This window comes from Lepidochelys kempii, chromosome 1 (genome assembly GCF_965140285.1).
Source record: "Lepidochelys kempii isolate rLepKem1 chromosome 1, rLepKem1.hap1, whole genome shotgun sequence".
NCBI lineage: Eukaryota > Metazoa > Chordata > Testudines > Cheloniidae > Lepidochelys > Lepidochelys kempii.
The window spans coordinates 137,216,757-137,360,935 of record NC_136380.1 but is presented as its reverse complement, the minus strand read 5'-3'; the positions used below and the strand labels follow the sequence as shown (position 1 = coordinate 137,360,935).

At 41.3% G+C, this 144,179-nt stretch overlaps 2 protein-coding genes across 10 annotated transcripts; one reads left to right on the top strand and one right to left on the bottom strand.

Moving 5' to 3' along the window:
* Positions 1-52,816: 52,816 nt before the first annotated feature.
* Positions 52,817-115,236, bottom strand: MOSPD2 (motile sperm domain containing 2). Of its 4 annotated transcripts, none has more exons than XM_073355640.2 (15): positions 115,134-115,236; positions 114,766-114,829; positions 98,036-98,191; positions 96,850-96,936; positions 94,687-94,841; positions 89,255-89,315; positions 86,709-86,747; positions 84,412-84,536; positions 81,160-81,330; positions 68,576-68,688; positions 66,964-67,060; positions 65,715-65,811; positions 58,826-58,955; positions 55,797-55,899; positions 52,817-55,194 (listed from the first exon to the last, which is right to left on the bottom strand). In XM_073355640.2, exons 1-15 carry the CDS (start codon positions 115,140-115,142, stop codon positions 55,048-55,050), a joined length of 1,554 nt encoding a protein of 517 aa, XP_073211741.1. In that variant the 5' UTR covers positions 115,143-115,236; the 3' UTR covers positions 52,817-55,047. The 4 variants fall into 4 exon arrangements, with proteins under 4 accessions (XP_073211741.1, XP_073211750.1, XP_073211752.1 ...); XM_073355649.2 differs by having other exon boundaries at positions 114,766-114,826; positions 115,134-115,220; XM_073355651.2 differs by lacking the exon at positions 115,134-115,236 and adding an exon at positions 114,547-114,572 and having other exon boundaries at positions 114,766-114,814.
* Positions 115,237-115,455: 219 nt separating this feature from the next.
* On the top strand, positions 115,456-143,909 carry FANCB (FA complementation group B). Of its 6 annotated transcripts, none has more exons than XM_073355578.2 (9): positions 115,456-115,483; positions 123,081-124,111; positions 125,307-125,459; positions 126,003-126,095; positions 132,686-132,814; positions 133,474-133,640; positions 136,538-136,989; positions 139,444-139,681; positions 143,344-143,909. In XM_073355578.2, exons 2-9 carry the CDS (start codon positions 123,188-123,190, stop codon positions 143,756-143,758), a joined length of 2,571 nt encoding a protein of 856 aa, XP_073211679.1. In that variant the 5' UTR covers positions 115,456-115,483; positions 123,081-123,187; the 3' UTR covers positions 143,759-143,909. The 6 variants fall into 6 exon arrangements, with proteins under 6 accessions (XP_073211679.1, XP_073211728.1, XP_073211718.1 ...); XM_073355627.2 differs by lacking the exon at positions 115,456-115,483 and adding an exon at positions 115,510-115,849; XM_073355617.2 differs by lacking the exon at positions 115,456-115,483 and adding an exon at positions 115,510-115,905.
* The last annotated feature ends 270 nt before the right edge of the window (positions 143,910-144,179 follow it).

Here is a 144,179-nt window from a genome sequence, read left to right as displayed (position 1 = left end):
CCTCATGTGTAAAATTAGTGGATTCATCTTTAATTCTGTCACCCTCAGTTTAGACAGTGCTGATTCACCACATTATTTTAAACCTTTCGATTTGAAACAGATAAGTGAAAAGACTAAGAAACCCCACACAAGGAGTTAGAACAGGCCATGTCTTACATTAGATTCTTTTTTAGCCTGGTGCAATCACCGTGATCAAACATAAATGCAATTCTGGGGCAGACCTCCACTCTACTGTTGAGAAAGAGCATCATTAGGGAAAAATAACTATACCAATCTAAACTAGAGACAGAATGGAGACAAACATACCCTGTCATTGTGAATTAGAGCTGGTCAAATTTCACTATTTTTTAAATCAAAAGTATTATTTGACAACCCCCCCTGAATATTTTTGATGAAAGTGATGGGGATTTTCAGCCAACTCCATTGAGAACAAAGCAATCTGTGTGTGTTAAATCCCAGATCGGAGCAAAACATGGAAGATGTATCATTACAAAATGTATCACAATATCTGGAAGGATGGCAGCTAAATGAACCTATGCATGCCACAGATGCAGAGATCTCAAAAGAACAACAAAGCAAAGATATCCTCAGATTAATACACTAAGAACAAGAGGGCTTGCAGGGCATAATGTCTCACTGTTGTCCAAAAAAGGAATAAACTTGTCACTCATTGGTAAAGCTGACTGGGAATTTTCTAACAATTCTTTTTTTCTCTGGAGTACCAGGAAAAGGGCCAGACTTGCCCATCTGCCAGCACTCCATAGTCACGTGAGTGCAGGCTCAGCTGTCTTAGAGGCATGCCATAACACCACATGTATGCTGTGGAGTCAAGCAGCAGATGCTACAGCGGAGCATGCCGCACCATTTTGGAACAGAGATAAGCAGTGCTCTGGAGCATGTTATCCTCAACCATCTTGCCCTGAACAAGTGGGATGGGCTCTGGGCATTCCACCCAGCTGCCACTGCTTCTCCTTGTCCTCTCAAGCTGAGGGAGAACTATGGCAGGATTTTATCCTGAACGTTTGAAACAGTAGCTAATTATTGAGCAGCACAGTGTCTTTTAACCAGATAAGCTGAGTAACCTGCCGTAAAAGTAGGCAAGTACATTCAGAAAGGCCTGAAAGTGATGTACAAGTTAAAGTTTACCATAGGTGTCCCTGGTTTGGTTGTTACTCAAGAAGAAGATGTCTAGCCATGTGTTCTTTATAAAGCTGTATTCATTGAGGGGTGGTGCTTAAGGCTCACCCTGTTGTTACCAACTGCTGGGGACCCTTTCAGGGTGTTGTTATGGACTTTGTTATTCACAACCTGACCCGTTATCTTTGTCTTTGGCAGCAGGCCCAGAGGGGAAGGCAATTCACAACCTGATCACCCTCCCCAGTAGCTCAGGGCCAACCTGATCATGGAACTGGCCTGGGGTTCTGGTGACTGTCACAAACCTTTTAAACTCCACTCCTGTTTTTATCACCTTTGGCAATAATCACTGAATTCACTCCTAAAACTGTGTTTGGGATTAAGACAAAGTAAAACGATTAATTCTCTCTTTTACTATATAGCAGGCAATTTGCCCGGTGGACTTTGAATCCTGGGAGTATTGGGTTCTGCCTGGCTGTGTTTTCCCCTTTTGAAAAAATTATTGCTCCTCATCAGTTGCTGTCTAGCACTTTCAGAGGGAAAGAACCTACTACAGGAGATGAGTTTATAACTACGTATCCAGCTGCTTTAATGGGTTGAAAAGTGAGATCTTCTCTCTCAGAAAGTGGCTTCATAGTAGCCCTGATGTTTCTGTACCACTCAATGGTAAGAAGTGTCCATGCTCTGTGAATTTGCAGGGAAGGGAATGTTGCAAGGAACATTCTCGAAAACATGTCAATTTCTCATCTGGACATTTTTCCCCCACTTTTGGACTGTCTGTACAATACCTATAAAAAGAAAGCAGCAAAACAAGACAGCATAAGGAAGAGAGAGGGCAGAGTGGCAGTCAGTCTACAAATTGCACATTTTTTTACATGCAATTTCTGCACTATTATTACCTGCAGTACCAAACATAGGAACACTTGTGTTTACATTTTTACTCAGTGCTTAGAGACTTCAATGTCTGGATAAAGCTGCCATGTAACGACAGCCCAGCCAAATGCATTCAGGTAGTATGATGTGCATGATTTCATAAATATTGATGTCAGACTGAAAGAGAAGAGATCACAACCTTTACAACCATGATATTGCCCTCTCAGTGTTTTGATTTATATGTTATTTTAACTACACGTATTAAATTCAGATGAACTTGCATGATATTTCAGTCTGATGAATACCTAAATTATAAATGAGTCTGTGCAGTTGGAGGTAAATCTTTTCATATAAATGTCATCTTCTGTTCCATTTAAATAAGGGAAGCTAGAGCCCATCACAAGTGAGACAAATTACTGAGATAAGGAAGATGTACCAAATAGACCCTGAAATACATATTAATGTGAAAAATGTATTTGTTGCTGTAATAAGGTCCTACCTCAGCTAGTATTTGACCCTGCTGCTTTCCCCTTTTGGGGCTTCCCAATAATTGCAAGCAGGCTCTCATGTGAATTACACCCCTTCTTGGAGTCTGGCTTATTAATATAAAATAATATTTTAACTTTAATAATATTTAATAAAATTTAATAATACTTTAAAAGCTAGAATCTTCTGGCCTTCTTCCCCAGGCTCACCAAGCCATTTTACCCTCATGGACTTCTAACCTTCTCTTAGGGGTTTTGCTCCTGCCCCTTCACTACAAGTATCTCTAGCCAGGTTTTTTCCTTCTGACTGGTGTGGAAAACTTCTTCTCTGGTGCCCTCTGACCCTGAGTGCCATGAAGGTGCTTCTCTGCAGATTTTCTCCTCTTTTACCCTTATATCAGGCTCCAGATCTCTCTCAGCTCACCAGATCTATTTGAGAAGGGAAGCTCTGTGGGTCCACTCCCAATTCTAGTTCACCCCTAGACCTCTCTCTCTGATGAAACAGGCTCCATCTTACAGGAAATGATGCCCGGTAACCTAACCCAACCTCTGGTCCATACCCCAACCCATCACCTGGGAGGTAAATAACTAGACACAGTTGGAAATGAAACCCGTTCCCTTTAAAGGACCAGCCATGTGACAGTGTCTTTCAAGTGTTATATGAAGCTAATCAGTGCACATGCTTAAAGGGGTGTGCACTGGTTATCTTCTTAAAAATATTTCCCTTTTATATCAGTTCCTTTTAAAACGAGGGTAAATATTAGTCTAAAGTCTACAGAAGCTTTATTGAAAATAGCCAATATAGCTGAATCAAGTCCAGTGGAAGGCAAGATCATTTGAACTGATTGGAACTTGTAGAGAAACATGCTTACTCAGTGTTTCCAGAATATCTCAGCCTGCCAAATGAAAATATGTACACTTGGATCTCCCAGATTTCAGTTCAGAGCTATGATGAGATAAATAGCTTGATTCTCCAAAAGATCTTCCAGTTGTGCCTTACCCAAGCCTTCCAGCTTGTCTACCATCATCCGCCAAAAGAGACACAGGGCTAGATTGTTCCCTCAACTTCAATGAAGGATGGGACCTATGCCTCGCACATCTAGACTGGGAAACACATAAGAGGGGGAGGATAATCTCAAAAGATGGATTTCTTGTTTCCATATGCAACAGATTAGACAACAGCACTGTGTTTCTCCCTCATAACCACAGAGCTTTTCTGGCTTTGCCACAGATGGAAAGGCCTCAGAAAATAAATGTATCAAGTTACAACACCAAAGCCCTGAGACTTTTTTTTTATGCCTGTCAGGCTATATTTTTGATAAAGTTGTTTGAAAGTTGATGTACTTTTATTGTGATTTCTGGTATTACAGTATTGTGCGTAGTGAAGCATTGTAATACCTGTCTCGTAGTAATTCTTATAGCAAAAAAGGCTTCCATTCTGCACTTTAAAAAGAAAACCCAACAGTTTTTAAAAGTCTACAGAAGAAATTGCTTCTACTCTAGAAATACACCATCAGTTATTTTACTAATGCTTACATGAATACATTGTCAGTCTTCCAAACTTCAATCAAATATTCCTTAATATTCATACATTCATTCATGTATATTACAGAAAAGTTTTGAGTAATGTAAAAACACAGTGCCCCACCAGTGAATGTACTAATGGTCACATAGAAACACTGGCCTGTTTTCAAAGTCAGCTGTCAAAGCTGCCCTCACTTGAATTGCCCTGGCAGTGGCCTTGTTAACTGACCTAATTTCAGGTTGCTCAAATTCATCAAACAGCCTGTCCACCACACTCACCCACCCTGGCCATAGGGTCTCACTCTTGGTCTCCCAGATCGTACTCAATGCACGGCATGCAGCAGTAACTGTGGGAATATTTTCTTTTCATTGAGATCAAGTCTTGTCATGAGACACCTCCACCTCCCTTCCGTGCCCCACAGGTACACTTCACCTTCATTTGGCCACTCCTCAGGAAACAGTTAACACTTTCCGTGCGTCTGCCCACCTTACCAAGTATATGGCTTTATGTCACCCTGAATCATTAATGGCACAGAAATCCCTGCAATGTCAATTGGAGGGTCCAAAAAAAAGTCCCTATTTTCAGCATTTTCAGAAGTCCAGTGTTTCTAAAAATCCAAGTGTCATGGACTTTGCCTGACCAGCCAATACTTGTCAGTGAATTGTCCACAGTGAACCACCAAGGCCTGCATAACCACTGAGATTACCTCTTTGGGTTTAACTACTCACAGGCTAGGCATGATAGGGCACAGAGTTGGGACATGGTCCCACCTATCCCTCCAGCACAGTTAGGGGAGCTCTGCTGTTTGAATCCATTGTTAGTTCCTGCATGTTGCCTAGCCTGACTGCCCCGCACAGTAGGATGTGCTTTATTGCCTTGCATACCTTAAGGATAAGCACCCACTCCATTGGATTGTAATGCTGTTGCCAGCACCCAGTGTCGAGAGGCTGAACAACAACTTGAGTTGGTTTGTTACCCGGTGTGCTACACCCAATAATCACAACGGGGTGGAGAAGCAGAAAAGTTTATTTGCAGCTGCAAAAAGGTACAGGGAGAATAAAATCTCAAATCCTGCACGCCGAGCAGGAAGTTACACAGGCTTTTATACATCCTTTTTCCCAGCATACTTATCCAATAGCAAGCTGCCCCAAGTATCCATATAGCCAGCCAATCCAGTTCCCAGCTAGTTCCCTGTTTCTCTATATCATTTGTTAAACTATACATAAAGCTGCTTTATTCAGCATTGTTCTTCCATATCTGCCCTGTTTGGCCTTGCTTAGTTTCAGGCAGTCTGACTCCGCAGCATATTGTTGCAGATCCTCAGCATAACTGCTGTGTGTGCCTCCAGGCGGGGGGCCAAGGACACTTGGGCCTAGTACGCAGAGCTGCTGCGAGTGCCTCCAGGCGGGAGGGGGGACAAGGACACCTGGGCCTAGTGCGAGGGGGCTTCATCGACACTCGTGGTCTTCCATCCCCTCGAGTTACCTAGTGGCCATGCCCCAGTGTCCCCAACAATGCCAAACCCATAGCAATCTGGAGTGCGGGTTTCCCTATGGCTATTGCCACTCATTTCTCCACTGGCAAGGCAGCTCTCAACTTGATTTTTCTGTGCTGCAGGGCGGGGGTGAGCTCAGCACAAAATGTAGCCTTCCTCATCCAGAGGTTCTGGAGCCACTTCTGGTTGTCCCTGGTTTGCATCACAAACTGGTCCCACTGCTCAGTGCCAGTTGGATGGGCCCAAAGCCGCTGCCCCACCACCTGCAGTTGTTCTGTGAATAGCTTCAACAGCATAGCCTCTGCATTCCCTGTCTAGTCATGCTTAACTGACTTTGTCTGCATGCTGTGTCTTCCCAAATGCAACACGATCATCTGCCCTCTCGGCCCAGTGGAGAGGAGTGCAGTATTCCTCTGTGCTGTATCCACGTTTGCAGTGGATAGCTCATAAATGGAATGAGAGAGCAGTGTGCAGGTATCCCACAATGCACAGCAGCTGGGCCACAATACCCAGTGACTATTTCCCACAAATAGTGAACCTAAAGGCAGCCTGGAGGACACTGGGATGCCCATCCACGGTGTAACACGCCATTTGCCAATACAACTTGATGCTATGTGGACACAATCCACTGGCACAAGTAGCCAAGTGTGAACACGCTCTGGCCAAACAGTTTTGTTGATGGCACTATGCTGGCAGAACTTTACAGCTTTTGCTACAACTGGTACAACTTCTAGTGTAGACAAGGCCTTACTAGCTGGTTGGTAAATGAAAGTTCAAAGTGAGCACAACACAAGTCTGCATTTGAAAAACAAAGTCTTTAACTCTTTCAGGCTGTTTTTTACCACAGCCACTTGTTAATAGTTTCTGTTCAGGCTTTCAGTTTGCCCTTGGACAAAAACCAGGGTTGGGCATTTATACTCCTAATGAGAATACTTTCAGTTGCACTAGATAGCTTAATTTCCATACGTAAACCGGGGATAAAAACTGTCTTCTTTCCAGGCATAAACCAGCCACTGAAGGTGCTAGGAAACTTCCCCTATGAGTATATTCAGTGGTGCTGGAACACTTTTAATCATGAGGGTGCAGAGCTGTGTTTGGGAACAGGGCCATGGCTCCGGGAGTTGGGGAACCTGGATGGGATAAGGGGGCCAAGGCTGGGGCCAGCTGCTGGGACCCCAGGTGCAGGGCTGGCAGCCGGGACCCTGTGTAAAACCTGGGGATGCTGCAGGACCCTCCGCACTGCTAGTGCCTGCGCCTTTGAGTATGTTAGTCCACAACTGCCTATTGCAGGATTTCTTTTACCCTCTCCTGAAATGCCTAGTATTGGCTATTGTTGGACACAGGCTACCGGACTAGATGGGTCCCTGCTCCGATCCAGTCTGGCAATTCCTATGTTCCTATGCCACGTCACATAACCTTTTTTGCACCTCATTTTTCCCATCTGTAAAATGGAAATAATACCTCCTTACCTGGAATGTGTTGGGAGGATTAATTCATTATCTGTAAAGTGCTTTGGCGCCTTTTGAGGAGGAAGGTATACAAGTAAAGAGTGTACTAGAGAACAAAGTGATTAACTGCACACTTGGAATAAACATCTGAATTTCTTGTTTTGCAGACAATATTGTGAATGTTGAAATTCCAGTGGCATCACTCTCCCACTTTCAAGAGCAACTAATTCTCAAAGGAAAAAAAAACCTTTAAAAAAATTCCCAGAAAAACAAAAAGACAGACATTGCAACTGTCTCAAAGATAGTAGATAATAAGACATGGAGTTTGGGTAAATATATACAGGAAGCTATCAGCAAAGAGATTTCATTTTTACAGATTTACCCTTTTTTCTGGAGGTTTCTGAGATTTCCTGTAGACAGGAGACAACTGGCAGACTTTAGAAATGAGAACACTGGTTACCCCACCAGCTTAGTGAATGCTGAACAAAGTCATCTCAGAGTAATCTCATGGAATGTCTGAGCTCCGGAACAAAACTAAGTAAAGCCGCTAAAATCCCTCGATCTCACCACTTGTAAAAAAGGGTTGGAAAACCTCTAACGGCCTTAGAAGAATCTTTGAATGGGGATTTCTACAAGCAGAATAATTAGCTGTTCTGGCTGAAAAGGGCATTGTTGAGAAGCTTACCAAAGAAAAAGAAAACATCCTCCTGGTCACATTAAGGAACTCCCACAAAAACAGATAAGCCACATACTGAGAATATGAACCAAACAAACAGTGCATCGTACATCTGCAGCTATGTACCACTACAGTTATTTCTTAACATCCCACACATAAAATAATGTCGATAAGAGGAAATGGATCAAATCCTTTTCCTAATGGTTCAGTCTGTCTACGATTTAAAAGAACTACACTGAAGCTAAATCTAGCATTTGTGTTCTCACCTGAAAAGGGAACACAGATGCCGGTGTTAGATAAATCTCCTCTGGGTAAGAGCTTGTGAATGTAAGAAGATTTGGGGTGTTTCCATACTGTATCTAAGGCACATATAGTCAGCTAACTGTTGATTTGACTTCCTCATTAGACTGCCTTTTTGGCAGAATGATTTTAAAACATGGAAGAACTGTAGAGAAATTTCAGGTTTCAGAGTAGCAGCCGTGTTAGTCGCAAAAAGAAAAGGAGGACTTATGGCACCTTAGAGACTAACCAATTTATTTGCATCCGATGAAGTGAGCTGTAGCTCACGAAAGCTTATGCTCAAATAAATTGGTTAGTCTCTAAAGTGCCACAAGTCCTCCTGTTCTTTTTGTAGAGAAATTGAAGAAGTAAGAATTGAGAACTATTTTCTCTCTCTCTCTCTCTCTTCAGTACAGTTTTCCATGGAAGGTGCTGGGATTCTAGAATGTCACTTATTCTCTTTCCACTGGTGAATGTGGAAAGGATGGGTTATAACTGATCATTGAAGAATGGAACAAGGACATGTCAGAGCTATTATCCTCTTTGGGACTACTATTGTGCCTCAGTTTCCCTCTGACTGGCTGGGGAGATTTTGGTCTATTTGGTGCTTTAATCCTCTGGATTAAAGCACTAAAGTCCTTCCCTTTTGGGGAAAAATAGAGGTCCAAATGAAAAACAGAAATCCAAATGAAACAGCTTTTTAGCTACCAATGGCCAATTCACCAGGCTGACAATTCTTTTCTCCTTGGCTCAGGGATTTCCATACTACCTCCATAAATGGCATCATAGGGGAGCCCCAACCCTACAACCCTAAATCGGGGCAGCAGTATGCCCAAAATTGCCATGTTCTTCTGTTTTCCAGGGCCACTTCGCACTTTGGGTATCGCTATGTCAGAATTCTCCTCAGCCACTTCATACATACTTCTTCCAAGCCCTTGCCCTTTTCCCTCTCTGCAGGGGAACCACCTCCAGAATCCTTACATGGTCAGCTGCTGTCCAACCTGAACCACACTACTCCTAGCCTTCTCCAGGATTCTCTAAAGCCCCTCTCCAAACTCCCTTTGGTGTCCTCTTCCCTGAGCCACTATAAAGACAGGTTTCAGAGAAGCAGCCATGTTAGTCTGTATTCGCAAAAAGAAAAGGAGTACTAGTGGCACCTTAGAGACTAACCAATTTATCTGAGCATAAGCTTTCGTGAGCTACAGCTCACTTTATTGGTTGCATTCAGTGGAAAATACAGTGGGGAGATTTATATACACAGAGAACATGAAACAATGGGTGTTACCATACACACTGTAACGAGAGTGATCACTTAATGTGAGCTATTACCAGCAGGAGAGCGGGGGGGGGACCTTTTGGAGTGATAATCAAGGTGGGCCATTTCCAGCAGTTGACAAGAACATCTGAGGAACACTGGGGGTGGGGGGAGGAATAAACATGGGGAAATAGTTTTACTTTGTGTAATGACCCATCCACTCCCAGTCTCTATTCAAGCCTAAGTTAATTGTATCCAGTTTGCAAATTAATTCCAATTCAGCAGTCTCTCATTGGAGTGTGTTTTTGACGTTTTTTTGTTGAAGAATTGCAACTTTTAGGTCTGTAATTGAGTGACCAGAGAGATTGAAGTGTTCTCCAACTGGTTTTTGAATGTTACAATTCTTGACATCTGATTTGTGTCCCTTTATTCTTTTACGAAGAGACTGTCCAGTTTGACCAAAGACAATCTTCAGTCCATTCAACTCCCCCCCGCATTTCTTTCTCTCAGCTGAGTCATAGGACACCTTAAATAATCTTGCTGTCACATGACCTTGTACCTCCTACTCTCCTCATTAGAAGAAAACCCAGGCAAGGGTCATAGATGTTATTTGAACCACTTAGAGGCCTAGTTCTTCCTATGACACTTGCACAGTACATTAGTTCAGCTATTCTCAGGGGACAGTAATTAAACATTCTTCACTGATTTTACAGACAATATTTGCTAGAATCTTTATTAATAATGTCTCATGGGAGCCAAGGACAGACAGGAATTCTTGGGTGGCAAAATTCCTTCAAAACATTCAGGGCCAAATACTCTACCAGTGTAAGAGCATTGATTTAGTGGAGTTACATCAGGAGAGAATTTGCCCCAGTATGTGCATGTGAAATTTCAAGCTGAAGTTGTGGCTCCCTCCTATTGTCTTTGGAAGTCCCATGTTTCCAGTACTTTGGAAGAAAACGCTGCAGAAACATGTCAGCAGCAGAGTTCACAGTTGGGTCAACAACTTTACTATGTCCAGCACACTGAAGGTCAGGGAAACAAAGAGCAAAGACATGGGTGGTAAAAGAAGCAGGCAGAAAAGGTTAGAGTGGTAAAAATAGGTAAAGTGAGTTGGGCATGAACCTTGTTATGCTCCAAGAATGGATAGTTAAAATAAGCCTGCATAGGTGCTGGAAGTAGGGGTGCTGAGGGTACTGCTGCACCCCCTGGCTTGAGGTGGGTTCCATTATATACAGGGTTTACAGTTTGGTTCAATGGCTCTCAGCACCCCCACTATACTATAAATTTGTTTACCACCCCTGAAGCCATGGAGCTGCTCCACTGTAACAGGGAGCAAAACTGCAGAATAGTAGTAAAATTCCACTGGAATCAGAGGTAGAAAAAGTATCCAAGAGGCTGTTTCGAGCATTGAGGTAGTTTGCTAGATTAAGCAAAATATGTAAACAAAAAAAAAGCAGGTTTCTGCACTTCTTGTATTAAGAAACTAAAGTTTTAAGATCACTAGAAAAGAATCGGGAGCGGGAATTTTTGAAAATAGTTCTAATGTCTGTTGCAATTTGCCAAGGTTTATGGAAAGACAATGCTGAGCTATTTTAGCATGCTAAAGTATTACCTGGGGAGGTTTGCTCACAAATGCTGAGACAGTGTAGTCAGAACATTCCAGAAGTTCAAATTTCAACCACAACTGCCATTTAACTGCGTTGCGCATCCTATGGTCAATCTTTTATGGTATGAATTAATAACAAATTGCATAATTCAATACACACATAATATCATTGCTCTTTTTGATCCAAGCTGCTAGTCAAAGTTCAGGGCCCTCAGGAGGTTTCAGCTGGTAGTAGAAATTGATGGAGTCTGGTATTTACTTTGATGCATTTTTGTTTATTTACACGGGATGTAAAAAGTTCTCCTCCAAATGCAGAAGGAGCCAAGAACAAAAGGAGCAGTTTCTTAGCTTAAAGCCCCAAGCCTCTTTAGCCAAGAGACCAAATAGTGCTCTCTCTAGCGTTTTCCAGGGTCACAATATGTTCACAGGCTACTGCTTGTCTTATTTGCTTTTTTCTTCTGCCTCTCTCTGTTCTTGCCTTTTTCAGTCTTTTCTGCCTTCTCACCCACCCACCCACACAGCTATCCAAAACAGTATTCAGCAAAAAGCTCCTAGGTGAGTTCACACACTCCTTTTTGTCTTAGGTGGAGACTTATGTTTACAGTTACGTTAGTTGAACAGTGAGTTCATACTTATCAGTCTCAATGGGGTTTTAACGCAGTCCATAACAAAGTTTCACCTAGCTCTTAACAACATAACACAATAATATAATAATATATACTAATAATAACAGGAACTGAATATATTAGGTATCTGTAACAAGACTTAATTAATGGAATAGAAGAAAAGGAAGACTATTTACCCTGTAATAACTGGAGTTCCATGAGATGTGTGGGCCCTATGGGTACTCACTGTGGCTACACGTGTGCTCCCAACTGAGGCTATAAGGGCTGGTGTGGACCAACCACCTCTCCCATTCCTGGTCTACTGCAAATAGAAGAGGATCTGTGAACCTGGAGAACTTCAGTTAGTATAAGGTAAGTAACCTTCCTTTCTTCTTCAAGTGCTGGTCCCTATGGGAATTCTCTGTGGGTGACTCCCAAGCAGTGTCTATTGAGGGTAAGGGTGCGAGGAAGTTCTTTGCACCATTATTCACAGTATCACTGAACCAAAGGAAGAATCCTGAGCCAAAGTTTGAACCAGGGCATAATGCCCAGTAAACCTATGACCGGAGCGCCAGGTTGCTGCTCTACAGATCTCCAAGAGTGGAATTCCTTGCAGCAAAGCTACCGAAGCAGCTTGTGTTCTGGTTGAATGAGCCCTGACAGAGGAGGATGCAGCCGGAAATCAATCTGGAGAGTCTTTGGGAAGAAATTGCTTCCCCTTTCATCCTCTCAATGGTGGAGACAAATAACCTCAGAGAGATGCCAAAAGAGCTTCGTCCTGTTCAAGTTGAAGCTTAAAGCTCTGCGTATGCTCAGGGAGTGGAGTTTCTTGTCCTCACTAGTGTTGTGAGGTTTTGGGTAGAATACAGGTAGCTGGACCATTTGGTTCAAGTGAATATCAGAAGAAACCATGCGGATAAACTTGGGGTGTAACCTCAGGGAGACTTTGTCTCTGTAAAAGATCATATAAGGTGGGTGCACCATGAGGGCCCTGAGCTCACCCACTCTCCTGGCTGAGGTAATAGCAGTGAGGAAGGCTATGTTCACTGAGAAGGCCATGGGCTCAAAAGGTGGGAGATAAATGATGCTGCTGACATCACAGAGAGAATGTCTTCAATTTGTCTGCATAGCACCTCCTTGTAGAAGGCTTCCTGCTATCGAGAAGAGTGGATTGGACCTCCTCCAACCTGGAATTGGGGTCTGCATTCCTGTGGTAGTTTTTTAGAGAACGCTGACAGCTTGTTGTAATTAAGTAAGTCAGATATTGGCCTGAATGCCTGGTAGTTCGCAATACGGAATCGTAGACTGGCTGATGAAAAATACTTTCTGCAAAAGAAATCAAGTCTCTTGGTGTCCTTGTCTGAGGGAGTGGACCTAGGATGGTGCAGCCTGATTTGCTTTGTGACCACATGGATAACAAGGGATTTCAGGTTAGGGTGGGATGACAAATTTTCTGCCTCTTTGGAGGGCACAAAGTATTTCTCCTTAGCCCGCTTTCAGGACCAGGCACAGATGGTTGTTGTGTGCCAAATAGCTTGGTAGGTTCCAGTATGGCCTCAGGGATAGGGAGTGGCACTTTGGAAGGAGTGTAGAGTGGAGAATGTCCAGCAGTTTATGGGTGGGATCCTGAACCTCTTCCAATTTGTTAACTCCTGCATTGCCAGTGCAGGGTTGATATACCCCATCACAGGGCAGCTGAGATTCCTGTCTTGGAGGTGATCTGAGCTGAAGCAGTGTCCAAGGTCCTTGTAATCAGGGGCTTGAAACTATGGATTCCAAGGGCCCCAGCATGGCCAGAAGTTGGGATCATAAGGGTGAGGAGGCAGGCCCCATGGGGGTACCAGACATCCCTAGCCCAATAGTACAGGTCATGGAGATGCAGAAGCCTCCAGAAGGCTCTGAAAGCCTTGTCTAGGCTGAAGTCTTGTGCCTGGACTATTGGGGGAACCATCAGTACCACCTCTCGTATGTCTGAGAAATAGGAGCTCTCCAATTATATAGGCAGAGCCGACAGTGCAGTCTGTCATAAGGCAACATGGCTGGAGGCATACACTGGCAAAAAGTGCCCCCGTACTGTTGGAACATCCACTGCACAGCTACTACATGGGACCAGTGAATGGCACGTTGATGGAGTAGTGATATCTCTCAATAGAACTGGGTCTGACAGGCTCAGCAACAATCGCAAGGCCCTTGATAAGGGTGTACTGAGGCCCAGCAGGAACAAAGCTTGCAGAAGTCTCATGTATTGGCTGGGCCGCCAGTGTGAGCTCGGGCACAGCAGTCTTGGTGCCGTGCAATACTGTGCAGAAGGTGAATGCTCCTTCTTATCCTTGCACAGTGCAAGAGTTGGTCCATCCTGCCTCCTTCATAGATGGTTTAAGAGCACTGAAAACTTCCGTGCTGTTGGTGCCAGCCCATGAGCCCTGGACAGAAACAATTGCTCTCATGTGGGCATGGAGTCTCACCAATGGGAGAAGCGAGGCAATCCCCTTTTTAGCAGGCTTATTTGGTGATTTTTGTCTCTCTCTTTTTATGAGGGTGTTTCTCCTTACCTTCCTCATGTCTCCATTTAGAGGAGTCCTTGGGTTTTCTGGAGGATTCCAAGCTGGAAAGCGGCAGCACTGGTGAGATACTACCCAAAGTTTCAGATCAACAAGATAGAGGGGTTGGGTCCTGGGTCAGACAGAGGTCTCATAAAGAGCTCTAGGAGATGCTTACTGAGTCTGAAGTCCCAAGACTGCGTAGTGGAGGGCAGGGGAGAAAAGAGTGGCAGATGTCACACTTTGAGGGAATGTGTAATTCCTCAAGGCAATACAGGCAACTCTCATGTGGGTCACTCACTGGGAAGATTCAAGGGCAGGCCAGCCAGGACTTGAAGCTTGGAATCCTGGGCATACTAAATGCTCTGAAGATGAGGGAGCAAAAGAAATTGTGGGGGAAGCCCCTGATCTCCAAGCCATCTAATACTTAACTAAGCAAACTATCTAATATAAAACAGTGTAAAATTTTTGACAGAGCTGATGCTGGAAAGGAACACTAGAAGGCTATGAATACAGAAGGGTTCCATCCCAGACTGTGAACAGTAGAAAGGAACTGGAGAAGTGGTCATTTCTTGCCACCCCTTATACCTTCAGTTTGGATCATGAGACAACAGCAAGCATACAAGAAACAATTTTTTTATTTGCTTATACATGGCATGAATAAATACAGATTTACAGATCCTCGCGTGCAAATTTATTGTCTTATATGATGGGGATAAATTATGCATGTAAATTGTGCATCCAAGTCATGAAATGGGCTACAAATGCAATCAAAAATAAGGTATTCAAAAGTTTAACAAATGGAGTTGGGCCCCAAAGACACTTCTCGCCTGGGTGCCATTTGGTCTAGGGCCAGCCCTGCCTAACCAGAGTTGCGTTCAGAGGAAAAGGAGTAGCTCTCAGTCCCCGGAACACTTCACTGCAGCTGCTCCTTCTTTGACTGTAGTCCTGATACAAAGACGTTACAGTAAGAAAACTGCAGGGAGCTGGTGATTTGCTTTCTCCCCTTCTCACCATACTTCCGTGCAGGCTTGATGCTCTTACGAGATTCTTTGAAAAGACTGAAGACATAAAGGACCTGATCTTAAGCCCTCTTAAGTCAATGAAAAGACTGCCATTGGCTTCAGTGGGTTTAGGAACCGGCCCATAATGTTCAGGGAGTGGGGTGGAGTGAAGCTTCTTCATGTTTGAAAGAAAAAAGGAGGCAGTTAGCTGTAAAAGATTACATTTTCATTTCATTGGCACTTCACATTGCACAGCACCTCTCAGAGAGAGAGAGAGAGAAAGAGAGAGAGAGCGAGCCAACCATGAGCCTGAATTCTCAGTGACAGAGGGATTATAGAACAGCACTGTTTAATAAGCAGGCAAAGCCTCTTTAATTCCTTCTGTAAAGGGACTTTTAATACCTTTCTCATGGTACATCTTGATAACAAGAATACATGAGGGCTTCAGTAGAGACAGAATGTACAGAGCATCTTCTGTTTTCCAAAGTTGCTGCTGAAAGATTGCATCAGAAATCATTAAAGCTCAGGCTCCTGAGTTTGATGAAGTAGGGTAGCATCCTGAGAAATAATTTACTTGCGTAAACTTTTGTTATCAGGAACATGGAGAAGTTCAAAGACTGCATAGACTTTGTTCAAAATGTTACCAGTGTTCAGTTACTCTAAATCAGAATGCCCAGATTGCTTGGGAATTAGGTGCTTACATTCCATGGACAATATTTGCAAAACTGGCTCCGGGGTTTGGGTGCCCAATTTGAGACATCTTAGCCCTGATTTTCAGAAGTGCTGAGCACCTTTTGCTATAATAGAAAGGAAGGCTGGTTCAATGGTTAAGGCTCTGGCCTGAGATCAGGGTTCAAATCTGTTCTACCAGCCTTCCTGTGTGACCTGGGACAAGTCAATTAGTCTCTGTGTGCTTCCTCTTGTAAAAGAGATAATAGCACTTCCCTAGCTCACAGGACAGTTGTGAGGATAAACACATCAGAAACCATGAGGTGCTCAGTTATGATGGGAAAAGGTTCCATACAGACCGTCTTAGACAGATAAAATCAAAGTCAATGGACACTGCAGGTTCTCAGCCCCTCTGAAAATCACAGCCAAAGTATCTAAAGGCTGGCACTAAAAAACAAAACAAAAACAAAACAAAACCACACAAACCCCCCCCAACCAAACAAACATACAAATAACAATCACTAAGATCAGTGGGCCCTTTTTCAAGCTAGGGTGTCAACAGCTTAAAACTGTTACACCCAGGGCTTGTCAACATTAAAAATACTTGCACCAGTGTAAACTTGCACTACTGTTGATTCAGGGTATGTCTGCACTGCAATCGGAGGTGTGACTGCAACTCTTGTAGGCATCCCATACAGCTAGCACAGCTAAAGATAGCAGTGAAGGCACGGTGCAGGTTTCAGCACAGACTGCCCAAGCCCCCCATGACCCCTAAGTATGTACTTACATTACTAGTCTAAACCATGGTCCATGCTGCTGCATCTTCACTGATATTTTTAGCTAGCTAGCTTAAAGTTTGGGCAGGTATGCCCACCGAAGCTGCAATCACACCTCTGACTGCAGGGTTGACATACCCTTCGTTATGTTGGTTCAAGCAGCTCATGTAGACAGGCTACATTGGACACTGGGACAAATTTTGTTTTTGTAGACAAAGGCCCATTCAGTCACTCTGCTAAAAGAGAAAGCACCTGAGATGGCATCTGGTGCCTTAGGAAGGACCAGACTGGACTTACGAGATGTTAAAGTAACTGTGCACTATATACTTCTGGGGAAAAGAAACACTGTTGAAGCTTTTATGGAGAAGCAGAGTCCTGTTTTGAGTGAATGAAGCACTCCACAATGAATTTCCACTACATGCATCTGAAGAAGGGGGTATTCACCCACGAAAGCGTATGCTCCAATACGTGTGTTAGTCTATAAGGTGCCACAGGACTCTTTGCCACTTTCACAGTGAATTGGAAATTGGTGTTCAGTTTTAATTTTGAATTCTGATAAAATTCTGAATGAGTCCACCCAATGTTTCAGTTCAAAACTAGGAATTGCCATTGTGTATACACTTTACCCAGCACTTGGATTTCTTAATAGGATGTATCATACTTTGGGAGCTTTGGGGGGCATGCTTTTTGCCAGACAGGGAAATAAAATTTGCATTGAAAAATGATATCCTGGAAAAAAAGCTAAAAAGCACAACGTTATAAATGTTACTGAAATCCAAACAAACTTTTGCTTTATTCAGATTTCCCATGTCACTGGTCACTAATTAGATACTGTGGCTAAGTAATGTAGGGTAAAAAAGTCCTAAGTAACACAGGCCCCAAAGTCACACCCTACTTTGAATGGATCTAAAGGGCTTGCTTTTTTACTCTAATTACTTAGCCAGTTTTGAACGTTTTACTCTTCCCATCACACACTGCACAGTCCCACGCTGGCAAGGATTAGAGAATCTCTTAATTTCACTAAGAATGCCTTAACCACAATGAAGAAGTTTTAAAACACAGACCAGTCATTGAAATATCTGGGAAACCAAAAGAATGACTGGAAATTAAAAATAATTAATATATACATTTGGAAGATAATGAGAATGGTTCTGATCTGTATTGCTTTAAGAGTGTGGTGTTATACTTGGATCTGGTCTCACAGTATCCATAAATCACAGTATTGGGCAAATTCTGGTGTGAAGGGGGCAACTGGAATTTGTGTGCCAGTTCTATTGCTTGTGAACATATTCAGTCTGCAGAACCAGTCAGTAACGCCAAGTGAAAAGATGACAATCTGTAGATTACTCACAATGCATCCATTGTTAAATCCGATTTGAATTTAGAAAGTGGTAATATGGGTCACCTGGGTATTTTCTGGTGCCAGATTCTTGGGCAGGGACCATGCCTCTACAGTAGCTAGCACAAATGAGCTTTGATCCTGACTGGGGCCCCTAGGTGCTACCAGAATACTAATTAAAAATAATAACAGCAGCAACACAGCTTGCTAAGTGACTCACTGACTTCTCACCTAAATACTCAACTCTGAGCCTGTTATTCAGCATAGGGAAGTAGCTCAGGCCACAGCACTAATGGGTTGAATAAGCATATGCCGTACGATTTCACATAAATGTATTCAGTTACATCATCAGACCACGAGCCAAAGCTTCTTGAATGCAGTGAAATCAAATAAAATGTTATGTAAAATGCACAGTTTCCCCCATTTTATGGTCACATCTCCATACAGTACACCGTGAATCATCTCAACCAATGTGACAATATGGAGATGCCCTAGTGTTTCTGATGTATAATTGTGCAGGTTTTCCAAACAATGCAATTCCCTGCACTCTCACTGGATGGACTGTAATTTGTTTTTAGACTCAGAGACTCCCTTCCAATTCAGATGTTTGACATGAGGTAAAACTAAAATATAGTGCAGTTATTTTGGGGAGAAAAGCTGACCTAAAGGTAAAACAGTGGGAAGGAATGGGAGGAAGTGGACTTGCCATTGATGGGACAAGCAAAATAGTCTATCTTTAAAAAAAGGTTCTCTTCCAGTAGTTTGGAGCCCATTCAGGTTGCTGGATTTTTGTTTGTTTTGTTTCATCGTAGTTGTTTCATTTTTGATTTTTAGGGGTTTCCCTCATTTACAAGTTGAATACATAATTAAAGCCACTTTCCGTGCAATAACAACCTGAGGGTGCTTCTTGCTAACTCAGTAAAAATCATCTGCACTGCTGTTAAAAACTTGGATCTCAGAGTTTATTCATTAGCAGACAGTGCGCTCAGGTTATCACAGCGATACATGTTTACATGGTACCCTTCATACAGAGTAGAACCTCAGGTCCAATCATAGAATCTCAGGGTTGGAAGGGACCTCAGGAGGTCATCTAGTCCAACCCCCTGCTCAAAGAAGGGCCAATCCCCAATCCCCAACTAATCCTGCTGCAGTTCTGACTGAGACCAAATTCAATGGGAGTTTTGCCTGGGTGAGGGCTACAGCACCAGACTCAAAGTGATTTGTACTTAATCACTTTGAAAACTATAGCAAACAGGAAGGATTTAAGGCAGAAAGTCCCTGGGGATAGATTTATATCAACCTTTCACTCAGAAGTCTGCAAGCACCCAGCAACACACCAGAAATGGATAGGGCTGGTGGGGGAGGGGTGTTCATCGACCATCCAAAGGGCTGATTCAGTACATACCTAGTGTTACCTCCCTGGAGAGGCTTTTTGGGGGCTGCCCAAAAAAGTTTTAAGCAAAACTTAAAACTGCCACTCCTCAGAAGCAAGCTCCCCATAAGGGTTGCTGTTAATAATGCAAGGAGGTGCAAACTGCATTTGCAGACACCAGTAAGAGAGAGTCTTGTCTATGGAAAAAAACTACCAGATATATATGTACATACCGGATATTAATATCATTGCCTCTTTGTCAAGCAGTAACAGATGTTCGGGGCCTCGCACATCAGCTTCCCATAGTAGGAAAAATCTGTGTCATGGAGTCTGGGTATGTTTTTAGTATAACTTTGTTTATTTACACATATACACGAGTCCTGGAACAGAGGTGGACAAACAGCATATAGGCAATAGCCTCTGCTGGAAATTGTTTTTTGCTTTAATCTCTCTAGCTAGAGGGAGTTTCTGAGTCAGAAATGCTTACTGGGAATCCAGTATTAGTATTTTGGCAGCAATCTCCCTTGGTACTTGCCACAGCTCCACAGTAGATACTGCATGTCAAAACTAACAATGCAAGCATGTCTTAAAGACTGAACAGGGCTCAGACTAACAAAAAGAACTTGTTTGGCAATTTATAACAGCGTCACCTGTTGACTCCTGCCATAACAGTATTAACTATACAAGAAAACGTGTGTGTGTGTGTGTGTGTATTAATCCATGTATTTGTGGAGGATAACATTAACAGGGAAAGACAAAGAGGGCTGAGACTGAAAATCAGGATAATCAAGAGCAGGGACAGGAGGTGCAGTCTTAAAGTGACATGAACTTGGAGAGTCCAGAAAAATGGACGGATAAAATAAAAAGCTCTTTAATGAAATTCAGCTCACAGCTTGCCTGTGTTCTTCAGTCTTTTGAAATGAGACCAACGAACAATAGAGGCTTTTGTATCCTGCCAAGTGGAACAACAGTTAAGGGGCAAATGGAGAGATGCTGCAGATGTGCCATCAATGGCCAAGTGGTACAGACACTGGTACTAAGCATAGTGCTTACTATAAGGAGCAGTCCTATTGAAATAATTGTTTACAGGACTGGGTCTAGCATGTCTACAAACATCCACCCACACTCCTCAATTGAGGGTTTTTCTGCTATGTGGCAATCACTTCTTGCTCGCCTCAGAACAATGAATTGTTTCAGTGAGGATTTGTCAGCAGTTCACATACAATGCCAGTGTTAAATAATCGTGTTCTTAATAGATCAGAAATTAATTTAGGATATGTACACATAAAAAAGCATAGCATTGCCTTTGGTAAAAGTCCACCACCCAACGAAGGAGAATTTTTACAGTACTTTGATATCAATCCCCATCAACTACAGCAAGTTATTTTACTAAAAATTCAGATAACTTTATTAATTCTCCACATTTTTATTTACGCTGGATAAATAAATTTCTGCTGTACTGGAGTTCAAGTTCATATCATTCCATACTTTATAATACTGTGCAAAGATACAGTGGCATGACCAACAGCAGTACAATTGAAGCGGATGATTTGTTTTCATTCAATTGAAAGGTGTATATGTGGTGGGTCGGGGAAGGTTTCTGAAGCAAAGTATCTTGCCTAGTCTGTATTTTCTTAAACTGTTCCTCTTAGGTGTTTTAAATTTCTGTGCCTTCTACCATCTTCTAAAATAAGATTCTAGTCTCATACATTTCTCTTACAAAGACAAATTTCCCCTTTTTCTAAATATATTCCAAGGCCACCAGGTGCGTTGCCTGCACAGTGCTGGTCTTCATGGATGTTTAAGATCCAGTACCTGGACCTATACTTGTGTGTGTTTGTCTTGTGGGGGAAGAGGGTGACAGTAACACTTGGGCACTTATTTCAAGAAGGGCTGAAAACATCTCTCAGGAAAGAAGAATTGTCTTATAGTTGAGGGTAAGTTTTGGTTTGAAAACCAACTATGGATAAATAGCACCTTCTTACCCAAAGGATCCACTCCTTGGAGCAGATTCTGTGCTGTGCTTCTTGAAAGGGGCAGCATGGAGGGTCCAGGCCAGGAGAATAGAGGTGGGGGGCTCTTTGTCATGTCTGCATCTCATAGACTCCGTGCTGCTATCTGTGTAAGGTATTTGTAGGGCCCCTCTGCTGTAGAATCGGAGCAGCTCTCTCTCTTTAATGTACCTCACCGCTGCGAGGTAGCAGTGCTATCATCCCCATTTTACAGATGGGGAACTCAGGCTCAGGAAGGTGCCTGTGTCTCACAATCATCCAATCTCTTGTGGATTTAAATACCTTGGTCTAATTTTGGTTGTTGGGTTTAGTGTGCAGGTTCTAGGTGGTGTTGGCAGCCTGTGATATACAGGAGTCAGACTAGCCTTAAACTCTATGACTCCATGGCTTGCCCAAGCTCACACAGGACATCTGTGGTGGAACAATGACATATCCACAGGTCTCCCAAGTCTTAGGCTAGTGGCCTAACCATGGGACCACCTTCTCTCCCTCCTGCAGGGCCAAGTTCCTGAACCCGGTACAGCTCCCAGCATTAGTAAGAGTAGTCCTGGGGCAAACCCACTGCAGACCACAGTATCTGTAAGATTATCCGAAGTAAAGCACTGTACAAGAGCAGAGCATTATTGTGTTAACTATAAAAAACCACAGCCTAAATCCTTTCTCTGTGGAAAATTGCCTTTACACCAGATTTACCATTTTCTTGAAATCAAGAATATTTTGGCTTGATCGTCTATTACCACAGCAGAACTTTTCCAACACAATTTGCTCTATCAGTTTTTCATACAGTAGCTTCCAAAGCTTGCTACATGGTTTAAGAGAAATTTGAAATGGAAGCCCCTATCATAGATGATGGCCTAGTTCATCACCAGACCAGAGTAGGTGTATTTTACTCTGTGGAAATCACTGGATATTTCGTGCCGTGACTGGAATGCCTTTTGAAACAATAAATTATGGGACAAATTCCATGATAGAGGAATATTAGAACCACAAGCTCAAACCAGATAGTTAATATGTTACTAAATGAAAATTACTATGCCTCTGTCTTGAAAGCGAAACGACATATTTCAGAATGTATGACTATTAGCAACTAAAATGGCTTCACATGTAGCGGAAGATAATTCTTATCAACAGCCTGCTCTCATTCACCATAATGTCTCATCAAATGAAAAAGGTGCTTTTTATTTATGAGATCATGTTGCATTTCACATGACATCACTGCTTCTTTAAGGGAAAATAAAAAGTTCACATAGTGGGTTGGGGGACAGGCCAGGGACCTTCCCCTGTGGTGGGACCCACAGTCCAAGTCAACTCCTCCTGTATCCAATAAAGAGTTGGGGGGGAAGGGAGGAACCCGGGCCCCCCCTCTACTCCGGGTTCCAGCCCAGGGCCCTGTGGATCACAGCTGTCTATAGTGTTTTGTGTAACACCTGTGTGACAGCTACAACTCCCTAGGCTACTTCTCCATGGCCCCTTCCCAACACCTTCTGTATCCTCACCACAGGACCTTCCTCCTGATGCCAGATAGCATTTGTACTCCTCAGTCCTCCAGCAGCACACCCTCTCACTCTCAGCTACTTGCACGCACCTCACTAACTGGAGTGAGAGCCTTTTTAAAACCAGGTGTCCTAATTAGCCTTAATTAATTCTAGCAGCTTCCCAATTGGCTCCAGGTATCCTAATTAGCCTGCCTGCCTTAATTAGTTCTAGAAAGTTCCTGAGTGTTCTGAAATAGTCCCTGTTATTTTACCCAGGGAAGAGGGACCTGCTTAACCTGGAACTAATGTATCTACCTTCGATCACTCTTTTGTAGCCATCTGGCCCGACCCTGTCACATACCACATTATTATGGAGCAGCAGCATCCGCTTCATTGTTAGGGTTGACATTAGCTTACCATTGTAAGCCTGATTTTAATCCTGTCTTATTTTCCCCGAAAAAAGATTGATCCCCCTGGAATTTTGTATGTCACATATCATCCATGCCTTGAGATTTGGTGAAGGCCAGAAAAAGATACGGTGCCTTGAAGCACCTTTTGAGTATGTGGTGGTGTTAATTAATATATGAGGGGTCCTTTTTAAAGATATACAGAACATCATTTAAAATATAAATAACATATCTTTACAGGTATAGCTGATGTGCTGTTGAATCTAGGCTTTGCTACAATATCTTCTGGCCTGCTGCAGAGGTGGGGAGAAGGGAATGGACAGAGGGGTAGAATACTGGAATAAAGTGCACAGGGGCAGGCGTCTAAGTAGGAGCAAGGAGACAGGGAAATAGGAGGGCCTGGAGAAGGGGAAAGAAAAGGACTAGTACTTACTGCTATGAGTAGCTCCACTGAACTTATAGTAATAGTTCCTACCTGACTGAGTAAGCACTAGACCCATTCATAAGTGTGTGCAGAGCCAGGGCCTATGTTTGTAAAGCATCAAGTAAATATACAGTGATATAGAAATGATTTTTAAATCCTGATTAATACACTGTGGGAGGAGGGAAGGGAGCACGCGAGTGGATGTGCCACACCCACATGTCGAGTTGGAAAAACGAAAAACTATTGTTAAAATAAAAGGTTGGGAGAATCACTCTTCCCCTGCCCCTCCCATCCAGTTCAAACACAGCTGTGTTCACCACCCTCCCACTTATTAAAGTGTTTTGTCATATCAGTCCCCTGCTCCCAACTTATAAGGAAAAGTTACAGTGGCCCAGGGAGTGCAAGAGGTAAAGGGCCCTGCTCTTCTGTAATATCAGCCATTAGATTACAACATTGCCTCCTGCCACAGTGTCATGATAGCTCTGAGATGTTGCATCGTAGCACTGGTCTACTAGCATGTTACTGGGTGATGAAGCAATGTGAGCATGTGATGATAATGCTGTGACAGTGCACCCCATATTCTTCACTGCGATAGTATGAGGTTATGATTATGACATAGTTATGATGCATTTTATGTAAGATAAGTCTTGTGAGGGGTCATTGGAAAAGTTATGATATGCTGAATATTATTATCCTATTTGTATGCATGTATCATTTTTTTATCTGAAGTTATAAATACTGACTATGTATCTGTATTTCAAATGTAGTTACACCTGGGTAACGCCCACTAGACAAGATGCTTTCTGTCTAGATAGCTGGGTGGGGAAGAGCCTATTCAAGGCAATGAACCATTAGAAAAAAAACAATAGGCCTTAGGAGAAGCTTATCTCCCACCTGGCGAGCCTTCCTGAGAATGCTACAGCCGGCCTCCGAGTAATGGCTGCTCTGACTCTACAAAGACATGTGATTTGACCGCATGTCTCTGGACTCCATCTTGGGATGTCAGTGATTTTCCACAGACCATCTGGGAACCAAGCTTTGAAACAAAGAGTTTCAAAGCTTGGTTCCCATATGCAAAAGCTATATAAGCTGTGGAGTGACATAATCTTGGGTTCTTCACTCCCCACACTACTCCTGGAAACACCTGAAAACAAATACCGAACTGGGGGAAGTGCTGGACCCAGACTAAAGGGATTTTTAGCCTGTGAATGAAACACCTGGGGATTCCAAGCTGTAAAGCAAGTGCAGTTTGCCCCTTAAGAATCTTCAGCTTGCTTGTATTATCTCTTAGGGCAGTGGTGGGCAACCTGCTGCCCATCAGGGTAATCCACTGGTGGGCCGCAAAACAGTTTGTTTACACTGACCTTTTACAATGACTGTTCGCAGGCACGGCCACCCGCAACTCCCAGTCACAAATGCAATGTGTCACAATGACGGAATGTTATCCTATCCTGAGGCAATCTAGCTGCAGTCTAGAGCACAGTAAACCGATGTGAATTCTCTCTTCCTTTTCCCTGTCTGAGACCCTGTCAACTTTTCCCTAAGCTTCTGGCTTATAGCTACTTTATATTGAATCTCTGCTTGTCTACATTATACCCTCTTGTAATATTCTCACCTTATGAAACTGCTTCCATTTATTGCTCAAAATGTATAGGGTAAAGTGTATTTTCTATGGCAAACCAAAGTTGGTAAAATATATTATCAAGGATACTGTTCAAACTGCTACTTCAGCTGATTCCTTAAAGCTTTCTCAAAATCACAAGGCCTCTAATTAAATGGTTTTATTCACCCCTTGTGGAGTATATGTAATTTCCATTAGCCTTAATTGGAATCATGCTTGTGCTTCAAAGGGCAAATAACCCATAGTTCACAAGGTGAGCACTTTCTTTGCAAGGTTAGCGCATAATTGTGTCTTCTAAAATCTTCCTGAAAACTGAATAGTTTTCCCCTGAGTTCCTGGAAACTGTATAGCAACCATGTATCCAGAGTGAGCTGGTGCTGCAAAGTACCTGAATATTGCAAAATAACTCATGTAGAAAGTTCTGTAAAAGTCTTTGGTGAGTAAAATATGTCATATAACATTAAAGGGTTTGTTTAATTGTGTATAATTACTTTCAGATTATCTCCAGTAGGCATTATATTGGGCAAATGTCTTTCTCCACAGGCTCTGGGAAGAGTGATATTTGAAAGTCTTTCCATCCGTTTGCATCCAAAAATGAGCTCATTTCAAGCTCTCAGTTATCATGTGAGACCTGAGCCCTGTCATGCTACATTTCAGAATTTTTTCAGCACCACAGCAGTGATTCATTTGACTAGAGGCAAATGATAAAAAGTTACTATATTATATGCATTCCATCAAGCTGGCCCATGTGCTATTTTGTTTCCTTTTGACTCATTTAAATATGGGGTCTGAGGAGGGGACATGCTTCTGAAAATTACTGCTGCCATCTGTCACTTCCTCATGAACAAGAACAAAGTGTATGGCTAAACCACACAGCTGTCCAACCTTCTCCCAGCTTCATTCTGAACCCTAAGTTTATTATTTTGTTTTCATGTACAAGTAAATCTGCCTGGCCCAGATGATTAATAGACTGAGAGCTGTTTGGCACACCATGAGCTTGCATACAAAATTCTCTTCACTTGTTTCTTTTAAAGAAAAATGCAGCAGTTTTAAATCCAGTGGTTAGGGGGCTAGCCTTTGACTCAGGAAACCCAAGTTCAATTCCTGTTCTGCCACAGACTTGTGTGACCTTGCACAAGTCACTTAGGGTTTGTCTAGACAGCAAAGCAATGTGCACTATGGGAATGTGATTTCTAAAGCACACCAGTGTCTTGCCCACTAACTGGCCCGTGTAGACCCAGCTGTCACACCCTAAACGTTCCCTGGAGTGCTTTAATATAGGACAGTTTGCAGTACTACATTAATGTGCCCTAGGGAACTGCTAGTGTGCGCTAGCAGGGTCTACACGGGCCACTTAGTCCGCAAATATTGGTGCACCATAGAAATCACACACCCATAGTGCGTCTTGCCATGCCGTTTAGACAGCCCTCTGTCTCTCTGGCACAGACCCTCCAAAATATGCAGGCTCCTAACTTCCACTGATTGATTTCAACGAAAGTTAGGACCTAAATACCTTTGAGGATCTGTACCTCAGCTCCCCCTCATACTTCCCTACCTCACTGAGTGTTGTGATGGTTAATAGATCAAAAGATTGTGAGGCACTCAGATTCTGTGGTGATAGCGACCATATAAGTACCACAGATAGAGAGAGGAGTTTAGATAGAGCTGTGTGGGGATTCTGGCTGCCACCCCAGACTAAACAACTGGGACATCTGAGGTGATCCTGAGCCCATAAAATTGGCTGGCTGTCAGTGTGTACTGAACACCCTTATAGATTTCCCAGGACAGCTACCTCAAAAAAGGGAGGATCCTGGGAAAACCTGGACAGGAGACAACCTTAGATTGGAAACCTGCATGAATGTCTGCCAGTCCCACATTGGCTCTGGCTAGTACTGTCATTTTCATGTACAGTAAAGATAATTCTTAAAGACACTTGTATACTGGCTCCTTGTTAAAATAAAGCTGATGCAAGTGCATTATTTAGATTTGATTTAGTGCTTCACATTCAGAAGAGACTGCACAAACATGAACAAGTCCCATAACATCTATATATCTCTTGCATCCTCACATTGACTCTTCAAAATGAAACTGAGTTTATTCACTAATTTTCAGTCCCTCGGCTTCTCTTCCACCAGAAGTCCTCCCTTCGTGAACAAAATGAGATGTGCCCCCATTCACAAGCCTTTCTATTCCTTCCCCAAATCCCTTCAGAGAATGGCAGATGCACCCCTCCAAAATGGAGTTTCATGTTCTGGACTCACCTCACAGGACCACCAGCACTGCTTCCAATATGCAGACCCACTTTCTGCTCTGTGCTGGTTCTTTCAAGTTAATAGCTGTGGCTGTGCACCACCTCCCCATTACTGGTTCCTATCTCGAGATGTCAGGAACCTGTGGCAGGCGGAAGTAGGTCATGTAAGGAACATAAGGTAAGAGGAGCAGGGGGAGACACAGCCAGATAAGAGTCACTCAGACCATGAATCCACACCCAGTTCTACCTTTGAATGGTCATGACCTCCCATTCTGGAGCAATCACCTGGGGAATAAGCTAGTTTCTTAAGTGTTACTTTGTGTTGTCTTGGTTTTAGATTGAAAAGTTGCAGTCTGCCGTAAGTACACATGTCTTTGATTTCCCTTGAAGCAACTTATTCAGCCTCCAGTCTCTTTTTCTTTTCCTTCCAAAGTCTCCTCTCAGTAAGCCTCTCAGCAAATAATTCATGTGCCTTTTTGATTACAAGAAGAAAAGGAGTACTTGTGGCACCTTAGAGACTAACCAATTTATTTGAGCATAAGCTTTCGTGAGCTACAGCTCACTTCATCGGATGCATACCGTGGAAACTGCAGCAGACTTTATATATACATAGAGAATATGAAACAATACCTCCTCCCACCCCACTGTCCTGCTGGTAATAGCTTATCTAAAGTGATCATCAGGTGGGCCATTTCCAGCACAAATCCAGGTTTTCTCACCCTCCACCCCCCCACACAAATTCACTCTCCTGCTGGTGATAGCCCATCCAAAGTGACAACTCTTTACACAATGTGCATGACAATCAATGTGCACAGACACACCCCTGGAACCCCGACCTGGGATATTCTATCTACTACCCAAGATCCATAAACCTGGAAATCCTGGGCGCCCCATCATCTCAGGCATTGGCACCCTGACAGCAGGATTGTCTGGCTATGTAGACTCCCTCCTCAGGCCCTACGCTACCAGCACTCCCAGCTACCTTCGAGACACCACTGACTTCCTGAGGAAACTTCAATCCATTGGTGATCTTCCTGATAACACCATCCTGGCCACTATGGATGTAGAAGCCCTCTACACCAACATTCCACACAAAGATGGACTACAAGCCGTCAAGAACACTATCCCCGATAATGTCACGGCTAACCTGGTGGCTGAACTTTGTGACTTTGTCCTTACCCATAACTATTTCACATTTGGGGACAATGTATACCTTCAGATCAGCGGCACTGCTATGGGTACCCGCATGGCCCCACAGTATGCCAACATTTTTATGGCTGATTTAGAACAACGCTTCCTCAGCTCTCGTCCCCTAAAGCCCCTACTCTACTTGCGCTATATTGATGACATCTTCATCATCTGGACCCATGGAAAAGAAGCCGTTGAGGAATTCCACCATGATTTCAACAATTTCCATCCCACCACCAACCTCAGCCTGGTCCAGTCCACACAAGAGATCCACTTCCTGGACACTACAGTGCTAATAAACAATGGTCACATAAACACCACCCTATACCGGAAACCTACTGACCGCTATTCCTACCTGCATGCCTCCAGCTTTCACCCTGACCACACCACACGATCCATCATCTACAGCCAAGCTCTGCGATACAACCGCATTTGCTCCAAACCCTCAGACAGAGACAAACACCTACAAGATCTCTGTCAAGCTTTCTTACAACTACAATACCCACCTGCAGAAGCAAAGAAACAGATTGATAGAGCCAGAAGAGTTCCCAGAAGTTACCTACTACAGGACAGGCCTAACAAAGAAAATAACAGAACGCCACTAGCCGTCACCTTCAGCCCCCAACTAAAACCTCTCCAACGCATTATTAAGGATCTACAACCTATCCTAAAGGATGACCCAGCACTCTCACAAATCTTGGGAGACAGGCCAGTCCTTGCCTACAGACAGCCCCGCAACCTGAAGCAAATACTCACCAACAACCACATACCACACAACAGAACCACTAACCCAGGAACTTATCCTTGCAACAAAGCCCGTTGCCAACTGTGCCCACATATCTATTCAGGGGACACCATCACAGGGCCTAATAACATCAGCCACACTATCAGAGGCTCGTTCACCTGCACATCCACCAATGCGATATATGCCATCATGTGCCAGCAATGCCCCTCTGCCATGTACATTGGTCAAACTGGACAGTCTCTACGTAAAAGAATAAATGGACACAAATCAGATGTCAAGAATTATAACATTCATAAACCAGTCGGAGAACACTTCAATCTCTCTGGTCACGCAATCACAGACATGAAGGTCGCTATCTTAAAACAAAAAAACTTCAAATCCAGACTCCAGCGAGAAACTGCTGAATTGGAATTCATTTGCAAATTGGATACTATTAATTTAGGCTTAAATAGGGACTGGGAGTGGCTAAGTCATTATGCAAGGTAGCCTGTGTCCTCTTGTTTTTTCCTACCCCCCGCCAGATGTTCTGGTTTAACTTGGATTTAAACTTGGAGAGTGGTCAGTTTGGATGAGCTATTACCAGCAGGAGAGTAAATTTGTGTGTGTATGGGGGTGGGGGGGATGTGAGAAAACCTGGATTTGTGCAGGAAATAGCCCAACTTGATTGTCATGCACATTGTGTAAAGAGTTGTCACTTTGGATGGGCTATCACCAGCAGGAGAGTGAATTTGTGTGGGGGGTGGAGGGTGAGAAAACCTGGATTTGTGCTGGAAATGGCCCACCTGATGATCACTTTAGATAAGCTATTACCAGCAGGACAGTGGGGTGGGAGGAGGTATTGTTTCATATTCTCTATGTATATATAAAGTCTGCTGCAGTTTCCACGGTATGCATCCGATGAAGTGAGCTGTAGCTCACGAAAGCTTATGCTCAAATAAATTGGTTAGTCTCTAAGGTGCCACAAGTACTCCTTTTCTTTTTGCGAATACAGACTAACACGGCTGTTACTCTGAAACCTTTGATTGCAAGGTAATAATATACACACACGGCCTCTCTTTATAGAGTGCTTTGTGTCTTCTACCCCTTGCACAATGTGTGTAAGCCTCCATACCAATTTGCATTCAAATCGCTCTTATTTAACACATTATTAGTTGCCTTGTCCAACTCCACTGGTTCTTGGACCTCGATTCCTGCAGTCTCAGCATTTCTCAAGCTAAAAGTCACTCTCTTTAGGCCTTTGACCTCCTTTTCTCTCCACTGGAATTTTTAGTTTTCTCTCTGTCCTGGCCACACCACATGTTTCTAGGCTGGCTTCTAAGGCCTGAAAATCTTGGAAATGATAGCTTTATACATCACTATGGATAGTGGAGAGTGGTGCTCAGAATAGTGTGTCGCCCATCCCAATTTACTCAGTCTGGCTCTAGCAAAATGTACACTGTGCCCCCTACAGAACTGAGTTAACATCCTCGGAAGACCAGAAAAGGAAACATCCAACTCTCAGGCTGGATACCAGAGGACTCTAGATTTGTATTTAATGGAAATCCACAACACAGAGGTGCAATTTATAGCTTGCTCTAAAGGTATCCAGGCTTAGCCCCAGCTTTATGCTGAGTAGGAACAAATACCAAAGATGAAGGACCTGACATTGAGGCCATTCTTCTCCCAGTTCCTGTGAGCCTCACACCTTCAGGCAGACAGCTAATGTGTTCCTGGCCAACACAAAGTAGCAGGGTATGGAGGAGAGGTTGTTTTTAGATAACCAGGACTTACACCCTTCAGGCCTTCACCTTCATAGATAGTAACCAACATCTTGAACTGACAGCCCTAAGCAGAATGTAGCACATGAGAGCAATATGCTTTCCCTGAGCAGTTCTACTCAGAGAATGAGCATCTGCAGTCTGCACTTTAAGTTTCCCAAGAGCTACTGAAGGTTAGTCCCAAGTAGAGCATGCTACTGAGTTTAATTCAGTTAAGAAAGTATGATACTCTTTGACCCCCTTTCATGTGTACACTAAGGTATCACAATCTCTCTCCTCTTTAGTAAACTTCAGGAAACACTTCTATGTTCAGAACCTATGAATTGCATTTGGAAAGGCTTTATGGGTGTATAGAGTTCAGAAAACAAGGATTTCAACCCAAATGATAAAAGCCAGTTGTGTTTCATGACTAAATCACAAACAGGAGCTAATGCTATTGAGTACAGATGCCTGGAAAATCAAATATTGAACAATGAATCCTGTGAGAAAGAGAGAAAACAGGATGATTTCACATAACTGCAAAAAAAAAATGTGGAAGTCCCCTTACATGTCACAATATGCTGTCTCACACCCTGCAGTCCATCCTTTTCTCATTCCCTCCTTCCAGCCTTCTTGTTCCATTCAGCACTGTACCCTTAGAACAGACTCTCAATCAGTGCAGAGACATTTTTGACCACCTTAGGGCTGGCTGAAAAATGAAAATGTGTGTGTGAATATTTGACAAAGAAATGCCCCAAATCATCAGATAAATTATTCAAAATGAACAATTTAACCAGTCACTTGGGTGTGTTGGGGGGTGGTGGTGGGGGAATAAAAAAGGCCATTTTCTAACGTATCTCCATTTTGCATGAAGACTTTTACTTCTGAGGATCTGAAACTGTGTTACATCCTTTACATTGTTTGGGCTTGGGGTAAAATTTTCAGAAGCCACCCAAGTGACTTAAATCCCTTTTTCAAAAATGACTTAGACACTTAGAAGCCTAAGTTTCACTGAAAGCCAATGGGACTTAGGCTTCTAAGTGTCTAAGTCATTTTTGAAAATGGGACTTTGAATGGGGGGGGGGCAAGACATCAGTCATTCCCCATCCACCTGAACCTAAGTCATTTGGGTGCTTTTGAAAACGTTACCCATGGACTACACACATTCACAAGGAAGTAAGAGGGAATAAGACACTACACCCTTGCATGCCTGTGCAATCTACCCCAACCTTGTGTCTAAGCATGCAGGAGTAAATGGGCGTTATGTGTCTTTTTTCTCCTGGAGCAGGTGGGTAGGAATACCTGGTGTCTTGGTTTCATCCACCCAATACACTAGCTGAACTGCCATGGGAGCGTTGTAATTTGCTGCTGGTATAGGCTAGAAGTACTCGAAGTGGGTCAGCACTCTGATCACTGTAACCTCAATTAGTTCCCCCAGTGGTGGCTGATGGCACAATTAGCTAATCAAAAGGAGAGGTTGGGGGATCATAGAATCATAGAATATCAGGGTTGGAAGGGACCCCAGAAGGTCATCTAGTCCAACCCCCTGCTCAAAGCAGGACCAATTCCCAGTTAAATCATCCCAGCCAGGGCTTTGTCAAGCCTGACCTTAAAAACCTCTAAGGAAGGAGATTCTACCACCTCCCTAGGTAACGCATTCCAGTGTTTCACCACCCTCTTAGTGAAAAAGTTTTTCCTAATATCCAATCTAAACCTCCCCCACTGCAACTTGAGACCATTACTCCTCGTTCTGTCATCTGCTACCATTGAGAACAGTCTAGAGCCATCCTCTTTGGAACCCCCTTTCAGGTAGTTGAAAGCAGCTATCAAATCCCCCCTCATTCTTCTCTTCTGCAGGCTAAACAATCCCAGCTCCCTCAGCCTCTCCTCATAACTCATGTGTTCCAGTCCCCTAATCATTTTTGTTGCCCTTCGCTGGACTCTCTCCAATTTATCCACATCCTTCTTGAAGTGTGGGGCCCAAAACTGGACACAGTACTCCAGATGAGGCCTCACCAATGTCGAATAGAGGGGAACGATCACGTCCCTCGATCTGCTCGCTATGCCCCTACTTATACATCCCAAAATGCCATTGGCCTTCTTGGCAACAAGGGCACACTGCTGACTCATATCCAGCTTCTCGTCCACTGTCACCCCTAGGTCCTTTTCTGCAGAACTGCTGCCTAGCCATTCGGTCCCTAGTCTGTAGCTGTGCATTGGGTTCTTCCGTCCTAAGTGCAGGACCCTGCACTTATCCTTATTGAACCTCATCAGATTCCTTTTGGCCCAATCTTCCAATTGGTCTAGGTCCTTCTGTATCCTATCCCTCCCCTCCAGCGTATCTACCACTCCTCCCAGTTTAGTATCATCCGCAAATTTGCTGAGAGTGCAATCCACACCATCCTCCAGATCATTTATGAAGATATTGAATAAAACCGGCCCCAGGACCGACCCCTGGGGCACTCCACTTGATACCGGCTGCCAACTAGACATGGAGCCATTGATCACTACCCGTTGAGCCCGACAATTTAGCCAGCTTTCTACCCACCTTATGGTGCATTCATCCAGCCCATACTTCCTTAACTTGCTGACAAGAATACTATGGGAGACCGTGTCAAAAGCTTTGCTAAAGTCAAGAAACAATACATCCACTGCTTTCCCTTCATCCACAGAACCAGTAATCTCATCATAAAAGGCGATTAGATTAGTCAGGCATGACCTTCCCTTGGTGAATCCATGCTGGCTGTTCCTGATCACTTTCCTCTCATGCAAGTGCTTCAGGATTGATTCTTTGAGGACCTGCTCCATGATTTTTCCAGGGACTGAGGTGAGGCTGACTGGCCTGTAGTTCCCAGGATCTTCCTTCTTCCCTTTTTTAAAGATTGGCACTACATTAGCCTTTTTCCAGTCATCCGGGACTTCCCCGGTTCGCCACGAGTTTTCAAAGATAATGGCCAGTGGCTCTGCAATCACAGCCGCCAATTCCTTCAGCACTCTTGGATGCAACTCGTCCGGCCCCATGGACTTGTGCACGTCCAGCTTTTCTAAATAGTCCCTAACCGCCTCTATCTCCACAGAGGGCTGGCCATCTCTTCCGCATTTTGTGATGCCCAGCGCAGCAGTCTGGGAGCTGACCTTGTTAGTGAAAACAGAGGCAAAAAAAGCATTGAGTACATTAGCTTTTTCCACATCCTCTGTCACTAGGTTGCCTCCCTCATTCAGTAAGGGGCCCACACATTCCTTGGCTTTCTTCTTGTTGCCAACATACCTGAAGAAACCCTTCTTGTTACTCTTGACATCTCTGGCTAGCTGCAGCTCCAGGTGCGATTTGGCCCTCCTGATAACATTCCTACATGCCCGAGCAATATTTTTATACTCTTCCCTGGTCATATGTCCAACCTTCCACTTCTTGTAAGCTTCTTTTTTATGTTTAAGATCCGCTAGGATTTCACCATTAAGCCAAGTTGGTCGCCTGCCATATTTACTATTCTTTCGACTCATCGGGATGGTTTGTCCCTGTAACCTCAACAGGGATTCCTTGAAATACAGCCAGCTCTCCTGGACTCCTTTCCCCTTCAAGTTAGTCCCCCAGGGGATCCTGGCCATCCGTTCCCTGAGGGAGTCGAAGTCTGCTTTCCTGAAGTCCAGGGTCCGTATCCTGCTGCTTACCTTTGTTCCCTGCGTCAGGATCCTGAACTCAACCAACTCATGGTCACTGCCTCCCAGATTCCCATCCACTTTTGCTTCCCCCACTAATTCTACCCGGTTTGTGAGCAGCAGGTCAAGAAAAGCACCCCCCCTAGTTGGCTCCTCTAGCACTTGCGCCAGGAAATTGTCCCCTACGCTTTCCAAAAACTTCCTGGATTGTCTATGCACCGCTGTATTGCTCTCCCAGCAGATATCAGGAAAATTAAAATCACCCATGAGAATCAGGGCATGCGATCTAGTAGCTTCCGTGAGCTGCCGGAAGAAAGCCTCATCCACCTCATCCCCCTGGTCCGGTGGTCTATAGCAGACTCCCACCACTACATCACTCTTGTTGCACACACTTCTAAACTTAATCCAGAGACACTCAGGTTTTTCTGCAGTTTCGTACCGGAGCTCTGAGCAGTCATACTGCTCCCTTACATACAGTGCTACTCCCCCACCTTTTCTGCCCTGCCTGTCCTTCCTGAACAGTTTATAACCATCCATGACAGTACTCCAGTCATATGAGTTATCCCACCAAGTCTCTGTTATTCCGATCACGTCATAGTTCCTTGACATCACCAGGACCTCCAGTTCTCCCTGCTTGTTTCCAAGGCTTTGTGCATTTGTATATAAGCACTTGAGATAACCTGTTGATCGCCCCTCATTGCCAGTATGAGGCAGGAGCCCTCCCCTCACAGACATTCCTGCCTGTGCTTCCTCCCGGTATCCCGCTTTCCCACTTACCTCAGGGCTTTGGTCTCCTTCCCCCGGTGAACCTAGTTTAAAGCCCTCCTCACTAGGTTAGCCAGCCTGCTGGCAAAGATGCTCTTCCCTCTCTTCGTAAGATGGAGCCCGTCTCTACCCAGCACTCCTCCTTCATGGAACACCATCCCATGGTCAAAGAAACCAAAGCCTTCTCTCCGACACCATCTGCGTAGCCATTCGTTGACTTCCACGATTCGACGCTCCCTACCTAGGCCTTTTCCTTCCACGGGGAGGATGGACGAGAACACCACTTGCGCCTCCAACTCCTTTATTCTTCTTCCTAGAGCCACATAGTCCGCAGTGATCCGCTCAAGGTCATTCTTGGCAGTATCATTGGTGCCCACGTGGAGAAGCAGGAAGGGGTAGCGATCCGAGGGCTTGATGAGTCTCGGCAGTCTCTCCGTCACATCACGAATCTTAGCCCCTGGCAAGCAGCAGACTTCTCGGTTTTCCCGGTCAGGGCGGCAGATAGATGACTCAGTCCCCCGGAGGAGAGAGTCCCCGACCACCACCACCCGCCTTCTCCTCTTGGGGGTGGTGGTCGTGGAACCCCCAACCTCAGGACAGCGCATCTCATGCCTTCCAACCAGCAGAGTCTCCTTCTGCTTTCTCGCCCCAGACATATCATCTGGTCCACTCTCCGCAACAATACCTGTGGAGAGAACATGAAAGCGGTTAGTTACCTGTGTCTGTGTTACTGGAACCCGGACATTCCGCTTACCTCTTCTGGAGGTCACATGTTGCCAAGCTTCTTCACTAGCCTCTTGGCTCCTCTGTGCAACCTGCTCTATATCTGTAGAGCTTTGTGCCCCTAGAAGCCTATCCTGAGTTTCGTCCAGGAAATCCTCAGTTTCCCGTATGCAACGCAGGGTTGTTATCTGTTGCTCCAGACCTTCAATCTTCTCTTCCAATATGGAGACCAGCTTGCACTTTGTACAGACAAAGTCGCTTCTGTCCTGTGGAAGAAAGACAAACATGGCACATCCAGTGCAGGTCACAACAGCTGAACCCCCCCCTTCCATATCACCTTCCTACTATGAGCTTCCTCAGAGCAGTTTGCAAGACGTAAGCCTCACTGGGCTCCCTCCAGGCGAACTCCCAGGCAAACTCCTGCTGTGTGCTGCTCTGCTGTCCCCGCTGCTCAGCTGGTTCTCCGCCGCTCAGCTGGTTCGCGAAGCTCTGGCTATTTTTAAACAGCCAGGCTTCCCTGTCGCAAACAAACAGACACCCTACTGCCCGCCCCCTGCAGGCTAGCAGCCAATCAGACACTCACTCAGGCTCTCACACTGCCCCCCCAGCAAACACACGCTCGGATGTAAGGAACTAATTAACCCTCAGTTGGCTAACCTGATAAAAGCCAGGAAGGAAGTGTTATGGAGGGGAGGGGAAGGGAAAGGAAGCTGAGATGGAAAGAGCTCCAGAGAGAGAGAGATCTCATTTCCTCTTGGGCCTTAGTAAAGAGGGCTGGAAGATATATGCATTTAAAACCGTGATGTTACATTGTACTGGTGTTGGTGGAAGGGTTTATAATAAAATACAGATTGCGCATTCATCTCCCAAATCCAATAAACATCTGGCACAAGGAGAAAGCAAGGAGGGTATCTCTGCTTGCGGGGGCTACTCCTGGGATGATCCAATTTAAACACCACCACCCCTAGCCCAGGGCTGTGCCTAAAATCACAATCTAGCCCATAGTAGATCTAGCGCAGCTTTGCCATCTATACTGTGGACATACAAGCACGGACCTTTATACCTGCACAGCATCTCAGGAATGAAGATCCATATTTACAGATCCCCTTTGCAGAATCAGGTCCTTAGATCTGTAAAGTCTTCAAGGCAGGTACCACACCTTTTTCCATGCTGTGAACATTACTGAGCACCACTGGCATGCTATCAGAAAAATAACAGATGTACATAAGTTCAAAGCAGATTTGTGAGAATAAGAATTTATATGGTCAATGGTTTTTGTGTATATGAATGTGCACAAAGAAACATTATGGCATGGGAATTACAGATATGCACAGATGCCAGAGGGTTAAGCATCAATCTGTATGTGCTAGTTGTACTAGATTAATGAGACATCTGTGGTGTTTCTACAGATTTGCTTTTCCTTTTAGCAATTTACCAATTGTGCCATGCTAGAAAATGAAAGAAAAACTTAAATTCTGATTGTGTTTCTTTTTCACACTACTTCTGTCGTCTGTATTTATTTAAATCACGTTCCCCATTTCTGACGTTTTCCCTGAGGCTTGGGGAACAAGTGTTCAGAGCTGGCTCCAAGCTGTCAGAAATGAAACTGCTTGGAAGTGATTGTAGTGGAGCTGGGGGCTGAGGAAACTCATGGAGGTTATTTAAAAAAAGGAACACCACACACGATTTGTTAGCATGCCTCATCATTTAACTATAAACTCTTAATTCAGCTTTCTTCATGAAAGGATGGAGGATCTGGTTGTTGTGGGACTGGACTGAGACAGATGGGATCGGGACTCTGTTCCTGGCTCTGCTAGACTTCCGGTGTGACACTGGAAGTCCCTTGGGGCCTGAACCAAAGCCCCCAAAATGCCATTGTCTGTCCTGCAACCACGCCGTCCCCTGGCCCCAGGCCCTATGGAGCTCTATCCCTGCAGAGCTAGAGGAGAAACTGCTGTCATCCCTGACAGTGGGGAGAATGATGCTGTGCAGGATGAGCTCTCCATGCTCCCGCTCAAGGAAACTCGCTCAGTGCCCACCCAAGATAAGGAAATGGCCGGAACCTTAGTCCTTGGCTTCTCATGCAGAAGCTGCTGAATCACATGGCTACCTTGTGGTACACAAAAGGACTAGGGAGAGTCAACTAAATGTAACCGAGGATTTAAATGGAGAATTCCAAAGGTAAGTACACTAACCTACTGAACTACCTACCCTTTCTAGCAAGACTTAGACACAATCTCCAGGATTCCAGCAAGGAGAAAACAATACCTATATACCAAACTATATAAATAGTGAGTGTTTACATATACACACGCAGACCCACTTGTATGGTCAGCACAGATTCTTCTGAGCAAGACTCAGTTAGAGCTCAGAGAAAAGAGGCATTCTGAATCATAACGTTTTTGAAAGACAGCTCAGGAATATCATTGTTCCTTATCGAGTGCTGTCACAAAGTGGGAATTTTCTTTAATATTTTTATGAAGCCTATGCGTGCCTCAGGGTCCCTCTGTATTTTGCATTGCTATCCAGTGAGGGGGGGGGGGAAAGGTGAAGTCTGCTCTTTGGGCACTGCAGGAGACATGGTGTGTGTGTGTCACCTCGCTGTCTAGGTGGAATGACTGGGCTGCTAGAGAACTGGTTCAAATGGATCCAAATCAGAGGGTCCAGAGAGAACGGAGCAACGGAAACCTCAGTGATCGAACAATCAATACTTAACGGTGGGAAGCTCCAGCAGGCAGGGTGTGTGAACTCAGCATGGCTCAGCTTGAAAACAAAGGACTAAGAGGTGACAGCAAGGGGATAAGACTGGGCTTTTGGGAAGAGGCTGGATATTTCTCACCTGAGACTCAGGCGACGTCTACATGACAGAATTATGTCAACCTAACATACATCGGCATACAGCCACCGCAGTTATAAAATTGCTTGTGTGCGTGCACACTTGGCTCTTTGTGTCGGCAGTGTGCGTCCTCATGAGGAGTGCTTGTATCAATTGTATTGTCAGTGGGGGGCACTGTGGGACTGCTCCTGAAAGCCATTTGTCAAGGTTCCTTCCCCACTCTGAACTCTAGGGTACAGCTGTGGGGACCTGCATGAAAACCCCCCTAAGCTTATTTTAACCAGCTTAGGTTAAAACTTCCCCAAGGTACAAAATATTTTACCTTTTGCCCCTGGACTTTATTGCTGCCACCACCAAGCGTCTAACAAATATATAACTGGGAAAGAGCCCGCTTGGAAACATCTTTCCTCCCAAACCCTACACCCCCTTTCCTGGGGAAGGCTTGATAAAAATCCTCATCAATTTGCATAGGTGAACACAGACCCAAACCCTTGGATCTTAAGAACAATGAAAAATCAATCAAGTTCTTAAAAGAAGAATTTTAATTGAAGAACAAGTAAAAGAATCACCTCTGTAAAATCAGGATGGTAAATACCTTACAGGGTAATTAGATTCAAAACATAGAGAATCCCTCTAGGCAAAACCTTAAGTTACAAAAGGACACAAAAACAGGAATATACATTCCATTCTGCACAGCTTATTTTATCAGCCATTTAAACAAAACAGAATCTAACGCATATCTAACTAGATTGCTTACTGACTTTTTACAGGAGTTCTGACCTGCATTCCTGCTCTAGTCCCAGCAGAAGCATCACACAGACAGAGAGAGCCTTTGTTTCTCCCCCCTCCTCCAGCTTTGAAAGTATCTTGTCTCCTCATTGGTCATTTTGGTCAGGTGCCAGCGAGGTTATCCTAGCTTCTTAACCCTTTACAGGTGAAACGGTTTTTCCTCTGGCCAGGAGGGATTTAAAGGTGTTTACCCTTCCCTTTAGATTTATGACACCATTAATGGTTGACGTCAGCAATGCAGTGTCTACACCAACCCTGTGTCAACCTCATTCCATGAACTGGGACTGTATGCCGCTTGGGAAGGTGGTGTTACTACATTGACGTAGAGAGGCACTTCCATTGGCAGGAGCCAAATTTAGGTGAAGACACTTCCACAGCTAGGTTGATGAAAGGCAGTTTACATTGACCTAACTCTAGTGTAGATCAGGCCTGAAAAAGGGATAGAGAGTCAGAGCCTGAAATAGAGTCCATGGCAGCTTGGCTGCCTGATGGCACAGGCTTGGCCAGTATGGACTCTGTATTAACCTTTATTTCCCTATGCTAACCTATGGACTTCCTGATGCTGTGTTCCAGTTGGCTAATAAACCCTACTCTGTTTTGAAAAGGCTGCTTGGTTGTCACTGCAAAGACTTGCTGAGGTGCAGACAGTGTACAAGCCTCTGAGCAGAGTCTATTTCAACAGAACTCGCCGGGCAGAGTTCACAGGGTGAAGTAGGTGTGCTGGCGCCCAGCCTGAGGTATTGAGGCCACATGGCCTACCTTAAAGGAAGAGTGGGACCCTTTGGAGGTCTGCCACACTGAAGGAGTTCTTCCAAGGGCCTGTTTAAAAACTGGGGCATAGCACAGATCCTGTGGATCCATGACAATTGTATCATGCCAAGGCTCAGTGATACCCCAGGGGCCAAAGAAAGAAGAATGAAATACATAATTTTTTTTTGACAATGTGATTCTGGCAGACCAGGTGCCAGCTCATGTCAAGGCCCCTAGGCCTCACTGAACACTGACAAATGCATAGCTGGAAACGAGTCTGGCTCACTTATGGGTTATTATAGTTAAAATCAATATTAGAGTTATAAGAATGTGTTTAGACTTTATGGAATGCTTGTAGGAGGAGGCATGTATTAATCCTACCTATAATATCTGTATCCCATATTACAAGTTTAATGTTTAAATGTTTGCTCTGTAAATACAAACATGTTTGCTAAGACTGTAAAGCCCCCCACAACCCCAAAGTCAGGGGAGCATTACCATATGCGAAATACCACTTCATCAGAAGAGGTGTTACCTCCTGCCGATCGGGAAGAACTATTGGATCCAAATGGGCCATCCAAAGTCTTTGTTGATTGCTTCCCCCACAGCCCTGAAGAGGGTATGTGCTAAGGCCCTCGTCCCACCTCAGCTTGAAGGCTGGGGGGAAGGGAATGAAAATGCCTGTTAAAAGAGAACTGATTATTTGTATGCTTCTTGGGCTCTGAGGGGAGAGGATTTCTAAGCATAAGCAAGGACTCCCCAACCGGTTAGCTTGGGTTAGCCTTAAAAGACAGAAAGTTTTCTTATTATAGATGTTTCTATTACCATTTGGAATTCACAGCTAACTCATTTGTGTGTGTATATGTTACCTACTTTAACCTTGTAAAGAACCTCATTTATTTTTCCTAGTTTCTAAATACTTGTTAGTTTACTATAGGATTGGCTACAAGCATTGTTGTTGGTGTGAGATCTGAGGTGCAAGTTGACCTGGGGTAAGCGATTGGTCCTTTGGGACTGGGAGTAATCTGAATATTTTGTTTCAGAGTAACAGCCGTGTTAGTCTGTATTCGCAAAAAGAAAAGGAGGACTTGTGGCACCTTAGAGACTAACCAATTTATTTGAGCATAAGCTTTCGTGAGCTACAGCTCACTTCATCAGATGCATACCGTGGAAACTGCAGCAGACTTCCACGGTAAGCATCCGATGAAGTGAGCTGTAGCTCACGAAAGCTTATGCTCAAATAAATTGGTTAGTCTCTAAGGTGCCACAAGTACTCCTTGAATATTTTGCTGTGTAGTGTCCATCTATTGCAGAGTCCAGCGTGTCTGGGGGGCAAGATAGACTGAAGTGTCCAAGGGGACTGTCTGTGACTCCATGTTAAAGCTGTAGTGCCTGAGGAGTTTACACTTGTTACTGGATTGGTGAAAAGTAGGTACAGAACCCACACACAGTTTGGGGTTTGTACCCTGCTTCTTAACAGTCTGCCCTGAAGTTGGTACTCTCACTTGTGAGCCACTCCAGAGAGCATGACAGACAATATACATTTTTGACTGGAGGCAGAACCTCTGTGTAATACTCTGTTAGTAAAACAAAAACAAAGCAGGGGTTGACTGTAAAATTAGGAATAAAAGTTTTATTGCTGACTAAAGAACACGATACGGGCAGAAGCAATATCCAAGTATTTGCAGAGGCATTCCATTTTGTATAAACGTGACAAGTCCCAACACAATGTTAAGGTTGCACAGCTGAAGTGACTGGACGTAGAACAATCATCATAAACAAATCAAGAGACGCTGAGTGGTAGAGAAAACAGAACAGACTGCACCTCAGGCAGCTGCTGCTGTATTTTGTAACCTTCTAGAGCACCAGATATTATGGTGATGGGGATTTGATAGTGCTCTCTCTCCTGAGTAAAAGTTTGGGCAACCTTAGTAAACTTTCACAATACCAAAATGGATTGCTCATCCCACTCCACTAAAGAAACCCACATTACAAACCGTAGTAAAATACCCACTAGCAGCATACAGTAATAACCAGGCAGCTTCAACCCCCGCTCCCCTCCCCAGACGCTTGGAGGAAATAGAAGGGCGTTCCAGCATTCCAAGGAGGTTATAACATTCAGTCTGTTTCAGGGCAGAGGGTTGGTGAAATAAAAAATGAAGGAACCTCATGGACAATGTCTCACCAGCAGTTTCCTCTTGTTTATTCAACTAGAGGGCTCCTGCTCAAGCACCTCCACTGAACTCAACAGTAGTTGAATGGTACTGTCAGGAGGGAGTTAAAATTCAGCCATCAAAAAAAGACAAACTGCTAAAAAGCAAGGACATAGTTTCTGTCAATACCTAATAACTTAGCTCAGCTTATATGGTCAATGCTCGCCCAGTAACTCAGCTCTTAGAACAATGCTAACCCTCCCTTCACAGCCCACCAAATATCTATAAGCAGTCATCCCTACCCCCCACCCCGCCTCTTTCCCCAACAAAGTAGCCATAAATACTTAATGCAATAAAATAATTGCTATACATATGTACTGTTTTTATTTTTAATCTTTGTTTTGAGTTCTTTCTTGATTTGTAACAATGTCTGTCTCTATATGTATTAAATAAATGCAAATGAATTGATGAACATGTATATAACTGGCCACTATGGCACCATATTTTCAAAGCTGCTTATCGGTCTTCCCAATACCATAAGGAAACCCCTTCAGTGTCTGTGCTTGCCTAATTCTTAAAAAAACAAAACAAAACACTTTTTGCCTAACACAGAACACAAAGGTGATCTCCCAAATAAATAGGCTCCAAATCATTTAGGGCTTTCTAGTTTATAACCAGCACTTTGAATTCCACTTGGAAACTTGCCAGCCAATGCAAATATCTGAGTACAGGTTTAAGACAGTGGTTACCAAATATTTTACTAATGCACCCTACCAACTGTAAGTTGTCTTCTTCGGGGTCCCACCACTATATATCACACACTCTGTGTTTGTATGGTATATAACGACTTTTTAAAATCCTGTAACTGTGCAACAATATTAGTTTTGTATTAACTCCAGCCCCTTTCTCCTCCCTTCCTAGCCTCACCTGCTTCCACCACCCCTCTGCTTCACTCCTTCCAACTCTGCCCCCTCCTGCATCCCCAGCTGGCCCCTCTCCATGACTGGGCTGTGATTGCTACCAGGCTGCTGACTGTCCACTCATTGGCTTCTGAGCCTTCCTCTGCGCTGCTGCTGCCCAGATCTCACTCCACATCCTGCTACCCCCGTGGAAGTGAGAGCTCAGGGGGAGCATTCTGAGTGCATATGCAGAGCGGGGAGTGACTCCAAGGCAGAGAGAGAGCGAGCACTGACAAGATGCTTGAGTTTGCAAAACACAAAAATATCCTGATCAAAAAGAACATAAGAACTGCCACCTTGGGTCAGACAAATGGGTCCATCTAGCTCAGTATCCCGTCTCCAACACTGGCCTATATCAGAGCTTCTCGGGGAGTGTTCAGAACAGAGCAGTGGGAGTGAACCACCCTTGTTTTTCCCTCCCTGCTACTAGCAGTCAGAGATTTAGTGTCACCCCAAACAAGCTGTTGCATCCTGACCATCTTGGCTAATAGCCATTGATGGACCTACCCTCCATGAACTTATCTACTTTTTTGAAATCAGTTATACTTTTGGCAATCACAACATCCCATGGCAATGAGTTCCACTGGGTAATTGTGTATGGTATGAAAAAGTACTTCCTCTTTATTTTTTTCTTAAACCTGCTGCCTATTAACTTCATTGGATGACCCGAGTTTTTTGTATTGCAGGAAAGGGTAAACAACACTTCTCTCTTCACTTTCTCCACACCATTCCTGATTATATAGAACTCTATCACATTCCCCTTTTAGTCATGTCTTTTCTAAACTGAACAGCACTAATCTTTTTAGTCTCACCTCTTATGGAAGCCGTTCCATACCCTTGATCATCTGTTGCCCTTCTCAGAACCTTTTCCACTTCCACTATGTCCTTTCTGAGATGAGGCAACCAGAACTGGACACAGTATTTAAGGTGTGGGTGCACCACAGATTTATAAGGTGACATTGTGATATTTCAGTTTTATTATCTATCCCTTTCTTAATAGTTCCTAACATTCTGTTAGCCTTTTTGACTGCTGCTGGGCACTGAGATGAAGTTTTCAGAGAATTATCCATGGTGACTCCAAAATCTCTTTCTTGAGCGGTGACAGCTGATTTAGAACCTCTCATTATATATGTATAATTGGGATTATTTTTTCCAATATGCTTTACTTTGCATTTATTGTTGAATTGCAGCTGCTATTTTGTTGCCCAGTCACCCAGTTTTGTGAGATTCCACCCTTTAATTTTTTGCTGCCAGCTTTGGACTTCATTATCTTAAATAATTTTGTATCATCTACAAACTTTGCCACATCATTGTTCACTCCCTTTTCCAGATCATTAAAGAATCTGTTGAACAGAACAAGTCCTAGTACAGATCCTTGGGGACCTTGCTGTTTACTTCCCTCCATTGTCAGAGAGGTAAATCTGCCATAAAACACAAGTAAACAACAGATATTTGATTATGCAGTTGGAAATTTATTGGAATATAATATACTAAAAATAAGATGGTCTGTGAAAAAGAGGAAATAATGAAACTGTAAACAGGTTGGTAAGAATGCCAACTTGTAAGCCAATTGCTGAACTAGACAATAGTGCAAACTAATGAGCACTAGCTGCAGTCTCACAGACTGTGGTAATTTATCTGTTATGCGCTAATTGTCTAATAAACTCAACCAAGCTGACTGATCTGAGGTATCTCTAATTATTGAGAAAATTCAAACCTTACAAGAATTGATAACACTCCAGAGCCGGATCCTGCCTTGCACAACTCTGATAGCAAAAAGCTACTCTAAAACTACCTTAATGCTTCCATTTTAGAATTCACCCAATTTAGGGGAATCCCCCTGGTGGCACATGGACATCATGACAACTCATATGGCACATCCAACCAGCCACCAACAGCAGCAGTCAGACAGGCTAACAATAGGTATGACTTGGTCATGACAAACCATTTGAAAGCTTTTATCAAAGTATAATCAGCGGGCTCCAACTGCTGCTCAACCTGGTCATACAAGTTGGGTAGGTTCTTGTGTCACAGTAGAATTGGGCTTTGAGGAGAGATTGGCAGGAGAGAGCAGGAATCATTGGCAGAGTGGAGTGGGTTGATGTAATCAGAGAACAGAGTAAGAGGAAAGAGGGAGGGGAGGGCATGGGTTAGGATGAGCCTTGACTACGGCAGACTTGTTAATCATCTCCAGTTCCAGACACGAGGGCAGAACCCATGGGGTGGGGGACGTTACAAACAGTACCCAGTGGTGAATTAGCCACTGTGCCAATGGGTCCCAGCCCAGGGGGCCTCAGCCAATTGGGGCACCCTCGTGCCCCAACCCCACTCTTTGGCAGGAGCACTGGGCAGGCAGGCGGAATGGGGCAAGCCCCTGCGCCCTGCTCTCCAGCAGGAACACTGCGGAGGGGCGGGGGAGACTGCAGGTGGAAGGCATGGTGAGGGGCCGCCACTTTCTCTGGGCCCAGGTCCCACAAACCCCTAATCTTCCTCTGACAGTACCTTTCAAGAAAGCCTGGTTATGGAAGATTATAGCTCAATGGGGACAGGAGGGACATCCTATTCTGCTGCTCTCTTCCACTGCAAGAAAAGACGTCTTCATGGTAGGAGTCTCAATTTTTGCCCCTTTTAACACATTCTTCAGCACAAATGCAACTTGTCTCACACTTCATTTATTCAGCCAGAACAATTCTACCTATCATTCATGACTAAAACAGGTCTCTTGATCAGAAGGCATCAACCGGTCTGTGCAATGAAATCACGTGAAATCACGGTCCTTCAGCTAGTAAAAAGAGAATGGAAGAACTCTTAGTTTATATCTTGAATTCCTGCACAATTACCACTGAAGAGGTCTGTGCTCCAATACATCATTAGGTTGTGTGACAGACCCAGACCAGTGGGGTACAGGAGTCTGGTAGAAGGCAAATATACTGGCCACTGGATGAATAGTTTTCTGTTCCCTGAGTGACCAGAGCAGGGGCTGTGCTAGAGCAATCAGGAACCTGCTAGAACCAATTAAGACAGGCAAGCTAATTAAGACACCTGGAGCCAATTAAGAACTTACCAGAATCAATTATGGCAGGCAGGCTAATCAGAACACCTGGTTTAAAACGGACCTCCCATCAGTTAGTGGAGGGCATGAAGGAGTGAGAAGGCGTGCGGCTGGAGGACTGAGGAGTACAAGCGTGATCAGGCTTTAGGAGGAAGATCCTGTGGTGAGGATAAAGAAGGTGCTGGGGGGAGGCCATGGGGAAGTAGCCCAGGGAATTTTAGCTGTCACACAGATGATACAGTTGTTACTACATAATGTACTGGTTTGTGTGCACATGTACAATTCTGCCCTCAACTAGCTGGCCCATAGAGTATGAGGGGCTTGTTACTTTTGTAAAAATAAGGGAGCTCTCCTTTAGTTCAAGTGTGAGTGTTTACAGCTCAGGAAGTGGGGTTCTAATCCTAGCTCCCCAAGTGTCAACAGATATGATTCATCTAGTAACGGCTGCATTTTGCAACACATGAATCGATTGCATTGGTTGTGATGAGGAAAACATAAGGAAAAACACAGACCCACTTTTCTACATATTGCTATTAATACCAATTCATGGATTTATGTCCCCTAAAATGTTTTTTGGCTCAGAACTTTAGATATGCGTATGGCCTCAGAAGGAAATGCTGAAAATGATCCTTCCACCATGTGCTACTTTAAATTAAGCCACTCATTTCAAACCACCTAGCCTGATCATTGTGTGCTATAGGACTCTACTCAGCTTCAGAAGTAGGACCTTCTTCAAAATGAACAGTTAAAAATAAACTGTGCTTTCCTGGGTAAATCAATCACAAGAGCCTAAAACTATTGATAATACTAATTTGTACATAGTCTTTAGCTGAAACACATATAAAGTTAGTTTAACATGCTGTTTTAGGATTAAACATGCTTGAAGAGGTTACTCACCTTGCACTGAATAACTGAGGTTGTTCGAGATGTGTCCCCTGTTGGGTGCTCCACTTCAAGTGCACATGTGCTTCTAGGACCCTTGATCAGAGATTTTCATCTAGCCGAGCCCATTCGGCACATGCATATGACCTATGCGTCTTTGTGCCAGACGCCAAGGCTTTATAGGGCTGTGCGGGTGAACTACTCTCGGTTTCTTCTCTACCCAAACATCTCCTAAGGAACAGTCCAAAGCAGAGGAGAAGGGGGGTGGAATGGAGCGCCCATACAGACACACACCTTGAAGAACCACAGTTATTGCACAAGGGGAGTAACTTCTTCTTCTTCAAGTAGTGTCCCTATCGGTGCTCCATTTCAGGTGACTTCCAAGCAGTATCCCTAGGAGGGGGGAGATTTGGAATGGAGTCCAGAACTGAAGATAATACTGCAGAACCAAGTGCTGCATCAGATCTGATGTCATAGGTATAAGGGCATAATCTTTCATAAATGCATGTACTGAAGCCCATCTCAGTATCTCAAAAATTAGTACATTCTTCAGTAATGGCATAGATGTTGCCTGAGATCTGGTTGAATGTGCTATCACATTAAGTGGGGGTTAGTACCTGCAGACTCGTAACAAACAGAAAATACAAACAGCTATTCATTTGGATAGTCTCTGAATAGAGAGAGAGAGAATCCCCTGGATCTATCCATAAAGAAGATGAAAAGCCTAGGTGACCTTCAAAATTGCTTAGCCAAAATAGAAGGCCAAAGCTCTTCTAACATCCAAGATATGGAAATAGGATTCCCTCTGACAACTATGACGTTTTGGAAAAAGCACTAGTAGGTGGATGGACTGATTAAAGTGGCAATCCAGTGGAACATTTTGTAGGAATTTAGGCTGTGGGTGTAAAAACTTATCTTTGAAGAACACTGTAAAAGCGGGGGGATCCACCAGTAAGGACCTGATTTTCCCAACCCTACGGACCAACATGATGGCAACTAAGAAGGCAATCTTCATAGATAAATGGAGCAGGGAGCAATTTGCCATTGGTTCGAATGGAGGTCTCATAAGATGATTGAGAACCTGGTTGAGGTCCCAGGTTGGGGTTGGCTATATAATGTGGGGGGTACAGATAGCCCAACCTTTAATGAATCTAGAAATGCTGGGTGAGCAAAATATGGAATATCCCTCCACTGTGGGATGAAAGGCTGATCTAGCAGCCAAATGTACGTAGGTCGAGCTGATGGATAATCCCAATTTCTTCAGATCCAACAGGTAATCCAGGCTAAGTGGGAATGGAACTGAATAGGCCAATAGGAGCAACGACCACAACAAGAAGAGTATTTTTCATTTTTGAAGGTAAATAGTACAGGTTGATGTCTGTGTGCTGTTTAGTAGCACTTCTTGTACTTCCACAGAGCAGGAAGCCTCTAACCCCAGAACCGTTGAGGAACCATGCTCTGAGATGCAGAACTACTCAGCTGGGATAAAGAACACAACCCACATTCTGAGATAGGTGATGAAGAATGGCTGGAAGCTTAAAATGGCAGTTAGAGAGGTGAAGCGAGTACCACACCTGTCTTGGAGAGGTAGGCACTATAAGGGTGACTCTGGCTCTCATGTCTGATTTTGTTTATGACCCACAGAATTAGGGGTGTAGGGGGGAAAAATAAAACAAACCCTTCCTTCCAACACAGAAGGAAGGTGACTCAAGAAGTGGTGAGGAGAAAAGAGGGCAGTTCTTGTTTTCTGAGGAAGCAAAAAAGGTCAACCTGTGGCAGTTCCTATCTTTGGAATATGCTGTGGAGAATCTGAGTTCCCAACTCCTATTCGTAGTACTGTGCGAAGTGTCTGCTGAGGGCATTGGCTGTGGCGTTCCAAATGCCTGTGAGGTAGACATTTTGGACAGGCCTGTCTATTTTAGACATGCATTTTGGACAGGCCTGAAATAGATTGATATGTAGACTGGTTTCCTGGGTTGTCCACCTGCTCTGAGTTGCGATGGCATTGAGATGGGCTCCCCAGCCTAACAGGGATGCATCGGTTGTTAAAGTCTCTGATGGGTCAGGCACCAGAAAGGGATGCCCACACAAACACTGATTTGCCCCAGCTTAGGGAGTTTTTTTTTTAAAACTTGCAGGGGAACCATCACAGCCTGTCCAGGGTATTCCTGACTGGGGAGCAGGTTGATCAGAGCCAACACTGGAAGCATCAAAAATGCAGCCTTGTGTGATCCATCACAACGGTGCAAGGTGCCATGTGTCCTAAAAAGCCCAAACAAAGGCAGCGTCTGGCTGTCAATGAGTCCAAATATGCCCGTATAAACTGCATCCTTTGTACAGGTGTCAATGTGGATTTTTTTACATTCAGCTCCTGGACCAGAGCCAGGGCCATGTGGGATGATAACACTACTTTTGTAGGAGAGACCCTTGAGGAGCCAGTTGTTGAGGTACAGAAAGATGAGGATCACTTCCTGCTGAAGGTAAGCTGCCATTACTGCCAAGACCTTTGAGAACACCCTTGGGGATGACGACAGGCCAAAGGGAAGCACCCGGTATTGGAAATGATCCTGGCCTAATGTGAAGCGTAGGTATTTCCTGTGTGATGTGTGTATCGATATATGAAAATAGGCATCTTGTAGGTAAAGGTCCGAAAACTAATCTCCTTCCTCCAGTAAGGGACGTATTGTTGCCAGAGTCATCATCCTAGACTTTTGAGGCTTCATGTCCTTGTTTAAGAATCTTAGATCTAAGATGTCTTCCATCCTCTGTCCTCCTTTGACACTAGGAAACAGTTTGAGTAAAACCTCTTGCACCCATGTGAGGGGAAGGGACTGCTTCTATTGCTCCTAGCTGGAGGAGAGTCCACCTGTTGTCTTAATATAAGCCTGTGAAAAGGGTCCCTGAAGGGGGACAGGGAATGGAGGTGGACAGGAGGGAGCAGTGTAAAATGTATAGTCTGACATTATGACCTCCATGACCCACTTGTTGGTAGTGATCTGTTTCCAAGATTGCTGGAAACAGAAAGGGTGGTCCCCAAAGAGGGAGCTGGGTCAATGGGTGCAACTATAACTCCAGAGGTATGGGAGGATTCAAACTCTTGACCAACCCAACAAAACTGTTTGGATGATGCCTGGGTGGCTGAGCAGCTCTTTTTCTCTGGAATCTGTCTCTTTCTGGGGGGGTTCAGAGGATCTATGGAATCCAGAAAACTGAGCAGAACGTGACCTCTGGGCAGTCTGACACGTATTAAAACTTTTCTTATTTGTAGGTGTATATATGCCCAGGAATTGTAAGGTAGCTCTCGAGTCCTTCAGTATGTGCAGGGACACATTCATGGTTTCCAAGAAGAGTTTGACTGCCAAAGGGAGGTCCCCCCTCAGTGTTCTGTGCCTCTTCTGGAAACCCTGAGAACTGGCGTGATGATGCCCCAAGCCTAACTATCGTTGTGGAGATGGATCTGGCACCAGTGTCTGCAGCATCTAAGGATGCTTGAAGAGCAGTTCTGGCTATTAATTGGCCCTCAGAGACCACAGACGGGGAACTGCTCCCTGTGTTCTTGTGGCAATTGTTCAATAAACGTCACGGACCTTTTAAATTGGTGAAGTTGTATTTAGCCATGATTGCCTGCTAATTAGCAATCAAAAATTGCGGGGTTGCTGATGAATAGGACTTTTGCCCACAGGAGATCCAGCCTTTTCTAGTCCTTATTGTAAGGGGTAAACCTAGAAGAATTCTGTCTATCCCATTCACTTACTGCATGTACTACCAATGAGTTAGGTAGGAAATAGGAAAACAAAAAGTCAATCTTTAGGGGGAACATTGTACTTTTTATTTCCCCTTTTACAAGGGGGGGCAGGGCGCGGAACAGTGGCAGGTGTTTGCCACACCATTTTAGCCTCATTGATGGGTAGCACCGCTTTGGAGAGTATTGCTGACTGCAAGATATCCAGCACTTTGTATTGTGGAACCTTGACCTTTTTGAAGGGATCTGAAGAGTGGCAGCTATCCTCCTAATGAGATCTTGAAATTGTCTGAAGTTGTCAGCAATGGAAGATGATGGACGCATAACCACCTCATCCGCCAACAAAGACGACTTGGAGTTTTGAGGGTGGTTTCCTCATCTGCTGAGTCTCCTGCTCCTCAACTGTCTCCTGTGAGAAGGCTGGTTGGCAAGGTGAAGGTTGCATAACCCTGGTCTCCCTATAAGACACTACCAGCGGTTTGGTACATTGCTGTCAATTTACAGCAAGTAGAGGTGGAAGGGATCTGTCTGGGGCCAGATGTACGGTGTGTGGGGGAGGGGAAGAGGGTCTCCTGACCTGGTTCTGGTCACAGGGAGTGTTTCATCGCAAACAGTCTTTAATTGATCTCCCTGTTCTTCCTTCCCCTAGAATTGAGGGCCAAGCAGAAGTTGCACTTCTGGGAGATGTGGGACTCCTCCAAGCAATGGACATGCTTAGAGTGGCTGTTGCTTACAGGAATAGCCTCTTGGCAGGAGAGGCAGCATTTGAAGCCAGGTATGCTCTGCCAGGAAATAGAGAGTCTCCCAGAGGGAAAAGGGAAAGGAGAACAAACAAACCAATCCCTCAACACGTATAAAACTAATTAACTATAACTACACAAACTACCAACAACTACTAGACTATGTATGTATCTTAACACTAGGGAAAAATTAGAAAGGCTGAGGCATGCTCAAGGCAGACACGCCAAGTCTCCATCTTAGGTTAAGGCCGTTGCGATGGAACTGAAGGCAGATCACCTGCGCACCCCTGTATAGCCTCGGAATCTGGCACTAGGATACACAGGGCACATGCATGGGCCAAACAGACACGTCTAGCTGAAAGTTTCCAATCAAAGCTCAAGAGGCGCATGTGTGCCTAAAGTGGATCACCCATAGGGACACTACTCAAAGAAGAATTGTATGTTGTGTAATCATCGAAATGCAGGACACTAAGGGACCTTCAGAGGTCATCAAGTCCTTGTACTGAGGAAGTACCAAATAAACCTAGCCCCAAAAGTGAAGTTATTCTGTGGTTCATTATGCTCTTTGGATTACATTTATATCTTCATATGCTGTATGGTACTGAAATTCTAGTTAGGTTTAACAAGATTGTGTATGTGCGCACGTGTGTATGGACACTGCAAACACACACACACTATCTTGGTAAACCAAGTACCTTGAGGCCAATACTAGGTTGGTGTCCCATTGTGCTAGGAACTGTACCCTAAAAGGACAAACCCCTACCGCAAAACCCACAGATTTTTAACTCTTACAATAAATGTTTTAAGACTGAACAGTAAATGCTACATTTTTCCTTATATTTCACAAGTGCATTTATTCCTCTAAAACATATTAAAATAGAAAACATGTTCATCTGATCAATTATACAAAGTAAATACTAAGATAGTATTAAAAATACTGAAAATATATGAAAGCACCAGAACATTAGAATATTTATATTGGCAAAGATTCTAAGAATATATTCCTTGCAATTTTACAATAAAGTGCTACTATATCCAGTCAAAATTAGTGATAAGCATTTTATAAACAGAGTTAGTAAATCTTGTTTCTAATTTACAAAATTACTGTATGTTACCAGAACTCTAGATTATTTTTCCAGAGGATGTTCCATTAAATGCTTTGTTGATGGTGAAATGTTTGGAATATGAAGTATAGGAAAATAATGTAAACAATATGGCTAATGGTAACCTATGTTTGAATGTATTCAATATTGTAGAAAATAAAAGAACAGCAGAAAGCAAGATGAAGACACCCAGAATAATGAAAAATGAAGAGAACATTGTGATAAAACATGAAGTATGAGTTCATACAGGATAGCTCACCAAGTACGAAGATATTTCTAAAGAAACTTTCCATTTATATAGTACATTTTCAGTAACCTTATTGGATTGATATTCTGCTTCATCAGAATTAGTCTATTAGTTCACTACCTACAATTTTGTAGAATAAAATACTGATCAGTTTTTCTTTTACTTTGTCAATGATGCCACACCTATAATCATTAAAGAGACACTGACATGAGAGAGACAGACACCCAAAGTTTGTCCTGTTTTTTCCCCTTAAATATGTTTTTTGGGGGAACAGTACCTTAAAATATACCATGAACTCTGCAATTATCTTTTCTAATAGATTTAAAAAAATCAAAGCCATCAGCCCAGCACTAATCAAGAGACTTATCCGGACAAGGCAATATGTGGAGAAAACAAGAACCAGATTTCAGTTTTAAGTTTCAAGCATTTATTATAAAGGCTTAGTTTAAAAAAAAAAAAAGGATTTAAAAATTTATGAAAGATACCATGTCTCCTTTTAGGCTTTTAATTTTTAGATAATTTCAATATAAATATTTACAGAAATGAGTACAAAGAATCTTTGCTAGAATAAATTCTCACTCATTTTATAGATCATTCCTAAAATGCTTTCAAAGAAACAGATACTGTATTTTTCATAGTCTAATATATCCAGTCTTTTCCTGACCTGGCTTGTTTCTTCCAAATATTCATGCATGATTGAAGTATATTGCACATCTCTCAGAAATGTTTCCTACATTGATTTTTTTTCTTTTTTTAGCTTTTATTTGAATCATGCAGTTGACTATTGCTGACCTACTTAACAGCATGTTGCTTGGGAGTTTGAATAAAGAGTTCCTTCTACAACAACATGAAATTAATAAACATTAAAGTAGGGAAATTTAACAGAACAAAATATCTATAATTAATTAGGACAGTGTCTCAACAAAAGTAGTTTTATCAAATGTCTTTGGAATTATGGCAGGCATTTTTTTCTGGGGAATATGGCTAAAAACTGATGCACGATGTATACTGTCTGGCATGAAATATTGATACAATAATTTTACATTCAGAAAAAAAAACAAATAAAGAATTAACCATGATAAGGATGCTGTTCTTGAATTTCAAAAAGCATGACCATCTAATTACTGTGTACTATAGGTTCATATGTCCCTATTTTCATATACACTATGTACATTCACACATATCATGTAAGAAAAATCTAACCTGTACTATGTAACTATTTTAATTCTGTAAAAAAATAAAGAGGTTTTTTTAAATACATTTAAGCAGCCTGCCTGCACCTTTCAGTACATCCTGTATGCATGAGAATGAAACAAAACTAAAAAGGTGACATTTAAAAGTACTTCAACCAAAATGAGAAAAATAATATATTCTATGCAGTTTTAAGTTATGTTACATTTAGTCATCTTTTCTGTTTGGTAATATTCAATAACATGTCCAGTGAACATAGCTCCTAGCTCTTCGAATATCCTCTTCTTTCTGTACTGTAAGTGTCAAGACAGTTTCAGTAAATTTCTGCGCTCTTGTTGGTCTTTTGTTTCTTCTTTTAACAGCAAATAGTATTACTCAATGTTGTACTTTAGTCGCAAGAGAGCACAGACCTCTCTCGTTTTTGGTAGTTTCAGGGTTTAATGGAGCAGCATTGGATTCTCTCTCTTTTCAACCCGATTAACACAGGCAGCACATGTAGTACAAAGCATTGTTGTTTAGCATCTCGGAGTGTACAACAGGTAGAAGCAAAAGGCAGCAATAGCAACTAAGAACAATGCTAATACAACTATTAGCTGCTGGAACCAGACACAGCGATCAATCTGCTCTTGAAGTCTCTTATTAACCTGTAATAATTGAGTTAGCTGGAAAAAAAATAGGTTATATGATATTAAATAGCTTTTTACTGAATGAAGTCTCCTATCTCTAGTGATTTTAGCTGTAGGTAACTCTGAGACGCAGTTACAATACTGAATTATCCAATAGTATATTTTATAAGATACACACAAAAAATCTTCAAGAATTCCTCTATCACAGTGTGCTCCCATAATTTGGATCACATCTGTATAATATATTACTTCAGAGATATAAACAATTCTATTTTGATCTATCTGTAGATAGACAATGTATGTACATATATAAAAAATGACCATTTTCTACTAATCGATAGATAGGAACACTTATATGTGTTACATACCTCAAGTAGTAGAATTACTAAAAGGAATGAGAGTAGTGTGATGGAAGTGGAAAATGTAGTAGAGTTCATTATCTCAAGAATCATTAAAATAATTACGTCACTGTATTTGGTTTACAGTTACTTTGTAGCATTCAATTCCTCCATTGAAAATATTTTCAGTTTTGAACTTGTTTTGTACTGTTTCAATAAATCTTCTACTGCCATTTATAGTGGTAAGCTATTAATCTATAATTCTGTTAAATGACCATTTCTATGAAATAACACTCTTACCTGTAAATGTAAATCTTCATTCGTTTTTGTAGGGATATTAAATGAATTCTCTTTTAATGTCAGAGTAGAAGGCTTGCTACTTTCTACAACATGACATCTTAACCTGTGAAAATTTAAATGCAGTTTATCAATAATATTATGAAGTTTGTTTTAACTAAAACAAAAACATTTAAAGGACAAAAATCCTAAAACACACTTTTCATAAACATATTACAGTTCAATTATTTTACCATTGAATAGTTCAATACAACATTGTTATCAAAGATATGATTCTGACCCCCAATGAAGTAGACAGGAGATGGATCATGCCCAAAATACCATGGTTACATTGTGACAGCTTTTGAAGCATGAAGGCAGAACAGGAACAGAATAATCCCTTACAACAGCAATTCTCAACCTATTTACCATTGTTGGCCACATTTGCAGCTCTTTATGCGTTATCTGGCCGCATCCACACAATATATGTTACAGGAATGGCCCTGAGGATGTCACATAGACTGCAACTGTATGCTCATTGGGCTGCAAGTGGCCCACAGGCTGCAGGTTGAGAACCACTGCCTCAGAATATATCACTTACCTTTATGCTTTTAACCATTCTGTTACATATACTATATAGATGTTTATAATCCAAGATTCAGTACTAAAGAAATGTTTCATTTATGTTAAGTATAAAATATTTAGAGAAAGCAGAAACAGAATTTCAAAACATGCCTAAATATACATAGTTATCAGCTTCAAGACATGGTTTACAATAACAAGAAGATTAGAAAAGTTACTTAAGAAATAACCATTGCATGCATTTGATGTCACACATGATACTGAAAATTAAAGCATTTTATAAAACACGCAAGAACCATTTTGGAAACACTTAAGACCATTTAGAGAGGAGATGGATGCATTTATTTGCCTGGGGAGAGGAGGGGGGGGGGAGAATCAAGCTTATCAAGAGAAGAAAAGGAGTACTTGTGGCACCTTAGAGACTAACAAATTTATTTGAGCATAAGCTCACTTCATCAGATGCATTCAGTAGCTCACGAAAGCTTATGCTCAAATAAATTTGTTAGTCTCTAAGGTGCCAGAAGTACTCCTTTTCTTTTTGAAAATACAGACTAACACAGCTGCTATTCTGAAACTTATCAAGAGACTTTCTTTCAGTCTTCTTATGTGAGAAGAATGGAAATACTAAAACTTTTGAGAGAAGAATAAAGCAGAATAAAAAGGACAGAATGCTTTGGAATAACTTGATTTTGAAAAAACAAAATGCTAACTGGCTTCCTCTGGGAGAGGACTTAACAAGATGGAGCTATTAATCTGCGGCTATAAATATTCAAACAACAATGCATGACTTTAGGTGGGCAATAATGACATGCTCTACTCCACTTGAAATAGGTTTCCTTGAAAACGAAAAGGTCAGCACCATATAAATCTACATGCCACATTCCACATTACTGGATCAAGCACATTTCAGAACATCTTGCTTCCTGGTGCCTTCATTTGTATTGGTTTATTAGTCAAGTATCCCTTGAAGGCTGTTGTGGCAGCTTTAATATAGTCAAGCAATTTCTCACTATTGCTCAATGGCCTACCCTAACAAAATACCAGTGTTTAAGCAAGAAAGCACTTACTTACATTTTACAAACTCAGTGTGCAAATGCACACAGTTTACCTTTCAGTATGTGTAAACAAAAATGATCTAAAAATTGTGTCATGTTTTCCTATACAGAACTTTATTATTTTCTTTGGGGATTTTGGAAGAATCTACCCTTACAAGATTTGTATTTTGAAAAAAAGAAGCTAAAATGTGAGAAATAATCACACAATTCCTTGAAAAGTGACAATGCTTTTATACTTTCCAGAAAGAATGAGTTTACTAAATGACAGAGCAATAGTAAATGTACCTAATGGTTGCATTTATGAACTGCCTAATTATTATAAGATAGTCTCTTATGAGCATCTATGTATCATTTTGAATTACATAGTTAGGTTCAACATTTACATCTCAAACATATACGAGCTGGAAAAACAGATTTAATTAAACAAAAAAGCAATTTAGTAAAACATGAACTTCAATAAAGAGGCGGGAACACATAATGGAGAGTTATTAGGTTGTAATGCCCTAACAAACTTGCCAGTTTTATTAAAGCCAAGTGCTTCCGTCCTCCAGACTTTACTTTAATTGCTGTTAACTTTTTCCAACATTCATACTGTAGGATGAAATTTTCCAGCCCCGTTTTCTACTAGAGAATGAATGTTTTGAGATATTCTTTTTAGTGTACTGGTGAAAACGGATTTGGATTTAGCTACATTCTGAAAGTTCTAAGTGAAAATGTATGTTACATTATGCAGAACATACTTTTCCAAGTATGTGTAGAAGAGCAGTTGTTAGTAAGGGTAATTAAGGTGTGCATGAAATAAAGTGGAGTTCTGGAGAAGCTTTGCATCATGGATTAATGTATACACTAATACACTAGTACACTATACACTAGTAAAGCAGGTCTGGAGGCTCTGCAGGAGACATTTCTACTAGTGCATGTCTGATGGGGGAAAAGAGCATTCTAACATTGACTAAAAAATATTTCTATATTACCTAATTCTTCTTTCTAACTATTTGCTGTTTAGAAAACACCTAAGAAATTGTACAACCTCCTCCCCGCGCTTAAAAAAACCCACTATCAAGAGAATGTTGAACTGAAGTTCTAATGTAAAAAGTGATTATATAAAAATAGCACTTTCTTACTCAGCATATCTACTCTATGTAGTAACATCTGTTAACTGTTACAAAAGTATTTTTTCCTATTGCTGCTTACTCATGTTAACACTTAACAGTGTGAGAGTTCAGTTCTATTACAGCTTATGCATCAATAACAAAGTCCCAATCAGTTTTACCTGTAGAACCCACTGCACGCAATGGGGATGAACAGGGGTCACCAAGAGCATAATTCAGCTTATAGAATCTTTAATACTGATGATGATGCACAAATAAATACAAAACCCACATAAGAAAGCCTTTAAGCCAACTATATGCTTACCTATGTTCCATCACTTTGTTTCTAGGGACTTCTTTCCAAAACTGAGCTAATTCTGGCACACCTGCTCCAGAAAACTGGTCCATTTCTGCTGCCATTATCAGGAAACGGTCCTGCAGGGAAGCGGCAAAACCTACCCTCAACCAAAAAATCCAAAACAATAAATTTAGCAGAGGTTGTATATATACACACTAAACATCACTTTTACCTCTCTAGGAAGGAAATTAAAAAGTAATTTTAGTTACTAAGGAAAATGTGAACTGTGCAGTTCAAGTAAATTTAACAGAACAGCACAAATACTAGAAAGAGGAGGTTACTTACCTGTAACTGGAAGTTCTTTGAGATGTGTGGTGCCTGTGTGTATGCCACACGTGAGCGTTCACGCGCGCCATGCACCTCAGTCCAGAAGTGTTTCTTAGCAGTGTCCATTGACCTGCACGTGCACAGGGAGTCTCCTCATGGCTCCCACAAGGAGGGTATAAGATGTAGTGCAGGTCGACGCCATTCCAGTTTCCCCTCTTATCATTACAAAATCCAGTTCGAAGCAGAGGGGATGGAGGGTGGGTAGTGGACTACAGAGAGGACCAAACATCTCGAAGAACCTCCAGTTACAGAAAAGTAACCTTTTCTTCGTTGAGTGATGGTCCTTATGTGTATTCCACATGTGGGCATCTTGTGAGCAATGATTAGCACAAAGGTGGGTGTGAGGATACTAATGGCATTGCTCATGGCTGTGTCTGTTGCGGCCACTTGTATTATGGCGTAGTGTGCCGTGAAAGTGTGGACACCACGCTGCAGCTCGACAGATGTCTTGCCAGAACAGATCCGCCAGTGAGGCTGAGGAGGCGACCTGTGCCCGTGTAGAAAGAACCATGACTCTGCCTGGCGGTGTTAGCTGGAGCGTTTGTAGCATTTGAGGATGCGCTCCAAGACCCATTTGGAGATGGGCTGGGATGAGAGGGCTTGTCCCTTTGATCTTTTGGCAATGGCCACCAGTAGTTTAAGTGATTTTTGAAATGGTCCAGTCCTGTGGAGGAAGGACACTAGTGTGCATCAGACATCGAGGGAGTGCAGGGCCCTGTCAGCGGGGAGGCGTGTGGCTTCGGGCAGAATACTGGGAAGTGGATGGACTGATGGAGGTGGAACTCAGATACCACTTTTGGAAGGAATTTGGGGTGGAGCTGTAAGAACATCCTGTCCTTGTGGAATATTGCGGGGGGGTCTGCTATCATGGCTGCAAGCTCACTGACTTGTCTGGTCAGGGTTATGGCTACCAACAATGCCACTTTCATTGAGAAGTGGGAGAAAGAGTATGTGGCCATTGGTTCAAAGGGTGGTCTCGTGAGGGCGAAGAGAACAAGATTTAGGTCCCATGATGGTGTGAGCTTCAGCACTAGTGGAAAGGTGCTAAATAATCCTTTCATAAAGTGGACAGTGATACGGTGCATAAACCCAGAGGAATGGGTGGTGTTGCACATACTGGTGAGTGTTCGAGATGTTTGGGTGCCCAGGTGACCATCCATACCATTGGGTCCCGTTGGTGCCTGGCCTTACTCTGCCTCTGCAGTATCTTGGGTACTGGTCCAGCTAGATCTACATGTGACATCTCTCCCGACTCGGGTCGAGGAGGAAACGCTGAGCTTGAGAGCAATTCTTTGCAGAGACCTGGCTTTTGTGCCTGTGAGAGTTTTTTGCTCTCGTATCAGGACTTGTCCCTAGCCTATGGTACCGCCAGCTCTGAGGCAAGCACTGTGCTTGGAGGGGGCACTCACTTCTGGTGGTGGCCGCTATACGGGGGTTGGGGGGGTCTCCTGGGCCAGGATCCGAGTGAGCCTGGGGACGCATGGCCTCCCCCATAAGATATTTGCGGAGGCGGAGTTCATGGGCTTCCCTGGTCCTGGGAGGGAAGGACTTACAGCTGGTTCAGCGTGCCACAGTGTGTGCCTCATCCAGGCAGTAGAGGCATGGCTTTGCTTGACACTCACATAGATAAAGCGTGGGTAGAAGACACAGTTTTTGAAGATCCTGGGCATAGTCCCTGAGGTGGGGTGGAGGGGGATGCGGTTCCCAAACAGGGAAGAGAACTACTATATTAACTACACTACATAAGACTGGCCATACTGGGTCAGATCAAAGGTACATCTAGCCCAGTACCCTGTCTTCTGACAGTGGCCAATGCCAGGTGCCCCAGAGGGAATCAACAGATCAGGTAATCATCAAGTGATCCAACCCCTGTCGCCCAATCCCAGCTTCTGGCAAACAGCGGCTAGGGACACCATCCCTGCCGATAGCCATTGATGGACCTATCCTCCATGAATTTATCTAGGTTTTTTTTTTTTTTTAACCCTGTTATAGTCTTGGCTTTCACAACATCCTCTGGCAAAGAGTTCCATGGGCTGACTGTAAGTTGTGTGAAAAAATACTTCCTTTTGTTTGTTTTAAATCTGCTGCCTATGAATTTCATTTGGTGACCCCTAGTTCTTGTGTTATGAGCGGGAGTAAATAACACTTCTTATTTACTTTCTCCACACCAGTCATGATTTTACAGACTTCTATCATATCCCTCCTTTGTCATCTCTTTTCAAAGCTGAAAATTCCCAGTCTTATTAATGTCTCCTCATATAGAAATCATTCCACATCCCTAATAATTTTTTTTGCCCTTTTCTGAACCTTTTCTAATTCCAATATCTCTTTTTTGAGATGGGGCGACCACATCTGCACACAGTATTCAAGATGTGGGCGTACCATGGATTTATAGAGGCAATATGATATTTTCTGTCCTATTATCTATCCCTTTCTTAATGATTCCCAACATCCTGTTCGCTTTTTTGACTGTGACTGCACACTGAGTGGATGTTTTCAGAGAACTATCCACAATGTCTCCAAGATCTCTTTCTTGAGTGGTAACAGCTAATTTAGACCCCATCATTTTATATGTATACTTGGGATTATGCTTTCCAATGTGCTTTACTTTGCATTTATCAACACTGAATTTCATCTGCCATTTTGTTGCCCAGTCACCCAGGTTTGAGAGACCTTTTAGTAGCTCTTCGCAGTCTCCTTGGGACTTAACTATCTTGAATAGTTTTGCATCATCTGCAAATTTTGCCACCTCATTGTTTACCCCTTTTTCCAGATCATTTATGAATATGTTGAACAGTACAGACCCCTACGGGGACACCACTGTTTACCTTTCTCCATTCTGAAAACTGACCATTTATTCCTACCCTTTTTTCCTATCTTTTAACCAGTTACCAATCCATGAGAGGACCTTCCCTCTTATCCCATGACAGCTTATTTTGCTTAAGAGCCTTTGGTGAGGGACCTTGTCCAAGGCTTTCTGAAAATCTAAGTACACTATATACACTGGATCCCCCTTATCCACATGCTTGTTGAACCCCTTAAAGAATTCTAGTAGATTGTTGCAGGATGATTTCCCTTTACAAAAACCATGTTGACTCTTCCCCAACAAATTATGTTCATCTAGATGTCTGACAGTTTTTTTCTTTACTATAGTGTCAACCAGTTTGCCCGGTACTGAAGTCAGGATTATCAGCTTGTAATTGCTGGGATCACCTCTGGAACCCTTTTTAAAAATTGGCGTCACAGTAGCTAACCTCCAGTCATTTGGTACAGAAGCTGATTTACACGATAGGTTACAAACTACACTTAGTAGTTCTGCAATTTCATATTTGAGTTTCTTCAGAAGTCTTGGGTGAATACCATCTGGTCCTGGTGACTTACTGTTTAGTTTACCAATTTGTTCCAAAACCTCCTCTAATGACACCTCAATCTGAGACAGTTCCTCAAATTTTTCCACCTAAAAAGAGTATCTCAGGTTTGGGAATCTACCTCACATCCTCAGCCGTGAAGACCAATGCAAAGAATTTATTTAGTTTCTCAGCGATGGCCTTATCATCCTTGAGTGCTCCTTTAATATCTTGATCGTTCAGTGGCCCCACTAATTGTTTAGCAGGCTTTCTGCTTCTGATGTACTTAAAAAAAATTTTTTGCTATCACTTTTTGAGTCTTTAGGTAGCTGTTCTTCAAATTCTTTTTTGGCCTTCCTAATTATATTTTTACACTTCATTTGCTAGAGTTTATGCTCCTTTCTATTTTCCGCACTAAGATTTAACTTCTACTTTTTAAAGGCTGCCTTTTTGCCTCTGACTGCTTCTTTTACTTTGTTGTTTAGCCATGGTGGCACTTTTTTGGTTCTCTTACTATGTTTTTTAATTTGGGGGTACACATTTAAGTTGAGCCTCTATTATGATGTCTTTAAAAAGTTTCCATGTAGCTTGCAGGGATTTCACTTTTGGCACCGTACCTTTTAATTTCTGTTTTACTAACTTGCTCATTTTTGTGTAGTCCCCCTTTCTAAGATTAAATGCTACAGTGTTGGGCTGCTGTGGTATTTTCCCCGCCACAGGGATATTAAATTTAATTATATTACGGGCACTATTACCAAACGGTCCAGCTCTTGGACCAGATCCTGTGCGCCACTTAGGACTACATCAAGAACTGCCTTGCCTCTTGTGGGTTCCAGGACTAGCTGCTCCAAGAAGCAGTTATTTAAGGTGTGAAGAAAATTTTATTTTTGCATCCCATCTTGAGGTGACATGTACCCAGACAATATGGGGATAGTTGAAATTCCCCATTATTATTGAGTTTGGTTTTTTTTAATTTTTATAGCCTTTCTAATCTCCCTGAGCATTTCACAGTCACTATTACCATCCTGGTCAGGTGGTCAGTAATAGGCCCCTACTGCTATATTCTTATTATTAGAGCATGGAATTGCTATCCATAGCGATTCTATGGTACAGTTTGATTCATTTAAGATTTTTACTTCATTTGGTTCTTTCACATATAGTACCACTCCCCTACCAGCCTGACCTGTTCTGTCCTTCTGATATATTTTGTACCCTAGTATTACTGTGTCCCATTAATTATCCTCATTCCACCAAGTTACTGTGATGCCTATTATATCAGTATCCTCATTTAATATAAGGCATTCTAGGTCATCCATCTTATTATTTAGACTTCTAGCATTTGTATAAAAGCACTTTAAAAACTTGTCACTTTTTAGCTGTCTGACATTACATGATGTAATTGAATGGGACTCTTTTTCATATGACTGTTTCTCATCAGATCCTACCCATATTTTATCATCTTCAATTCTCTCCTCCTTACTAGGAGGTAGAGAATCTCCATTAATAGATCCTCCCCTAAGGGATGTCTCCTGAGTAGTCCTACCTAGGGTTAAGGGTTGATGGGTGGTAAAGGGCTTGGGGATCAAAGCCTCATTAAGAAGCTGTCAGCCTTGCCTAGTACTATAAGTTAACTTATCTACTTATACTAACAAAATTAATTTACATACTATATACAAAGTAAAATCACTCTCTTAGCAGCATGAAGGAACAGGGCTTCCGACTGAGGCCATGCAGCGGTAAGAGGGAACTGGAGTGGTATCGACCCACACTACCTCTTATACCCTCACCTGGGAGCCATGAGGAGATTCACTATGCACTTGTAGGTCAACGGACACTGCTAAGAAACACTTCCAGACTCAGGAGCATGGCATGAATGTGCACCCACATGTGGAATACACACAGGGACTATCACGTGAAGAAGATAGGTATACTGCAACTACAATAGGTATCAAAAACTTGTGAAGTCACACAGGAATAAAGGAGAAAACATATTAAACCGTAGGAATTAAAATTTTCCAAATGGAGACTATTTAGCTAAACTGCAACATGAAAACCTATGCTAATGAACAATTCAAAACATATTTGTTGCTGTTGTTTCACAAAATGGACTTGCTGAATTTGGTAAGGTTTGTAAAAAAGCGGCTGGATATCAATAGAAGCATAAGACAACAAACTAACAACACTTTTAGTGGATTTATGGTACAATTTGACATAATTACCCTTAGCAAAATTATTTCACCATGTGGACCCTTTGAGATTAAAAAGAAAATTAAACATAATGATGCATTTTTAATTAGGAATGTTTTAAATGAGAACTCATTTGGAGACATATCTGGCAATGTCTTATGGAAATATAAAGAATGAATTTAGTATTCACTCATGCTAAACATTCCTCTCTAAAATTTGTTAAAAGATTCCATATTATTTAATTATAAAAGAGCTAACAAAGCAGAAAGATGCAACTGCTCTTTGTAGAAATGTATACCCAAAGCTACTTACAGTTTACTTCCATAACACAAAATTTGAATTTTTTCTTTTCCATCAAATATCAGTTGGCAGTACAATTTCAGTATAATTACAAATCACATGGATGAAATATTAACATTGTTATCTGTACTGAATGAAATAAATTGTGTGTGTTTGTTCAACTTCTCCAGAAGCCAACCTCATTTTCATTGTTTCACACTCAAAAACCTGGCACTTTGGTAAAAAGACAGAACTACTGTTAATCGCATTAGTGATCAACAGAACACTTCTCTACTGGATGAAGAAAATAATTCAAACCAAATCTCCTCAATATACATCTCTAAATATGATGCTTATTTTAAATCCTTCACGAGGGACTACTGCAACAGATTGAAACAGCCTTCAGCCATTCTTGCAGATAACCTGACTTGGGCCCACCCAATTTTAGCAGCAAAAAGCTTGCATAATGAAGCAGTGTCAACTGTGATACTACAGCAATACCAAGGGGAAAGAAATGCAGTTTGGGTGTCTTGTTATGTTAAGTAAATCTCCATAGCTAGTCCACTGCTCTTCTAGCAGCTCCCAAAGCTCACGGTGCCAGGAGGTGTGGCCCACAACGAAGTATAGATAGAGGCCAACTCAAAGAAGAGCTGTTAATTATGCATGTACCGCCTGTAGACTTGTTTGAAAATTGTGTTCTATGAGTTTTTACTTACCACCATGGAGGGATACTACTATGTCTACTGATGTACCAGGTTCACAGCTACTATTACTTGGTTTAACTCTATACTTGTCAGGAGCAGTTGTTCTCACCTAAAAATAAAAACAAGCAAGTATATGTCAGAGTTTAAACACATTCTGCCTACCAGCTCTGTTACTGCTAAATTTACAAAAAAGAAGCGACGAGACAGAGTTTGGTGTTCCTGAAATGTTAACAGCCCTCTATTCTTGCCAAAAGATGGAGTAACGAAGACAATAGACTTAAAAAACAAAAACACACCCAACACCCTTTTCCTGTTTGGGTGGAAACATTAGCTTCTAAGTCTACTATTTCTTCCTCTATCAGTTTTGTCCTTCCCTATTTGGTAAAGACTGATTTCTTCTCTCTCTTGTTTTTCATAAATAAAACTAAAACAACAAAAATACTGAACGTAATACTTGTGAAAGTTGCTAGTTTGACAACTTTGAATCCTGAATCATGTATATATGCAGACAACATATACGAAGTGGTGGTAAACCAAGTCTATGCATACTTAAATTCATTTAATTTCCTGCATTCCTAAAAATATGGCTACTGAGTTGAACATGAAACAGAGACTGCACTTATTCCTCTGAAGGTGATCTACTGAGGAATGGATTTTTCAGCAGCTTCGACACAGTTGATCACAAAGTGCTGATGACTTGTTCATGGAACAAACAATAAAAAGCGATCATGTACATAGTGGTTCCCCCTTCGTTCTTTTTAGGGAGGATCCAGAAAATCAGGAGGTAAAATATTTAATCATTCCTAAATCCTCTTTCATATGGGGTTCTTTTATGGATTTATGCTGTTGACCATCGTGTTTGGTGTTGGTTTCATATGTGACAAATGCAGGCAAAGGTTTGTTTTAATTTCTATAATCTGCTCCCAGACATAACACTGGATGAAACATAAAATATTACATGACCGACAAAACCTTCAATAAAATAGTCCATTTTTTCCTCTGAATACTAAAATGGAAAAGAAAGAGACCATGGGGGGGGGGAGAGGAGGGAAAGAAGATCTAGCAATGGCTGGACACCCCAATATGTGTAAGTATACCACCCTTTCATTATTTTTTACTGTTAATTATCTCATTTGACCTTTATTCCATGAAAAATTTGGGACTTTACACAAAATCTGCCACAACAAATTTATATTTCTAAACAAATGAAAAGCATGTGGACAGTAAAACAAAACAACATCTGGACACAAATAATATTTACCTTAAAGGCCACTACATTTTTAGTCACATTTGTCAGAACAATCAAGCATTTTTTTTCTCCAATTTCTTTGGATCCAAAAAATAGTTCTTCTGCCGGACTAATTGACAATAAAATAAGAATAATGTTTATACAAATTTTCATTGAGCAAAATCCACTATTTTTAAACACAAATAATATCTCTCAATCATTTACCGTAACAAAAATCTGAGTTTATAGCAACAGAAAAACAAAGTGCTTTCTATCCACCAGTTACAGTCACTGTAAATTAAGTTCTCCACAGGCAAGCTGCCACAATATTCTGCAGCATATTTAGATTAGCTAGAATCCAAAGCTGGTAACAGTAAAAAGCGTACGTGCTTTCTGTGTGCGCGCGCACTAGGAACTAAAGGTTTGTCTCTCCCCCTCCCCTAAGATTAGTCACTTAACTCTTGATTTTAGTTTTCATAGAATATCAGGGTTGGAAGGGACCTCAGGAGGTCATCTAGTCCAACCCCCTGCTCAAAGCGGGTGCAATCCCTAACTAAATCATCCCAGCCAGGGCTTTGTCAAGCCTGACCTTAAAAACCCCAAAGGAAGGAGATTCCACCACCTCCCTAGGTAACACAATCCAGTGCTTCGCCACCCTCCTAGTGAAAAAGTTTTTCCTAATATCCAACCTAAACCTCCCCCACTGCAACTTGCGACCATTACTCCTTGTTCTGTCATCTGCTACCACTGAGAACAGTCTAGATCTATCCTCTTTGGAACCCCCTTTCAGGTAGTTGAAAGCAGCTATCAAATCCCCCCTCATTCTTCTTCTCTGCAGACTAAATAATTCCAGTTCCCTAAACCTCTCCTCATAAGTCATGTGCTCCAGCGCCCTAATCATTTTTGTTGCCCTCCGCTGGACAATTTCCAATTTTTCCACATCCTTCTTGTGGTGTGGGGCCCAAAACTGGACACAGTACTCCAGATGAGGCCTCACCAGTGCTGAACAGAGGAGAACGATCACATCCCTCGATCTACTGGCAATCCTTCTACTTATACAGCCCAAAATGCCATTAGCCTTCTTGGCAACAAGGGCACACTGTTGACTCATATCCAGCTTCTCGTCCACTGTAACTCCTAGGTCCTTTTCTGCAGAACTGCTGCCTAGCCACTCGGTCCCTAGTCTGTAGCAGTGCATGGGATTCTTCCTTCCCAAGTGCAGGAGTCTGCACTTGTCCTTGGTGAACCTCATCAGATTTCTTTTGGCCCAATCCCCTAATTTGTCTAGGTCCCTCTGTATCCTATCCCTACCCTCCAGCGTATCTATCACTCCTCCTAGTTTAGTGTCATCTACAAACTTGCTGAGGGTGCAATCCACGCCATCCTCCATATCATTAATGAAGATATTGAACAAAACCGGCCCCAGGATTGACCCTTGGGGCACTCTGCTTGATACTGGCTGCCACTAGACATGGAGTCATTGATCATTACCTGTTGAGCCTGACGATCTAGCCAGCTTTCTATCCACCTTAGAGTCCATTCGTCCAGCCCCATACTTCTTGTGGCTTTAAACTGATCAAATTAATTTTAAGTGAACAATACACAATGCAACAAAGCAAACAAAATTATTATTGCACACTATTACCTTATATGTAATAATGGTCCTTTAAAAACAGTTAATGCTTTCTTTGCATTTTTTGTTTTGGAATCTGTTTTGTCATTCTCTTCTGGTTTGGAAATTTGTTCTACAGAACACACCTGAGTAAAAATAAATCAGAATGATAAAGGAATAAAAAATATGAGTCATACATATTACAATCATGTAGATATTTCTGCAGCACATGTAATGGCAAGATGCTCATTCCACCAAATTTACACGTTATAGACCCTGTTAATCTTTGAGTTCCTTGTAATTTCAATGAATGAATGAACAATGTATGATGGCTTTGAAATACACGCACACAATCAGGCTTCTAACAAATTATTTTTAGATATACACACACACACACATTATACATATGTATGTATGTATGTACGTACGTACGTGCGCACACACACACAGACAAGTTAAAAGCTTGATGCCTCATAGCTTGGAGATTTCTTTAAAACTCTGGACATAGAGCTACCATAAGTTGTTCTAATTTACAAACCACTGGCCTCATCCCTCCAATGCAGAGCAAAACATTCAAACAAATATCCCAATATAACCATGATTAAATATGATGTAGGATAGATAAAATAAACTATGATATTGTATTTAATTACATTTCATGGACTTTGCTAAACTCATCTTTGTGCCTTAGTGTTCAAGATATAAAGCAATCATGGGAATTTAAAAAAAATGTGATTTGATTAATAAAACTGATGGAAGCCTAATGCTGATGATGTGGAACACTGTAGGCACTGCCCTACAAGTAATATACATGATGCTTCAAAAGGGGTAATTTACCAAAGCTGAGGGAAATTATGAGCCAAACTGATCTGGATGAAAAGAAAAGTCAGAAGACGACAAACTCTTTATATAAAACAAGATGTTTTTAAAGTATATTAAAAGTGAAAGAAATGCTAGCGACTATGGGGCTGAAAGGGTGTAAGCACCAAGTAATTTGATCTTAAAATTACTAAAAGAAACACAAACCAAATTATCAAAATTGAGACCTGGGACAAACAAGAATTAAATAGATGGAATTACTACCTAAGTGTTTCTCATGCAATTTGTTCAGAAAAAAAAATTCAAAAGATTAACAGCAATTATTAATCATTTCATTATACTAAACTCAGAGGGTAGTCCCACTATTTACCACCAAGACTTCTCTTTCAAGCACTAGGGAATGCCATGGAAATCAATAACTAAACTTGATTTTGAAATAAAGAAAAATGTTTAAGAATTACGATGACAAAAAGAAAACAAAAAAAAAATCAATCAAGAATGAATATGCAAATAAGTTACAACACATAAAAACACATACAGAGGGACCTAGACAAATTGGAGGATTGGGCCAAAAGAAATCTGATGAAGTTCAATAAGGATAAGTGCAGGGTCCTGCACTTAGGACGGAAGAACCCAATGCACAGCTACAGACTAGGGACCGAATGGCTAGGCAGCAGTTCTGCGGAAAAGGACCTAGGGGTGACAGTGGACGAGAAGCTGGATATGAGTCAGCAGTGTGCCCTTGTTGCCAAGAAGGCTAATGGCATTTTGGGATGTATAAGTAGGGGCATAGCGAGCAGATCGAGGGATGTGATCGTTCCCCTCTATTCGACATTGGTGAGGCCTCATCTGGAGTACTGTGTCCAGTTTTGGGCCCCACACTACAAGAAGGATGTGGATAAATTGGAGAGAGTCCAGGGAAGGGCAACAAAAATGATTAGGGGTCTGGAACGCATGACTTATGAGGAGAGGCTGAGGGAACTGGGATTGTTTAGTCTGCAGAAGAGAAGAATGAGGGGGGATTCGATAGCTGCTTTCAACTACCTGAGAGGTGGTTCCAGAGAGGATGGTTCTAGACTATTCTCAGTGGTGGAAGAGGACAGGACAAGGAGTAATGGTCTCAAGTTGCAGTGGGGGAGGTTTAGGTTGGATATTAGGAAAAACTTTTTCACTAGGAGGGTGGTGAAACACTGGAATGCGTTACCTAGGGAGGTGCTGGAATCTCCTTCCTTAGAAGTTTTTAAGGTCAGGCTTGACAAAGCCCTGGCTGGGATGATTTAATTGGAGATTGGTCCTGCTTTGAGCAGGGGGTTGGACTAGATGACCTCCTGAGGTCCCTTCCAACCCTGATATTCTATGATTCTATGAAAAGAAAAGTAAATAAATGAGTGATACAAGGTATTCATGCTTGAAAAGCAACTTTCAGTCTGACATTCTAAAATGAAAGAAAATCAAAATAAAATTCAATTAACTATGTGAAAGGACTAGTATCACAGAAGCGAGTATAAGATTCAAACACCCATGAGAATCAACACTATTCAAATTGATTACTTCTTAGAACACTAAACATATCAAATGGGTGTGTTTCCCATTGAGAGAGACTAACGGTTAAGAAACAGCAACAATTCAATAAACATACTTAAGAACACAGTACCTGAAAACCAAATATAAATTTAATTAAAGTAAACTAGGTTACAAACCTATGATTCAACTTAATATCAAGAGTCTCAAACTAAATAAAAAATGATAAAATGGGATAATACACTTGAAAGTACTCCCAACTTAAACAAGGCTAGTTAAACAACTAGTGATTCTTAATTGTGTTTTAAGAAACCACAATTCTAGGACTAATCACAGAATTTAACAAGTTAAATACAAGGTCATGTGACAATTACAATTACATATTGTTTATATACATATGCCTAGCTGAAGATTACAACAATATGAAAGAAGCTGAGGTTCCAATAACTTCATACATATAATACAATTGTTTCAACAGCACGAAGTCGATACTTTTAGTTCTGGGTTGTGACATTAATAGGCAAATGTTTAATTTGGTGACGCGGCTAAAACAGTTCATTTAGGAAGAGTGTAAGGTGAAAGCTGAAATTAGCAAACCAAAATTTGGTAAGCTTGAGTTAGGTGCAATGAGGTGCTTTTGTCATTCAGTTTATTTGCATGAGGGATTCTCTATATGAAGGTATGTTTGGTCACAGACAAAACACACACAAAAAGTGTAAGCATGGACAAAATATGATAATTTGGGAATCACCCCAATGTTTGGCTTCTGTTTGATATTATGGATTATGAAATGTTATTAAAAATTGCTACATCATGAATGCTTCACTTTATGAGGATCCACCATTACTTACAGAACATGCACCAGGTGCACTACCGAGGACAAAAGGAAGGTATTTGAGGCTAATGATGGGGCAAAGGTTATGCATAAGAGAAACTGCATCTCCAGGGAAAAGCTACTTCCTCCTCCATTTTAGGGGAGGGTTGTGGCGGTGGTGGTGTTTTTTTAAACAGTGGGAAACTACCAGGAGACAGAACAAAGAAAGCAGCTGAGTAGGAGGGGTTTAAATAAGAAAACACAAAAGAACAGAAGTCAGATTGCAAGAGGAAGCACTGGGTAGGAGGAGACAGCAAAGTCACAGAAAACGGGGAAGGACTCTCTGAGGGAGAAGCCACCCAACATATGACCGCCTGCATGAAGCGGTGAAACTGCCTGCTTTACTGGACAGAGACAGCCCCAAGGAACTCTGACACAAGCCCAAAGAATGCTCTGGAATGGTGAGGAAATTGAGGAAGGGAAAGACATGTACAGTGTTTCTTTTTGTAGACCTGTACTCTTGCCCTTTATATGATTAAGAGCAGTTGCGTTAGGCGATGGGTGTGACTACAAGCTGGGGTGTGACTCACAGTGCACGTCCACAGACTTATGCTAGATCTCATTAAGCTAGTGCAAGTACAAATAGTAGTGTAGCCACAATAGCATGGACAGTGACAGCAGCAAAACAGCTTAGCCATGCCAAGTATGTACCCGCTGGCTTCAAGTGGGTTTTCACTCAGCCCAGCTAAGCTGTACCTCCACTGCCCATGCTACCGCGGCTATGCTACTATCTATACTCATGCTAGCTCATGAGCACTAGTGTGAGTATGCATGCACAAGCTGAGAACCACAGGCTTAGCTTGTAGTGTAAATGTAGCCTTAGGTACTAGGCAAAGTGCCAGTGTGTGCTGAATGCTTTACAACTACTGTGTTGCCTCTTAAAAGAGTTAAACTAAACCGGAAGCTTCACACCTTTGGGGTGGAGTTTTGGGAGAGGGTGTACTTAAATATGGGGGAGTCTGAAGGGTCAGTGACTTACCCAGGGGATGTAGGCAGCTGGGCAGTGGGTTCCAGACGGAAGGTCCGTGGTCTGAGAGCGTGCCTAGGGACCCCAAGATTGGGGCAGTGGCTGGACTCCACTCAGGCTCTAGAAGATTAAACACCAGGGAATCCAGGGACAGAGACGCTTAAACTCCCTTCACAGTAGTCTGGTGGGTGGCCAGCAAGGGGGCGGGGGGGGGGCCTGACCGGATCTATGGTAGAATGGTGGCAGTGCTTGGGATTAGTGTAGTAGTACAAGAAGTTTTTAAAAACAAACACTTTTGCAAGGGACTTCACTTCTGCTGTTAGCCTGAAAGCCAGGAGCAGATCTTTCAATTGCCTTGGGTAAAAATAGCTGCCAAATATGAATTAGGAACAGCTCAGGAAAGAGCAGATTCTGAGCCTGTGTGCACAGTGAAGTCTGGCTTCTGCTGATCAGAAAAATTGGGAGTTGGTGGCCGCATTGCACAATATATTATGGGATGGATGGGGCACCTGCTCCAAACCAGGGGCAAGACTAGATCCATTTTTTCCCCCCTACAGGGCAGGCGGGTGATCAAAGAGATTGTGCCATGGACAGTTCCCAAGATGGTCGATAAGACATAATGGTGATGACGAGAAGCCCAGAGCTGTAGAGGCTGGAGTGAAGACCGCTTGTGAAGGAGAGACAGATGGCGTTGATGGCACTGCTTCACTCCTGTGCCTGGAGGCAGGATGGGACACTCACTCCAAACCAGGGTCCCTTCTCCTACAGGGCATGCAGGTGACCAAGCATATGGTGCCACAGATGCTCCAGCAGACATAGTGGCAAGGGGGATAGGTCCAGAGCTATGGAGGCTGGAGTGGAAAAGGCTGCTTGTGAAGGAGAGAGAGATGGTGCTGTAGGCCTGGCATCAGAGCGAGCAGACAGAGCAAGAGGGACAGAAGCTTGTTGACCAGGATAAATGCCACCAGTTCAAAATAGGAGAAGATAGTCAAGTCACATTCATGGGACCTAGGAGGAGGAACATGAGGGCATACCTAAACAGGTGTTAGCAGGCAAATATATGTGGGTATGGCGAACCCCTGTTGATCCCTTTCCTGGCATAATGAGGGAGAAGATTTATACGATGTAGATAGGAACTGACCTATAAAGTTCTCATGTAAATGGTGTGATCAGTGGAATTGTTTAATAAATGTATGAAGTTTGAATTAATAGTAACAGTAGACACTGTCTAAAAATGGGGCCTTAGAACATACCTAGAATACTTGAGTATCCCTACTCTGTTTTATTTATTTATTTATTAAAACAAGGGAGAAATATGACAATTTGTCTGTAGAACCTATCATCATGTCAACCAGGAGTTATTATAAAATGTTCCTCTTTAAAACTGCTCTACTACAAATGCCTCTCTGTATGTGGCTCCACCATTGCTGGCAGGACATGCATCCAATGAAGTGGGCTGTAGCTCACAAAAGCTTATGCTCAAATAAATTGGTTAGTCTCTAAGGTGCCACAAGTCCTCCTTTTCTTTTTGCGAATACAGACTAACACGGCTGCTACTCTGAAACCAGTAACACTGCAGCCTGAGGACAAAAGGAAAGCACTTCAGGTGCAAAAGATTATGCGAAAAAGAGTAATGACATTCCAAAAAGAAAGCAGCCAGGTGACCAAGAAGGGTTTAAATAAGGAAACACACAACCAAGGAAGCCAGATAGGAAGAGGAAGCACTGGATGGGAGAAAAAGTTACAGATGATGAAGAAGGAGACTCCATTAGGGAGAAGCCCCCACAACACCTACGAGCCTGCATGAGGCAGGGAAAGCCTCTCTCTTTCCTGGAAAGAGTTGGCCCCAAGGACGTCACAGGTACTCTGACCCCATCCAAAGAAGGCTCTGGAGTGGTGAGGAAACTGAGCAGGGAAAAGTGTGTACAGTCTATTGTTTTGCGGATCTGTACTCTCGTGTGCTTTATATAATTAAGCAAAAGAGCAGTTGTGTTAGACTCTGGGCAAAGTGTCAGTGTGTGTTGAATGCTTTACAACTACCATGTTGCTTCCAGAGAGAAACTGTAAGTCAGAAGCTTCAGACCTCTAGGGTGGAGTTCTTGGAGAAGGTGTGTTTATGAATGGGACTGTCTGATGGTTCAGCAATGTGCTCAAAGAGGCTAGGCACCTTAACAGTGGGTGTCAGCATTCAGAAGATGCCAGATAGAAGGTCTGTGCCTCAGTGTGCCTACAGACTCTGAGACTGGCTTAAGCCTCCAGAAGGGAATATAAACACCCAGAGATCCAGGACACAGAGGTTTGGATTCCCTTGACAGCAGTCCAGTGGGCAGCCAGCAAGGGGGCACTTGATGAGATTTGTGACTCAAAGTTGATATGCAGAAAAGTAAAGTAATAACACCACAATGCTCTTTGTATTTGACATAAACGAAGGCAAACCAGTAATAAAGTTACCACACAAAAATGGAAATGAGGTGAGTATGGAGCATGAAGTATTCACACATGCTATTAACTCTTTAGTGAGAAATACACAACATAATCAAGATCAGTATACAAAAGTATTCTAGATTTTATAAACACACAAATTATGTTTGAAGTGAGGTTAGAAGAGCGCTCTTGTGAACACACACACACACACACACTTTAATGGTCACAGAAGGGAGAGATCGGAGGATTTCTTCAACGAGCAAGTAATCATACACATTTGCAGATGCATCAAGCTGCCAGGAGTGAGTGACAGATACAGTAGAGAAACAAACAAACAGTGATTTGAGTATATTAATTAGCTTTTAGTGGTGCTTAAATTTAGGGATTAAAATTTTAACTGGAAAAAAGTTAACCAAACACGCTCACAAAGATATGACACCGTATAGTTTCAGATTTTAGGCAGCATGCAGCAAGACAATTCTGAGTTCAAGATTAATTCTTTAAGCAACAAAATAACTTTAGTAAGCTCGGTGACTATTAGATCAGCCTGAACATATAAAAAAGCACTATAATTGTAGGAGGATATTATATTGCAAACTAGATGAAAAACAGACAACTGAATCAAACACTATAGCAATTTAATTACAAGGTGTTAGGTTTAATTCCTGTAACAGTCCAGTTATGGCTCTTCGAGGATTTCAAATGTTAAGGCTACTTCAGTGCTCTCTTTTCTTTCCTGTTCCGAGTGTAATCTTGCTTGATATCTATTTGGAATCCGGTATTTCAGTAGCATCCATGGAAGTTAAGTTTATTAAATTTGGTATATTTCAATATATAAATCCCATCAGCACAGAGGTCTGGATTTAAAGAAACAAAGGTCTGAACTTCAGAAGAGTTCAGTATTCTAGAAAGGCAATACCTTTGTTCTCCAAGGCCAAATTCTGACTTCCTTCGAAGTATCTTCCTATGGCATCTCAGAGATAAATATTAATTTTCAAATCATACTCTGCCATCTGTTATCAGAGGAGTATTCTGGTGTGGTGATGATCTTTTCTTGGCATATTTGCTCTTTAGGAAAGCTCTCTTTCCCAAAACTGCTTATTGTTATGACCTTGGACGTTAAGGTCCAAGACCCAAGTTCTTGTTCATAAAGGATTCTGGTTAAAGAAAATCACTCTCTCTCTTGGGAGAGTGGAATCAAACATTGAGCATTTCTCACGGGAAGCAGGACTCAAGTGAGTGTGTTTGGGACTTTTGGACCTTTGGATGAAGACTCACCCTCGGGATTGCTTAGATAAAAGACAAAACTCCTCAACTGTATTTAGCATCTCTTTTCATACATTAATTCCATTCAGCTGTAATGGTGGGCTAGCCCAGCTCTAAAAGGAATTAGTTTATTGACACTACCACCTTCCATCACATCGCAAAATTTGGGGATATACCCATCTCGGGTTGCAGATGATAAATGTATCAATTAGACATATCAAAGCATCATTGCACGTTTCCTACCCATCCAGTAGGTGGCATCCAAGCTTTAGAAAAGTTAATCTTTCCAAGTGCTACACAGTAGAACCTCAGAGTTACAAACACCAGAGTTACAAACTGATCAGTCAAGCACACACCTCATTTCGAACCGGAAGTATACAATCAGACAGCAGCGGACCCCTCCCATCCCCTCCGCCCCCCAAAGCACAAATACAGTACAGAACTGTGTTAAATGTAAACTACTAAAAAAATAAGGGGGGGGGCGGGAGTCTAAAAAAAGATTTGACACGCTAAGGAAACTTTTGTGCTTATTTCATTTAAATTAAGATAGTTAAAAGCAGCATTTTTCTTATGTGTAGTAAAGTTTAAAAGCTGTACTAAGTCAATGTTCAGTTGTAAACTTCTGAAAGAACCACCATAACATTTTGTTCAGAGTTATGAACAACCTCCATTCCCAAGGTGTTGATAACTCTGAGGTTGTACTATAGTTCTTTTCCTGGAGTTTAATTTCTTATTTGGAATTATTAATTAAAAATATAATACTAACAGAATTGCTTGAGAAGCCTTTTAGCTTTATTCTCTGTTGCTAACTCTTCTTGAAACATTTAATCAGATAAAATTTTCCTATATTTTGTTGTAACTTGGTGACTATATTCTTGAAGTTTTCCTTCACTTTCAAGTTTTAAAGATTATTCTTTCTTCTTTCACTTAGCTGTAATTTGGGAAGAGTTTATCCCATCTTTCAAGTGTAGGAAAGAATTCTCAATTTGATTCTAATTTTAAACAACTTCCAAGTTCATTATAAAATAACCTAATTTCAAACTATTAAAATATTCTAGCTATTCTAGGCACTGTCCTTGATAACATTAGTAAAATAAACAAGAAATCTATTTCTAAAACTAATAATATTGTCTAATATTAAATTCCCAACTTCTATTCTCAAACTTCGCACAATATTCCAAGTGCTGAAATGTTTATTCACACACTTACAATCACTTATGCTAATAACTTGAGTATAATCCAAAAGGGATAAGAATATTTACTTACAAATATAATGCTTATAACAAACTTAATTCTATACAAGTTGGTTTTATTACAAGAAAGGAATTCAAGTTTATCACCTTAAAACTTAACATAAAGGGAATAGATTATTTGGTTTCAGTAGTTCCTTGTTCTCAGGATAGCTAACACATTTGGGTAGGATTCTAATCTCAAAATCTGAGACTCTTTGGTGGAAAACGTTGATATTAAAAACATGTAAGGAAGTAAAGAAGAAAGTATTTAATTTACAAAGATGGCCCCCAGGATGTCTGGTTGGTTCACACATAAGGAATTTTTCCAAAAATAAATTTGGAAGGTTTGTTTACCTTCAGATATCCTACAGTTTATAGTCTTATCCTTCCTTGGTAGCATCATGTTATTGCTTCTTCATAGCTAATAGGAGCAGTATTTACCTCAGTATGGAGCTTAAATTACAGCCTTTTTGAGAACTTGTATGCAACTTTGTAGGAGATGGATTAATTTATTTATTTTAGGATTAAACCTAAATGTCTGTTGACCCTACATCTTACTTTCCAATTTGGTTAACATATTAGTTCATCATCATAGATTATCCAAAGGGTCAGTAAAAATTTAAGAAAAAAAAAGGGGAAGGGAGTAAGGAGGAGTGAATTAACTTTTCTTTAGACAATGGAATGCTGAGGGTGTTAAATGAGGACCACCTGTTGTCCTTACCTTCAAAAACAAACATATGGTTGTAAGGAACTGAAAAAAGACTCAGTTACATGACAAAGGAAGAAGATAATATACCAAGTCTAACATCCACGATTCATTTGCAGGTAACTGTGGCCTGAAACTCAGGACAGGCCTCTGGTTTGGTTCAATGCAAGATTCAAAAGTTAGCTATTCCCTTATACCATTATGTTATAACTTCTAAGTTAAAGAATATCAAAATTGCATATTCTGGGGTCAAACTGACTCTTTTGGTATAGGTCCCTTACTAGACAGAGATAGCAAAACTGTTAATGATGCACAGAAGACAGACGTGTTCAAAATAAATGTCTGTTTATTTGGAAAGAAACAGGATGATGTACTCCCATCATATAAGGATGATTAAGTAATTTCCAGTGCATTAGTAACTAAAGAGGATGTTGACAATCTACCAAGGATAAACATCTTAAAATCAGCAGGCCTAAATAACTTGCTCTGAAGAGTTCTAAAAGAGTTGGCTGAGACTATCTCTGGCCTGTTGATATCCATTTTCTATTAAATTTTGGAATACTGTGGATATTCTGGAAGAGTGGTGAATCTGGTGCCAATATTCAAACAAGGTCAGCAGAATGACCCAGGTAACTATCAGCTGGTTAGATTGACAAATCCTTAGTAAAATAATAGAAAAGCTGATACAATATTGAATTGATAAAGGATATGAATAGGATTAATGCCAGTCAACAGGATTTTATGGAAAACAGGTCCTGGCAAACAAATCAGATTCCATTCTTTGAGATTACAAGCCTGGTTGGTAAAGGTAAGTGCATAGATGTAATATACATAGACTTTTGCAAGACATTTGATTTAGTACCATACACCATTCTAACTAAAATATGAGCATTATAAAAGATCAGTAGAGTACATATTAAATGATTAAAATCTGGCTGTGGAAGTAGTGGTGTGTTTCTAGTAGGGTTCTACAAAGACTAGTGCTAGGTCTGATGCTAATCAATATTTTCACTAATGGTATGGAAGTAAACAGAAAGTCACTGCTGATAAAATATGCAGATGACAAAGATTGGTGGAGTGGTAAATAATAAGGAGAAGGTAGTCAGACAATCAACCAACCTGTCTCAACTGGTAGACTCGACCCATTCGAACAAAATGCATTTTAACACATCTAGGAATAAAGAATACAGGACATACCTACAGAATGGGGGACTGTGTCCTGGAAAGCAGTGACTCTGCAAAAAACGGTTTATGGGTCACAGTGGACAAGCAACTAAACGTGAGCTCCCAGTGCGTTGGCGAAATGGGCTAATGTGATCCTTGGATACATAAACAATGGAACAGTGAGCAGGAGTAGGGAAGTAGTTTTACCTCTGCATACTGCATTTCTGAGACCGATACTTGAATACTGCATATAGTTCGTGTCCATGTTTTAAAGAGGATGTTGAAAAATTAGAGAGTGGGCAGAAAAGAGCCACAAAAATGATTGGAAGGCTGGAGAAAATGACAAAGTAAGAGGCTTAAAGAGTGCAGCCTAACTTATCAAGAAGACAGAGATGACTTGCTTACAATGGGGACAAAATTTCAGGTATTAAAGGACTATGTAATCTAGTAGAGAAAGGCATAACAAGAATCAATGGCTGAAAGCTGACGCCAGACAAATTCAAATTAGAAATTATGCACATATTTTTTAACATGAGGGTAATTGACCACTGGAACACAATCTACCAGGGAAAGCAGTGGATTCTTCACCTCTCGCCATCTTCAAATCAAGACTGGAAGCCTTTCTGGAAGATATGTTTTAAGCCAAACACAAGTTACTGGGCTCAACACAGGGATAACTGGACTAAATTTAAGGGCCTGTGATAGAGAGGACGCCAGAGTAGATGATCTAATGGTTCCTTCAGGCCTTAAATTCTATGAATCTACTTTATTTATTTGGCTGGCCAAGTTTTAAAAATACCTTAATTAAAATAGAAATTGCTCCATACAGTTCAAAACATGACAAAATATTAAAATACTAATTCAAACTGAAAATTTGTGTACTATAAAATTAATATTAAATATGCATGATACAAGAAATTATTAAATTCATATTCTGATTCAGAAGTTATGGCAATAACAGTGAATTAGAGATTCTGGACTACATTAGCTATTTTTCAAGAACAATACCAATGGACAAAGTTTACATTTCCCAGAGGCTACCACTATGTATTCCTTGGCTCCCGATACTGGAATGAATTCGGCACATGTGTAAGGTTACAGGCACGTAGATCAGATTGCAGAATTCAGGGCTTTACTTTGTTTTGTGACCATATAAAGATTAACTGGAATTGTGTAACTAATAAGATAAATAAAAACCTAATACTGCGCTAGACACTAGCTCTCCATAGCATGTTTTCAGTTGTATATTTAGTATTCCCTCTCCTCAGGAGCTGATTAAAACATCTATTGAGAAAACTAGATATATGGTATTAAAAATCAATCCAATGGTTGCCCTGAGGGAAGTATAAAAATGGACTATAACTCTAGAGAAACCTAACTTTTTAGGGAGAAGTTAAATTTTTTTTTAAATTTTCATATCGTACATTTAACTGAGCAATACCAGAATAACACACATACTAGATTTGTGTGTGTACTGTAATCCATCCATGACAGTGAAGCTAGTCTTTAGGGTTTTACTAGTTTTTCACTGTAAGTGGCAAAGACATCCAACTACAACAGACTGTAAAAATCTGCCATAAAAAATAAACCATGTCCATCTTTTCATATTTTCATTCCTTCTTAGCCTATAGAGTTAATGGATACCTTTTTCACATTGAGAATTTGCTCTTCAATGGATTCTCCAGCCTCCTTGCTGTCTGCTTCCATCTCCTCTTTACTTTCAGTTTCATCTTCAGTAGTAACAGGTCCATTTTCACATAATGGAGTTTGAAAATCATCATCAACCAAGGGAGGGTAACTGTACTTGAAAGTATCCTAAAATACAAGAGTATTTAATTCATGTGTGTATCAAAAGGAAGGAAAAGTGATTTCACTAGCATAATTAAAATACAGATCTTATCAGGGTTTTTTAGTCCTTTTACACCTCGTACATATTTCATTTATACATTTTAAGTTCCATTTGACCCATGGGCAAAAAGTTGATGTTGGGTTTTGTCCTCTATAATAATAAAAATATGATAATCCTCTAACACAGCCACTAATTTATAGTTAGTGGCAATGTTTACATATTCCCAAAGAGACTGCAGAATTTGTTCAGAGTTGAAATTTGGTACTGAAAAATCTTAGGAGGGTTGTGGGGCAGAATTAAACCAAATTTTGTTTTTACATTACAAAAAGGCAAACTTAAAACAAAATAAGAAAAAAAAGTGGATCTTCAGATTTTTTTGTACTTCTGTAACTTTATAACAGGTTTGGTTTTAAAGAAAATCATGCAGACAGTTAGTCCATGATTTGGATCTCTAAAAACTAAAACAGACAGCCTATTTATTAATGTTTAAAGAACTAGCATTATACATTAGTTCATATCACACACATGATACATCGACTATAGTTAAGGCTAAGATTTTGTCATGGTTATTTTTAGTAAAAGTCAGGGACGGGACAGGTCACGGGCAACAAACAAAAATTCATGGAAGTCATGACCTGTCTGTGTCTTCTGCTGCAGCAGCTCCATGGTTTCCCCTGCCACTGTGGTGGCTGAGAGCTGTGGGGTTCCCACTCTGCCTGCAGCAGCTGGAAGCTGCAGCCCGCCCCCACCCCACCCTCAGTGGCTGGGAGCTGCAGGGTGACCATATTTCCCGAAGAAAAAACAGGGCACCCCCAGCGCTCGCCCTAGGCGTCACCCTCTCCCCACGCAATGCTGTTGCCCATTGCTGGAACTTTGAGGAGGGCCCCCTCAGGAGTCTGTCACCTGTCGCTGGAACCTTGCAGGGCCCTCCCCTCCCCCCCATCGCTGCTGTGGCCTGTCACTGGAACCCTGCCAGGGCCCCACTGGCTGCCAGCTCTAGAGTACTGCAGCCCATGGGGCTGAAGCAGAGAATGTCACCGATGTCTCTGGAAGTCACAGATTCTGTGACTTCCATGACCTCCGTGACATAAACGTAGCCTTAATTATGGTGGATTATTTTTAAAAAGGAAAAAAGGGAAAGTGTACTAATCTAAACACCATGTTCAAAACACCTAGGCCATGTCTATATTGAGGAAATGTATTAAGAAGTTCATACTGGTTCAAATTGTGGTAAAACCAGGGTCAGTCATGGGACTTTGCCTGCATTGCACTGCCAACCAATTTTACCACTGGTTGAACTGATTTTTTGGGTCAATTTCCTCAGTGCATAGATTCCTGTGAACCACAGGTTCAAGAGCCACCAGAAGGTACTTAAAGACAAGCTGCTCAAAAAAGTTTCAGAGGTTCCTCTTGCTCTGCTTCAAAGACTTGGAAAAGATGGAAACAAATAGCTTCCAAACAGGTCACAGTAGCCAATACCAATGAAAGAGAAAGTTTTTGGGACACGAGGACTAATTAATTACTTGATTTTAAATGTTCAAATTTTGTTATGCCTTGATCTTTACAGAGAACTAGTACGTAGGGTGGTTCTGAACAAAAATGATATAAAGTTATAGGATTTCCTCACTAACTGCTTACCACTGTTTTGTTTTGTGACTGACACGTATTTTGTTTATGATTTAACAATATTTTTTAAAAGACACTGCAATCAAGATTTCAATTAAATAAGGTCCCAAGCTTTTTAATAATGAAGACTTCAAAATGTAAATAAAATGCTATGGCTCATCATTATGATTTCCCCACCCCTGTTGATGCTGACCACTAGAATTCCTATGTAGCAGCACGCCTTTTTACCCACATATGCCAGGGGAAAGAGATATGGGAAGCAGATGACAGCAGAATCATCACTCTCTAGATACTGTCAGTTTCCGCATCTCCCTCAGCATACAGAAAACACTCAACCACCCCTCTTCAATCCCTGGGTTGCTACTGCTTCTCGCTCCTTGGGAAATGATGCCTTCAGATGTTTCTTGCAGGTACTGAGAAGAGGATCCAGAGAGACATCCTGCCCAAACAGGAGTTTAGGAAAGTGGGTCCCTCATGCCTCCATATCCCTGAGTCCAAGGAACAGAACCCCTATCTTGTCTCAAGAGGGTCCCTCAGATAGCATTCTGCTATGTTTTTCTTTAATGATGGTGTATTAATATTCAATATGCACTGCAGCGGGGAAAGCAGATTGTCATTGCCTATCTCCATCTCTTCTGCAGAGAGAAGAGGTGATGCCATCTCCCCCTATGGCAGTGGTATTACTTTTACCCTGCTTGGGTTTTAAAAAAAAAATTATTATTAAAGGAAAGTTACAAAGTTTGAGGAAAAAGGATAGGAAATCACAGAATTACTTGCTTTTATTAGCTTGGTGACAAATTTATGCCCCTTACACAAGTTGGTTATCCTGCATCAGCATTTAGAATGCACTATATTGTGTATGAATAAGGCTGACAATAACGCAGTACTGGAGTGCAGCATAACCAGTTGGGCTTTACTTTCCTTTTAAAGAAGTTGCCAAGTACGCCAGGGTTTTAGGACACTTGAGATGATGGGCAACAGAAGGAGCTAGAGAGGGTGGAAGCCCAGAGAAAGGATTGGAGGGTCTTCGTTCAATCATGGCTTTGGAGGGAGGTGAGAAACAGCAGTTGTGTACACTCAAAACCCTCTTTTTCCTATTCACACTATTAAAATTCCCAAAATGAAGTCACCAAATTAGGGTTGCAGAATTACTTCCTACCTTACAAAAAGAGCTATGAAAACGCTTTTTTAAAACTAACATACCAAAACTTTGAAAATCATCAGCTGAGATTTTTAAAAGAACTTAAATCATTAACAGTTAATTTGTAAGTTTATTAATATCAAGTGGACACTGTCAGACACTTATCTGAAAAATGCTAGCTGGCTCTACTACAGTGAGTGATCATGCAATTTATATCCACACAAAAACTGCATGAAGATATTAATAATTACAAGGTATTTTAAAATTTCAATATACTTACAATTCCACCCATGTAGGCAGGCAGATACTCTACACTGATGTATTCCTGCACTTCATTCTTGTTTGTAAACTTCAACATACTTATCGCATCTGGACCAAGCCAACCCTTCACAATTTTAAAAGCAGCTAGACAAAAAATAATAATACATAAGCTGCCTGAAACAAATACTGCAGTTTTATCTGCCATTGATAGCATGTAAATAAATGCTCATAAAATGTTAGGCTAAGCACTGAATTCAGTGAAATAGCTAGATGTCCATCTAGGGTTTCTTTACCCGCTATAAAATGTCCCACTAGGCAAAGAGCACATGCACATACCAGGATTTTGTGGTATAAAAAAAAAACTATTGGCATGAATTTACAAAGAGTGCTTTGGTGTACTACCTGTGAATGGCAAAATCATAACCAAGTAATACAGGTCATCATAAATGTGTGCCGATAAAATCTTTATAATGTATCATATATTATGTACAAGACACATTTTCTGTAGGTTTGATTTGTGTTAAGTTTTCTTCATTGGTACAATTTGCCTCCCTCTGCATTAGTACTTGAGACCAATTACACAAGCTTCAGGGGAAGAAAAGTAAGTAAGTAAATAAATATCAGGTGCCTCTTGCTTTTGCAGAGAGGGATTATTTACAAGTGGTAGCTCGTCTTCTGAATGTATTTTCTCTACAAAGCCACACAGCAAGAGTTCTGCACTCGGTCACTTGGTCATGGAATGTTTTTGAGTAGTTGTTGACTGTTAGGTAGTGCCCTTGACAACAATCCATAGAACAAGAATATTAATATTCTGTGTGCCTGCCCCCCAACCCCACTTCCCAAAGCAGTACCCCTCTACACCCAGAAACCTCATTTGGATGTGTGCTCCAAAACTGAAGAGGTGGCTCAGTGAAGGCAATGTATTTGGGCAACAAAAGTTATTGTTGGTACATAGTCCGCTTGCGATATTCTTTTCCAAGTGCCCCACTACAGGAGACTAGCTCCTTGGATAGTAACTGAAGTACTGCCCACCCAAAATAAGCATCTAATCTTGTCAGGGGCATAGTGACTTGTGAAGGGGTGTATTGAACTTCATTCAGCAGCTCTACCCTAGATAAGGGCCAGGACCTCTGCTTGTGAAAGGGATCTCTGAAAAGGAAAGGAGGAATGGGACTTGGCATGGTTTCCTACTGGAAAAAGCAGCACAATTAAAAGTTGTCCGGGACATATGCTACACACAGGGTTTGGGGGCAAGAAACGGACAAAAACCCGTTTTTGCAAAGGTGGCTGAAGTAGGGGAAGAAACGAGGCTTCTTGAGAATTTCTGCAAGACTTTGGGTCTCTGATGGTAACTTGCTCGCGAGGATTGCTGGAAATGTCCTCTATGAACCTAAAGCAAGCTGGCTCAAATTCCATGACCCAGACATTAACGTGATTACTTACATCCTTCCCAAGACCTCCTCAGACTATGAACTGAAGCAGTGACAAGTCAAAGACAAAATATTTAGCCCTCTTGAATCGCAGACCAGTAATTTATTTTGGAGAGGAAAGGGAAGGTGGAGGGTGAAGTGGGTAAGGAGAAATTTTGGGTGGGAGAAAAGTTAGGAGAATGAAGCATTTCTCTGGTAGGTTTGTTCTTTTAAATGGTAGCGGTTTGAACCTGCTTAATGTAAAACTAAAGTAGTCTTAATAGAGATGCACATACAGCAAAAAATTTTATAGCTATGCACGCACATGCAATATAGAGGAATAAAACTTGTCTAACAAGTGTTTTGACTAGGTTGATTACTGGAGTACACGTATCAGCATAGATATATATGGCAATTATAAACGTCATGCATAGGCCCTAGCCTGCATAATGTACTGTTTGGATTTGGCCACAGGAGAAAAATATTTACGAAGCCTAGCAAGTCTGGACCTGGAGAGGATTAGGTTTCAGGGAACCAGAAAAATGGAGGCTTCAAGAAATAATCTACATATCGAGGGCTTCCAAGATATGCAAGTGACGAGGGGGATGCAGGTCTTGATCGGCACTTTGAAGACTTTAATTTTTGAGTCACAGTACACTGTGCCAGGAAGCTGCACATTAGAGCATTCAATGACCTAATAATTGACAAATGTAAAGTACCGTGTGCTTAACTAAAAGAAAAATTTGGCCTATGCATTAGTTATATATTTCTATGTATACACACAATAACATTTTATAAAGCCTAAGAAAATGAGTTTATGTTTGAATTAATATCATATCAGAACAGGATTTTTTAAACTTATTACAGAAAATTACAAGTATTTTTAGTTTAGTTTACTTTAACTTACCATTCATTATCCATGGCATTTCAAAGATCACTATCTTTGCTGCAAAGACAATAGGAAGAAGAGATAATTGAAAAGAAAGATATTATTTCTATATTAATAACAAAAAGGGGAGAAAGTGTTACTATTAGAGGATTATTAAAAGCAGAACACTCCGTTTCCATGGTTACTTTCTTTAGGAAAAAATTAGCTTTCCTCCATCTGTATACAAAACTATCCCTATGGTAAGATGAACAGAAGTATTAGGAAGCCCACTGGAAAGCATAGCATGTATTGTTTTATGGGATAATTTTGCCTTTTTTGTATACCAGGAGTCAGAATGGTTACCCACATCCTGAATTCAGGGAATTCATTTAAATTACTGTATTAAATGCCAGATGAAAGATGCAAATAATATGCATCTTTATTCTAATGAATAATTTCATTGTGTGAAATACTAACAATTAGCAACTATAACAGAATTATACCTTCTATTTTAAGAAGCAAAATGGCACTCAACTAAACTTTAAAATGTTTACAGCTACATTTTCACTTGAAAAAAAATTAAATGAATTCAGAAGTCATGGAAGAGAAAAATGGCAATACTGACTGAAGCTTTGTATCTATTAATAATGAAGGTTAAAATGGACAATGTGCAAGTTTTTCCCCATACAGCCCCACCAATATGCCTCAACTCTGTCATGGAGGGATCATCTCTGAGACAATAGGAAAGAGTCCATTTCCACTCAATCTTTAGCCTCTTGGCTGCTACAGAGTGCCAACTGGTATAGCAGTATCTTCCAACTTTTGAAACTGAAACTGAAGAGGAAAGGGACAGAGATGGACAAAGAAAGAACGGGAAACAAGACAGAAAAACAACACAACTATAATATTGACTCTGAAAAAGAATTGGGAGTCATGGTGGATAATCAGCTAAACATGAGCTCCCAGTGCAACGCTGTCGCCGAGGGGGCTAATGGGATCCTTGGACGCATAAACAAGAATATCAAGTTGGAGCAGAGAGGCTATTTTACCGCTGAATTTGGCACAGGTGCGACCACTGCTGGAACACGGTGCTCAGTTCTGGGGTCCGCAGTTCAAGAAGGATGTTAAAAAATTGAGAGGGTCCAGAAAGATTAAAGGATTAGAAAACCTGCCTTATGATAGACTCAGGGAGCTAAATCTATTTACCTGTTTAACAAAGAAAAGGTTATGAGGTGACTGAATCACATTCTGTAAATTCCTACATGGGGAAACAAATATTTAATAATGCACACTTCAGTCTAGCAGAGAAAGATATAATGAGATACAATGGCTGGAAGTTGAAGCTAGCCAAGTTCAGACTGGAAATAAGGTGTAAATTTTTAAAAGTGAGGGTAATTAACCATTGGAACAATTTACTAATGATTGTGGTGGATTCTCCCATCACCTAAATTCCCTGTAAGCTGTGTGGCCACGCAGCAGCCTGTTAAGCGTCGCACAGGGAATCTGCCCAGCCAGGACCTGCCATGGCCTGGGGAGGGGCACCACAGCCCCAGCCCCAACCCAGCCATGGGGGGCACCTATCCCACAGCCCAAGCCCTGGAACTGCCACAGCAGGGAGAGGAGCCTCTCTCCCCATAGCCCAGGTGCTGCTGTGGGGGAGAGACTTAGGGGGAATACTTTCTCCTCGTAGTAGCCCCAGGACAGCCTGCACCCCAAACCCCTCATCCCCGACCTCTCCCCAGAGACTGCACCCCCAGTCGGAGCCCTCACACCCCTGCACTCCAACCCTCTGCCCCAGCTCTGAGCCCCCTCCCACACCCCGAACTCCTTGGCCCCACCCCACCGCATGAATTTTGTTATGTGCACCAATATGAAGGTGATGCATCACACATCACCTCCATATTGGTGCACATAATATGAATTCCGCACATGTGGGAAAAGTTAGAGGGAACACTGCCCATCACTGATAATTTTTAAACCAAGATTGGATGTTCTTCCAAGACATATGCTCTAGGAATTATTTGGGAGACATTGTATCATGTGTGATATACAGAAGGTAAAACTATATGATCACAATAGTCCCTTCTGGCCTTGGAATCTATGAATATTAACTCAATGCTTATAAAAATTCTAAAACTGGAACAACTGGGTGAATATGTACCTCCAAAAATACTTGTTTTAGACTCTTTACTTTTAATACAAATCCATACGTTACATATGAATTTCAAACCAAAATTAAGTTAATAAATGTGTGTTGTAGCTCTGCTAACCAGTCTGAGGGTGTGATAGGGGAATGCTGCACATAAATTCACTTTTCTAAAAGACATTACTACTGAACTTATTTATATGCTGAACTACCCAGCCCTCATGGCACCTTGTTTCTGGGGCACGTCAAACACATTTCTGGACTTTATTTTGGTTTTACCTTTGCAGTTCACACATGCAAAAAGTAATATTTACACATCTCTTAAAAAAAGAACCTCTCTCCTCATAGTTATGAATATTTACATAATAAAAATAACATTGTATAACACAAAGTCTATAAAATTGTATCCCCCTTAGAAAGGATAATATACATGACTTACAGAGGTAATTCGGATAATAAACTTTAAAACAGTTGATGATGAACCGAATGAAGTCCAAGTCCTAAAATAAAGGCAAAATTAATAATAATAATAAATGTAGTACAAATTATAATTCAAAAACCTAATTAGATAAAAACTATGAATTTTGTAATAAAGATTTTACGAGATAAGTTCACAGTTAAAGTAAAACATAATAAAATGCACAGGCTATATATAGGATATTACTTTTCAAATACTGCCCCAACTTCCAATGCAATGCTACTCATTCAGGAGATGATTCTGCAAAGATTTATACACATGTTTAACTCTGTAAACTGAAAGCTGTTCTAGTGACTTCACTAAGACTACTCACAGTGCATAAAGTTAAGCACATGTACTGTATTAAGTCTTTGAAGAACTGGGGTCTCAGGAAAGGGTCAGGAGATTTTCCTAAGAGCTACAGCCTAACAGAAGAAACAAACCTCTGTCTCTAAATGGCAGCATTAGGCCTTTCTTACATAGTACAAGCACAGACTTGCACTGAAGACAGACAGGCAAGTTACATAAGTTCTGTACGTTGGAGGTAAAACCTCTAGGGATAAGAATATTTTGCCTTTTATCAGGGATTTTTAGTTCTGTTTGTCTTGATTTCTAATGAAATCATAGTTCACTAATATTTTGAGACAAAAATTAACATTTAAAATTCTATGAACAATCATAGTGCCTGTACAGGATTTATATGTTTTTCAGCTACCCACTTCACAAATCTACATCACTTATGTTCATAACATTTGCTGCACATCTAAAGTACAGGGTATTTCAACATCTGTTAGACCCAATGCAGCTAGATGTAGCGAAAGAGGGTTCGGGTGATAAATCCTCCTGTCCTGTTGCAGAAGTATGCCTGGCATCACTGGCATAAATACGTAGATCACCTTGGAGAGTTGATGAAGGTCTGTATATATTATTGTTGTGTCACACATGAAGGAGCAATTGAGGCCCAGTCACATCTTATTTTTGTAAAACCCTCTTTATAAAAGTGTAAAAGAGGAGAAAACACATAACAGGCCCACTCACCAATTCAGAAGGAACACATCCGACACTGGGAGATTGTTTCTCCCCTCTTTCAAGTGGAAAAGGGGGCACTTCGTGTTCTGCCTGGTGGCAAAGATCTATATCCAGAAACCTCAGAAAGACTGAATACATCCTAAATTACTGAGTCCTTTAGAGACCATTAATGCACCTGCATCAGATCTCTGCTGAGTTGGCCAGCTTTGTCATTTCCTTGCCAGCTAAGAGCAAGGCAATTGGGTAGATGTTGAAGTGGATACACCAGTCCCATAACTTGATCATCTCCTTGGCTAGTTGAAACAAGTGAGTTCCTCCCTGCTTCTTCAGTTAATATATTGCTCTCTTGTTGCCCATGATGACTTGTATTGCTTTGTTCTGGATGTGAGGTAGTAATGATTTGAAAGCTAAACAGATAGTTTGCAATTACTGTACCCTCATATGTAATATCTTTTCTTGGTAACGCCAATGGTCCCGAACAACGAGATAGTCAAGTTGCGCCCCCTCATCAGTCTTTGAAGCTTCCAAAGTGATTTTCAATTAAGGAGTATATCCCTTATAAGGCTCTCCTTTGATGAGGCTTTAAGAAACCAATTGTCAAACCATGGGGAGACAAAAATACTCTATTGTCTCAAGACGAGCTCCTACTACAAAGAGGAACTTTGTAAAATCCCTCTGAGTGGTAGAAAGGCCACAAGTTAAGACCTTGTACTGAAAATAGTCACGATCAACAGTAAAGCAGAGATATTTGCAGTGATTTGGCCTTCTAGAAATATGTATCCTTTAAATTGAGAGCTACAAACCAATCTAGGGCTGAAAGGAAAGGATAACATGAGGCTACAGTCAACATACAGAACCAGAACTTCCTGATGTAAGTGCTGAGCTTCCTCACATGTAATATCAGATGAACATCCATCCTTCTTTGGTATTAGTGAAAAACCTTGAGTAAAATCCCTGATTTCTGAACTCCCTTGGAACCTCCTCTATTACTCCTGCTTGAATCAGAGACCGGATTTTTGATCTTAGCACACTGTTGAGGGAGAAACCCCTGAATATTGAAAAAGGGGCAGGGGAGAAGAAAGGAGGAGATCTTGTAAGCAGAATAGGTTTCAAACTTGGGCAGAACACTTTTTTATTACCCTCAAAATATATTTGTCCAAACTGATGAAACGGTATGAATCAAGGAATTAAGAAAGCCAGTTTTCCAAAGGATAGGGAGGTGAGTATATTATCAATCGGTTTGCAGCTTTTGATCCTCCTATCAAACTTCAGGCTTGACATTCAACAGACGTAGGCGAAGGAAGCTTTGTGATCGCATGAGTGATCTCTCTGGGCTTAAGAGGACAAGGGGAGGATGGTGAATAAAGCTTTCTATTGTACCTGAACACAGGCCATAGAATTCTTCCTCCAAAACTGAAAAAGACACATTGATCTTGGCTGTAATTTTTAATCTTTCCTATTATTAAACAGTCCATCTCCTTCAAAACAGATGCACTATTTTAGATTGTCTCTGGCGAGAGAGTGGAAGATCATAACCATGTGACTGCTATCGCAATCGATCTTACAACCAAAGTCAAAAACATCAAAGGATACAGTGCGTTATACTACCGTCCATCCATCTGTATTAATGCAATTACTATATTTTTCTGGTCTTCAGAAAGTGTCTTTACAAACATCAACATTTTGTCCCATAAGTGCGTCGCTGCCTGGTAGCTACTCTCAAACAAAGGATGAAGAAAGGACAAATCATTTTCCTCCCCACTGAGTTCAAATTCCTGCCTTCCTTGTCAGAGGCTGTAGAATGCAAATGTCCACCTCTTGACTTGTTGGTCACTGCAACTGCTACCAATGAATTATGAGGAGGAAGAGTATGCAAGCACGATAATCTTTCGTATGGAATTTGATATAGCTTATCAGCATTTTTGAGAGCAGTTGACAAAAGGCATGATTAGACCAGATAGATTCTTCTGGTTGCCAGAGACCATCTAAAATCAGCACAGAGACTTTACTCAAAGTTAGAGCTGAGAATATCAAAGACTCGGTAAGAAGTCTCCTCTAAGATAGTGACAAGAGTTTTAACATAGGCACCATTCTATTTAGGAAAAGCTGCAAGATCTACCAACATTCTCATCAAAAGAAGAATTAATCAAATTCTGGGTCTAGCTGCTGATATTCCATTTGTACCACAGGCAGCTTCCTCTTCAGATAAAAATCCAGCCCTATAGCAGGAGAGTCTTCTGTATAGACTGAAGGAAGAGGGTGACTCATAGGAGCCTTCCTATGGGGGCGGGGGGGGAATAGTGGTTTGAGCATTGGCCTGCTAAACCCAGGGTTGCGAGTTCAATCCTTGAGGGAGTCATTTAGGAATCTGGGGCAAAAATTGGGGATTGGTCCTGCTTTGAGCAGGGGGTTGGACTAGATGATTTCCTGAGGTCCCTTCCAACCCGGACATTCTATGATTCCCTTCTCCATGTGCACTTGCATCACAAGCGTGACAAAAGACCCACACAAACTGACAACAATGATTCCAAAAGCTTCAACAGATCTGATGGAACCCTCTGAAGCAAGGAATGGGCAAAAATTCTCCTGAGTGCTTTTACTCGTTACATATGGATACATTAGATTTGATCCTGCTCCAAGAGATGAAGAATCTCCAGCTTTGTCACACGCAATGGAGCCGGGGTATTCAGAGCTGATGCGGTCACATGGTTTGGCTCTTATGAACAAGGCCACCACCAGTGGAGGTAGTAAGTATCTAGATGTTGGATCTGCTGATTTTGGTATCAACAACATGATCGCTTTGGATCGGGAGCTTGGCGTCTTATGCTGAACTGTTTTCTGCTTAGATCTGGAAGTATCTAGAGTTGACACTGGCCTCCTGTTCTTAGTCTCAGGCCCTTCAGAAGAGTCAGAACAGACAGGATTTGCATCCAGAGCTGCTTGTAATAAGAAGACTTGTAGCCTATTCTGACATTTCTTTCTTGCTCATAGGGTAAAAGTGCTGCAGTTCACACATCTTAAAAAGAGAGAAGCTCACCCAGGCATGCTAGGCATTGAGTGCAAGCATCTGATGCCACAAATACCACTGGAAATGATGTGCATATTTTAAAATGTGATCTTTTCAGATTTGGATCTGCATGCAACCAGTAGTTGGAATAGAAGATCTAAGTATAAAACAAAATTTATCCTAGACTAACAATCTAAACCTATCTTATAATTGATCCTAACCATACCTAATAGTAAAACTATCCCTAAAGGCACTAAATCTTTTTTAGTGGAAGGGAACTGTACCAGTTCACAACTGTCTGCTGCTGTGGTTTGAAGAAACTGAGGTAGCAAGGAGAGACACGCCCCCTCGAAACGTTCAGGACTGCTCAGGGGAAGGGCAGGAGGAACACTTGAACCCTCTCATGCGTACTGCTACGAGAAGGTTCCAACATCTAGGCTGTCCCGGCTGTCACACCCCATGTGTGGGAATATGCAGAGGACACTCAGAAAGAAATATCATTTATAACTAGTCATTGTAGCTTTGCAAACTGAAATCCTGAAGAAGTTGGAAATATGCATTATCGGAGAACAACCTTTTAAAATGAAAAAAAACTTCTAATGAAATTCACGATTTTCATCTTGAAAGAGAGAGTTATTTAAGTATAATACAAAAGACATTTTGACTTAAAGCTTTAGATCATGGCCATAAACAAATTACAAAACACCCAGCATCTACACTTTGTCACATTTGTATTCCTACATTACAAATAGAGGCTCAACATTAAGTGGGCCAAGGCGCGGGCTGAGGGATGTGCTGGCTGCTACTTCCCGCAGCCCCCATTGGCCTGGAACGGCAAACCGCCGCCAGTGGGAGCTGGGATTGGCTGAACCTGCGGATACTGCAGGTAAACAAACCATCCTGTCCCACCAGCAGATTTCTCTGATGGGCCACATGCAAAGGTTGCCAATCCCTGAACTAGAGGCAGGCTGTATGGGTCAAATTCACAACTGCTGTAAGTGGGTGCCATTCCATTGCAGGAAACAAAAATACTAACAACCTAACATACTAATTTGGCATTTTTGGATGCAGTGGCAGATATTGGGTCAGGATATAGTAGGGTAGACAGTTGCTGTTAAATGTGACTGTGGTAACCCTCTCTCCTCCCATTAAATGAAGTAACCTTTGCCTCAGTTCAAAAGGGGAAGAGAAAATACAGAACAAAAAGCCTGGCTGCGTAAAAGCCACCTGCCATGACTGTTTGGGAGAAGGGGGCAGTTATGAGATCAAGATTCTAGGACCTTTGCTGTATAATTTGGGTATAATGTGCTGCACAGGAACTGAGTGCCTTGATTAAGCTATACACAGTCTAAACAGAAACCATAATTAAAATGCTTACTATGTGACTGACTCCAGTTTCAGCCATATCAAACACCACTGTTAAAGGCTTCCCATGCTCTCTTCTGGCATAATGCTCTAACCAAAAGGCTACAAACTTCTTTTTTTCAAACTGCAGTTTAGGCTCTTTCGTATGAAACTTCACCCTGAACCAGACTACAAAGAAAACATATATGTATATAAAAAAATTTCAACAAGTTATCAGAATACCAGAACCATATTAGTGGTAAGTGTTAAGTGACCTCTTACAAAATCCACCAACTCCTCTAACATATGGAAATAATATACAATAAGAATCTGAAAAATTAAACTATACATCGCTAATATTAATTGCTATTTAGTGCTTGTATTTATTGCTATATATGTACATAGTTATAGGGTACCCTCTAGGTAGCAAAAAGGTGCACCAAATCCAGTGTAATGGCTTTATTTAGTTGTGAATCAATATGTTATAATAAACCAATAAGAAGCATCTTTCTTTAGAAAAGAACTGAAGTACAAATGGAAAAGTTGATTAAAATGGAGGATTTAAATTGAGGCTTTCCACTTGGCGATTTAAGTTGCTGATTTAAACTCCCTTGATTTAAATCAATCCACCTCAGACCACTTACTAAGAACTAGTGTCTATATTTGATTTGGGGAAAAATAAAGCTTAAGTAATTACAAAACACTTTCTGAGTGTGCTCATTGGACATCTTTTTTTTGGGGAGGGAATGGGGAGTGCTGTGGGAGGCAAAGAGTAATAAAAAGCCCACTTCCATATGACAATATTGAACTCTCTCACTGTCTGTTGTCATTAGATAACTCTGGCAGGAACAGAAAGATGAAGTAGATTTTTAGAATTACATTTACAAAGATACACACGCTTCTGAAATAAACTGACACTACAAAAGGTTCCCAACACACATGGGAGAGAGGAGACAACAGAGGCTCATCTGCTATTTTCAATCAGGTCTCACTGCATTTTTCTGCTATATTCTACATTTTGAAAATTCTATTTTCATTTAAATGAAGTCTGTCTTTTTCCACTGCAAAGATGCAGGCATCCTCCTAACCTAAATAAACAGAAAACTGTTCCCAAACATACAATAATAGGAGCAAAAAAAGGGACCTCATACATACCCATTGAAAAAAGTCAGATTACAAAGGTGAACTGGGATCATTGAAGTGCTAATATTATTAAGCATGAACAATTATTTTCCCATCCCCGCCTGCCTCACTCCCTATTTTATTATTTTAAAACAAGTTGAGGAGGTGCGTTTCATACCTCTTCAAGTGCTGCTACCTTCAATGAGATTGGTGAGGGGGAGGCAAGAGGAGGTGGGCAAATCTGAGCCCTGAGTGGATACTACACTATTTTGAGCATTCTTGGGCCTGCATGCAGCTGGTAACCAAAGGATCTGCATATGACAGAGCCTAGAGAACTGTCTGTCAAAGGTAACCTGGAAAGATGGTCAGGAGAACTGGAGGATTAACAGGGAAAACTAATTACACCATTGCATCTGCAATGCCAGTGCTTGTTGCCTATACTGTTACTGCATAGGGGCAGTACACAGCAATGGAGGAACAAGGCTTTTCTCAGAACAAGTTCAATTCGAACAGTGATGTGAAAACTTGTGACCAGTTCAAATATGTGTAAGCATGGTGTGTTACAGCTGTACCAAATGATTGCAATGACAATACACTGTCCTGTAGACTCATGATGGCTATATATTCGCAGCAAAAGAGATAAAACCATTGCATTTTAATGGAACATTTTAAAACTGCATTACAAAACTTTACCTCCTGTCCCAGTTTATGAAGGAAAACTGAACGTAACCTTAACAATGGGATCATGAACGCTACAGTGAGAAAGCTGAATTTCAAGCTACAAAATATGAATACTAAAAATTTTTCCTCTCTAGTAAAAGACTTGCGAGTATGGCTAAAGGTCTTAATAATACATGATGAAAAATGCAATGTAACCATTAGCCCATGATCTATTTATCAGATATTCATTGAAAATTCACTTGATCTCCTCATGTATTTCCACAAAGGTAATTCCTGATAAGTAATTGCTTCCAGCATTTTAGCAGTCTCCAATATGAACATGTATAATTATATATATATATATATTTTAAAAGACTAATAGATAACTGAAAATATAAGAGTGCATGTAACTTACATAACTTGTAGCCCTCTTTATCATATCCATGCAGGTAAAGAGCACCATTTTCAAACAACCATTTTGGAAGGGCAGATTCAGACAAATCTGTAAAGCAAACAGAAGGATTATTTTAGCAAACTGATATCAGGCATCCTTATTTTTGATGTTTAAAAAAGTCACTACAAAATACCATTTAATCTTAAAACAGAGTAAGAAACTTGATGATTTTGAATATGTTTATGTGTGAGATAAATGAATTGTAAAATAGAGGGATAAACCTATTTGTAAACTAATATTTTTTTCCTTTTTTGTTTTAAACTAAGATAGAAAAAGGTTAGCATCTATGTGGGAAGAGAGGGGAAAACAAAGTAGATTTAGATGGCTAGAGGAAAAAAGACCTACAAATATTTTGTTAGCATTGGCCTCCCTCCTCCATTCCCGCTCTGTTACACCCACTTGTTGCAACTTTTCTTAATTTAGACTGTATGCTATTTGGGGCAGGCGCTGTCTGTGTGTGTGTTTATGCAGCATGAAACACAATGGGACTAGGGAGACAAGACAGCAAGTGTGAAAAATCAGGACAAGGGGTGGGGGGTAATAGGTGCCTATATAAGAAAGAGCCCCAAAAATCGGGACTGTCCCTATAAAATTGGGACATATGATCACCCTAAATGGGACCCTGTTTTGATCGGAGCCTCTGGACACTACAGTAATAACTGCAATGATCACATTTCACAGGTTTAATTAGTTTTATTAATCTGGAAAGATTCTGCTTTCCTCTCAGTAGTAGAGGAGATAATGAATTGTTAGCTTATGACCCCTGCAGGATAGGTGTTTTCCCAGGTATGGACCACCTCCTCCTGAATAATTTTCAGACCGGAGGAGGGGAACTTTTATTCCCATAGAGGTTTGCACCAGAGGAATGCATAAAGAACTGAAGTCCAGCAAACTCCCCAACCCCTTCAAATTCCAAATGATCTTTGGCCCACTAGGCTACTGAATAGCTCCACTGCTCACAACCCAGCCAGAGCCATACCAAATTATAAAACACAACCAGTGATTGATATGGCAACTTGACAAAGAAGAATTTATATAGCCATTTGCATTGGTACTTAATGAAACTGTATATAGGGCCTTAGGAATAGTTCAGTAAGAAACTGATATACATCACCAACGTATTAATTAGTAGTAAATGACATCTTACCATTGACGATGTATTCTTTCCTCCACTGAAAGCTTTCATCAATCATCTTCAATGTATCATCCACAACATCATGACGCCAAATTAAATAATTTTCAACCCAATTATCATCTTGCCGCAATCTTTCCACATCTCTGGAATCATATTTATCTGATTTATCTAATTTAAAAAATGGAAATTTTTACTGTTGTAAATGTAAGAAATATTACAAAATTGAAACTAGGCAAGTTTCAGGGTAGCAGTTCTTTGGGAATAGAAAAGATCTCAAAGATTTCAACACATTTAAGCAAGCATGGAATAATATAAGCTATTGAAAATGTTTATCAATTACATTAAAAAGTGGAATTTATTAAGAAACTGACAATATTTCTTGGGGTTGGAAAGATATGCATTATGTATGATTTTTATTTAAAGAAAAATACAATAATTTTTGTCAATTTTAGTATCTGCATGACAAACAATTTTCTTCCTATCTTTTTCCTCAAATACACAGACAGACAGACTGGTTTCTAACAGAATTAATAATTTTATTAAGATGTTGTTGAAGTAAAAAAACAGTACAGAGTTTAAGCATAGAAATTTCTGGTTATCAGGGAATAAGGTACAGATTATTAAGGGGTACAAAATTCGGTTTAGGAACGGGTGGCGTAAGGAATATATAATCTGCAATCTCCCCGATTGTACTTTGACCCATTAAACTTTTACCTCCAGACACTGAGATATGGGGGTATGTTGTTCATATAATGGCTATGTTCAGGTGTGGAGTATAATGAGTGGATACGACGATGAGGATGGATTTACCCTCATTTGGTGGGATTTAATGTTCAGTGAGTTTATGGTTCCAGTTCATATGGTCCAATGGAAAATGTCTCTCAGTCCCTTTCCCATAGTTGATGCACGATGTCGTACCAGCTCACACCTCCTGGTACTGTCGGTGGCTGATGATGTGTTTGATGTAGATGTCCCTGGAGCATTGGATGGTGTCCGAGAGCATGAGTCACCGCATGAGCCATGCGTAGCGTCGACCGATCCCACAGGTCTGCAGCACACGCACGTTGCAGGGGTCCTAAGCGCCCAAGGCTCCGACGATCAGGGCATCCATCTGCACCTCGTAGCCCTTCACTCTCAGGGTGTCAGCCAGGGGAACGTATTTTTCCAGCTTACGAGCTCAGGCTTTGCAGAAGGCCAGGGTCCTGTTCTCAAAGGAGACCATGACGTCGACGAAAATGATCTTTTTCTGGGCCTCATTGGTGACTACCACGTCAGGTCGCAACTGGCTGTCAGTACCGGGGATGGCGCAGTTCGCGGCGACCTCCCCCAGGTGCGGTGCGATGGCTTTCACCAGGCGGTTCTGGATGGCGTTGTTGTGGTGCAGCTGCCAGGCTCTGGAGTGGGGCTTGCAGCTGCACAGGACGTGGAGCAGGGTCTCATTGGAGTAGCCACACTTCCTGCAACGCTTGTCTCGGTTCCCGTGGCGGATGGCTCCGTCAAGTGGGACGCAGTTGAGCCGGGCACGGTGGACGAACCGCCAGTTGGTGAAACGGGTGAAGCCGCCCCCGGCGAGGAAGTGGTTGCTGGCGTCCCACTTGCTGGTCAATTCGAAGGCTTTACCCTGGTCCGGTTTATGCTTCAGGGTTTCCATGTACAGTGAGTGGATGGCTGCCTTCAGGGTCCCCTCCAGCATACCCCTGGTGCTCGGGGTGATAATGGTGTTGTCGTCGGACCTGATCTGCGGCACCAGGACTCCCAGCTCCTAGCGCTCCTCGCACCACTCCCAGCAGCAGCCGATGCACTTTTCCAGGCAACACATGGCATTGCGAGTGCGGGACCACAGTGAAGCGATGTTGAGCCCGTCCCGTCCAAATTCGCCATCCAGGGAACTGCTCAGGAAGGTGGCGGTGTCTTGGTTGGAGGGAGCTCTGCCAATCCGCTTCTTTGTTGTGTCATGAAGGGCGTTTGCTGCGATGTTCCTTACCATGGTATTGGGACATGTCAGCAGGCATAAGGCGTGGGTGATCACCACGAGGTCACACAGGTCACCCATGCTGGGGACATTGGCACCGCCATGCCTGTGGGCGATGTAGACCAGCTCATTGCTGGCTCTCTGGGGAAGGAACAGCCAGTTCTTCACCAGCTGCCAGACGATCTTGTCTGCCTTATTGAGGGGTACCTTCACCATGGCGGATCCCCTTAGGACGAATGAGATGCAGGGGATCAGGAAGGTGTTCAGGGCGTTTATCTTCTGCCACGGTGCTAGCAGGGAGGCGTCGATCTTGGCGGCATCCTGCAAGATCTCCTGGATGATGTCCTCGGGTGTCTGCCGGACACGGAAATCCACCAGCGTGCTGGTACGCCTGCCCTTCTGCCAGGGGGATGACAGGCTCACCCTGGATCTGGAACCCTGTCATCTGCACCGAGCCCCTTTTGCTGCCGTCATTGTGGAGAATTGCGCACTTCTTTGCATTGAAGCAGAGCCCCATCCTATCGGCAGCTCGACTGGCGACATCTAGCATACGTTGGAGGTTCTCTGGGTCATCCGCGGTCAGAACCAGGTCATCCGCGTAAGCCAGGACGCTCACCCTCTCACTGTGGAGGTTGAAGCCATCTGTGCCATTGGAGATCCCTCGTGGCAACGGCTCCATGGTGAGGTTAAAGATGATGGGGCTGAGGGGACAGCCCTGCTTAACTCTGCTCCGGATCTCAGCGGTCTCCCCTTCGACCGAGCAAATGGTGGTGCTGCATCCCTCGTACACCTCTCGGATCACACAAAGTTCTCTGGCATCCCAAACTCCTGGAGCATGGCAAAGATGTGGTGGTGGGGTATGGACCCAAAGGCATTAGCCAGGTCAAGCCACACTACCATGCACTGCCTCCGCACCCTTAATCTAGAACAGGAATCGGCAACCTTTGGCACGCAGCCCACCAGGGAAATTCGCTGGCAGGCCAGGAGTTTGTTTACCTGCAGCGTCCACAGGTTTGGGTGTTTGCAGCTCCCACTGGCCACAGTTCACAGTTCCATACCAATGGGGGCTGCGGGAAGCGGCGTGGGCTGAGGGATGTGCTGGCCGCCGTTTGCCACAGCCCCCATTGGCCTGGGCTACCATTCCCAGCTGTGCTCTATGCCATCATATTAAACAAAATTAAGTGTTACATCTCAAAACACATTTCACAGTGCCTATTGGTTATACATTGATATTATTTTCCCATTATATCTAATTTTTGGTTTAGATTACAAAAAACAGCACAAGCCTTCCTACACGAGAAACCACAAACTGGTAGACATTTTATTGGAATTATTTTAAGGTCAAATGGGAACTGGAGGGTTCCATACCTATGAAAATCAGGTTATTGATTTAGGTGCCTAATTATGGGTTTTGTTGCTTAACTTTAGATAACTACCTTTGAAAATGACATGGGGGTATTGTTATTGACTTCTTCGGATGAGAAGGTTCAGTTTTTAGATCAATGCTGACTTCCATAAAAATGGTATAAAATGAAAGTAGTAAAGAAAATGTACTTTGTAACATTGAATTGCACCTCACAACAAAAAGTTAAAAAAATTACAACAGTGGCTGACAATAAGGTTAAAGCACATTATCTGGATACTTTCCCATACCCTTCAAATTTTTTTGTCTTTATAGATTGCTAGTTGTTTGGATGTAGTGACTGTGTCTAATTATTTTTATTATATATATGAGCATGCACGCACCCTGGTTAGTCTCAGACTCTCCATAATAATACATATATATACCACCCACGTACATATATATTATATATATATATATATATATATATACACACACATACACACACACACACACACCCCCCATAATAATACATATATATACACACATGCAAGCGCACAGTGATACAGTGCTTAGAATAAGGGCATGTGACAAAAATAGAGAAAATATATTTCTGCAGGTTTTGAAAGATTTCTGAGCATCCCTCTTTACTGTGTACTGAAAAACTTTTTAATTTCTCTTTGCTGCTTATAGATTTTATATTGATTTCTTATGTGGTTTTGCTCTCTGAAACTACTGCTATATATGATTATACCTAAAAACAAGTTTTTCCTTTCTCAAATACTTTTGTTAAACCTCAATTATTGGAAGAGGGAAAAACTGCTCGCTATTTCCGCAGCAAGCAACTGAAACAGCCTACCATTGAGATCACTGAAGGTAAAAAAAAGAGAAAACATATATTGGAAAATAGTAGAACTTATTAGATGATCCAGGATGGTTTCTGTTACTACATAGACTCCACATATGGATTTGAAGACCGAACACACCATGTTTAATTTTTGCTAAATTGAGAGTTCAAAATTATGATATTTTACCATTGTGCTGGCTGATATCTTTATAAGTAGATATTGATGAGTATATATAAATGCATATAAAATATATCTATTACACACACACAAAAATCAGAAACACTACGTCAAAAGAACTTTATTAAGATTGCAAAATCAAGCACTCAAAAGTTAGGAAATGCCAGAATTAAGGCTGCCTGTGCAACCTTAATTTGGCTCCATTGTCTGTATCCATTATGATAGAGCCTTTAATTATACAATCATATATTATTTTTATAATAGGAAGTGCTGTGCAACCTTAACAGTAGGCAGTTCCACCAGTAATGATGTAGTGTGGCATAAAGGTTCTATTTGCACATATTTCCATTTAACTCAGTGATTACTTTGTGTACATACCCTAAAATAGAATTTGGCCCTAAGCCTATTAGAAAGGTATCTAATCAATAAAAATTAGGAATACTAGAGTGAGGGGTGAAATGGAGGTAACAAGTACACAACAAAAGATGATTTGTTGAACCCTGAAGTTATCTGCAAAATTATGAAACAAATAAATTGATTAATATTTGCTGAATGTCTCAAGTAGCCATTAATCTATGTCCACTCTGCTAATGCATAACTAATGTTGTGGAATGGACAAAAAATAGAAAAAAAGAGAAGGGTTAACATGGTTTTTTAGCATGGTTATTTGTACAACTCACACATGCACTAAGTTCCTCTAAATTTTTGCTGAAGTGATAAGGAGAGATTCTCAGTCTTGTGACATTTACTTTTTATTTAAGATCAAGTACACTACTGTTAATGTGAAGGTACTCCTTTTAACTAAAATTTTCTACAGTTTAACCATCGAGAATTACCATAAATTACACACTTGTAAAATATTCTTGCTAGACAAGCTATGTACCCTAGTTATATTACGGCTTGGAAGAATTCAGTATTTGTTTTTGGTATTTTGATGGATCATATAAACTTTTTATTTATTTTAATTTTCAAATAGTTTTGAAAATATGCGGCTTTGTTTACTTTATTTTTATCTACTTGAATTTTCAGAGTTGCAGGAAATCAAGGCGGGGGAGGGGTCAGAAAATAATTCTTTAATGACATCCAGTCCCTGCAGGTGCAAGATGCACAGAAAGCGGAGATCTTGGCAGAGCAGAGCAGAGACACCTCACCCCCACCACCCCAGGACTAAAAGGAGGGCAAACCACAGCTGCAGAGGAGGCCACCCTGTTGCAAAATGACTCCCACATTCCCAACCATGAGTGAGTGAGCGAGCAGGACTGGGACACTGGGTACTACGGGGGTTCCCCACAGTATTCCTGCAGGCACAAAGTAAGATGGGAGAAGACTGCGATCCTGGTGGGACAACGCCAGGATCACCAGCCCCTGGCTGGGGGAAGACCACACTGCTGTCTTTGGCCCTGGGGCTGTGCAGGGAGCCCCCTGCAGCCCCACTATCAATACCTACTCACTCACTCACCAGCCAGAGATGGGGGACATCCCCAAGCAGGAGCCATTTAGCAACAGGATCACCTCCCCCACAGCCAGGGGCCCATCTTCCTCCTCAAGATCCTGGCCATGGGCTCCTCTTCTTCCTTCTCCTCACAGTCCTAGCCCAGGTCTCTGCTCTGCCTCACCAGGACCAGGACTTTCCCCACATCTTGGGCCTGCAGAGATTGGGATCCCTGAAGGCGCTAGGTGCATCGGAGGCTGTGCTGGCCAACAGCTAACGATGGGTATCTGTGTCAGATGAAAACAAGATTTACTGACCAACAATTTAAATTGAATCCTGACAAGGTCCAACTAGCCCAGTATCCTGTCTTCCGACAGTGGCCACTGCATGTGGCCCAGAAGGACTGAACTGAAGAGGTAGTCATCAAGTGATGGCATACAGAGGTTAGGGACGCTATTTCTCCCCATCCTGGCTAATAACCATTGATGGACCTATCCTCCATGAATTTATCTAGTTCTTTTTTGAACCCTGTTATGGTCTTGGCCTTCACAACATCCTCTGGCAAGGAGTTCCACAGGTTAAACTGTGTGTTGTGTGAAGAAATACTTCCTTTTATTTGTTTTAAACCTGCTGCCCATTCATTTTATTTGGTGACCCCCTAGTTCTTGTGTTATGAGAAGAAGTAAGCAACAGTTCCTTATCTACTTTCTCTACAACAGTCATTATTTTATAGACCTCAATCATATCTCCCCTTAGCCATCTCTTTTCCAAGCTGAAAACTCCCAGTCTTATTAATATCTCCTCATATGGAAGCCATTCCATACCCCTTATTTTTGTTACCCTTTTATGAACCTTTTCCAATTCCAATATATATATTTTTTGAGATGGGGTGACCATATCGGCACACAGTAATCAAGATGTGGGCGTACCATGGATTTATATAGAGGCAACATGATATTTTCTGTCCTATTATATATCCCTTTCTTAATTATTCCCAGCATTCTGTTCGCTTTTTTGACTGCCACTGCACGCTGAGTGGATGTTTTCAGAGAACTATCCACAATTACTCCAAGATCTCGATCTTGAGTGGTAACAGCAAATTTAGACCACATCATTTTATATGTATAGTTGGGATTATGCTTTCCAATGTGCATTACTTTGCATTTATCAACATTAAATTTCACCTGCCATTTTGTTGCCCAGTCACCCAGTTCTGAGAGATCTTTTTGTAGCTCTTCACAGTCTGCCAGGGTCTTAACTATCTTTAGTAATTTTGTATCATTTGCAAGTTTTGTCACCTCACTGTTTACCCCTTTTTCCAGATCATTTATGAATATGTTGAATAGGACTGGTCCTAGAACAGACCCGGGGGGGGGGGGAGGGAGGAAGAAGGGGGGGGGGAACGACACACCACTATTTACCTCTCTCCATTCTGAAAACTGACCATTTATACCTACCTGTTGTTTCCTATCTGTTAACCAGTTGCCAATCCATGACAGCACCTTCCCTCTTATCCCATGGCAGCTTACTTTGTGTAAGAGCCTTTGGTGAGGGACCTTGTCAAAGGTTTTCTGAAAATCTAAATACGCTATACCCATTGGATCCCCTTAGTCCACATGCTTGTTGACTCCCTCAAAGAATTCTGGTAGATTGGTGAGGCATGATTTCCCTTTACTAAAACCATGTTGACGCTTCCTCAACATCTATATGTCTGACAATATTCTTTATTATAGTTTCATCCAGTTTGCCAGGAGATTCTGCAGGAGAAAGTCTTTCTCCAGCAGAACCTCTAAACTCTTCATATTCCCAGTGCCAGCAACAGCCTATAAAACCTTAATCAATAAATTAAATGTTCACTTAATTAATTAGTCATTACTATCAGAGATGATGACTTCGAAAAAGTGAAAAGGGAGACCGGTTACTTACCCGTAACTGCAGTTCAGAGATTTTTGCTGCAGTGACCTTTACAAAGATGATGGGTCTGAAGAAGATCAGATTAAATGAAGACTAAACACCACTCCACCAAACAAAAGTCTAAATCTATTATATACCATATTAATGCATGGATAGTATTCCAAATATCAGCCCTGAAAATATCCACTACAGGGACATTTCTGAGGCAAGTTGTGAAGATTGTTCTGGCTCTATACGAATGCACCCTAAGGTGCTCAGGAACTATGATGATCTCCAAAGCAAAATGTGTTTTCATGTAAAATATTAATTTACCAAGACAGTCCAAGCAGATAAGAATCCAAGCTTTGGTCTTCCCCAGAAGTTGCAGTCTAGAGGACTACTGTTTTTTCAGATTAAATATGCAGAGAGCACTTAGCTTTTAATTATGCACTTTAGAGACTCCCAACACATTAGGGAAGAAAGTGGCAAACTGAGTCTGATTTAGATTGAAGTTAAGACACTACATTAGTTAAAAACTCTGGTAAAGTTTCAAATTATGGGTGCCTGACGTTTAGCTCTTAGACACATATTTCATCCAGGAACTCTGATTGACTTTTAGTGGGAGATGCTAGTTCTCAGCATCATGAAAACTCTTTTTGGGAGTTAGGAGACAGTCTAATACATTGGGAAAGGTAGCAGATGCTAGGTCAATCAGCTTGCGGTCTGCCCAGAGAAAATCTCCAGATTTTGCCGGCCTAGCAGATGGAGTACAATTACCAGTAACTACTTCTAAGAAACATTAAAACTTCTCTCTTTCTCTGTTAAGGTTATGAAATTCAGAAAGCTAACTGTGGGGACTTTTTGCATAGGTGTAAAATACTTCCCTTTTGTATGGAAGAGGCACTGAAAGCTCCAGCGTTAGACTGAGGATGTTTATAAATACTGACAGCCCCAAACTGGGGCTAACAGCTGCACCTTTGCTTCCGTCTTTCTGGTTTTCCGGATAAACCTTGAAAGCAATTATATCAAAAGGTAGGCATACAAGATCCGTACATGCCATCTTTGAAACAAGGTCATTGACAAGACAACAGAACTTATACATCCTTGAGGTACAGAGCCAGAACCAATTCCGAGGACTTAAGAAATGAGATCTGATGTTACAATTCTTAACTCCAACTTTCAAATGACTTTGTTCAATCTTCACAGACCTAGAGTGGGCCAAAGTTCTCACTATCCCCTTCATTCTTTTGGAGATTTGACAAGAAGAGTAAAATACCTTTTCCCCCGATAAATCCTAAGAGGCACAGCAGCTACATGGAATGGATCTAGATGGAATTACTGCTTTCTGTAACCTCCAAATCCACTTTTTCAAAATAATTATAGTCCACGCCATTGGGAGAGACAAACAGTTCCCAAAAGGGATTAAGTCCAAAAGGTTTGAGCTGAGAGTTTGAAACCTAGCCTGACAAGTGTGGCTTTGCTGAAGACTCAGGACACGATATTACAGTTGCAGGTTTTTATTTCTGAAACCTGATTTCCTGTTCCTGAAAGAATAGTCGTTGAATAATTTCCAAGAGCCCTTTCTGTAGTCGTCTGCAGGTTGAAAAGATTGACCTTGACTTTGATACAATGAGGGTTTCTGTTTTTTGTTAAAGAACGGATACAGATCCAATGAATGAAGAATGGATTTTGAATCCTCCAGGGTTTCTTCTAGGTTTCACTGGCTTTCTTGCTTTAAGTTCTGCCTTGTATGGGAATAGATCTACTTTTGTTCACACACTTTGGGGGAATTAGAGCATATCTTTTCTAACTGCATTTGCTACAAAATGTGCTATTTTACCCAAAGCACCAGAAGCAACGTTTGGCCATATTCTGTGCCTCTGTACGATGGTTTTTTCTTCCTTTAGGTCTAACAGGTGAGCCAAGGTCATACAACTTGTAATAAAGAATATAAACCGTACTTATGAGATAGGGGACTCTAAAGAGAACTTAGAAATCATGGTTGACAACCAGATGAACGTGAGCTGCCAGTAGGAAGCTGTAGCAAAAAGAGCTAATGCAACCCTTAGATGTATAAACAAGTAAATATTGAGTAAGAAAAGGAGGCTGTATTACCTTTAACTACAGTACCAATGAATCTGCTACTGGAATATTGTGTCTAGTTCCAGTGTCCATACTTTAAGAAGGATGTTGAAAAATTGTAGAGAGTTTAGAGAAGAAGCAGCACAAAAATGGTTTAAGGCCTGGAAAACAGACCATACAGTGAGAGACTTGAGAAGCTCAATCTATTTAGGTTATCAGAGGAAAGGTTAAGTGGTGATTTGATCACAGGCTGTAAGTATCTGCAATGGGAGAAGACAACAGAAGATAGAAGGTTTTTTTAATCTAGCAGATAAAGTCATAGAACTGACTAGAATAGTATATCTTTCTTAGGCCTTGTCTACACTACAAAGTTTTGCTGGCAAAAGTTATGCCGCTTTAATCAAAACCACTGTTGCATAGCCACACTAGCTCCTTGTGTCGGCAGAGTGCATCCACACTAACAGTTCTTGCATTGACACAGAGCAGTGCATGGCAGTAGCTATGCCACTGTGCAACTGGCTGCAGGGTGCTTTGGGTGCCTGCCTGGCTGTGGTTCTGTGAAACCCCCAGAGTTCTCCCACAGCCTCCTCAGCTGCAGGGAGTAGCATCCTGAGCAGCTCTGTGAGCTCTCCCTGTTGAGGAACATCAAAGCAGCACAGCAGTCCCTCCCCATCCCCCCACTCCCAGTCAGTGTTCCTAGTGCAGGGCAGAACAGGAGCATTTCTGTTTAATGATTTGCTCTTTGTTCCCAAATGGAGCAGCACACTCAGCTATTGGATACTTCCTGTAGCTTTGAAAGGGGAGGAGCAGATGCCTGTAGGGCAGCAGAGATCAAAACAGTGAGCAGAGTGGTCAGGCAGGCATTGTGGGATACTGGTGGAAGCCAGTTATGTCGAAAAAAATGAACAGCAGCTATGCCGCTCATTGAGACTGTTTTGTTTTGTCAGCAAAACAGCAGTTTTGCCACCAAAACCAGCTTTGTAGCGTATACACCTCCCCTATTTTGTCAGCAAAATGCAGCTTTTGATGACAAAACTTCGCAGTGTAGACAAGGTCTTATTCTTTCATTATCTGCACTGATACAAATGTAAATATATCATTTCTCAGCTGTCAGAGTCTGGAGTCAGAGCCAGAGCCTGGAAAAACATGTTTTTCAGAACCTAAACAGACATGAACAGGCAAGCAACACATTTACCTTTAAGAAGTGTTGTGCTGTTTTTTTAAAAAACTAGTCACAGCACAAGCCTCTGTGAGCCCTTCCCATATATGTAAATCATGGTTCTCTCAGCACACAGAATTCAAAACATGGAGGGTCTGATCCTACTCATATTAAAGACAACTACAGATTTGTCCTTGCCTTAAATGAGGACAGGAACAAAACTTACATTTGAAATGAGTTCTGTGTACCAAGAGAACTACATACGGGAAAAATCTAAGAAACTGTTTACAAAATTGTATTTGAAAATGCACTGATGCCTAAGGAAAAACATGAATTGATAATTCAAATATTATTACATATATTTAATATGTTTTCTTCAATTCCCTTCCCTTATTTATTACTAGAGACTTTGCATGGGGAATGATTAAGCTACTATTAAAACAATTAGTAGTATTCTTTCAGGATCACACTACTTACATTGAGGAAAGGAACACTGCAACAGTAGCAACACAAGGCCATAAGCCCAGTTGTGGAAATTTCCTAAGCAGTGAAAAGTATTAGCAAAGAAAAAGAAGGAAAAAGTAAGACTGATTGACAGATGCTGCTATTACCAGTCACTACCGGCAAATAATCTTGTTTTCATTGTTTCTGTCTCACCACCCCAACCACTTATGTTAACGGCTCTTTCCAAAAAAGATCCCCCCCCCCCCCGCATGGACCAGCCTGCACTGCCAAAATCTTGCATATCAGTACTGCTCAGCTAGCAGCCACTAATCCTTCAAGCTGAGCAAAATGAACTTTTAAAAGCATATTTCCAATATTCAGATACAGAGCATTTTGATACTAGAAAATATGATTTTTGTTCATAGGCACAGGCTGTTTCCTTTAACTCAAACAATGAAGACAGAAAATACATTTTTAAAAATATATCAATGAAAAACTCAGAAACTCAGAAACTAAGAAAAACTCAGATCATAGTGAACATGAAAACATATGTTTTCCAGATCAGATACCTCAGGTTTGCCTAATCTTCCTTCCAAATTGCTTCAAGGGACATGGACAAAGAGGCACTCTCATGCAAGTACCCTCATGTAAGTTTTTGGGAAATTAGACTGTGAAATTATCCTATATTTATATGATGCCTTAAGTTTTGTATTGTTTCTCAAACTATAGCTGGTTATTAAACAGCTGGTTACTTTAACCACATAGATGAACCAGCCTTATAAAAACTTCTCAAATGGTGAATTTGATTCCTAAGTCCTACACTGCAAATTATCAACACAGCAGTATACTCTCTCTGATTATTCTTTAGATTTAAGATGGTTCAAAAACTATGCAATGAAGGGCTAGTCTACACTAGAAGTATTACATGGGCGTGGCTTCACCGATGCAGCTGTGCATGGTAGCACGTCTGGTGACAACACTCTATGCCAATGGGCGAGCGCTCTCCCATCAGCATAATGAATCCACCTCCACAAGAAGCAGTAGCTGTGTCGGTGGGAACTATACCACCAACATAGCACTGCCCACATCGGCATTTAGGTCGATGTCACTTGTGTCACTCAGGGGGGTGGCCTTTTTCACACCCGAGAGCCATGTAAGTTATACCAAAGTAAGTGGTAGTATAGACCTGGCCTTAGTCTTTGTAGTTAGATGTACCAGTTAAAACAGGTTACATTTCATATTCAAATTTCTTTAAAGGTAAGCAGACAAGGAATATATATTTTTAATTTACTCTTTTTTTTATGGAATGTGAAAAAAGCTTGAATGGCAGCCAATAGGCTTAAGAGTTTTCACTAAACGAATATTTCAAAGGCTCTCCAACTTTTCATATCAACAAAAAAACAACACTACAACAATATAACATCACATTACAACATTAGTAAACGTGATCGTGACACTGACACCTCAGTTTTAGTATGCTTTCTCTGCTGAGGCAACCCAGAGATCATGAATTCTGCATTATGGTATGGTACCTTTCTGTTATGGGGCAAAAAACTCTCCCCAGTATAATCACAGACACTGACTTCCTTGCGTAATTAAATAAAGAGGCAAAACAGTGGAAGCGGCAGTTCTCTCATACTCAAATATAATACTACAAGCAAGTTTAGTGGACTCTCTGAACACAGCAGCAGCCCACATCTCTCAAGCTATCTCCTTCAGTGCTGGGGCCCAAATTTAAGACAGGTTAACAGAACTGGATATCAAGCAGTGTTTTCTTCCTTTACAACAGAGCAGTCCATTTTTGTTTCAGGTGTTCAAAGGTGTATCTGACTCAGAGTTCCTCACATTTTCTCAGATAAGGAGAAGAGGAAAATTAAGTATAACATGTACTATGTTCTTAACAGCTTGTCTGGTTCTGCTGATTGTTCCCCACTGAAGCCAAAATTCTCATTTTTTCGCATTGCAATTGATTACTGTATGAAGGATCATGATGCCACAAACAAAGAACTACAACCTCAAGGCAAGTTAACTGAAGAAATCATAATCCTACTTTCATGAAAAAAATAGAACTAAAGAAAAAAAATCTCTGGAACATGATCAGAAAAAGCATTTATGGAAAAGATATTTCTATAGCAATTCCAAGAAGTTTTAACAACTGTTTGTATTCCAGTAGCAATGGTATAAGCTTCTTCTTTAAGGGTTTTAGTCAGCCCAACACAGCTTTTGTGGCTAATAGCCAATGGAAATTCCACAGACTTATCTAGCTATGATCAGGGAGGCTGCTCACTATTCCAAGAAGATACTACTTCTCAACAGAGATTGTATAAGAACCAAGCAGCATTAGATAACCACCCAAGACCATCATTACATGGCTATGGTCTCATGATAAAAATCACACTGATAAAGAGTAATCCTCCTTCCCTGATACTAATATGGGGGAAGGAATTGTTTCCGGTCTGAAAAGGACCATATTCAAGAGGCTTTATAATCCAAAAATGAACCCCAATGTCTCACAGTTCTGTTATGGAATTGTCAAGGTCATCTTTACTTATGTAGAGATTTCATATGGTACAGTAAGTTCTCTGCTCCACGGTATATATTTTAATAATTCTATCAGCACTCAAGCAGTAATATAATTTCTCTTTGACCAGAGAAAGGCAAAGACATTTCTGAATACGAGATGAGTGGGACAAAAACTTTGTGTTTGGTTTTGTTTTTTAAACAAATTCACAAAACTTGTAGCTAAGGAAGGTTGACTATGCACAGGTGCCTAGTTAAAACAGTTGTGCGGAGAAAAATATACTGAAGGTACATATACAGAGGTTTTACCAAATAAAATATAATCTATTAATGAGAGCTGTTGGCTGAAAAGATAACATTAGAAATTCAGAAGTTCTGCTCTTTAATCAGGAATATTTTCATGACAAAGTTCAATTTTTCATTACAAGAACTGTAGCTGCTTGGGCTGTTAAAAAAGTGGCAATTTATTTCCTTTTTATAGTGGGAAAAGTATATCCACCCTCCAGTCCCCCTGAACTCAAAACTCACTGAGCTCAGTGACAGCACCCTCTCTCCCACCTTCCCAAACTAGTAAAGAAAAATTCACCTTCAGGCAAAGCCTAAAATATTGCAGCCCCAAAAGATGAAAGTTACAATCTTTCATAATTACTGAAAATAGGGAGTTTGAATGCTGGCCATTATACAAACTTAACCATAGCTGTCCCTGTCTGTTCTACTGTAACAAAAAAAAAAAATCAAGATTAATGTGCCCCAAATTTAAATTTGAGTCCAATTATGCAGCATTCAAGGTTTTTGTTTTGTTTTTTTAAAACAGAACAGCACAGAAATCACAATAAGCGCTCACTATCAAGTCACAAGAATTCTTATTATAGCCCAAACCCCACAAACACTTATTCACATTTAACTTCAATAGGACTACTCATGGGTGTAAAGTTAAAGCACGTGTGCATTTGCAGGTTTGAGGCCTATATTAAGAGTCCAGGGTGTACAACTAACACAATTAATTCCACATATACACGGAAGAGATACTGGAATCACTTGTAGGTAGTTCTCTGAAAACTTCAGCTCAATGTGCAACAGCAGTCAAAAAGGCCAACAGAATGTTAGAAACTATTAGTGAAGGGATAGTAAAGAACACTGAAAATAGCATAATGCCCCTATATAAATCCATGGTGTACCGACACCTTGAATACTTCTGGCTGCCCTATCTCAGGAAGTATAGAACGTAACCGGAACAGGTTCCAAGAAGGGCAACAAAGATGAAGGGTATGGAACAGATTCCATAAAAGGCAAGACTAAAAAGATTAGCACTGTTCACCTTAGAGAAAACACAACTAAAAAGGATATGATAAAATGTCTACAAAATCAGGAATGGTGTAGAAAAAGTGAACAGAGAAATATTATTTACTCTTTCCCACAAAATTTCACTGGGTGGCAGCTGGTTTTTGTTAACAGGCATCAGGTTTAATACAAACAAGAGGAAGTACTTTTTTGCAAAATTAACTTCTAGAACTCAGTGCTATGGAATGTTGTGATGGTCAAAAGTATAACTAGGTTAAAAAAAAAAAAAACTAAATAAGTTCATGGAGGATAGATTCACCAGTGGCTACTAGCTATGATGGCTGGGAATGCAACCCCAAGCTCGGGACAACCTAAACCTCTACCAGAAGCCAGGGGGGAGTGGGAAGGGGAAAACAGGTGGATCATTTCAACTGCCCTATTCTGTACACACCCCCTGTAGCTCTGGTTCTAGCCATTGTTGGAGACAGGATACTGGACTAAACAGACCACTGGTCTGACACAGTATCATAGTTCTTATGCTGCTGGGTTCTTATATTCATGATTTACATTACAATTCCTAAGAAGAAAGGGGAGAGATATTATCTACACTGAATGCCCCAAATCACGTTTGAGATCATGTTAAAGCAGTGGTTCTCAACCCACAGGCTGCTTGTGGCCCAATCAGCACACAGCTGAGATCCATGTGGCATCCTCAGGGACATACAGGTAGCATATATATGGTGTGAATGTGCCGGCCCACGTAACACATAGAGAGCTGCATACGAAGCCCACAATGGTAAATCGGTTGAGAAGCACTGTGTTAGAGTACGTTTACACTGGCTGTGTTAGAAAACTAAAAAGTTTTCTAATACCACAATGCTAAATACTAAATGAAGTTGTTTGACGTTGTGTTAATTAAGGTGCTGTCACCCTATGTATTTTCCCAGCGTAGACATGGGGAAATCAACACAGACAAAGAGACCTCTTTTAGGTCATCTATTGTCTCTGGTCTTATACTAACAGTGCAAGCTCTTTGGGGCAGGGACTGTCTTTTTATACAGTGCATAGGACAATGGGGTCTTGGTTCATGACTAGGGCTTTTAGGTCCTAGTGTAATATAAATAATAATAATAATAATAATAATAGGAATCAAAGTGAATCAGCACTATGTCCATTTTATCCTTGGCCTCCTCTCTAACACTGCCAACTAGAAGCGAACTAATTACAGTGATGATTTATGATGCAGTCACCTGAGTAGTAGAAAATGGAACAAACAGGAGCAACTCATTTCACAGAAACTACCAAGTGTGTACAGCATGGATACGTGTTAGACCCCATGATCTAGAAATGAAGGGCTCTGCATGTCAACTCACCTGAAAAAGGGCAAGACATCAATTCACTTGGGTGCATGGGGAAAAGAGAATGGCAAAATGACACAAGAATTACAAAATAACTAAGGGTTGAGCAAACCGTGTGATGTGCAATCTGTGCGAAGAAACACTTGTCCTAACATTCCCCCAGCATTGCAGCTGGGGATGGACAGCACAGGAAACCCTAAAACGGATGGACATCCCCACCACCGTGGTACCAACCTTGCAGATATTCAGTCTCAAAGCGCCGTCTGGTTTCGCTAATTAAGGCAGCCTTGTCCTGCTGCTGAGACACAAGAGGATAAACCCTGTATGAGACACCCCCTCCCCCGCACCCCTTTCCCAGGTATCCCCCTCTCCGCCAGTGCCCCCCGCCCCACTCCTTTGTGTCCTCCAACCCACATGCCCTCCAATGGTCCCCCTCCCCCGCCACTGTCCCCGACCCCCCCAGTCGTCCCCCCCCGCAAGTTTGGACCCCCTCGTTCCCCCCTCCCCGGGCTCCGCAGCAGGGGGGAGGGGCAGAGACGCGGCTCTCGGGGGGGGTGCGTGGGAGAAATCACCGACCGCCTCGCTCTCGCGCAACTACTCACGCCGGCCATGGTCCCGCTGAGGCTCTGCGGACCCTGCACCAGCAGGTGACAAGGCAGCAGGGCGGGGCGGGGGCGGAGGAGAAGCGCGTGACGGGAGGGAGGGAGGGAGGGGGGGCTAGGGAGCGCCAACTGACGCCGCGCGCTTCCCGGAACTGCCCCCAACAAGTCAATCAGCCCGCCGCCGTCCGCCCCAATGACGCCCGCCCGGGAGCGAGCCCCGCCCCGCGCCTCCCAAAGCCCCGCCCCGCGCCCGCCCGTCATGTCTTGCCTCTCTCCTCCTCTCCAGCCTTGCCGGGAGAGTTTCCTCTCCCACAATGCTTTGCGGGGCGGTGTCCGCGCGCGCGGGACAGGTAAGGTCGCGTGGGGCGGGGGGCCCCGAGCGCTGCCCCCCACCCCTTCTCCGGCCTGGCGCGCGGTCTGCGGCCCTTTGCCCTTGAGCGCGGCGGGGCCGGGGCCGGGGCGCGGTTAGCGAAGCTGCGGGGACGGGAGGTTCGTGCCTGTGTAACGGGCCCCGGCGCCGCTGCCTGGGAACGGGCACCGCGCGCGCGCGCCGCGGCCGCCCCCGCCCCTGCAGCACCATCCGCGCGCCGCCCGGCGGGGCTTGCCCGTAACGGCCCCCGCCCCGGGGGCACGCACTGGGCCGCCCCCCTGGGGCAGATGGCTGGTGCCCCGACCTGGGCGTGCGGGATTGGCGATGTCAAGAGCGCTGACTTCAGGTGTGGGCTGCGCCGCCTTGAGGGGGACCCCCCGAAGTGGACAGCGACCCCTGAGGGTTGGGCTGAGGTTTACTTTTAGCGTTTAATTAATACGGATCTCAGGGAACGACTTCACGAAAGTGCTTCGGGAGGGGGCAGATTGGGGAAGGTGGCTGCCCACGCTTCTCTAGCTCGGGAGTCGGGCTCTCCTGGCTTATAAGCGTTTACCTAGTTCAGGGGTTCTCAGACTGGGGGTCGGGACCCCTCAAGGGGTCGCCGGGTTATTACATGGGGCGGGGGGGGGGGGTCACGAGCTGTCAGCCTCCACCCCAACCCGGCTCTGGCTCCAGCATTTATAATGGTGTTAAATATGTAAAAGAGTGTTTTTAATTTATAAGGGGCCTCGCACTCAGAGGCTTACTATGTGAAAGGGGCCACCAGTAAAAAAGTTTGAGAACCACTGATCTAGTTGATAGCTGAACTATCAGACTGAATAGAGACTCTAGGTATTCCGCCCACATTCAGAGTTGTAAACTATACACATCACCTGGTAAGTCACTTGCAACTTGCATTTCTCTCCACATTGATGGTGCCAGTGGCAACCACTCAATTGGTAATTCCTGTATGCAGGCTGCAGCTATATTTCATTAGGTTCAGCTTGGTGAATTGAAGACTGGTTTGGTATGCAGAGAGCTACTTTTCAATATAAAGTGTACAAGTTAGTAAAGTTTTTCTCTTTTGTGAATTAGACATCCTTAATACGTGTTTCAGAGTAACAGCCGTGTTAGTCTGTATTTGCAAAAAGAAAAGGAGTACTTGTGGCACCTTAGAGACTAACCCATTTATTTGAGCATAAGCTTTCGTGAGCGATGAAGTGAGCTGTAGCTCACAAAAGCTTATGCTCAAATAAATTGATTAGTCTCTAAGGTGCCACAAGTACTCCTTTTCTTTTTGTTAATACATGTAGTTATAAGTAGCTTATTGATATCTTACATCTTGATCAAAAAGTATGAGTGAATAGGAGAGCTGTTGGAATTCATGACAAAACAATGCCATAAATGGAAAACCTTGGACTATCTCCAGATTTTGGTGCTAGAACAATTCCTATCTGCTCAATGAATCTCTGCTACTGTAAAAAGCACTTTACTAAACAGAGCAGAAGAATGTAACTAGTATTGTAGCTTTAATGCAAATATGCTGTAATATGCGGCAGCGAATTTTGCATGTAGTTTAGAACACTCATTTTTTGTAAGTAGGGTAATGGGGGGATTCCTCACTGGATGGCTAGAACAATAGTTCTTTTCCTTTTGGATCATTCCTAGATAGGAATTTTATCAGAGGTGTGAACTTGCTTTTTAAATGAAAATACTATTTCTGCAAAGTGTGTTACTTGGAAAAACCTATTTTGACACAACCTTAAGGCTTATCTTGCACCTTGCTCTGCACAGAAAGGTACCATTTCAACACATGGGTCCCCCCATGTGAATTAGTTCCAAGTTCTGGGTCTTTAGATGCACTGAATTTGAAAAATAGGAAATGGCACACACACATAATACAGTGATGAGGATGTTATAAGAATCTATATAAATTAGGAACCTCACTTTTGCAGACTATTTATAAATCTTGGGTATTTAAATAGTTTCCATTACTATTATATTTGACTGTCACAATCATTAATGTATTTATCTTCACAACACTGATGTGAAGTAGGGAATTACTACTGTTCCTGTTTTACTATTCCAGATGGGGAACTGGTTTACTGAGTGGTTAAATGACTTGCTCGTTCCTGTGGTAACGTTAACTTGTGTTCATTGGATGGGTATAACAAGTTACTAGTACGTGTACTAATGCAGAGTAGCAAATTACTTGTAACGTGGTCTTTTATAAATTGAATGTGGTCACTTTTGTTTTTGTGGGACTGTTAATGAAAAAAAATATATCCGGGAAAACTTCGAACTACATTTTTACTATAAATGTTTTACAACAAATTTCAATCCATTTCTTTATCTATTAACTTTCTTTTTATTATTATTATTACTATTTATTTTATTGTGCAGTTTGTGAAAGGTAACTTGTAGCCATGTTGTATTTCCAGGGTGGATTTAATTTAAACCAAATTGATTTAAATAATGATTTAAATCACTAGTCAGGAAGCCTCTATTTAATCATGGATTTCTACATAAAAGTGCATTCTTGTTGGTTGTTATAACCTTAATACGTAATCTTCACAACTGAGAGATAGATGTAGGTTTCATTTTTAGAAGGTAACCACTATACATTTTTAAAGTGATTTCTTTTGAAAACAGCTATATCAGAAAATGAATTATTGGTTATTTCATTTACCAAAGGTAATTGAAGCAGATAGTTCACCTCCCAGTGACTTCATAAATATCTCCAATTAAACAGGTTAATCATTAATATTTGGAGGCTTTTCTTGTCATGCTGTATTAGGAGGAGAAAATCACCAGACAGACATTTTAAATTGTTTTATTTAACTAAAACAACAGCGTTATGTATTCTGGTTTTTTTTCCTTCATCAGCAAACATATATAATATTTTAACAAAACAAGCATATGAATTTTTGAATTGAGTTAAACGTTCAAGTTTTTTAAAATCAGGTTTGTTTTTGTTAAAATTGTTTTTACTAAAATAGTTAGTTGATTTTTTTTTTTTTTAATATTTATGTCAGCCAGGTCAACATGAAAAATTTAAAATACCTGTATTGGCTTCTTCAGTTAACTCAGTCGTCTTCACCTTCATTTTCCTGTTTGTTCATAATCTGGAAGAGAAAAACAAGCTTTCCTGCTTTTTCAGGTCCCAAACAATTTCTCAATTTGGAATGAATTAGTCCAAAGGAAGAAAATATTCTTTCTACGCCGGCAGAAGAAGCTACTGCTGTTAAAAGTGAGATTATCACTTCAACAGTCTCTGAATCCAAGTGCTTAAATGACTTCCACCAGTTCACTGGTGTGACTTTCTTTAAAATACCATCAGCAAGCATATGTTTCTTGAATGACTTGTGGCACCTTAGAGACTAACCAATTTATTTGAGCATGAGCTTTCGTGAGCTACAGCTCACTTCATCAGATGTTTACCGTGGAAACTGCAGCAGACTTTATATACACACAGAAATCATGAAACAATACCTCCTCCCACCCCACTGTCCTGCTGGTAATAGCTTATCTAAAGTGATCAACAGGTGGGCCATTTCCAGCACAAATCCAGGTTTTCTCACCCTCTGCTGGAAATGGCCCACCTGTTGATCACTTTAGATAAGCTATTACCAGCAGGACAGTGGGGTGGGAGGAGGTATTGTTTCATGATTTCTGTGTGTATATAAAGTCTGCTGCAGTTTCCACGGTAAACATCTGATGAAGTGAGCTGTAGCTCACGAAAGCTCATGCTCAAATAAATTGGTTAGTCTCTAAGGTGCCACAAGTCCTCCTTTTCTTTTTGCGAATACAGACTAACACGGCTGTTCCTCTGAAACCGTTTCTTGAATGGTTCACCCTTAGCTCTGAAGTTTGTTATAGTTGGCATTATGGAGGGATGATTGCTGGATGTCCACATCATAGCCAACTCCTCTTCTTCAGCTGTGAAGGTTTGACCCTGGTACTGAGTACTGAGAATATTTGCAAGAAAATAAGCTGGAGATAGTGCTTGTATCATTCATTTTTTTTTAATGCTTGTAATTTAACTCTCTCATTGCATATTTCTCTTTAAGATCTCACTTAGTTCTTTCCAAATTTCAACAGTGTCCGCCATAAAACAGCTATTTCCCTGCATTTTATTCTAGGCTACAGAAATAGACTTCAGGGTACTTAGCATGTGTTCACATTTTTCTTAAACCCAATGTTGAGAACTTTGGCTGTGACAGTGATATCTATTTTTTCACGATTTTTTTCATAAACTGTCATCAGATTAGGTCAGTTCTTGATATAGTGCTCAAAACCGTCCACTACTGAGTTCCATCGCATGTCTTGTGGGAGAGTTAGCTTGCTTCCTCCCACTTTTTTCGGAGCAGCTGCTGCAAAGTGGCTGTTATGGAAGTATTTTGCAATATCAACAACGTTAGCCTTTATTTCTGGAACACTGAAGTCTTTGGCTAGGAGCTGCATCAAATGAGCACTGCAGCTGTATGTTATTACCTTGGGACTCTCCTCTAAATTTCTTCTCATCTTGGATACGTTTGCAGCATTGTCTGTGACCAAGTTGCGTACTAGACTTTTGAATTTTTTTTCACAGTTTGTTATAGCTTTTACTACTACTACTTGTAAATATTCTGCTGTGTGCATTTCTTGATGTATCAATTGTTTCTGTAAGGAAGACATTCCCTTCTTCTGTTGTCACACAAGCACATACAACAGGATCATTGCGGACATAGCTCAGTGGTTTGAGCATTGGCCTGCTAAACCCAGGGTTGTGAATTCTACCCTTGAGGGGGCCATTTAGGGATCTGGGACAAAAATTGGGGATTGATCCTGCTTTGAGCAGGGGGTGGACTAGATAACCTCCTGAGGTCCCTTCCAACCCTGATATTCTATGATTCAATTCTATGATTCACAAACTGGGTCTCTTTTACGGCCTGCTACCGTTATAGGTTTTCTCTTCTAGTGAGAGAATGGTATGGTAGATCTCAAATCAATGAAGGCTGCACTCAGAAAGACCTCAAGACTTCTGGAATATGCTGCTCAAACAGTTTCACTTTTGTTTCTACTGCCTATCCCTCCCTTCTCACATTTATCTCCAGACTTCTCCTTGTCCAGATCTGTTCCACCCCCAACAATCTTCTGTTCATTGAACTTTTTGAAACTTTGCACTTTTAGAGAGAGGTAAGGGATTGACTCTGTGTACACAAATTTGTAGAGGGACAGTGGGGTTGAGGTCTATTTCTCACCTCTATTTTATTTATTTATTTATTTTTATTTTGTTTTAAAATATTTTTGTTGTTAACAAGCATGTTATCTCTGGAGACACAAATCCACAGTTTGAGAACTGCAAAACTAAGCATCTCTGATGTTATCTTATAGACTGAGCACAGAGTCCCATTGGGTAGATGTAAAGATTAATCTAAATCTATCCAGAAGCCCCTGGACCCCATAAAATTGGGTCCCTAATCCATGAACTATTGGAACTCATTTACAAAACTTTTCTTAAACATTACATGAATATATTGTCTCATACTATAGAATTAGAATTTATAATCCCTATCCCATGATGAGATACATTATAGCTCAAAGATATCTTAATTAAAACTATCTTTAGATAGGTTTTTTCCTCAAAAAGCATTTTATCAAAAAATCAATTAATTTTTTAAAATTTTTTAAATCATTGATTTTTTTTATCCACTCTGTGTATTTCTAATCTCATCTAGAAAAAAGAAATAGGTGGAGAAGTGAGGACAGGAGTGGAATCGTTCTCCCTTCTTTCGGTGTACACCTGGAGAAAGTTTGCACATATATGCAACTGTCTACTTAAAAGCTCCTAACTGTCTCAAACTGTTGATCAGTTTTCCTTAAACCTGGTTTGCTTTTTAAGCTTCAATAAAACTAATATGCCAAGTATGAAGTGTCTTGGTTTGGGTGTGTTTGTTATCCAAGAACAAAACTTCTAAATGGAACTTATGGGGAAAATGTATTGTTTTTTTTCTCAGAAAGGCTTAACTAACTTGGACCAGATTGGGATGAAAAAAATAACTTTCAAACCGCATCAGTTGAAATGAGAAATATTACATGAAAAGCAATTTTGTTCAACAATAAGGCTTAATGTGAAAGTAATTCAGTATTATTTAAATTGTTGCTACATATTTGAAAATATATATTTCACACAATGTGTAGTATTGATTTTTTTAAATGTAGCTAAGAATTAAATTTACTTTCCCAACATCTGCTTGTTTCCTTGCTAAAAATAAACTAGATATAAATCAAGCTGTTTTCAGTTGCTGTTGATTTATGGGACCAGCTAATGGAAATTAACCTTTGTTCTTCTCAGGAGCTTGCTGAGAATATGTAGTTGGGATATAAATTGTGACCTGTCACTTGGCTTAGGTTGCCTCCATTCTTTACATTTTGTCTATAAAAGGTTTTCCAGGCAACCATGATAGTTGTATTCTTATAAAGTCTTGTAAAAAGACCTTTTTGTGTAACTGTGCTCAAGAATAAATTCTTTAAATGTAAATAGAATTATGCCTGAGTAAATAGTTTGGGAGTTCTTGGAGTTGCAATTTCCTGTTAGAGCAGAGATGGGCATACTATGACCCGCGGGCCACATCCAGCCCGCAGGACTGTCCTGCCCGGCCCCTGAGCTCTCGGCTGGGGACACTAGCCCTTGGCCCCTCCCCTGCTGTCCCTCCTCTCCTGCCGCCACGCTGCCAGCGCTCTGGCTTGCCGTTCCTGCCAGGCAGTGCAGCAGCGTGGCTGATTCCACCAGGCGGCAAGCTCCTGCCGGGCAGCGCAGTGGCATGGCTGGCTCCAGCATGGTAAGGGAGCTGGGGGGGAGGGGAGGAGGGGAAGGGTTGGATAAGGGGCAAGGGATCCCGGGGATGCGGTCAGGGGGTGGTTGGATGGGGCAGAGGTTCTGGGGACAGGGAACAGGGGTGGTTGGATAATCGTGGGAGTCTCGGGGGTGGGGGGTGTGAATAGGGGGTTGGGCAGTCAGGACAGGGAGCAGGGGGGGTTGGATGGGGCTGGGGTCCCGGGGGGGGCGGTCAGGGGGCAGGAAGTGTGAGGGTGCAGGTAGAGGGCGGGGGCCAGGCTATTCGGGGAGGCACAGCTTTCCCTGCCCAGCCCTCCATACATTTTTGCAATCCCGATGTGGCCCTCGGGGCAAAATGTTTGCCCACCCCTGCCTAAGAGCAACCTTCTTGAATTTTCATGATTCCATATGTGTGAAATAACTTAATATAATTTTGTTATCAAATAGCTTAAATGAAATAAATTATTTTATGTTGTAGAATTGTTGGAAACCAGTATATTAATACTTTTGGTAAACAACAATGTCAAAAACTAACTAAAAGATATTTTGTCATATTAAGAGTAAAAATATTAGATCTCTACCACAAATTGTTACTGATTGTCTATATTTGATTTAAAAGTTTTTAAGTTTGATTCCAGTCCTGCATTGCTAACTGTGGCAAACATCACACTAACTTCAGAACTTTATAGTAGGGACCATATGATTGGCTTGTAACTGCAATCCTCATGAATTATATTCAATTAATCTGAAAAGCTTTTATTTCTTTTTACTTTTGTAGATTGAAAAAGATCAGTTGGATTACAAATTTCGTTCAACAGAAAAATTGTCCTAATGAAAAATGAAGAGACATCCAGAATTCATGTAGTGGAATAACCATAAAGGGAAATGCTATCAGATGAACAAGAAAAAATCTTATCTTACAATGGAGAAGTCCTCATTTTTCAGCTGTCAAAAGCAAAATGTGCGGCTGAAAAAACAAGAGGATTACATGTCAACAGAATGGCATACGACAGTGGCACTAAGCTGTTTGTTCAAAAATCCTCAGGACTGTTTAGCATGCATGGTGGGAGCTTGAATATTGAAATTGTTTGTTGCAGCTGTACAGCAGACTTCAGAACAGGAATTAATCTCCCCTGTATTTTGATGAGAGAGAAAAAAAATAATAGTGTTTTCAAATACTTTTTATTGTTGCTTCACAGCTCCAACAAATTTGAACAGTGCTTAAATTTTAAATTGGACTATGAATTGAAAGATGATATAAGGTTGCTTAATGGTCCAACAGTATTATGGAGACATGCTAAAAAACTAGTTTATATCTCTACCAAAACCTACACAGTGCTAAGTGCTTCTGTTCCATTTTCTTCCATTGAATGGGCGGATGAGATTGAGAATGAAGGCATTGTAGTATTAGGGACAAGAACTGCTTGTTTGCCACAAGAAAAAGATGGGCAAACACTTTCGAAATCAGATGGAGCCATCTGGGGCAGTGAGTTTGTTGTATATGCAATTGAAAATCACAAAATATTAACTGGCACCTGTTTTCTGCCTCATGCCTATAGCAGCGTGATATCTTGTGTGCATGTCCACAGGACTGCAATATCAAGAAGCCAATTCAGAACATCAGCTGCTGCCATCACCCACAAAAAACAGTTGATTTGGTTCCAAGATGGTCTTCCTAAAGATATCTGCCAGCTTCCATATGAGGAGCCCTGTTCAATACAAGTAGCGACAACAAGCAGAAATGGCATGCTGTATGTTGTGTCATTTGCTTCCGGAAATGTCTGTGCTGTGCAGAAAGATAGCTTTCAGGTATTATGGTCTTATATAGCTAGAAACAATGGAAGTTTTTAAGGGTTTTATTTCCTCTCCCCATCCACATTTGTAAGTCAGGTTCCCACAAGAGAGAGCTTAGTGTAAACCTCTGCTCCTCCTTATGTTGCTTCCATTAAAATGACCTACGTACAGTAGGGTACATCTTTCCTAGTATTGCTCTGTGATTTTTCTAAAAAAACCAGTAAATGATTCAGTTGCTTAATTAAAAAAAAATGAGACTTGGCCAGTGTCTCTCTTCCTATTTCAAAAGTTGTTTAGAATAAAAATTGCCCTTATAATAAGTCTGTGTTATGAATGTTTTTACATAATCCATTTTAGAGAACTGAACTGAATAGATATTGACTCCAAATTTAAATTTGCTGCTTGGATTTTACTAACTTTCCCTAACATTTTAGCAACAAAGAAATGCAGCAAGTGAAGCCCATGGACATTTTTTGGCTTTAGTTTTGCTACATTCATGAGGCAGTGTGAATGATTAGTGTTTTGATATTCTGACGAAGCTGTGTTTAATTTTGCTTTATTTGGAAATTCGTAGTTTGCCTTCAAAGCACAAAATACGCTTTTTGTTCAGTTCTTCACATTTAATGAACCTAATTGACATAAACATTTAATTTGATATTTTTGTTTGTAATTTGAGCTTTGAGAGGGAATATGGCAGGCTCTAAATGCCTGAAGTTACCATCTCCTTAACTGCTCTGTGAATAAGCTAGCTTTCCATACATGGTGCAGAATTTAGCTCTACAACTATCTTAATATTGGTGGGAATCACATGACTAAATCACGGGTCTCAATAAATTCTGAAAATCCTTATTGTAAATTGTATTTAAGAATGAACACTCAAAAGCTGCAGTATTTGAAAGACGTTATTTGGAAAAGTGGACTTTTCTTTGAAAGAAGTTATATGCACTTTACAGATGGGGAAAATTGAGACACCGAAGATAACTAATTTTTCCAGGGTGATAGAGCTAGAAACAGAATTTGAGACTTTAGCTCACAGTACCGTGGTCCAACCCCTTGACTAAAGTACCTGCTTGTGCAAATATAGTAATTGCTCACTTATGTGCTTTTTTAAAAAGTGGATAATTGTAGGCAAACTGCAACAAAATTGAATCTCAAATACAGATGTCTTTGAAAAAGGTGTATACATTTTTAATATTGCATTTTACTGCAGGTTGCTTCCAGATGGCAAGAAGTGAAGTCTGTTCTGGTAGATGACTTTATTGGCACTGGGACTGAACAAATTGTATTACTTTTTAAGGACGAATCTAATACAGATAGTTTAAGTACATTCATTATAACAGATTTTGGAGAGGTCAGCTATGCAGTAAGTTCAGTTTACCTTTTCTTACCCATTCAATACATGCTAATGAAATTTCATTAACAGAAGCTCAAGATATGAATAGAAATATTTGTGCAAAGTAAAGCTGTACATATGCTATCAAATCCCCTTAAATTTGAATACAATGCCTTATGATTTTAATAGTGAGGTTATAACAAACAAGAATCAATTGAAATAACTGTCTGACTTGACGTGACAGTCAATAACAGAAGATCTTTGGGGAAATTAAAATAATGCTGCTGAAGAGGTTTCATGTTGATACTTATAGCAACACTTGCTACATTGTTTATTTTCTGATTAACCAAAGACACTTAAGAGCCTAGCACTTGTTAATTAACTTCTCATAAATTGGTGTTTGCAATATTTACCATTAACTTCTACTTTTATTTGGTAGATAAAAAAACTTTTTTGATTGCACATTATGATCCTTGTGGCTTTATAATTTCTCATAATAGGTTCTTCTATAATTGTATGTCAGTAAGCTGCATCTTGCTTTCAGCTGATAGACTAATGTTTTCTTTTCTTTAGAGCAACATCAATTGTACAGAGGATTTTCCTCCTACGGAAGAACTACAAGAGAATGGTTTTCTTACCATCCAAGCTCTCGAAGCAAGGTTACAGGTTTGCATTCTGTAGTGCTCTCTGTATTTCCTAATACGTAAATTGCTGAGTTTTTTTTTTTTTTTTTTTTTTAAATTAGAAAGAAAGGAGCATAAACTCTGGCATGTCAAGGGTAAAAGTGTAATTAGGCAGGCCAAAAAAGAATTTGGAGAGTAAATAGCAAAACACACACACACCAACAACAAATGTAAGTGCATCAGAAGCAGCAACCTGCCAAACAATCAATTGGGTCACTAGACAATCAAGGTATTAATTGAGTACTCAAGGAAGACAAGACCATTGTGGAGAAGCTAAATGAATTTTTTACATCCATATTCACTGCAGAGGATGTGAAGGAGATTCCCATACTCGAGCCATTCTTTTTATGTGACAAACCTAAGGAACCATCCCAGACTAGAGGCAGTCAATAGAGGTGGTTTTGGAACAAACTGATAAATGGTAATAAGTCACCAGTATTAGATAGTATTCACCCAAAAATTCCAAAGGAACTCAACTATGAAATTGCAAAACTATTAAACTGTGGTATGTAATCAATTGCTTAACTCAGCCTCTGTCTCAGATGACTGGAGGATAACTAAAGTAATACCATTTTTTTAAAAAAGGGTTCCAGAGCCGATCCTGGCAATTACACACTGGCAAGCCTAACTTCAGTGCCAAGTAAATTAGTTGAAATTATAGTAAAGAATAGAATGATCAGACACATAGATGAACGCAATATGTTGGGGAAGAGTCAACATGTCTTTTGTAAACAGAAATCATGCCTTATCAATCTATTAGAATTCTTTGAGGGTGTCGTCAAGCCTGTGGACAAGAATGATCTGGTTGATATAGTGTACTTAGTCTTTCAGAAAGCCTTTCACAAGGTCCCTCACCAAAAGCTCGTAAGCAAAATAGGCAGTCATGGGATAAGAGGGAAGGTGCTCTTATGGATCAGTAACTGGTTAAAAGATAGGAAGCAAAGGGTAGGGATAAATGGTCAGTGCTCACAATGGAGAGAGATAAATAGTGAAGTCCCCCAAGAATCTGTATGTGGACTGTGCTATTTAACATATTCTAAATGAGCTGGAAAAAAGGGTGGACAGTGAGGTGGCAAAATTTTGCAGACGATACAAAATTACTCGAGATAGTTAAGTCCAAAGCTGACTGTGAAGAGTTACAAAGGGATCGCACAAGACTGGGTGACAAAATTGCCAATGAAATTCAGTGTTGATAGTTGAAAACCATACAGATTGATAAGATCTAAATTAGTCTTTACCACTCACAGAAGAGATCTTGGAGTCATCGTGGATAGGTCTCTGAAATCATCTGCTCAATGTGCAGCAGCAATCAAAAAATCTAACAGTTTTAGGAACCACTAGGAAAGGAGTAGATATCATAACGCCACTTTATAGATCCAGGGTGTGCCCACATCTTGTATGCTGCATGCAGTTCTGCTCATCCCATCTCAAAAAAGATGTTTTAGAATTGGAAAAAATACAGAGAAGGGCAACAAAAATGATTAGGGGTATGGCACAGTTTCTGTATGAGGAGAGATTAAAAAGATTAGGACCATTCAGTTTAGAAAAGAGATGACTAAGGGGGGATATGATATAGGTCTATAAAATCATGAATGCTGTGGAGAAAGTGAATAAGGAAGTGTTATTTACCCCTTCTCATAACACAAGAACTAGGGGTCACCCAATGGAATTAATAGACAGCAGATTTAAAACAAACAAAGGGAAGTACTTCCTCACACAACACCCAGTCAACATACCCATTGCCAAGGGATGTTGTAAAGGCCAAAAGTATAACTGGGCTCAAAAAAGAATGAGATAAGTTCATGTAGAGTAGGTTCATCAATGGCTATTAGCCAAGCTGGTCAAGGATGCAACCCCAAGCTCTGGGTATGCCAAAGTCTCTGACTGCAAGAAGTTGGGATTAGATGACCGGGGATGAATCGCTCAATAGTTGCCCTGTTTTGTTGATTCCCTCTGAAGCATTTGGCATTAGCCACTGTCAGAAGACAAGATACTGGGGTAGATGGACTGTTGGTCTGACCCCCGGTATGACCATTCTTATGTTATATATCTGATGTAGAACATAAGATAAATTTATGCCAAAAAAGCAGAAAATAATTTCTGCTGTTAATTGTATCATATAGTATGGCTCAGGGAGAAATAAATATTAAGTATTCTGTTTTTTGCATCAGTGGTGGTCCATATTTCATTACTCTGTTAGCCAAGTAATCTTCATAGTCTTTCCTCACATACCTTACTACAGTTTGGATGTGTGCACCTGAGAGCAGAATTTGAACCTACCAAATTGCAAATGTTCTTGCATCAGAAACAAAACCAGTAGTGTGGAAATATATAAAATTTCTATGCACTGGGGGAAAAAAATCAAATATTTTCGAGAATTAACTTGTTTCCAACTTAAATCCAGAAAATAAAGGGATTTGGGGGTAATGTTGAAACTATTCTATCAAAATACCTGAGACTATCACAATGGCCATTATATACACACTGTGTTTAAATACCAACTTAATATTTGAATGGTTACTCTTATTGCTTGAGATTCTCTTCTGGCAGGACAGTCGTAGACTCTCTAAACAGTGATGGTTTGCCTTGAGAGAAAGGAAGTAACAGTAGTCTCTTGGGTTTTGCACATGCCTAGCAGTCAAGTGATTTGGGTCCTCATTCTGTTTTTCATTCTGACTTGGTCTGTGACTGTGGATGAGACACTTAACCTCTTGGTGGTATATTTTCACATGTCAGTAGCTGATTTGTGGGGGTAGGCTTGCAAAACAATTAAGCAAAAGTAAAATGCCTAAACAGAATAGACTAAGAAAAATAAAGCAAGCATGGGGGGTAATCTTTGCATTAGCCTCGAAAGTAGCCTGGACACTTGAAGCTTTATAGCTCAGTACCTTCCTGTCTGGCCACTGAAGTTTTATAGGTGCCTCCTTCCTGTCTCTCCCACTTTCTCGAAGGCAATAATTTTCTTTGCTTTGGGCCTTACGGACCCATTGACTGTCTCCCATGTAAGATTCTGTATACTGAAAACTTTCTTTTGAGTGCTTTTTGATCTTCATAGACCTGCAATCTAGATAGAGAACCCTGGGATTGTAAAATTTCCATCCTCCTGCTGATTATTATTTCATGTAACTTAATTGGCAACTTTATCTCTTACTCAAGTGTAGATTTCATTGACAATCATGAAATGCATCATTTTTGCCAGAAAAGTCCCAGGGCTTCATTTATGCTAGAGGGAAATGACCTATGTGAAACGCGCAAGACTAATTCCTATTCAAATAATTGCTCTCTACTTTCAAATTCTGTGCATCTTAATTTCTTAGATTAGTATTATTGGCCAGCTTTAGAAATCCTATTCTCAACTTAATGGCATTTCACTGTTTGGCTGTAACGTGGTAACTTTTGAATGCCACATTGATTAATACCAAAATTTCAGGGAATTTTTAGGCCTCAAGGGTCAGAACCCTATTACTTTTGGGGGGGGGGCGGAAATCAGAAAACTCTAAGGGGGGAAATGGAGGACACCTGGAACCCTTGGAATATGTTTAGCAGAGCCATAGCATCAAGCACCTCTGCAATTGTCTATAGATCAAATTACATTAAAAGCTTTATCTGGCATGTTAGGGATATGGGGGTGGGGAGCATGCCGGTTAGTAAAAATTCCAGTTAGTTATACTTACCAATAGAATACCAATTTTCAAATGATTAGAATACAATAAAATGAATAAAGTATAAAATAGTATACAGGTACTTACCAATCCAGTGGTATTACTGCACTGCAAAGTAGTTGGTTTCTTGAAGCACTTGGGTGAATACAGGTAGTTTTCTATACAGTAGGTTATCTTATGACACTACATATCACTATGGACAGTGCATGGCGTACATCTGAATCACTAAAATTACACTGAACACTATGGGCTTGGCTACACTTGCAAGTTAGCGCACTAAATCAGCCCTGGATGCCCCGACTCCTGAGATGTCCACACTGGCAAGACACGTAGAGCACCTGGACTCTGCAGCTGGAACGCTCCTGGTAATCCACCTCCACGAGAAGCATAGAGCTTGCTGCGCCCTGGCTCAAATGCCAGGATGTCAGTGTGGGCGACATGTTGCATTATTGCACTGTGATTGACCGCCGGAAACGTCCCATAATCCCCTGAAGTCAAGTGGCCACTTTTGTCATTGTTTTGAACTCGGCTGCGGGCATGCGGATATCCCCTTTCAAAGCTCCGCTTCTGACAGCCAGCGTGCTTATCTGCTCTGGGACAAAGCAAACCATTACTGTGGAATGCTGCTGCTGTGAGTGTGTCTGAGAGAGAGAGGTGGGGGAGAGGGGAGTCTGCAGCTGTCTGAACTTACAAGACAGCATGCTGACACACTCTGCCCCCCAAAACACACTCTCTCTCCCCCCACATACGCGCAACACACTCCCTGTCACACTCCACCCCCGCCCCCATTTGAAAAACACGCTGCAGCCACTTGCACACTGGGATAGCTACCGCAATGCACTGCTCTTTGTGGCATTGCAGGAGCTGCTTATGTGCCCAGGCCAGTGCGCTTGCAGCTGACAGTGTAAACACACGGCAGTGTTTTCCCTGCTGCGGTATCTGAAGGCTGGTTTAACTCCCAGCGCTCTACATCTGCAAGTGTAGCCAAGCTCTAAAACTATACTGAACATAATTTAATCTTTCTTTGATGATTCAGAAGGCTCTTCAGGATCTTGCAGTGTGTCAGGGTCATCATTATCAACATCAATTATCATTGTAGGAGATTGGGCTGAATTTGTAATGACCCTATGACACATCCTGGAAGCTGCTTTTTTGAATAAATCCCTGATATCAGCTTGCTTACTTGTCTTCTGCCTCTTTTGCATAAAAGTAGAGTGCAGAATGTGCAATTGCATAACCTCCTGGGCAGTATACTCGTCCCAGTTACTAGACTGAAGATTTGTTTATTGGGAGATATCGGAAATGCCAGTTAATAGAGCTTTCTGGTTGATAAAGTGCCAGATAACACAGCTTTTACTGTAGTTGGTTGATAGCACCAATTAGTAACTTTCCATCAAGCATATCCCTATCTCGCCTCTTCCCATTGTCCCAAAACAGTTTAACATGTTGATATCCTAAATGACATATCTCCCAGATAGAAAGAAGAGAAATAATGGTGGGTGAAAAGAGGTGCTAACAGAGACTTTGGCAAGAGGGAAAAATGCGGGGTGGACTCTGGTATGGAGTGGAAGGGGAAAATGGAGGGAGACTGGGGAATGCAGATGAACACAGCACGTAGAATGGGGGAGTCAGAGAGAGTCTTTGGGGGAATGAGAAATGGACACCTGGAGCCCTGGGCATGAGGATGGTGAAGGGTTTGCAGTGAGTTCCTGAAATAGAAACAAATGTGAGGGTTCTAAATGGGGAGCTTAGGAGCAAGAGCGGGGCAGTGTGCATGAAGTTCATGCTGCAGAAACAACTAAAGGAATGAATCCCAACTTTTATATCTTTCAACCTTTCCCTTTTGAAAAGATAGCTTTGTGTCCTGAATCTTTTCTAAAATTCTCTTGATGCTCTTCTAGAAAGTAGGACAGAGGTGGAGACACAGCAAAGAGTTTACTAAACAAATACTTGAATACTGCTGCTTTGTCATGAAGCAGAACACATTCCAGACTTCTGCACCAAGATTTCTGGAGAAAAAGCATAGAAGATGCAAATTAGGGTTCAATAATTTATCATGCTTACAGTTTAAATTAGATTACCAGAGGGTTACTCACTTTATTGCTTCTTCAAGGTGAGCTCATTGCACACACCATGCATTCCTCCATTGACTCTCCCACCTCTGTGTGCTCCATGACCCTTCATTCATCCTCCATACCATTCTTATTCATTTTATTCCTGGCCGGGAGATAAGTGCATTCAGGGTGTCATCAAACTCTAATGGGACGATGGGCAGAGCTGAGATTATGCCAGTAGGCTGAATGGCTGCCATCAAATGGTTTTTGTTTGTTTGGTTTTGGTTTTTTTGGGCCTATAGACGATTAAAGAGGTGATTGAAGCAGCTAAGTCTACTAACTAGATGCAAAGGGCTTGATGGGTCCTTTGCTTCCCCTCCCACCCCCCCTTCTGGTTTTCATCAAAATAATAGATGTATGCCAATTTCTGCCTAGAACATTCCAGGCAATTTTGAGATTGATCAGATGGGGCATTCAGAAGTTAAGTGTAAGGTCTTTGTTTGGCCAATAATCCCAACCAACGTAGGCAAAAAGAACTTTCTATTTAGATAGGAAAAGTAAAGCAGGAAGAGATGACTAAATATTTGTGTGGATCTATGATTTCTTTGAGGATCCAGAAGACTATCTTAAAGCCAAGATTTTTTTTTTAAGTGTCTAAAGTTAAGCACCCAAGTTTGTTTTGTCAGCAAGTGGCCTGATTTTCAAAATATGAATTTCAGTGCCTAACTTCAGGCACCCTGAAGTTAAAATTTTGACTTAAATGTCTAGAGTGGAGTATAAAGCTGAAAGGCCCTAAGGCACTTCCATTCATACTTTGGTGACTTAAGTCTAATCACCATCCTTTTTATACCCCACAGGCTGGTTGCAGTTCTGTTCGGGAACTTCAACAACATTTACGGCTCAAGGAGAAGGTTCTTTTTGAATCTTGCTGCGCATTAATAGATCTTGTCCAAGAGCGAGAGCATATCCTACCAACTGCAGAAGAGGTAAAATGATTGTGAGGTCATGGTTTCTATATTTTTTGTCAAAATGAAATATGATCTATTTTAACTGGAGATGGATATATAGTAGGAAACTGACTTTTCAGTTGTGGGTTGAAAAGGCGACACACTTAAGGAAACTGACTCTTAGTATATTTCCCTAGATGTGTGGCATATTCAATTAACCTACATTGGAGCATCTGTATTTTAGGGCATCTCAAGACTCACCTTTGTCAATGTCTAGCTAATTAATAGTTTTAGGAACCAAAAGCTATAAAGATACTAAGATGCAATCATGCAAGACAACTTTGGATCACATACCCAACTGGCTTGAACAGGGTTATGTGGCAGTACAGCGTTGTTGTAATATATAATCAGTTTCACAATGGAAGGATGAATTTTGAGTTTCTTAATGCATATGAGGAGTTCATTGCAAAGCACAGTTAGATAAACACATCTTACATTTATTGTAGAGGATAGAATTAGTTTCTATAGATTTCCATTCATACTTCAAGTGTAACACATTCCAGGTAAATTTCTGTTTTGTCCTCATGATCAGCTGAATACTTTTTGGTAATCAGTAAAGTAAAAACACTTAAGTACTTCAGTAAAAGAATTATACTATATGCACTTCAGTTATTTAAACAGATATATTTTTCTGTAAGGAAGGTCTTGTTTCACTCTGGGATGATGAAGAAGATTTTCTGTATCCTCTTGATAAAAAGATGACATTGACATCTGAGGTCCCAGAACACCTCATAGAGAAATTATGGCAACGTGTGGTGGATGACAGTTTGGTAATTGGAGTAAAAATAACAGAATCACCTAACTTGTAAGTAAATACATTCTAATAACTTAGTCTATAAGTTGGATCCTGCAGTTACAAAGTTGAAGGTGACTACAAAGTTAAAAATTTGACTTGTAACTTTTGGCTCTGTGCTTTAGAAATCTATATTTTATGTTATAAACCAGGGGTGGCCAAACTTACTTACCCTCCGGGCCGCATATGACAAAATTTCAGAAAATCAAGATCCAGGTCACGCCTGCTGGGGCTCAGGGCTTCAGCCCGGTGGCGTGGGAGGGTCTCAGAACTTCAGCCATACAGGAGGTGCCTGCCGGGGCTCAGGGTTCAGCCCTGCGGGGAGGGTGATCTCAGGGGTTCAGCTGTGCAGGAGACATTTGCCCAGGCTCAGGAATTCAGCCCCAATCCTGCTGAAGCTCCGAGCCCTGGCAAGCATGCCCCGTGGGGCTGAAGCCTTGAGACCCCCTCCCCATTGGGCAGAAGCCAAAGGTGATACATTGGGGGGGGGGACATGTACCTGTCCCCTGATTTTTGCTTGAGTTTGCTGGCCCCGCTCAGTCACATGGTGCCACCAGACCCACTCGGTGCACTGCAGTTGCTGGAGCTGTCAAGCTGGGAACTATAGACATAAGGAGAGGCAGTGGCAAATAGCTGGGAGCTGCAGGGAGAGCCACTGCTTTTGCTGCTGCCTCTCCCTGCAGAGCTAACATCTTGAAGCTGCAGGGAGGGGCCACTGAGGGTAAGCGGGGAGACGTGTCTGGGAGGTGTGACTCAAGCTGTTGGGAGGAGCACGGGACGAACCTTTAAATTGTGCCCCCCTGCCCCCAGCGGGCACCAGTTGTCTCTGGCAGAACCTCTAGTCCCACCACCCTGCTGCAAGGCAGAAGCCCTGAGTTCCCCGCAGTCTGGTAGATGGAGAATGGGAGCGGGGGAGGGGACGTGGGGGGCTCCACAAGATGCACTTTAACTGTAAAAGAGCCATGGTTTAGCAACCCCTGTTATAAACTTAAAGAAATTTTAAACTACATAGGAAGCAAGAAAACTGAACGTAATACACTACCTATGTGCAATGTGGCTACATCAGTGCTAAAAGTTCCTTAACTTTTGCATTTCTGGGTTTATTTTTCACTGTATCCTTTCTGCTGCCTTAGCATAATTCCTTCAATAAATCTAAAAATGTTTGTTTCTGTTTCCATTCTTGGCAAGAGTCCATGTCATTTTAAGAGAAAAGTACCATAGAAAACATCGCAGACTTTCTGTTGACCATAACATTTGTAACATCTGGCCACATGATGTGCATCCAGCTACTCTAGTGTTAGTCTTCTGAATTGAATTTTGTTACAGTTTGGTGTTCGATGTGAAGCCAAATAAAAATTTGGCAATCCCACATGATTTAAATCAAGTGTAAATAAATTTGTAGCATTTCCTGTATGTATAAAAAATTAAATAAAACTAACTTTCTTTAAAATGACTTGTTTGTTCTGTTATATATCTTGATTTTCATAGTTAGTTGAACATTTTCCATCCCTAGAGAGTGTTCACTAATTCACTTATGTCCTAGAAAAATATAATTAGCAAGTATTTAATTTGAAAAGTGCGTTTAAACTTGACACAGGAACATATTGCTTGTTAGAGGCAGAGCTCTCACCTTTTGACCTATGTATATTCCTATAAGCAAAGTAGTAGATGTTGGAAAAGTTAGTCTTTTGGAGGGTGCCACTGAAAATCTGTCCGATGACTGTGAGTGAACTGACCTGCTAAGCCTTTTAGACACTGTGCCTGAGCTATACATGTGGTCTCTCTCAACTGCCAGATTGCTATAGTTTTATAAAAAAAAACTTGACTTCATCTTCATTTCTAAGAGCCACTGGGGGAAAAGGTTGTCTTCGCTTTTAAGTTTTAATTTTTAGCTCTGAAGGTAGTAATTTTGTATTTAACATAGTAATTGTTTTTAATGGGACCATGGAATATTTAACTAGCAATGCCTGTGCCTAAAAACGTTTCCCCTTCCTTTTGAGCGAAATTGCAATGTTGTATTGTAGCATAAGATGTTACTTCACTGCAAAGAAAACTGTGAAACATGAGTCTTTTAAACCTGACTCATAGCTTGAAGCTTAGTTGACTGACAAAATGAAATTAACAAAAACATTGTTTCAAGTCCTTTTAGGGCACTTGTGAGAGAACAGTACATAGTAATATTAAAGTGAATAGAGCATTTCACAAATTTCACACAGCACTGTATTGTATCTGTTAAGTTAAATAGTGTAATAATTTAGAATCTTACTTTGAAATTCAAATGCTATTTGAACAAAACTCCATAGAGGTTTCTAAAATTAAGTCTGAAGTAGCAGAAGGGCCCTATCCTTCACTTGAAGAATTAACATCACATTTCAAACAGATTTTTAAAGATGGCAGGAATGTTGCTGTTCTGTATTTTAGGTATCCTTGTACTGCATTATAAGTAAATATACCTTTTTAAAACAAAATTTAAAAATAAACTTTAATCGTTTATCTACACAAACTTGTGACTGGGATTTTCAGTGACATCTAAGGGAATTAAGCACATAGATCCTATTAACTTCCAATGGGAATTGGACACCTAGCAGGTAGGCTTCTCTGAAAATCCCAGCCTGTGTTTTCGAAACCTCACACCATGCATACTGACTAGGGTAAAGTATATATTAAAATATACTTTCAAAGTGCTTACCTGACACCTTTGCACTATCATATGAATTAGTCTGAAAATATGTTAAAGATTTTTTGATCAATTCATCTGTTCTTTGGTAATGCGGCTGACAGCATAAAATCTTGAATCTCCAAGATGTTAAAGCACTAAATGTCAGTACACCTCTTTGCAAATCTTTGATTATATTTGTCTGACTGTAAAATGTGAACTTGAAGTACAGTAATCTTTATGGGTTTTACAGGTCACTGCATGATGTCAGCTTATCCCTGGTAATGGATCATGACTTCACTTCAGTTTCTCCAGTTATTGAGTGTCAGAGTAAAATAGTTAAACTGAATAAGACTTTCTCAGCAATGTCTATCTCCTCATGCCAAATGGAACCACAGCCAAAAAGGATAAAATTAGACTTCCATAGCAAGAATGATCTGAAAAAAGAGTACCTTGGAAGACCTTCTAAAATTCCGTCAGATGGAGCAAAGACATTTGTTGCTGTTACCCGCCTTTCACCACTGCTGGCATTCCGTGATATATGTTGTATGATACTGCTGCATGCTAAGACGAGAAAATATCAAAATGGCAACCTGCCAGAAAGCAAAAAGCTGACTTTACTATGTGGGAAAATTTCATTATGTTTGGAAGATATTTCAAGTGGAAAATATTCAGTAAACTTGCTAAGAAATAATAATCATACAGGTAAATATGTTATGCATTGATTTGTTCACATTAGTCAGAAGAGCTGGTTAATTTAATTTCCTCATCTTTGTTTTAAGCCATAATCTCATTTTTTCATATTGTAATTATTTTTACCAAAATATGTATAATTTCATTACAAAGTAATGGTCTGTCATGAATTAGAAACTGACTGAGACAGAAAACATTAGGAAAAATGTGTTCTCAATGTGGAAAAATTTTAAGTAAGTTGCTCCCAGGTTCTGTACTTAGGTTTAGTGCTTAAATATATTCATTGATCTTAAAAAGGGGGAGAGCAGTGCACAATTTGGAGGTAACATAAAATGTAGATTTTTTATTTAAAAAAGACAGAGGAACTTCAGAAGGACCTAATAAAACTTAAGTCAATTGGCATTGTGATGGCGGATGATGAATGGAAGGTAATGCATCCTGGAAAGAATAATTTGAACTTCATATAACTAGAGCTGGTTGAGGGATTTCTGATTTGAGAAATTTTGACACTTTGAAATTTGGTTGCGTTCCATATTGGAACACAACCAATTTTTTCAAAACTTCTTGTGTCCTGAAAATTCTGAAAAAATGTCATTTCAGAAATGCTGACACATGGTATTTCCAAAATAAAATATGCTCTCCTGTCCAACTGCTGACCTGTGAAATGGAGATTGTTGTCATTTTCACTCAGCAGCTGCCTGGGCTCCCAGACCTGCTCATGGTGTACAGTGCTGGGGCAGCCCTGCCATGGAAAGTGCCCCAAAGCTGCAAACCCTGGGAGCTCATTCCAGGCTCTCAGCTCCATGGCGGAGAATGTTGGAAGTCCTGAGAGCCCTGGCTTCAGCCAAGATTCTCCAGTCTGCCAGCTTCCCTTCCATGGCGCCAGGAGCAAAGCCTCAATTAATCCCTCCACAGCAGGGAGCCTGGATACCCTGAGAGTCCCCAGGGCTTTCCGGGTACCAGCAGGAATCCTGGGAACCCTGACAGTGGGGCTGCTCTGGAGCCACGGATCCTGGGATTCATGACCTGTATGGCACAGCTCCCCAGCAGCTGACCAGGTGAGCAGACAGGGAACCAGGCAACTGTCTGTGATTTGGCCAAATGCTCATCAAAAGTTTGTTGAACCTGACTCACTTTCACAAGAAACTTCAGGTTTGGCAAACCAGTGTATACAGTTTTGTCTGCAATTTTCTTACCAGCTCTGCATAAACTTTGCTGGGATCAAAATAACTATAATCCTCTTTTCTGTTTAATGCACATTGGTGATCAAAAAGCAAACAATGTGTAGGATATCCATTTTACATATAATGGTGTTATCCCATTATAAATCAATGGCCTTCTCCCTGAATACTGAATTCAGTTCTGGTCATCTTCTTGCAAAAAAAGATGTAGCAGAAATAGAAGATGCCCACAGACAAGTAACATCTCTAGAGGCATGGAAAAACTTCTACATGTGTAGAAATTGAAAAGGCAGAGATTTTTTTCATTTAGAGAAATTAAATAAGGGGAAGGGGTAGGATAGAGGTATACAAAGAGAGAATAATATAGAGAAGGTAAATTGGGAGTTCCAGTTTATTCTTGTTTAATAGAGAAACAAGGGACACCAAATTTAAAACTCATTCTTCAAGAGAAACTGACAAGCAAGCTTATTTGGCAAATCTTAGAGCTTGATCTGAGGAGGAAAGGGGGAGAAAAATGTCTTTAAAGATACAGTCTCTACTGTTTATCTCCTCTAAGTATGACATATTAAATTTTCATATAAACAATTATATAATAATAATTTTCCTGGGATAACTAGCTAAACATTTTGAGATTACCTCATACCGATGACAAAATGCAGCCATACATAAACCCTTTTCATTTAAAAAAAAAATTCTCATTTGGTCTGATTTTAGAATGAGACCTCCCTCTCTCAATCAGCTGCAGGGAATCTGAAATGCTCTGTCATCTCTGTGGGCAAAGCCAGGGAAGAGGAGACTATTTTGGAGATACTGTATCAATGGCCAAGGTCCACCAATCATACTAATATCACAGTAGGCTATTGATAATTCTCTTGGTAAACCAATGTTTTTCCCTACAACTCTCTAATATCCAGGAGGCCCTTTGTCAGCTGACCTAGATGCTTGCTAAGAACCCAGTAAGAAGGTGGTGGGAAGGGAATTCCCTGGGAAGGGCTGGATGCTTTGGTAGACTTGTGAGGTGAAACAGAATCCAAGGGTGACAGTTGTGATGTAAGATCAAGCAAGAGGGACATACCAATGCTAGGTAAGCAAGGTAGATATCATCTGTGACTATGGAAACATTGAAACTTCCCAGTTCCAGCTTCCTTGAAATAGCAGTAAAAAGGAGGTACTGAAATTAAGGATGAAATCTGAAAGAAAAACACATTTTGATCAGTATTTGTTAACTAGTAAAATATTTAAATACTTAGATTTAATACCCTTTCATATTTTTTTTCTCTTACAGGCACCATGGAAGATATATTTGCTATTCTTGCAGTCTCTCTCAAATTCTCCTTTCAGATAGTCTCATCTGACTGCACACTGACTCCGGTGAACATGTGGCTACTATCACAAATGGAGTGTATGCCAATCAAAGAATGCCCTGAAAATATGTTTTGTCATAAATTGGGAAGTCTGCATGGCACTGTCTTTAACTGGAATCTAAAAACTCCATTTGAAGGAACTTTAACATTGTTTTGCAGGTAATGGTAATTAGAAAGCTTAGGGAATACCAAGTTCTATGTGATGGGTTCCCCCTGAGGTGCCACCTGGAGCCCCACTGAGCCCCCTGATCCACCAGCCAGGGCTCCCTCTCACACTGTACTGCTGTGACAAACTTCAAAGCCCTCCAGCCTGCACTTTCACCAGCATTCATACAGGTAGCTGCAGTTATATGCGGGCTCTCTAACCACCAGATTCCCAGCCTGGGACTCCAAAGTAGTACTGTGCTGCCCTGGTCAAATCTGGCCAGTATATGGGTTTAATACCCGGTCCACCTCTCCCTCAGTGTGACGAGAACAATGCACACTTGTGGTAGCCAAGCGAGAGATTTTTTTCTCCAAGTGCTCCAGTCGGAGCTCACTGATTTTAGATGAAAACAAAACAAGTTACTAAATTACAAAAAATAGATTTTAAGTGATTTATAAGGGATAGGAAACAGATCAAAGCAGATTACCTAGCAAAGAAACAAAAAATGCAAACTAAGCTTAATATACTAGATAGGCTATGAATTAGCAGATTCTCACCCTAAAAGAATGATACAAGCAGGCTGCAGATTCTTAAGGGGTAACTGCACTTGCTTCACAGCTTGGAATCTCCTGGTATTTCATTCACAGGCTAGAAATTGCTTTAGCCTGGGTCCAGCACTTCCCCCAGTTCAGTCTTTGATCCTCGGATGTTTCCAGGAGTAGTCTTTTGTGGGGAGTGAAGAAAACCAGATGATTTCACTCCCTGCCTTATATAGCTTTTGCATATGGTGGGAACCCTTTGTTCCAAAGTTTGGTTCCCAACCCAGTCTGTGGAAAGATACTGACATCCCAAGACTGGTCACATGTCCTTGTAGTGTCATAGCAGGCATCACTCATAGGCTGAGTAATGTTCTCAAGACGGCTCACCAGGTGGGAGATAAGCTTCTCCTAAGGCCTTTTGTTTTCCCTAATGGCTCATTGCTCTGAATACACCCTTCCCAACCAGCTATCTAGACTGAAAGCATCTTGTCTAATGGGCGTTACCCTGGTGTAGTTACGTTTGAAATACAGATACCTAGTATTTATAACTTCAGATACAAAAGTGATACATGAATACAGACAGTGATACATATGATTTTAAGAAATCATATTCAGCAAATCATAACTTTTCCAATGTCACCTCACATAGCTTATTTTGCATAAAATACATCAGAATTATGCTATGATCAGATAATATTACTATGAAGAATATGGGGTGCAGTGTCACATCCTCCATAACTTGAGTTTGAGGCAGCATATTATTTTTTCATTATAATTATTTTGCCATAGTGTAATAAGTATAGCAGTGACAGCCATTTAGGACTGTTTTTAAATTACCATCCTATGCCTATTAGTAGATCTGATTGAATTGCCTTTTGCAATCATTTGTGCTCTGCACAGACACTTGGGCATAAAATCAAAGTATATACAGGACTAATGCTATTTAATATGTCAAAATACACAGTTCCATGAATTTGCAATAATGTATGTTCAGCAACTTTAAGGGTTGTCTTTGCTTACTACCCTTGGAAAATAATGCATGTCTCTGAGTCAGATTTCTGGCTATATTCCCTTGGCACTAAGAATTGGAATCTCACTACTAACCACAGATCTTCAGTAAATGAATGAAGCTTAGCAGTTTGCAAGCTTTCCTGTGAAGCTTCTTATATGCAAACTTCATGAGGCAGTTTGGAGAGTGCAAATATCTGCAACTCTCGTGAGTTCCCTACTTTTTTCAGTTTATGGCCATTCCGTTTGAATTGCAAGATTATGTCAATTTAGGAAAATCCTGAATTTCTCTAAAAGGTAATATAACTTTTATTTAAATAAAACTAAATTTGCCCTTTAACACTGTGATTAAAAATAAGAAATCTACAAATGGTGATCTGATCATTAACCATTTTTTCACTTAACATCTCATAGTGAATTTTAATTCAATATTCTGTATGCAGTGCTGATTAATTCCTGTCCTCAAAATCTAATAAATGATAGTATAAATCTTTGTCTGAATAGTCACGATTGCACCTTCATTATTTTTTTCAGTGTGGATCAGCTGAACTAGCATGTATCCACGTTTAGATCTTACCTGTTTCAGAAATGGGTAGGCCACAGAACTTCTTCCATCAGGCCAAGTACTATGTTAATAATAGCAATATTATTTGGCTTGGTAGCCTACGCAGTATGCTAAATACTTCTCATACATGAAATATGGTACATTCCCTACCCTGAACAATTCAGTCTAAAAGACAGAGTAAAGAGAAGGTATTACTGGTGTGCCTTTATAGTAGGCTCAGTTTTTACTCAAAGTAGGGATTAGCCTCATTGTTTCATATGAAGAATACAGTGTATCATCACCAAATTTAAAGGACATTATTTGAGTAAAGATTGAATCATCTGAGGAACTCTGAATAAATCTGCTAATGAAAACTGATTCAATATCAGTCTTTTTAAGAAACTGTGTGTCTTACCATTGTTTTTATCCCTTTTGCTAATAAACCACTGGCTAGTTATCTTTCAAACTTCCCGTGTAATTAATTCATTGAAAACTAGTGCCAAATATACATTTTGAGGAATTCAGGTTATATCGCTAATCAAAGTTATTAACTTCAGTGTATCTAAGTTTTGCCCTTATACTTATAATTAACTCTCATTCTAATAGTTGTCATTTCATATAATTTGAGACTGAAGCCACAGGCCATCTTTGGAGAAGATGGACACTATTTCACTAAAGCCTTATCGTGAAAATAAAGCTTTCTCCATCTTCCCTTGTCTTCAAATGGACTGAAATCAGAATGCCTTGAAGAAAAATGGCAGGCCCTATAGTCTGTGGTTTAAAAAAATGTACAGGAAACTGAAGACAGCCTAGACTGTAAACTCCAGTTCAGTTAGGGATAGTATCCAATATACTGAGTGCTTTCAAGTCTCTGGTTAAGCTCTTTGGCTTCAAAGACTCCTCTCTTCTGAGGATCTGGGGCTGGCCCAGCACAGCAGATGTAGCGTTTGACAGGCCATTCTGTCTTCCCTGAGTCTCCCATGGCCCATAATACTACAGCCGCATGCCATAATGGAAGTTATGGGAAAAGCATCCCTGCCCACTGCTATACCCTCCTTCTCTTGTATTGAAAAACCCCATGAAATCATAAACTAAAAACACTTTTCTAAAGGAATTAAGGCTGGTTAAGTGCAACATAGCCATTCCCTCTGTAAACCCTTAAAAACAAGAAAATGCCAAGTTATGGGACAACTCTTTACTATACTTTAATGTTCACACAACACATTGTAACTTCCTTCTGGCTCAGCATGTAAGGAAACACACTAACTCAACACATTAATCTCCTTCACCCCCTTAATTACAGTCCAATACTTGTCCCAGAAACAGATGCCACACAGCACTCTTAACTGTGAGTATATATCTCAGCGCTGATGTTGCGCAAGTCTACTTAGTATTAATTCTTTGGCTATACAGTAGTTGGCATAAAGAGAAGATTTTGCTTGCCATTCTACCTGCAGGAAATAGAACTTAAAAGATTTATACAATAAGATGTATAGGTAATTTCCCCAGTCAGTTTAAAGTAGCTTCATTGTACAGTTCCACTAACGAATTTTGAAAGAATTGTATCCTTTGTTTCATTTTACAGAAATCAAACTGTCTTGTTCCAGTGCCTTCATAGCCTCATTGGAGTTCTCCCACCAACCTGCAAAGTAAAACCACTGAGGTTAGAAAGCAAGGACATCCTTACTGACCAGTTTGCACGAGCTTTGGAAAAGGAAATGGTCACCCTTCGGAGTTCTTTCTCCTCTGCAGTAAGTGAAGTTGAAAACAACTTGAGCTGTGAGGCAGGCAAGGAAATGAGCAGGGTTACAGTGTCGTCTTTGTCTGACAAAAAGGAAGCAGTGCGACAGTTCAGAGAGAAGCTTCAAAACGAACAGAAGCAACGTGCATTGGGTATGAACCGAACAGTAAGCGGTGCCCTTTACAGACAAATTACTTGGAAAATTGCTGAGGCTCAGTTGTGTTCTGATATGATTGCGTGGAGACTGAACGTTTCCTAATGATTCCTCTCTACATTTATTTTGAATACAGTTTTATTTAAATGACTCTCTAAAGCATTATTTATATTTTGTTTTTACTTTCTGTATGTAACTCCTTTTTAGAAGATGGAGAATAAAACTTTTTTCTACCAGTGTTCTCACTACTGTTTGATACATATATTTTCATTTTTTGAAAGTACTTAGAATTAACATAACTTTTCACTTTGTAAATCATAAATTGCTGTAAATAAATACCTGTATTTTGGCTGATGAAGCATAGCCAGTTTGACACTAAGTGAACATTAAAGATGGACCTCTAGGACAGCTAGACAGCAAGTACTTTTACAGTTTTAAATAAAGCCTGTAAGAAGATGCCTGTTGTAGACATTGACAATACTTAGATTTGTATTGATTTAAAACTGAATCTTAAGGTTGGCATTTA

What these genes read in the sequence shown, in the direction of transcription:
- MOSPD2 (XM_073355640.2), bottom strand. An exon ending in AAACTGGAGTCAGTCACATA is followed by an intron (nt 89,316 to 94,686) that starts GTAAGCATTTTA and finishes CCTTTATTTTAG; the next exon opens with GACTTGGACTTCATTCGGTT. An exon ending in CTGCCTACATGGGTGGAATT is followed by an intron (nt 81,331 to 84,411) that starts GTAAGTATATTG and finishes CTTGTATTTTAG; the next exon opens with GATACTTTCAAGTACAGTTA.
- FANCB (XM_073355578.2), top strand. Translation starts at nt 123,188, where the DNA reads ATGCTATCAGATGAACAAGAAAAAATCTTATCTTACAATGGAGAAGTC. An exon ending in TGCAGAAAGATAGCTTTCAG is followed by an intron (nt 124,112 to 125,306) that starts GTATTATGGTCT and finishes ATTTTACTGCAG; the next exon opens with GTTGCTTCCAGATGGCAAGA. An exon ending in AAGAAATAATAATCATACAG is followed by an intron (nt 136,990 to 139,443) that starts GTAAATATGTTA and finishes TTTCTCTTACAG; the next exon opens with GCACCATGGAAGATATATTT.